Source organism: Protomyctophum bolini, assembly GCF_963924005.1.
Source record: "Protomyctophum bolini genome assembly, chromosome: 22".
NCBI classification, from domain to species: Eukaryota; Metazoa; Chordata; class Actinopteri; order Myctophiformes; family Myctophidae; genus Protomyctophum; species Protomyctophum bolini.
In genome coordinates, this window is record NC_137883.1 from 13,914,335 (window position 1) to 14,058,513 (window position 144,179).

The 144,179-nt window shown below is 42.4% G+C and overlaps 5 protein-coding genes across 13 annotated transcripts in view; 1 reads left to right on the top strand and 4 right to left on the bottom strand.

Annotated features, from left to right (window-relative positions):
• LOC308310106 (kinesin-like protein KIF2A) overlaps window positions 1–11,373 on the top strand; it is a 23,082-nt gene extending 11,709 nt beyond the window's left edge. The window contains exons 15-21 of the mRNA XM_080756210.1: window positions 1,965–2,075; window positions 2,862–2,929; window positions 3,729–3,845; window positions 4,928–5,072; window positions 6,337–6,438; window positions 6,844–6,979; window positions 8,401–11,373. Of these exons, the coding sequence (XP_080612336.1) occupies window positions 1,965–2,075; window positions 2,862–2,929; window positions 3,729–3,845; window positions 4,928–5,072; window positions 6,337–6,438; window positions 6,844–6,979; window positions 8,401–8,486 (765 nt within the window). The 3' untranslated portion in view covers window positions 8,487–11,373. The remainder of the gene's footprint in view (window positions 1–1,964; window positions 2,076–2,861; window positions 2,930–3,728; window positions 3,846–4,927; window positions 5,073–6,336; window positions 6,439–6,843; window positions 6,980–8,400) is intronic.
• A 4,757-nt stretch (window positions 11,374–16,130) lies between these two features.
• pitpnm2 (phosphatidylinositol transfer protein, membrane-associated 2) lies at window positions 16,131–76,827 on the bottom strand. The gene is made up of 29 exons (XM_080755750.1): window positions 76,810–76,827; window positions 76,610–76,649; window positions 66,944–67,056; window positions 64,586–64,832; window positions 51,422–51,636; window positions 50,653–50,774; window positions 48,150–48,386; window positions 45,809–46,153; window positions 44,648–44,743; window positions 43,493–43,597; window positions 42,658–42,722; window positions 42,136–42,226; window positions 40,982–41,135; window positions 40,537–40,726; window positions 36,873–36,992; window positions 34,070–34,305; window positions 32,214–32,392; window positions 31,520–31,690; window positions 29,340–29,489; window positions 28,695–28,871; window positions 27,753–27,980; window positions 25,384–25,532; window positions 24,946–25,062; window positions 24,273–24,389; window positions 21,920–22,068; window positions 20,752–20,901; window positions 20,309–20,492; window positions 19,817–19,945; window positions 16,131–18,928 (listed from the first exon to the last, which is right to left on the bottom strand). The coding sequence occupies exons 4-29, from the start codon at window positions 64,661–64,663 to the stop codon at window positions 18,521–18,523; spliced, it is 4,362 nt and encodes a 1,453-aa protein (XP_080611876.1). The 5' UTR covers window positions 64,664–64,832; window positions 66,944–67,056; window positions 76,610–76,649; window positions 76,810–76,827; the 3' UTR covers window positions 16,131–18,520.
• An 11,334-nt stretch (window positions 76,828–88,161) lies between these two features.
• mphosph9 (M-phase phosphoprotein 9) lies at window positions 88,162–115,439 on the bottom strand. Its single transcript, XM_080756108.1, has 28 exons — window positions 115,316–115,439; window positions 112,881–113,014; window positions 108,878–109,025; window positions 106,246–106,335; window positions 105,664–106,127; window positions 105,300–105,450; window positions 104,792–104,864; window positions 103,883–103,986; window positions 103,260–103,376; window positions 102,638–102,859; window positions 101,893–102,086; window positions 101,208–101,357; window positions 100,955–101,042; window positions 100,598–100,758; window positions 100,179–100,233; window positions 98,955–99,002; window positions 98,247–98,311; window positions 97,740–97,844; window positions 96,910–97,146; window positions 96,399–96,565; window positions 95,770–96,054; window positions 95,245–95,340; window positions 94,483–94,600; window positions 93,721–93,812; window positions 92,523–92,618; window positions 92,301–92,434; window positions 91,587–91,655; window positions 88,162–89,761 (listed from the first exon to the last, which is right to left on the bottom strand). Exons 1-28 carry the CDS (start codon window positions 115,319–115,321, stop codon window positions 89,660–89,662), a joined length of 3,771 nt encoding a protein of 1,256 aa, XP_080612234.1. The 5' UTR covers window positions 115,322–115,439; the 3' UTR covers window positions 88,162–89,659.
• Window positions 115,440–126,953: 11,514 nt separating this feature from the next.
• On the bottom strand, window positions 126,954–132,020 carry cdk2ap1 (cyclin dependent kinase 2 associated protein 1). 4 transcript variants are annotated; one of them, XM_080756178.1, is made up of 4 exons: window positions 131,793–132,020; window positions 129,582–129,682; window positions 128,063–128,189; window positions 126,954–127,704 (listed from the first exon to the last, which is right to left on the bottom strand). In XM_080756178.1, the coding sequence occupies exons 1-4, from the start codon at window positions 131,836–131,838 to the stop codon at window positions 127,637–127,639; spliced, it is 342 nt and encodes a 113-aa protein (XP_080612304.1). In that variant the 5' UTR covers window positions 131,839–132,020; the 3' UTR covers window positions 126,954–127,636. The 4 variants fall into 4 exon arrangements, with proteins under 4 accessions (XP_080612304.1, XP_080612303.1, XP_080612301.1 ...); XM_080756177.1 differs by having other exon boundaries at window positions 129,582–129,685; XM_080756175.1 differs by lacking the exon at window positions 131,793–132,020 and adding an exon at window positions 130,996–131,148 and having other exon boundaries at window positions 129,582–129,685.
• A 1,032-nt stretch (window positions 132,021–133,052) lies between these two features.
• Window positions 133,053–144,179, bottom strand: part of sbno1 (strawberry notch homolog 1) — a 26,344-nt gene continuing 15,217 nt past the window's right edge. For all 6 annotated transcript variants that reach the window (XM_080756172.1, XM_080756174.1, XM_080756169.1 and 3 more), the window contains exons 20-33: window positions 143,781–143,950; window positions 143,281–143,412; window positions 142,824–142,959; window positions 141,967–142,079; window positions 141,790–141,861; window positions 141,597–141,696; window positions 141,369–141,443; window positions 140,572–140,718; window positions 140,160–140,254; window positions 139,931–140,017; window positions 137,665–137,802; window positions 137,497–137,573; window positions 136,570–136,763; window positions 133,053–136,134 (exon numbers count right to left, since the gene is read on the bottom strand). In XM_080756172.1, coding sequence (XP_080612298.1) covers window positions 135,992–136,134; window positions 136,570–136,763; window positions 137,497–137,573; window positions 137,665–137,802; window positions 139,931–140,017; window positions 140,160–140,254; window positions 140,572–140,718; window positions 141,369–141,443; window positions 141,597–141,696; window positions 141,790–141,861; window positions 141,967–142,079; window positions 142,824–142,959; window positions 143,281–143,412; window positions 143,781–143,950 — 1,679 coding nt within the window. In that variant the 3' untranslated portion in view covers window positions 133,053–135,991. The remainder of the gene's footprint in view (window positions 136,135–136,569; window positions 136,764–137,496; window positions 137,574–137,664; window positions 137,803–139,930; window positions 140,018–140,159; window positions 140,255–140,571; window positions 140,719–141,368; window positions 141,444–141,596; window positions 141,697–141,789; window positions 141,862–141,966; window positions 142,080–142,823; window positions 142,960–143,280; window positions 143,413–143,780; window positions 143,951–144,179) is intronic.

Below are 144,179 nucleotides of genomic sequence, written 5' to 3' on the forward strand. Positions count from 1 at the left end.
TCCTCGCACACTCTGGACAAGTACTCTGGGTCTGGATATCCGTAGCGCTGTGGACCGCCGGACAGGTTGGTCTTGTGGTGAATGTCGTTCCAGATGATGGAGTTGTTGCGGCCCGTGGTGGCAGACTGTCCGACGGTGAAGACGAGGCGCCTCTCGAAGGCTTTCCTCAGCAGCTTCAGGACCTTCTCGCCCTCCTTGCTAGCCGGCAGATAGGCCGCTCGCGACGTGCTGCCGTACATTACTCCGGGGTTAGGGTGCTCGGGCCCTTGTATTCCTGCAGGGAAGTTGTAGTGAATAACTATGGTTCTGTATTTGTCAAAGCCGGCTAAACGCCCTGTGTTGCGTGTCACTGTCATGGTCCCTTCCGGCTGTGTTCCGGTGTAAATTCCATAGAAGGTCTTGCATATGGGACAAGCGGGCATGTATTTGAAACAGGTGTCGATGCACTCGGTGCAGAAAGAGTGACGGCATTCCAAAGTCTTCCTGTCCTGAACGGCGTGAAGGCATATGGCGCAGGCCTCACTGCACTGTCTATTCTCCGGTCCTGTAGCACTCTTATTCGCGGTGTTTCCCATTTCCTCTGTGTCCGTTGGGTCGGGCAGCGATGGTCCTGACAGACCTCCTGTTCGATTAGTCAGTTTCCTGCGTTTCCGATATGTGGGCGAAGAAGTTCCTTCTGAGCTGTGAATGTAGCTGCTTATACCCCTCTGAGCGGTGTGAAGGCACGTGGCGCAGTCCTCATCGCACTGTCTATTCTCCGTTCCTGTAGCGCTTTTATTCGCGGACAGACCAGACAGACCTCCTGACTGGCAAGTCAGCTTCCTGCGTTTCCGATACATGGGTGACGAAGTTGAACCTGAGCTGTGAATGTAGCTGCTTATATTCCTCTGATGGCGCTTGCTCTCGTCATCACGATGAGGTCATGATGAGTCAGTCATGCCCGAATGAATATGGGCATGACTGACCGAATGGTGAAACATCAAATACACACCTGGATGATCCCCGATGTCCTATGCCCATTAATGGGCATACCCCCTTTTGTGCCCATAATATACGGAGCTGACTGATTTGTTTGTGTCCAATGACATGAGGACACATTGAGGTTGGACAACACACTCCATATTTGGGCATAGCTGCATTGGGATCTCCTTTATGGTTATGTCTAAGTCATAGTGACGTGGTCCCATTAGACATTGATAATGATCAAATGTTTTTGAGGGGTGTCAGCCCCTTCTATGCCCAGCTTTGTGTGTCTGTGTATACCACAGACATTATTTGATTGGCTGCACACAGAATGTGATGTATGATGAGGATGTATGATGATGTATTGATAAGAGCGCCAATCACTTCACACAAGTGTGATTTTTTAAATTCCAAAATAAGACAAAGATATAAGTGATTTGTTGAGGCTTCACAGACTTTGTCTTCATTTGTTCTTAAAGTGAGTTGACAGTCCCATGGACCGGCATCGGTCCGCATACCGGTGGTTGGGAACCTCTGGTCTACAGTATAGTCATGACTAGTGGTTTACACACGGGTTTATATTCTGTATTATCTGGACACAACAAATTCTGTTCCCTTTCCAAACTCCTGTTTCCAGGCAATCAATAACTGTTATCTGTAGAAGCAGATCTGTGTGGCAGCAAAGCATCCGGGACAACGCTCCACACGTCCCAGACTCTTCTCCCTTCTGGCTCCCAAACTATAGAGTGACTATAGAGCCCCATTGCAGTTAGAACGGAAGACTCACTCCCAATCTGCGCCGTAGTCTGAAGACTCACCTCTTCAGACTCCACCTAGCACTGGCTGTAGCCTCGACGACCCCTATGCAATGGCTAAAATATGTAATTTAGATAGCATGTTATGTAGACATATGCCAGGCCATTATTGACCATTCTATAGCATTCTATGGTCTGCTAAATGCCTACATTGTAATTGTTAAGAATAGCGACTGTGTCCCGCAGGAGTGCATCCGGGCATTGGGGCGAAACAAACCCCACACTCCGTTCAGAGCCAGCAAACTGACCCAGGTGCTGAGGGATTCCTTCATTGGAGAGAACTCCAGAACATGCATGGTAATGGCACTCTTTTAACGCACTCACATTTTTACTACATCGCTAAATGTTGTTTCTCAGCGTGACTGGACGATAATCGTTATCGTTTCTCGTGATAAAAATAAACACTTACAATAATCATATCGCAGAAATGTTTATTTATCGTGAAATTGTCCTGTCATACACTAGGATGAATCGGCTTTAGTTTAGCTGCAAATTCAGTACCACTTAAACTCTCTATGCTTGATAAAACGGCCTGTGAGAAGCACATTTGCTACGCTCTTATTTCACCCTACACACATCGATTTGCAAAAAACAGCAGAACGTTCCCCCCTGCTGGGGGATTCAAGTTGTTAAACAAAAGTGACATTTACGTTTTAAATAGTTATCCAGGATCATAAGCTGTTAATTCTGGCAAAAATTATTATGCCAGAATAATCGTGACATGACACACAGCTGGTGTTGTATGACAATGGAGGAGGGGTTAGCTGAGGGCTCATGGTGCGTTCACACAGGCAGATGAAACGATGCAAAGACACGTTGTGAGTTGATTTGGAGCAGCTACATGCATCATTGCGCCTTTGCAACGTCATGTCGCTGGCTTGCTGTTATGATGGTGTATTTCGATTGAGATTTTTGACTCAAGGCTTTCAACTTTCAGCTTTTTGGAATATTATAAACCACACCTGAGGGTCTATTGGAGTAATGTTGTCAACTCCACAGACACATACAAAACAGCAAAAGTATAAAAATCACGGCACTCCATCTTTAATAGACAGAGAAGTAACTATGATATTATCCCCACAGATTGCTACTATCTCTCCTGGGATGGCGTCTTGTGAAAACACGTTAAATACACTGAGATATGCCAACAGGTACGTCATCCACGGAGCACTTGAGAATGGGCAGAAACCTGATCATTTGTCATTTACAAAAGAAAGTTAAAAAACCAAAAGATATCAGTTTCTATCCCAGCAAGCCAAATGACGTCATGATGATGTTATGATGACGTATTTTCCAGCACGTTTTCACCAGTTGAAATCCTATTCATCTGACCAGTTGTGATTTAAGTTGATCTGGCCTCGATCAGACTCTCGCTGATTCATCCAGGACATCCGTCTTAGTGGGCAGAATGTATCATTCCGGGCCAGATCCGACTGGTCTTGGTTTTTATCTTGATCTGGCCCCAATCGAGACGTCACTAATAAGTCCAGGTCCTGACCGTGCTTGCTGGGATATCGAAGCCACGTTGTAGTAATTGGGGGTTTCTACATACTTTCTCTAGCTAATCTGAACGATCTCTGAATGATCAGTCATTCATTGATTGATCGATTGAATACTTAATGAGTCAAACATATAATCAGCACGTGCTACAGTCAGACATTTAAGGCTAAAAGGATAACACAAAAAAAGTCCCGGGGACTTATTTTCTATTGTCTCCATTGTTTCCATTCAGATCTCTCTGAATGGCTCTGTTAATACGGAACCTTTGCCAACAATTATTTTGGATATATTTGACCACACATCAGTATAAAAGAAAAAATAACGTGTGCCATGATTTTGTAAATGTAAACCTAATGCATATATAATATTTGTATCTCCTTTGTGTGGACATAAATAAATGGTTAAAATGTGTGTGTGTGTGTGTGTGTGTGTGTGTGTGCGCGCGTGCAGGGTGAAGGAGTTTGGGATCAGTCCCTCGGACATTCCCTTCACGCAGAGCGGTGGAGGGGTACGCTCGGACCTCTCCCCTACCTATGAGTACGACGACTTCAGCACCTCTCCCACCAGGTCTCTCCCCCCCCCCCCCCCCCGACAACACTGTTGATTTTGACAGCAAATGTTGATGTAGTTTTAGTCACAGACAGTCTTTTGAATAAACTTTCATTTAGTTTTAATCATATTTTAGTCATCTGGAATGTGTCGGTCTAGTTTTAGTTGACCAAATATCATAAGATTTGTACAGTTGAGTTTGTCGACAAAAGAAAAAGATTGTGGGCCTTGATGGTGTCGTAACAACTGATTTTACACTGAAAATAGCCAATCTACCAGCTACGGTAAAATGACTTGTCTTTTAGTTCTACTGGATCCCTCCCTAACATTTTTGTCTAGTTTTTATTTGTTGACGAAATTGTTAATATATTTCGTTTTAGATAGCTTAGTTTTTATTTGGTTTATTTCGTTTTTGTCAGTGAAAAAAGGTAGTCATAGTTTTAGTCGATGAAACCAACACTGTTTTCCTCTACAGCAACTCTCTTTGGGTGAAAACAGCTTGGGGCAAAACCCAACGTTTCGTTTTGCCCCAATGTAATAGGAATGCTAGGGTTCGAGTGGTTGAGAGTCTGGCTTTTCTGCCTATAAATAATTAGTTATTGGAGCATGGAGCTTTTTGTTTATGCCGATGCTCATGTTCCATGGGTTACTTCTCTTGCCGTGCATATAAGCCCATCTACGGTTGCTGTGCTTTGCATGATGCTAATTGCTTAAGTTGCATGCTTTGTCAAACGACAGTGGCACCGAGCGGAAATAGCAGATCTGCTATTTTTCGCCACACTACACTGGAATGCCAAACCACATTAAACCTTGCATCCTTATTTTGGTCAAGTCATTATAGGCCAAAGTATGAAATAGGGCTTTTTATCGGTAATGACATGCCCGAACTAGGATAAAAGCACATAACTGTAGTATACCATGTTTGTAGATCGCGTTTTTTGTGTATATTGTATGTCGTGTGATAATAATCAAAATCTAAAATGTAACTAAAGTTTTTAAATAAATGTAGTGGAGTAAAAGTACAATATTTGGATCCGATATGTAGTGGAGTAGACGCACACGCTGTACTGTACTCACTTTCAGTGCTTGGCTGTTTTCAGGGTGATGGAGCATATGGGGCCTGCACTGATGGAGTCCAGCCACCAGGGGGGGCACAACCTCAGCCAGCTGGAGGTGTTGGAGGCACAGTGGGGAGTGGGGAGCTCCCCCCAGAGGGACGACCTCAAACTGCTCTGTGAACAGAATGTAAGACACGCGTGTGTACACACACACACACACACACACACACACACACACACACACACACACACACACAAATGTCTTAATAGAACAGCAGGGATACCAAATACAACCACCCCAATTGTATACTTTATATTGTATTAACTACTCTACATACAAAATGTATAGATAACACTTTAAAGCTTTCCACTCACCAAGTATTTTTTTTAACACAGAGCCCGACAGAACCGTAGGATTAAATGAATCCTCTAGCCTGCCAGAACCGTAGGCTACGTTTTCCAGGGTGGTGCTGTTGAGCTAGAAACAGAGAGAGAGTGTTACACTGTTGCCTGCTAATTACAACGTGGAGCGTGTGTGCATGTGAGAGACAGAGAGGGAGGGAGAGAGAATACCACCCCATGAAGGCTTGAATTCATGGACATTTATTCATTTTTGTTGCATTTCTAAGCCAATTATTTGATGACTGGCAGCAGACTCAAGACTCTTTGGGTCTCCTACTGGAGACATAAAACCAGTAAGACGCCTGAGGGCGAGAAGTCACTAAACCATGTGACATCTGCTGTTCTCAGCCGTTCTCTGCGTGCAACATCGCACAGCGGGGCATAAATTAGGTTTGAGGGGCTACAGCTGTGCGATCAAGCAGCCGTGGTCATAGAAAGCGCTCCCTCTGCGACTGGAGGTGGAGTTTGGGGTACAAATGCTTTGAGAATCGCTATTATTGTTTACACACAAGTTGACGCAACATAAACCAAGGTATATATTTCAAGAGTGAGAGATCACAGTAAACAAACTAAACATCCACCCTAAACCTTCTTCTTCAACACTGGGAGGAAAACAGCATCTGAAAGTTTGATGGGATGCACTGGATACACGTCAGTGCTGTGACCACTTACTGGTATACTTATGAGTGATCGGTTTCTTTTGTCTGGAAAGGCCATTTTACTAAAAGGGGCGGGATCAGCATGATCCTTTTCAATTAGGACTTTGGTGGCCATGTGTCATGAAGAGCTGATTTAGGCCAAAAAAATATTTTTCCTCAAAAATGACTTATGCCATCAGTTTAAGAAGGTGACGTTATGATTGTAACCTTGAATGTTGATTGGGTGAATATGTATGTATGTATTGTATACTATACTGCATGAACAGTATGACTGTAATGTATACTGTATGTACAGTAGCATGACATATGTAAATCGTGTAATGAAAGCAAAACTGTTTCAAATAACAGATCTACAAGCTCACAAAGTATGTCTGTTGACTGTTTCCACAGGAGGAGGAGGTTTCTCCACAGCTGTTTAGCTTCCATGAAGCGGTCTCTCAGCTGGTAGAAATGGAAGAGCAGGTTCTGGAGGACCACAGGGCTGTGTTCCAGGTACCAGGAAATACTACATACTCAAATAAAACAGTAGAAAATGCTTCTGAACAGTGAACACAGTTGAGAACTCTAGTTTTCGCCGGCTGCCGGGCGCGGCTGCACTAATAACTTTGGGGCAGGCTCGTCCAGTTTGAAATTTGAATGAACAGGTATAATTTAATTTGTCAGTGATTTCTTTGTATAATGAAGTTATTTGATATCTGCCCTGTGGAATTTGTAATCCGAAGCCTAAAAGGTAAACAGAAATACAAATTGTAACATTCTAATATTCAATGCAAAAAAAAGAAAAACACTATTAAATCGTTAATCGCAATTACTTGTGTGACAATTAATCGTCAGCTTAAATTTGTAATTGTGACAGCCCTATAAGTGAAACATGCGGTGTGTTTGTTCTTTTTCCAGGAGTCGATTCGCTGGTTGGAGGATGAGAAGGTGCTTCTGGAAATGACAGAGGAAGTGGACTACGATGTTGAGACGTACGCTACCCAGCTGGAGCAAATCCTGGACCAGAAGATAGACATCCTTACAGAGCTTAGAGGTAAGGAGATCCTGGACCAGAAGATAAGACATCCTTACAGAGCTTAGAGGTAAGGAGATCCTGGACCAGAAGATAAGACATCCTTACAGAGCTTAGAGGTAAGGAGATCCTGGACCAGAAGATAAGACATCCTTACAGAGCTTAGAGGTAAGGAGATCCTGGACCAGAAGATAAGACATCCTTACAGAGCTTAGAGGTAAGGAGATCCTGGACCAGAAGATAAGACATCCTTACGGAGATTAGAGGTAAGGAGATCCTGGACCAGAAGATAAGACATCCTTACAGAGCTTAGAGGTAAGGAGATCCTGGACCAGAAGATAAGACATCCTTACAGAGCTTAGAGGTAAGGAGATCCTTGACCAGAAGATAAGACATCCTTACAGAGCTTAGAGGTAAGGAGATCCTGGACCAGAAGATAAGACATCCTTACGGAGATTAGAGGTACCAGTGTTGATTTCGTCGACTAATACTATTGCAATACTATTGTCGACTACCTTTTTGTCACTGACGAAAACTAAGCTATGATGACTAAGACTAAGTATATTGACAATTTCGTCAACAAATAAAAAACTAGACTAAAATGTTAGGAAGGGACTATAGTGGACAAGAGATCCAGTAAAAGTAATTTTACACTTGGTTGCATGCTTAAAATCAGTCATTACGACGGCATCAAGGCTTGCCAAAATACATTTTAGTCGACTAAATCAACTGTAGATTTAGTTGACTAAAACTAGACTAACACGGAGCGCCCGCTGGCTAAGTGGTCCACGTGCATGCCACATATAGGCTTTAGCCTGACAGCGCGTCGTGTATTGTCCCGTTCATGACGACCTTTGCTGCGTGTCTCTCCCCTTCTCTCTCTCCCTCTTTCCTGTCTATCTTCACCTGATACTATCAATAAAAGCAGAAAAGCCAAAAACAAATCTTTAAAAAAAAGAAAAAACTAGACTAACACTAAAACATTCCAGGTGCATGACTAAAATGTGACTGAAACTAAATTACAACTATTCAAGAGACTGTCAAAATAATAATCAACAAAATAAATCAACACTAAGAGGTACGGAGTTTCATTCAAACAAAAACCACAACAGCTCTATTAATATTCTGTTAGTAATAATTTATTAGCAGTGGCCCAACCTCTGGAACAGTCTGCCTCTACATATTAAGTCTACTCGCTCCTTATCGGCTTTCAAATCTTCACTTAAAACTATTTTCTTCTCCCTGGCCATTTAACTGTCTGATCTGTATGCGTTTCTGTATGCTTATACTGTGTAATGCTGTCTTTTGTTTTGTTGTTATATGCTATTTCTTTTTTTCCTTTTCCTTTTCAGCTGTGTCTAGATAAAAGCATTTAGGTTACTGTGCATATGACATACATATTTCATCCTTCATTGGGTGACATTCTCTCATTTATCTTTCAGATAAAGTGAAGTCTTTCCGGTCCACGCTTCAGGAAGAGGAGCAGGCGAGCAAACAGATTAACCCTAAGAGACCTCGTGCACTTTAGAAACACACACACACACACACACACACACACACACACACACACACACACCTTGGAGATACTGTATATGTTGTATAGCATTGCACAAACAAGAGTTTCCCATACAACAATGAAACATGCAAAATATGAATCGGTGAATTCCTGCCCTGACCATGATGGGAGAACCGCTTAGGACAGGAAATGTATTCATGCCAAGGACTTGAAAGATGTCGATAATAACGACATTCCCAGAATAGAGTTGGGACACTAGGTCTGGAGGAAAAAAATACTACTAATAATAAAAAATAAATAAAAGAATAATCTTTCTGGTGGTCAACGTTGACAAAACATGGTTTAGGACTGTCTAGCGGTACCCCCATCCCGTCGTACAGGCAGCAATGCTAACTGTTCTCCATCTGGTCCATTTGTAAATTCAGGGGCCATCTCCCGTAGACTGCATTTACAAGGTTACTGTAACTGTTTGATGTATTTACTCACGCGTGGTTGACGCTCAAAGTAGTACATACTGTAGGTAAATTGTTTTTTTAAGACATTTTTATAGGGTAAATAAAATGCCTACCCTGGTCGATTTTTCCAAACCATTACCGTTCTGTGAGAGGTGCGCGCTGCTCGCGAGGAGAGTTTTACGTTTGTACCCCTTCTTGTACAGTACCATTCAACATGTGAACTACCTTTATTAAGTGACTAATCTTAAGCCTGAGGTGGAGGCGGTTGAATACTTGATATTGTATTTCTCTCTGGAACATTATATGTAGAACAGTACTAAGCATATCATTTCTATCGTCGGGCGGAACGTAACCTTATTACTGTATGTCCAAAACTGTTACTTTTCACAATTAAAATTCAAAAACGGCTAAAGTAGCAGATCCACAAGCTCGAAACGTGTCATAAACAAGCTTGTAGATCTGCTACTTTTGATGCTTTCGTGTGGCGCTGTATATGATCAAGTAGGGTGTTAATTTATGACGACGATATTATGAACTTTTCAAGAAGGTGTCGGTCGGTTTGCATGTACAAAACAACTGTGATTGTATGTATAATATCCCCCTGAGCTGGCCATCCCTGGCCCTCTCGTGTCAACTGTTAATAGAACCCCAACTCAGCATTTCACCCATTCCATGTCAGTTGTTTGACAAACGTTCGCTTTCATGATAAACTGTGTAGGGACTGTGCAGACTTTCGGAGTTCCAGTGTTGAGAAACACTGAATAAATAAGCACACTTTATCAGGGTTCGATTTGTAGAAAATAAAGAAAAAAATCATTATTTTTTAAAGACAAACAACTTTCTTTGAAACGTTTGCCTCAAATATGTGGTTAATGTGGTCAACCTATCATGCCATTTCCCAAAAGGAAATGCACAAACATTTATTTTATTCAGTCTGACTTTTATTCAGTGGATAAAACATATCCCTACCGGCCATAAAAAGTTAAAGGCCGATATCAAAAGCAGATGCATGGACTCCCCCTCCCTCCGCAGCAAATCGAACCCTGGTTCCTGCACCGAAGGTGGTTATAGAATCCTTAGTCGCAGACTAGACATACAAAGTTCATATTTTTATGCAAGCAAGCATGCAAAGCCTTAAGTCTTTGACTTTATGGAAAAGGTACACTTGCTCCTTTTCATGTTTTCTTTGTTCCCCCCAAAGAACGTTTTTGTGCCCAGCCCAAGTTATTAATCAAAAATAGTAGGTATAATTACATCCTGTCTGCCTCTATCACCTAGTCGCAGTCTTAAATCTGTTTGTTACTGTGTCGTTTACAGAAATGTTTCTCAACCTTTTCAGGCTGGGACCCCCCTAAAATAATCATGTTTGAACTGGGGACCCCCCAAAATAATCATGTTTGAACTGGGGACCCCCCAAAATAATCATGTTTGAACTGGGGACTCACCCTGACAAGCACTTGGAATTGTAGGATACATTTAGTTTGACTTGGTTCCACAGATACGTACATATTGTGAAAGCTCACAATGCCTCGCAACAGTGTTTATAGTATAGTTTGTTGATTACCTTTGATGCCGCTATTTTTTTGTATTATAAAGGGCTTCAAAGTTCTTAAATTGTCACTTTACTGTTATCTGAGGACCCCCCCCCCAAAAAAAATAAAAATAATGATATATATATATAAATCATGTGGGGACCCCCTGGGGGTCCTGAGCAACCGGTTGAGAACCACTGGTTTACAGGACCACTTATAGATAGGGCAACAGATAAGGGAACAACTTCAGATATCACTACGACATATCTAAACAATATCAGTTGCTTTTTTTACATAATTATATGGAAATGAACGACTTATGGTAAATTTTAAAGTTATGAAAAGTTGGAATTGAATAATCGTGACATTGTGAGTGGAGGAAGTTGCTAGTTGTGTACATGCTGTATTGACAGTACGTATAATATATATGTATGTATACATAGATTGTAAATGTCTAGCATTCAAAACTACCTTTTTGGGGTGCTCCGGAACTTTTTCTTTAAACTGTTAATTATTAAATTAAATGTATATTGATGATATAAGTATCATTGCATTTTGTTTAAAGGGACTTCAGGTGAGTTTACCAGGGTGGGATTTCTTCCACTCCTGACATCACAGCCTTGAGTATGGTAAATGTGGAGATTTGGGGTCCGATATTGCCATTCAAATAACATAATTCCAAAATTGAAGATATCTATTGTTCATGAGAATGCCAACATCATTTGAATTTCCGATGTCTAAAAGTATCTGTTGCTTTATCTCTGAGGGTCCTCATTTTCCCCATTCAGAATTTGCATTAAAATGGAAGCTAATAAATGACAAATGTATAGACGGGTTGAGTCGAACTGCTGCTGTTCTGTTGTTAATGTATGATATAATTTGTAATGTTGCGTTAAGATTAAAGAACTTTTATTGCACTACATGATAATAATATACCACGTGTGTCCTTTTTAGTTGTATAGTTGGGGTATTGAAGTACAGTATGCACATGGGGTTCAGCGCCTTGCTCAAAGACTCGACACTAAGCCGGAGGAGTGGGGTATCGAACCGGCAGTGATGATTGAGTGGAAGTACAGTGGTGAGCAGTTGATAATGGCAGTGACACCACTTGAGTACCTCCGTGGTACCAGGCGGGCACCACACCCCTTTTAGTGGTACCACAATTCACACTTAATTTAATTTAAAGGTGGATGTAGTGTGGCAAATGAGCCACAATGTGGCGCATGTGAGTCCATGATTTTTTACTAGATTGGTGAAGTGAAGTTTCAAAGTGATTTTTACTTTTATTTTTTATAAACATAGAAAAGGAAGCAGAATCCTTAGGATGAATTCAAAAGCAATAGTTTCTTTAAACAAAACTGTGTATCACATTTAACAGCATTAGACTAAATTAGATTTGGAAGGAGGAGGTGACAGACATATTGAGCCTACGACAGATAGTATGGCAGCCCCCTAGTACCTCCAGTGCTGTAGTATCCCTGCTGGGTGTTGCAGTACTCAGGGCCCAGAGAGAGAATCAGTAATGTTGGACGTATTATTAGTCTGCAGTGCATGCCAATGATTTGTTTTAATTTGGCACAATTAAAAGACAATACAAAAGAATCGTATATCGTATTCTAATGTATTTATTTCACAGTAAAGACAATGATAGAGCAAGCTGTATGTCGGCCAGCCTGGGAATGCTTTAGATAACCAGCCTGATAACAGGACGTGAAGCAAAGAACAAACTCATGAACAGTAAGTAGTAGGCCTACACAGTAAAAATCCTCAGAGTTCATTTAACTCTGAGAGTGTACGAATGCAACCAAACCTACACTCTCCGAGTTACAAAATGATAAAATAACACTGAGGATTTGACTGCTGTTTGATTCAAGAACACACAGTGATTCTCTAATGGCATATGATCGAACTATGGGTCAAAGATACATCTTGGCTGTCTTTACAGGCAGCAGAACCCATGTAAAGCATGACAAATAAATTGAAATCCGACCACTTACATGAATAAAAACAGAAAACGGAAACTGGAGATACGGGGAACTACTTTTAGTCAGACCCTCTATATACCGGTAAGTATCGTCTTAAACATACTGCATTATCCAAAATATATATATATCAATTATTGCCACCATATACAGTTTTACATGTTAATTTATGTTACAGGTCTATGACAATAATCGTGTTTGTAGCTACTTCTTTTATATACTCCAATAGTATGTACAGAGTATTACTATTATTAGGTATACCAAATCCTATACTGTATATACTGTAGGTGGAAATTGCCAGGCAGCCATGTGGTGAATTCGATAATTTGCTGTACATCCCTATTTTGATATTCTGCGATTGATGTAGCAAAAAAAAAAGAAAAAAACATTATACTGTACTTTATCAATATCCAATTATTTTATTATTGTGAGAACTACAAGTAATACTGGACTGGGCAGGGTAAAAGAGTATAGAAGATAAAATGGAAGCCTGTGAGTGTATAGTTTGAGTTTTAAGATTATTGACTATTGTGAAATGTAATTAGTAGCTTGGTTTTGCTGAAATGAATATCCATTTGTAACTCTAAAACGTGCAAATATAATCAAATGGACCAGTTAAAAAAGGGTCAGTTTGATTACAATATGTTCATTTCTCAGAGTATGGCATGGTGGTTACAACGGCCCACATGAACCCATACTTCGTAGACGGGAGTCCCCCAGGTGTCAATACTAGGAGGTGTCCTTTTTTCCCCCCACTAAATATATATATATATCTCTGCTGAAAATAACCAATCTACAAGGTCTTGCAGATCTGCAATTTTAGCCTAATGTTCGGGACGAGAATAGGGACGTTTGGGTTCATGCGGTTGATTTAATTGTTTTATACTTGAATGTAAATAAAGACAAGTGAAGTATAGGTCCAATCTGTGTGGATGATGACACGCAATAGCTTGTTGAAATATAGCAGCTTTTGTTTCGGTGGTGGTGGTGGTGGTGGTGGGGGGGGGGGGTCACTTCCCTGTGCACTCCATTATGACCTGCTACTGATTGAAAATGTGCCTATACGGCATTTGTCAACGGCTTTCGTAAAATACTCCCAATTTGAAAAATAGCTTTTGTCTGCGATATAAAATTCTGTCTTGTTGAATACACTTTGCAACGAAACTGCAGAATAGGTCAACAGTGGCTAGATAGAATATAAATCCATTTTAAAAGGTGACATTCTTCTAACTATATTGTAGGTAAAGTAGGGTGTCTGCGTGCGTGCATGCGTGGGTGTCTGTGTGTGTTCATACTTGGAATTCCCTGTGGCTTTTTTTATGCAGCAGAGAACACCCCTGCAGTGATGTCTTCTCATGAGGTTACGCATCGCTGTGATCGGAATGATAATATTGCACTGGTAGAATCATACAAAAAAAGAATAAAAAGATACCGTTGGTCCTAGAACATTTAAACAAAACGACTGACAGATTGACAAAATGCTACATATTTCATAATGTAATTCACCTGAAAATTCCACCTTTACCTTTTATGATTTGTATTATGCAAATAAATAACCATTTAAGTACTAGATACGCACATATAATACATATACAGTATGTACAGTGACACATCCATGGCTCATCGACAGTCCGGACTACTACAGGTCCAAACAGGCATACATTCAACTCATCGTCAGCCAGCAGTCCTAAAGCTGGCAACAGGGTTGTATCCAAAAAGCCTGATTTACTTTGTTGTACGACGGAAAACAGCAGCAAAATAGCTTTCTAGAACAGTGGTTTTCAACCGTTTTCACATCGAGGCCCATTATTTATTTGGTATTTGAGCCACCATAGATACCATGGACCACCATGTGATGACATTCAGCCTCTCAGTCCCATGTTATTGTTGGATAAGATTTTGTCCACAATTCCATGCTGTGTTGATGTGTGGTACCATAGGAGAGATAACAGGCAAACATTGATCAAAATAACAATTATTCTACATTCTCTAATTGTGTAGACTTCTTGTAAATTAAGTAATGCAGATGTTTAACAATAATTTAACTCTTGAGAGCGTCCATTGGTTTCATTTTACACTCTCAAGAGTTAAAGATCTATAAGGATCCATTTGGTTACCAACTCTCTATCAGCTGGGGACCTCCTGGAACCCCCTCAAGGACCACTGGTTGAAAACCACTGATCTAGAAGCTCACAGTGCCTCTAGATTGGCCATTTTTGCAGCATATGATACCGACTCACAACAAAGAATAAACCACGGTTTCAACTACAGTCGCTAGGTTAATGCCGGTTAATGCTGACTACAGCATAACATCTATGGTAGAGCTACGGTGATAAGTTCTTTACAGCTGTATTACTTGCAAGCATAATTTGTGGCATAGTCTAAAAGAGTCACAGCGACATGCTTCACCTATTAATGCTCTGAATTCATAAATGTCGATAATCGATATACTTTATAGAACTGACATACATTCATTGTTGATGCGGACAACGGATTAAAAATATTACAGTCATCAGATAATTAGCGGCACATAAAATAAAATAAAAGATCTATCCATTTGTTTCGGAAAATCATGCTCTCGATACAAATGGCCATGGCTTCTCCCAAGACTAGCCTACTATAAGGAAAGATTGGATATGACTGAATAAACACTGGCTCCTCAACCCAAAGCTGTCCACGTTTGTTTTGTTTTGGCACGTTTACTTTAGACGCCACGTAGTCCTGACAACTTGTACAGAAAGAAGTGTGTGTACGTACCAGCACTTATGCCCTGAAATAAATAAAAAAGGATAGACGCATGCACTAAAAACTTCACATAACATCTAGAAACATGAGATGGTACAGTAACTATTATTTCCGACCGTAAAACTAGTGCAAAACAACAATGAGCCTACAGGGTTGAATAAATACAAGTATTTTGAGAATGATTTCAGCTTTCGTGTGTGGGTTTGCAGATAGAATGTTAATTACACACAGGAGCACAAAACCTATAGGCACTCTCTCTCTCCTACTGTACAATGTATCTGCTCATAGCTCATAAAAACATGGCCATAAAATAGCAGTAGGTAGGTATAATACATTGTGAAGTACAAGCAGCAGCTGTAGCCTAGTAAAACCACCGATAAGCCTGATTCATACTTTGTCGTACGACAAGTTTATAAATTACGCAATAGGTCACTAAATGAACAATGGTGCTCATTAGTGAAGTATAGAAATCTGAGGTGTAGGTTACTGTTACATATCTCATCTCCCTTTCGACACACCCATAAAACGTACAACAAAATGCGAGCAGACACGTTGGCTCATGTCAGATTCCACTTAGTGAAGAAGAGAAAAGGAGCTACAGTTTTTCTCCTTGCCGGCCTTTGACGCAAATAGAACAACAAGGGGGGATTTCTTTCCCGGCAATATTCACGGAAATACTTCGTCCCAGCTTGGTCGGCTCATTTTTCATGGTTTGGAAAACTTCCCACAAAAAGTAGGTCCCACACAGGCCTCGTGTGGCCTTGCCCAATTCATACGACAATCGGTTTTGTTATTATTATTATTTTTAAGTATTAAAGGCTCACACATACTTTTCAGGTGATAATCTACTCACCGTGGTGGTTGGGAAAACTACAAATGATGTCATGCCGCGGTGGTAAGCGACTCACCCCAACACATCTCTGTATTTACGAACCACCGGAAAGGTGAGTAGCTGCTTAATAGTGCTTTATATCGCCTAAAACTGGAATATGGGTGGGCCTTAAGTTGAGCTTTACTGGGTGCTATGCAATGTGAACGTACAGTAAGAACAAAAATGAATAACTTAAAAAAAGCTAAAAGAAAATAGCAAGGGTGCACGTCACGATGAAATGTCTTAGCAGCAACGTTTTGTGGAAAGCAGAGAACTCCAGGTGGCTCAGAGGTACTGCAAGCAGATGACCAGAATAAAGGGATTGTTGCTGTGGACTGTACAGAATTAAAAATGTCACTGTGTCACCGCATGCCCTCCTATCTGCCTTCATTTATGTCTGTGTGGATTACTGTAAATCTGTCATTGGATATTAATTAAGGCCTTGAGTGGCCCATAATGACCACGCTTAAATAAATTATAGTCCAGTGTCTTGTAAAGGGTGGAGCCGCAGCAAGGATTGCAACTTCATTTTGGACGCAAACATTCTTAAAATAGAACACTAGTAATATGTTCCTGTGAAAGAGAGACGATGCCAGGGGTAAAACAGCCCGTCACAGCAGAACTCACAACTTATTTTCGTGTCCCGTTCTCCTTGACTTTTTGGGACATATTTCATATGTCTCTCTTGTGAAAAGTGAGATGTTTTCTGCTACTTATTGCCAGGCAGTTGGATCACTTGGATGGTCACATTTTCACGCATACATAACTCGACTGAAATAGTCAGAGAAATAAGAGTCGAAAATGACTGTCCTGACATTCATGTTAACGATCGTGTCCTGAGCTTGTGCGTGTGTCCGTCAGTTTGTCCCGTAAAACGTGTTTCTGGAGGAGGGGTATCGATCTGTGACAGGAGATTTGATTAAGGCTTACAACATTTCATATATATCGTCGTCTTCGTCGTCGTGTTTTGGCCAGTGATGTACTGTACTGTGTGTTTTTCTAATAAAGGTTTAATTACTACGTGTCGTGGTTCGTGCTACAGAAGAATTGTCCATCATTCAAAAGGATCTTGGTCACAATCAAACGTGTCCTTCTGGCTATATTCCAAAAGCTGTCATGCTTCTTCTGCATCTACAGTATATTCTTCTCTCATAGCCAGACGACCAGAGACCTCCACCAACGGATATGTGCGGAGAGACACCTGAATAGGCTCTATGCACACAGAATAACTCTTCCTGCTTCCAAGCCCCTTCAGGTGTTACCAATGATACCAATTACAGTAAGGCTCTGTTCCATTCAGTGTGCAGTGGTTCTCAAATGTTTTATTTTAAAGGACCCCTATAACTTTGAGTGTACAAATGGCACCAAATGGACCCGTAAAGGTCCCATAAGCAACCCGTAAGGGTTGTACACTCAGAGTTACACGCCCGTACGAGAACAATTTGGAACCCATGGCCAGTCAACCCACTCAAGGACACTTTGAGACCCATTGGTGTAGCAGAGTGTGACCAGAATGGAACAGAGAGTCTTCATTAGTACCATCGGTAACACCTGTAAAGGAAGTAGGGAAGGGGCCCGGAAGAAGGAAGAGTTATTCTGTGTACATAGAGCCAATTCAATGTAGTGGATAGAACAGTGGGGGGAAAAGTCTGCTAACAAACCTAAAGGCTCATTGCTTTAAAAACAAATATCACAGTCCCAATGGTAAGGAAGACGCCCTAAACTTTGCATTGGTTCAACACTGTAGTTAATTTTTTTCTTTCCATTAATGAATAGTTTCCACCCAGTTCTATCCACTGCATTGAGTTAAGCTGTCCCCAGAAGTCTCCCCATTGTCTGTCTACGGGAGCCATTCATGTATCCATTTTTTCTTTTACTATTTTTCCTTTCTTAAACCATCCCATTTCCTCCGCCTCTCTTCAAGTAGTAATCCAGAGATCATTGTAGTCTAATTTCTGGCTATAGGTACCACCAGGGCTTTTCACATGGAAAGCGGCACTGCACCACCCGCCTTCTCACTTGTATCCGTGAGGATTCCACTGTTCTCCACATTTCACCTCTCGACAAGGTGAAGAGTTATCCTGGAAACCAGACAAATCTGCCACAGGGAAAAAGGCCCTGGCCAAATTGGGTCTGGCAATCCTCAGTTTGAATTACATTTTGCTTACTCCAGAGTTGTGGGTGACCAATCAGAGCCCACCAGTCAAAGTGAGCCTTTTTTGCTGTGACATTGTACTGTTTGTAACCGCCCCTTGGAAAAAAATCTCCCACACCGAAGTTCCAGACTAATATCTACGCAGAGATATTATGTCCATGCCAGGCTGGAGACGAGCACGACCCCCCCGCCCCTCCCCACACACACACACCACCACCAGAACACTCAAACTTAATTTTAAATTAATTACTCGACGCGCCAGTCTTCGATGTGAAAAGCCCGTTAAGTCTACAGTATATGTACGTTTTATTTGGGACTGAGTAACCCTCCGCTGCCCTCCTTTTGGCTCCCACTGCGGCCCCAGCAACCCGTCGCTATGCTCATGCTCCTCTGGGTGGCGGTGGCCGCGATCCCTCGCTCCCGCTCGATGTCGCACTGGCTCAGCGTGCGCTCTGTCCGTCCTCCTCCGGGTTGGCAGGAGGGAGAGCCGGCGGGCGTGGTGGCGGCCCCGCCCGTCGTCACCCCTCCTCCACCGGGCTGAGAGGAAATGGTGCGAAAGACGTGGTTGCGCTTGCGGAGGTAGTCTCCCCCGGCGGCGCCCAGGCCGAAGCTGCCCTTGCGGAGGATCATGCGGGCGCCGCTGGACTTGGCGGGCCGGGACCTCTGGCACAGCTCCAGTTGGGACAGGTGGTTGGCGTAGCCGTCGGGGATGAACTGATTGGGACCAAAGATGGAATCAATTGATGGATCAGTGGTGGAAAAAGTGCTCGCATGTGTCGTGATGCGACGCATTGTGAGCTTGTAGATCGGCTATTTTCAAATGGCCAAAATGTATAATGGGCTGTAGTGGTTGGGCTGCACTTGATTGATTGAAGCAAAGCCACTAAAAGCCATTTAAAGGTGCTGGACGGTTGGGGTCATTGGCACAAGGCAGGGCTGCACTGGCCATAGGACATACCGGGCATATTCCAGGTGGGCCACGACCGTAGGGGGCTGCCATGATAAAAAATAAAAAAAAGGGCGTACAAGGGCTGCTGCAACCAGAGGGGATTGTGTGAGGTGCAGTTTAAACGGTCATGTGTTTGCATTATGTTACAATAAATACACAAAAAATACACTATTCATTTCAGGAAAGCATTAGCTGGAACAATCTAATGGATCTCAGACAAACAAACTAAACAGGCTTTTTTTTTTAATGGAATCCTCTTCACAGCACAAAGCATTCTTCCTGCTGCGGATTCATTTTTGGTGTTTCTGTCTTAGCTTTTAATTTTCCACATACTGAATTTATTTTTCCACATACTGAATATATTCTTTCTTTATTTTGTTTGATTTTAATATTTCGCAACTAGATAAAATTATGCGAGCTAGCTGGCAACTTATTTTTATTGGCTGGTGGATGCCGTAAAATTGGTTCCATTGAAAGTTTATGGCATACAGTATAAAATATTTTTCAAATGTGTATGTTAGTTTACATTACAGATTTATATTTTATTCATAACCAAATAAGCGTTATCAGACAAAAAGTACCTGTAGAACCACAAATTACCACAAGGTGTAGTAGTGGTACCTCATTTGAGGACCACTGCACTAATAGCATACCTGGCACTGATGCAGCATCTTTTTGGTGGCTCTTCCAACGATGTAGATGTGTGATGCTGGCAGGCCAATAGACGTGTACACAGAGATGTCCTTGGTGGAGCCATATGCAGCAAATATCTTCATATGGGCCTAAAGCAAAACAAAACACATTTGGTTATATAAATCATATATTTCTCTGAATATCACATAACCAGAGTTAGTGTCGAAGTGTCCTTGAGCAAGAAGACTCTGAACCCCCGATTTATCCCGATGTGCAAGTTGGTGCCTTGCATGGTTTCCTCCGACATTGGTGTATGAATGTGTGATGTAATGCACAATCTATGTAAATAGATTACAGCACCTTGGATAAAGGTGCTGTATAAATGCACCATTTACCATTTCTATTTTGTATTATGAAAGTGTGAGAGAACTACAGATTGAGAGGTTCAGGTCTTAATGGGTTTAAAATGTGTGTTTTTTTGTTTTGGAAATGTCAGTGTCTTCCATACATACCTCACAGATGAGGGACTTGAGGAAGGACGCCTTGTGTCTGAGGGGATCGTGGACCAAACGGTCACAGAAAGACACAATCCCGTGTGGAAAGTTGTGCTGAGACAGCCATGCCACCACACGCTGCTTCTGCATGTCCGGTCGACCCGTCACGTACACTATAAGATAACCCAGGTCCTGCCAGTGTCTGCCAGAGAAGAAAAATAATCAGTTATTTTGACAGCAACTTTTGATTTAGCATATAATTTGGAGTGTTGCAGGCTTTCTGCTTTTGCAGTTTCTCTTTCTCTCAGAAACCAATGTAATGCAAATATACAATTAGCATCTCACAAGAAGCAAATTAGCCGTATCTGACATTCACCCCCCATGTGTGTAGATTTATCTAGCAAAGCAACTTCCTAACCCACAGTAGAGCAGTAGAGGGTATAAAAGGATATATGTGTTACCGGACAACATCTACAGCTCCTGCTCGGACCTTGGGGTCACTGCCCATAATGGACACGCTGGCAGCAAAGGACCCGTCGATACTGAAGACCACAAACTCCGTTCCCCGTGGCAACACAGTCAGATAGCTGTCACCAAACGTATGGTCACCCCTGTGACAGGAAAGAGAAGTGTAACTTTGTGGAAAACACCGATATAATGTACAGTATTTGATGTAAAATATTGTAAAAAGTACATTATGAATAAAGAGAGGTCTTCCTTTGATTGGAAAAATATAAAAGTGCTGCTTTATATACAGTAACAGTATAGTGCAGTGGCCTACTCTCATCATTTGTGGGCATTGTATGTACTTAAAAAGGGGAAATTAGCTTTCTTCACAAAAGGTGTCTACTTTCACCTATCAATTTGATCCAATTTGTTTCCCTTGGGAAACTTTGTGACCGTTGCTGAAAGTTGGGGTACCATTAACAACCTATATAAGGGAATTTTTCAAAATTTCATTATGCTTTTAAGTAGGATGTGGTGTGTCAAACTAGAGGTTTTTCGTGATTCTGAATCCATTGCAAGCATTCGTTTTGCATGAAAAACACTAAATTCGGCAATAGCCCAAATGTGCTGTCACATTTGTGACGACGGTTATGGTCGTTTTTTGCCGAAAAGGAGTGTTTTTCATGCAAAACTATTAAACTAATTATTGCAATATATAGGTCGTTAATGGTACCCCACCTTTCAGCAGCTGTCACAAAGTTTCTCAAGGGAAACAAATTGGAACAAATTGATAGAGTGATAGTAGACACCTTTTATGAAATTTGTGAAGAAAGCGGTAAGAAAGTGATAAGAAAGTGTTAAGCATTTTCTTTGGAGATTTGCCACACATTTAGCTAATTTTCCCTTATTAACTGTATACTATCGTCGCTGACAGGTGAAAAACTTGTATGTCCAAAACGGTTCCTGTTTTATACTATTTAAAAAATATACAAGTCTTTTCAGTTTTCTGTTAATGTGGGGAAAGCTTTTGCTGAAAACAGCAGATCGACAAGCTTACAAGTTACAACATGTAACACGTAAGCTTGCCGATCTGCTATTTTCCAGCGAAGGTTTTTCCGCACAATACGGATGAATGGGTTAATAGGCATTTGTCATTATGAAAAACTGCAACGAAGCCTATACCTGACCACCATTTTCACGGGATACACGCCGACACCCAGTTTCTTGTTCCCAGGGATGATGTAGGAGACTCGTCCACTGCTGTTGGTGAGCTCCGTGTCAAAGTACACCCACTCTCCAGATGGTGGCTGAGTCATGATGTGGATGTCAATCTGGCACACAAAGGGCATAATCAATTAACCAGTCAGTTGATTAGTCTCCCTTTTTTAATGCTTTTTTATGGCGGCCATATAGTAGCTGAATGGGTAGAAGGGAGGCCATCTGGGAAACAGAATGTCCCCATTAGGCTACAAGTCCCAGCCCCAGCCATGTGTCCAAGTGTCCCTGAGCAATAGGCCAGTCAATCTCATCGTGACCCAAAATAAATTGCAATAGTAATCATTCAAGGTATTTTATGATCCTTAGGGTCATCCAAATAACATATTACAAATTGTGAATTAAATACTTGGATCATGGTCAATTCAGGGGTTGAAAGTTGGGTACCATTAACAACCTATATAAGGCAAAAATGTCAAAATGTAATTATTCTTTAAGTAGCATGTGATGTGTCAAACTATGATTCTGTTCTGAACCCATTCCAAGCATTATTTTATCTTTCGGCTAAATTCGGCCGTAGCCACTTGCCCAAAAATGTGCCCAAATGTGATGACCTGATTTGTCACAAATGTATTTCATTCACAATTTTTAATGTCATTTGGATGATGCTAAGGATCATAATAAACTTTGAACGATTACTATTGCAATTTCCTTTGTCAAACCTTAGATTGAATGGCCTCCTAGACACTTAACCCCAAACTGCTCCTCCCCGATGCTCACCATAACCATCTATTCTAGGCGGCCATCAGCAGGGTGTAGCTGAATATGGGATATGTGATATTCATTTTAGGCAGCTAAAATGGATATCAACTAGGCATGTAACGATACACTCAACTCACGATACGATATGTATCACGATATGAGGTTCATGATACGATTTTTCATTTTAAACACAAATTTATTTTCCAGACAAATGACAATTTTTCTTTTATGATTCATCTTCCCCCCCAAGCTTTTTTCACAATTTTTATTTAACTATATTGCAAAAGTAGCATTACTTTTCATGTAAAATTACTTAATTTCTGTGCAACAACTGTAAACATCCTTTCTTGTTTAGAACCTAGCTCGAGTTAACATTTCTTTGATGGTATCTTAGGATGTATACCTATTTGACAGTGCAGAAACACAATTGCCTTCCTTCCTGTATTAATGAGCATCATCATTTCATATCACACAGACCATAATTAATCATCATTAATAATTAATCATGAATGTAAAACGTTATAAACGTTGCCGTTTCAAATGTTTTCCAAATGGGAGAGTTACGTGTTTGTCTGTGTGACACTGCTGTGCTGCGCCTGTCAGTGGCTCGTCACATGCAAGTTAATTTTGAGCAGAGCACTGTGGCTCTGAGTTTGAGAATAGACCCCATCGTCCAAGGGTGTGTGTGTGGTGGGGGGTGGTATCTTAGCAACACTGAATGATCTGCCCCATTGGTCGTGTGCTCGTATCATGAGCCAATGGCTGCAGCTCTGAGCTTCCCAGACCGAGGTTCACAATTCACATGCCGTAAAGTGAACTGACATCCACAGTTCTGCTACCATATTAGCAGCGGTGAGCGCTCGAGCCTCTCGTGAAGAAAGCAGGACAGAGTTGTCAAATAAATCCCGCCATCATTCATACTGTATTTATTCTCCGACCCGACATTAAAATACGGAACAACGTGCGTCCCGTATCAGTTCATTACGGGGCTCGTGACAGGCTGCAGACACTTGTTGGGACTACTAGCCGATAGCACCGCTGCTCCTTTACAAAATAAAGTTAATTTTTTATTATTGGGATTTGATCATTGATGCAAATTCTAAACATATGGATGCAGCTGCATAAGTTGTGTTGCTTAAAGGAATGCATAGTTGCGTTCTCCTCAACTGCTGAGCAGCAACAACAATAATATAAAAATAATTTAAAAAAAAAAGTAAAAAAGTCGTTCGACACGTCGATTTTCAGCCTCGATTCGTCGATTGGCCAAATATGAGTCGTTTGGCATCCCTAATATATATGTATTTATTTATTAAATCGATAAATATCGTCAGGATTCACAACGTTAATCGTAAGGATTAATATCGAAATATATCGATATACGATATATCATATCGTTACATGCCTAATATCAAATATCTAAATACTGAATCGAGCAACTTAAAAACTGTTCACATAAGCCTGAGTAGATGATAAAATGACCAAAAGTTTTTTTGAAAGTGAAATATCCCTTTAACCTATGTCTTACAGTACACTGTATCATTGTCAAATGTGTCATTACCTTCTCCCCGGTCAGGGTGACCATGTCCAGCGGTCCGTACATGAAGCGTCCCGTCACCATTTGAACCCCGTCCTCCGTGAAGACGGCGTCATTCACTCTGTGGTTCGCCGTCACATTCTGATACGCACAAGCATGGAAAGCACCCGTGTGAAGTGTGAAGCTCTTGTCATCATACAATACATCATACATCATCATATTCCGGCCAATCTCAATTTGCATCTTCATTTTTCTGCCCTCACTTTTTATCCTCAATGTACTTTGGGCAGCCAATCAAATCATCGCTTCCAAAAACAAATTCAGATGTTATTTATAGAGCCATCCAACAGTGAAAGTTATTATCTGTAAATATTAAACAAATGAAAAGCAAATACAAAAATGAAAAAGAAAATTCGTAAGAAGATTATTGGGAGTGAGAGATCACACAATTGGAATGATCAATGTTTTTGTTAATGTTTAACCTATAGATATATCATTGGCATTTTAATAGTATAATTTAGATTTAGACTGACGACTATCAGTTGTTTGATGTTTTATGTGGACCCCAGGAAGACTAGCGACAGCAGCAGTGGAAGCTAATGGCATTCCGAATAAAGGAAAGAATCAGTGTCTGTCCATATTCAATTCAGATGATTACTCCAATCTACCGGAAATATCTTTATTCATCAGGCCTCACCCTAATCTTGACGTGCGTCCTCTTGCGGATCCATTTCTCGCGGGGCTTGGATGGAGTGAACTCCGAAACCTCTCTGCCGTCCAGCTCCAGAATGCTGGAGCTCTCATGTCTCATCACCTTTAAATAAATACCATTTTGGACCTTTAAACTTAACAAAAAAAATATCATCAATATCATTCAGTCATGGGTGGGTGGGGTTGGAATGTTAAGTTGAAAGAGAAGCTGAAAAACAGCCAAAAGACACGTACATCCAAACCCAATACTGTAGGTTGGGTGCTGGACAAAATAAAACAGTAATAAAGATGGGAATAAAAAGTCCAACCACCAATTGCTGCTGCCAAATGTTACTAGTGGTAACGTTTCGAGCTGACCGGGCTCTTCGTTGGGTCTGACTTTTTATTCTATTCCGGGGTTGGAATATCCCCCGGCGGCGCTCACCTGTCTGAGTATCAAGGAGACGACGTCGGTGGACTCCCAGTAGGAGGCGTGGAAGAGGTGTGGCAGAGCCACGGTGGGGAAGGCTGTGAGGGCGTCGGGGCAGTACAGGGCGAAGTCCATCCTCTTACTGCCCCACCAACACGACGCTACTGCAACACAGAGCGGAGCGGGGGGGTAGGTGTGTTAGTGGCCGGTCCATCTAGCACAGGTAAGGGGTTCTCAACGTTTTTGGCCGGGGACCCCGAGGAATGCGTTGGCAATGTCTCGGGACGCCCGACCCGCCCCCTCCCGACTCCCAATATAAATTGACTGCTATACAATAACCTTAATAATAGAGACAATACGCCATAAATAAATACTGAAACCAGATATAATCATTAGGGAAGGTGTATGCATGTACTATGTGTACTATACGTAAACTCTTCATTTCCATTTTCCATTCAGTTGCAAAAAAATAAAAAAAATAAAAAAAAATATATTTTTTAAAATAATTTGGGGACCCCCCAAAATAATTTGGCAACCCCCCCGAGGGGTCGCGTCCCATGGGTTGAGAACCCTTGATCTAGCAGATCCTACATTTGATTTATATAGGTTTCATTTGTCCAGACGTTTTCAGATGGAGGTGGTCATCTTGTGACGAGTACACAGGAAAATCCTCAACATTACTTATGCAGTCATAAGTTATACATCTCTGCTGTCTGGAAGAAACCACCTAACTCCATTTTTCAGGAAATGAAAACATCCAGCTCAAGTGGAGTTCAGAGGTTTTTGGCGAATCGCTTTTTAATACATTACATTGGTTTAATATTTGGTTTCTTCCGAACAGCAATGTAATACGTTATTTGTAATATCATTTTTTTGTTGTGTCTGTCGTGTTCCACATACGCTGTGAATTATACTTTTTATACATTGGCTGCAATGACCATGTACTCACGTAGCTACTAGAGGTGGTGCCAAAAATACTTTAACTCTGTGTGTACAAATGTAATGGACTTATGTTTACATTTGTACACTTTGAGTTACAAAATGGGTATAATTTACATTCAGGATTTGACTGTGTACTGTAGCTCAGGATTGAGAAAGGCTGAAAATGAACACAGTTTCAGAGGTTTCTCCACTACAAATGTTACAATGTGTTTTATAATGCAATGGTTCCCAAACTTTTCAAGTGCAGCTCCAAAAGATAAATTAAACGTTTGCCCGGGACCCAAACTAGTGAAAATAGCAAGTAAAAAAAATAGAAAAGGGATATTTTCTCAAGTCGTGACCCATAAAAATGGGTCCCGACCCACTGTTTGGGAAACAGTGTGTCTAATGTATTTAAAGCAGCACTAGGAAAACTATTCATTCTGATAGAGACAATGAAGGTCGTATTAGCGTACACACTGGGAAACACAAACATACAGTATAAGAACTTTGTTCAAGTTGAAGTGTGGACTACTGAGGCAGAGTAGAGGCCAGACAAAGGGATGTTGTTGATAGTAACGTGGCTGTGTGTCGACTCGAGTCAGTACTCATCACAGACAGAAGGAAACTAGAAAGGCACACGCAGAGTGAGGCGCTTATCTCCGCCAGGCTGGGTGGAACTCCATAGTTGGGTGAGACTTGACTGGGCCTCTAACCTGATCCCATAGCCTAGAAAGAAGGCTATAGATTCACAAGCACTCACACACGCATGCATGCGTGCCAGTGTTGATTTTGACAGCACATTTATATGTCTTTTTAGTCATAGTCTTTTGAATAACATTTCATATTTTAGTCATCTGAAATGTTTTACTTTTAGACTAGTTTTTGTTGACTAAATATCATTTACACTTGGTTGAAAATAGACGATCTACAAGCTCACAGCGTGTCGCAGCGCGTTGTAAGCTTGTAGATCGGTATTTTCAGATCTCTACATACGAGCGCAAGCAAACATAAGGACTTGTCTTAGTTCTACTGGATCTCTCCTCCTCTCCACTTGTCCCTTCCTAAAGTTCCTAACTATTTTGTCTAGTTTTTATTTGTGATGAAAATGTCAGTACATTTAGTCATCGTGTTAGTCATCATCATAGCTTAGTGTTTATTTAGTTTTTATTTAGTTTTCTTCAGTGAAAAAATGTAGCCGACGGACAATTTTCGTCAAAATCAACACTGATGCGCACACGTTGAAGTATTTGAAAAATATCCAGGGATTGTGTTCCTTGACCTTCCATGCCCAATAAATTTGCCGCCGATGTAGACAGGCATACAGAGAGACAGAGTGGAAAACATAATCTCCCCCTATCTTTCGGCCTGGCGGAGATAACAGGAAGGTAAGGAAAGTGGTTTCTACAGTAGCGTCTTTCCTTTACTGTGCATCCTCTCTGCTGCTACCGGGTCCAGGGTACCTTGCTCTATGCACTGCAGCGCCCCTGGTGGTGGCGAAGGGCGAGAGGCGTTGGTGTCAGTGATGATGACAGAGGAGATATCTGCGTGGTCAATGGCCACCACACCGTTCGGCCTCGGGACCACAGCACCTCTCTTAAGCGACCGAGGGGACGGGCTCCCGAGGCCCAGTTTATTGTAGTTTATTGCCAGCTGAGACAACAGGCCGACCCCTTTAGACGATGTGTTACCTTCACGCGTGAGTGCGTGGAGAAATGAAAATATTAACAGTTAGGAACACCAAATATCAATAAATAGCGTGAACAGTTACTGAAAGTATTCTTCGTTTCATAAAAAGCCTGATTTGTACTTATCCAATCAGGAGAGAGAATCCATTCATCAGCTTCAATTATATAGTGTACCAGTTCAAATGATTATACATTTTTGCCAGGGGCTTGAAAAGCGTCTGGACTCTCTAATGACCGTAGTGGACACTTGTTCATGAGTGGCTGTTTCTAGGCTGCCTCTAAGCCAATGGGAGATTTACCCATAAAACCCATAATCTGAACGTCATAAAAATCCATACTCTGAACGCCACACGTGAAGCCGTATTGGCTGCTGTTGTGCAAGAGGTTTGTATGATAACGCAACTGCAGGAGGAACGGACGCGAGTAGATGTAGCTGCACCTGGCAGTTATGACGGACTTATTCTTGTTTAGGTTTCATCACTTCGTGTTTATCCTGATGTTTATCCTGTATTCTGAGCTCTCTCTCTCTCTCTCTCTCTCTGACTGGATACAATTTGTGACCCGACATAAAAAAATATTTTATGCTTACTAAAGCGCCCGGAGAGACAGTTGAATTGCTGAACAAACACTATAAGACAATGATTGAAATATCACTTACAACACGTGAACACGATAATATGAACAACGCCTCGCATAACGAGTAAAAGAGCCACTTACTGTTGGTGATGCTGGAGCCAGTGTACGTGTAGGAGTCGGCCATGCCCGACACCTGGCTGGCGATGCTGGCCTCGCTGGCCCTGCGGAGGCCCCTGAGGAGAGGAGGGGCCCCTGGCAGTGGGGACGACGGGGAGTGGCCCTCCACGAACACACCGCAGTGGGAGTGAAGCACGTCCGCTGTGGAGGTACAGGAGAATCAACAACATGCATGCAGGGGACAGGGTGGCCCACGTTACTGTCAAGATGTCACATGATCAGTGGTGAGGTACTCAAGTTCTTTACTTAAGTGACAGTATCAATTTTGCAATATAGAAAGTATTGGTATCAGAATGTACATAAACTACCAAAAGTAAAAGGTACACATTATGCAGAATGTCCCATTTCAAGTTTTCAAATGCATACAATCTTTTGAAAATCGCAGATCTACAAGCTCACAATTCCTTGCATTTTTTTGGGGCAAAATCTCATCAAATGGTGTTCCGTCCGTGGCCCAAATGCCGAATAAATAATAGACCTTGATATGAAAAGGGTTGAAAACCAGTGTTTTAAATGAACACTAAGACAGACTGACAGACAGACTGACTGACTGACACACACACACATGGGAAGCAGACATACGTAAGCAAACAGGTGCAGGGTACACACTTTCGGCGGGGGGCTGCAACGCCTGCCAGTTGAGAACGGGGACGGGGATGGAAGTCTCACTGACACCGCCCTCCTGGCAGCGGTGGGGTGGGGCGGGGGCTACACCACCCCCACTGTCCAACAGGTAGGGGTTACTCTGCATGGTCTCCACTACGGGAGGGTGGGAGGGACGGACGGACAGACACAGACAGACAGACAGACACAAGTAGGTGTGCAACAGTTAATCGAATGAATCAATGTCATTGATCATTAAAAAAAACAAAAAACAGATCTTGATGTACAAGTACACCCCCTGCACATGATGTACACGTACACCCCATGGACAAGACGCTAGTATGCAGGGAGGCATCGGGTCTTTGGTATGACTCGACGATGATTCTGCCCGCAAGGTTAATATCACTATACTATATATTATTGATTTCAGGTGTCACAATTCCAGAGGTTTCTGCAAGTGTGGAAATATAGTGGCCCTCTAGAGTGAGTGTGGAAATAATAGTGGCCCTCTGGAGTGAGTGTGGAAATAATAGTGGCCCTCTGGAGTGAGTGTGGAAATAATATTGGCCCTCTGGCGAGAGTGTGGAAATAATATTGGCCCTCTGGCGAGAGTGTGGAAATAATATTGGCCCTCTGGCGAGAGTGTGGAAATAATAGTGGCCCTCTGGCGAGAGTGTGGAAATAATAGTGGCCCTCTGGAGTGAGTGTGGAAATAATATTGGCCCTCTGGCGAGAGTGTGGAAATAATATTGGCCCTCTGGCGAGAGTGTGGAAATAATATTGGCCCTCTGGAGTGAGTGTGGAAATAATAGTGGCCCTCTGGAGTGAGTGTGGAAATAATAGTGGCCCTCTGGAGTGAGTGTGGAAATAATAGTGGCCCTCTGGCGAGAGTGTGGAAATAATAGTGGCCCTCTGGCGAGAGTGTGGAAATATAGTGGCCCTTTCCATCATCACACCTGCTCTAACCACAAGGCCCTTGAGCTGGTCCCAAGTTCAAGGGGGTCTCCAAGACACTGGCAGACTGAATACCACTGTTCCAGAGCCAGCCCCTGAACTTCAGAAGTTGAACCATAAAGGCCACTCATAGAGGAACTTTTTATGAACTAACAAAGAAGAATTGCCTCTGCTCATGAAAGGCTAAATATGTAGTTTTGCTGTCCTTTCTCGTTGCCGTAATACCATGATCTGCACGACTGTACGACATTGATCAGATACAACTTTGCCTTTTTTAATATAAATCTTTGAGGAATGTGCTGAATGAATGGGCTGAGAGCAGAGGTGTACTGCAGTCAGCGCACATGACAGGTGGACGGCTGCTTGCTTCACTAGCGTATGTATTGATACAATCAGAGACGTGCGTGCACACGCACGCACGCACACACACACACACACACACACACACACACACACACACACACACACACACACACACACACACACACAGACAGACAGACAGTCACACACACAGTCACACACACAGTCACACACACACACGGTGCGTCAGTCAATTTAATGTCCCACCTGGGTCCAGCATGAGAGACCGCATCTCTATCAACTACAATACAAGCCCCCAGGGAGGCTCTCCAACGTTGAAGTGTTCTGCCCTACTGGTCAAAGCTAGGACTGCAGGCGGACCCGAGGATTTATGATGAGGAAAGCCTGTGCAGCTGGGTTTTAACATTGAGCGCTCGTTTGCACTTCTGCATTTGACCACCAAAATTTGTTGGGGAAAGGAAAATTATGACTGCCGCATTTAATCACCAAGTGAGTGAGGACACTGGGTTCTGATCAGCCTGGGCCATAAAACACTGAGACTGAACCTCAGCTCAGTAAACCTCTTTTCCTCTGCTTGGGATGCTGTCAGGAGGTAAGCTAAAACTTTGGATTATTGTCAAAAGTTTGATTATTGCTGGTGATAGCGGGGTGGGAGGCAATACGTACCTAGCCTCAGAGACCACAGGCGTTTTGTTTCAAAGGAGAAAAAAACGCCTGGTCGAGAGATGCATGAGAACTGGCATACGAGCGGGAGTATTGTATTTTCGCTAAAAATTACGAGTGCAGAGGGGCGTCACTCCAAATGTGGTGCCATCAGTGTTCTCCGCTGTGTGTAGTCGGGAGCAGAGGGGGATGGGGGGTGGGGAGGCGAACACATAGGTTGGTGAACCAAAAGAGAAGCTAGTACGTACCTAGCAGAGCAGAGTTCCCGTCGCCCAGGGGGAAGCGCTGGTAGCGGGGCACACTGAAGGGAGGCAGCACGTGGAACCTTTTCTCCAGCAGGGGCTCCAGGCGAGAGGCCGAGGGGTCGGCCGGGTGGAACAGGTTGTACACCTGCTGACATGCTGGTCGCAGGGCAGGCACTGAGGGGAGACATTACAACAACACACACTTTTAGACCTAGATTTAGATTTTACAAACTGTCATCTAAATCATGACAGTTTTCTGTCATGATTGGTCCTATTTCATATCAAGGACCCCCAGAAATTATACTGTTTGGCCACCGACCCCCATCTCAAAATATCCAGTATCTACTTTTATACAATTACTAAAATCATGTTGATAAAATAAAAATTAAAATATGTAATGTATATTTATGCACTAACTTTGATCATGTGAAGAAATGTTTTTAGAGCCACCCCACAACACCAGATGGAGCTGATGTCTCTTTTGTCCACACAAATAATAATTTCCTGTTATCTCACTTATACTTGAGATTGAGAAAGACCGACATGGGTCGTCCTGCATGCTGTGTCCGTGGATAAAAGTTACCTGGAGCATTACTAAGTGACTTGCGAGTAGCGAGCCCTTTGTTTTAGTTTACCCTGTGCATATAGCGTACCCCATACTATAGTGAGCCAGAAAGCCCTTCTCCTCTTCACTCACCATCCAGAGACGGCACCACGGTCTTCCTCAGCGCCAGCACCAGGCCCAGAGGAGAGCCGAACAGGAAGAAGTGGCACACCTCAAAGTCCAGTCTCCCCAGAGAACCAGCCGCCTCCAGCATGGTGCTGTTACTGGAGCGCCTGGAGGCCTGGTCCGTGTGCAGCACGCTGGAATGGAGGCTGCAGGGGGGGGGGGATGGGGGAACACAAAGCACGTTACTGTGTGAGTGTGTGTATGTCGTGCGTGTGCGTGCGTGCGCGAGACCATTTTGGAAGTGGCATGTGCATTTAACCACAGTCTGGAAGAGGCATTCCTTACCAAGGTGCTTAAGTTCGTCTTAAGGATGCCATTATACAGCTCGGCTACAAATAAACTACTACTTATTATATTGGGGGCCAAAATAAAGTAGTGAAAATATCAGATCTACAAGCTCACAACCAGCCAATAGCATTATTTTCCGGTTGCTTTCCAGTAACGGAAAATTCCAAGATGGTGGATTTGAATTGGCTGAAATAGTGGCGTCGAAACGGGTTTGCTGCAGATCTGATATTTTCACTACTTTTGAATGTATAAAATTGTGGTTATAACAACATCACGACCCTCCTGTTGTCGACAAGAGGCCGTCCAATCTGAGGAACCAGCTGGCGGGAGCTGACCTCCCATCACTGACCCAGACACAGTTCCTCACAGCAATTTACAGACGTGCTACGGTTAGGTCAGGGCACACAATGTAATGTCACACACAAAGCCAGTGCTTTCAATCACCTGCCACTGTACCAACAGGGAACCCTTTCCATATCAAGACAGTCACAATACGCAACACCAATAACGTGATCTACGGCATATACAGTTTAATTTCAAAACGTACTTAGTCAACAAGGACTTTGATCAATGCATGTCAAATGCATTGATTCACAGTTAACAGTCTTTGTATTGAGTTTGTGCTTGAAATGTACAGTAATTCTGCAAACTGTTAATACATATTTCAATCAATCAATCTGCCTATAATGCACCTGAACAGGTCCATGTTTAGACTAAACTGTGGGTTCAGGGTCATCTTGTTTGTTGTTGAACTGGCCTCGCCTGCATTTCTTTGTCCTTTTGAGGTTGTATTGTCTTGTGTGCATCTAAAAACAGAGCCAGTGTGGGAGGGACCACCTAAGTCACTATGAAAACATCATCATTCTCCATGGATGAATTTCCTGTGGGAATGTAAACCGTGCTGCTTCTGCAGGTCAGGTCGCTCCACTGGTAGGTTCACACACTCCCGTGCGCAATTTGGCACCAGCTGAGCTGGCTTGGAGGATGTCATATACCGGTACTTTAATTTCTTTTCATTCTTATATTTACTGTATAGCTCGTTTCTTTGATCGTTTTCAGTATCATGTTTAGTGCTTCTTCAGCAGAGTTCAGATTCTCTTTATATTAATTTCAGTCTTTTTTGGCCTGAACAATAGAGGCAAAATCGGTTACAGACCATTATTGGTTTGGCTTGTCATTCAGAACTTCAGTTTCTTACACCCGGGGCAACAACGCAGTGTCATTTTCATTGATAGCTTCCAACCAACGCAGTTGTCATTTTCATGCCCATATCCCACATTTTAGAATTATCAATTGTGCGTGGGCATTTTAGTCTACTCATTCAGTGCCACATGACGCCTTTGGACGCCTATCCCGTGACGCCCTCGTTGCTCGTACAGATCTACAAGCTCATAGCGCGCCACCCGGTGGCTTGTGCGTAGGTCTGCTATTTCTTTATTTTTTATTTCGAGGTCAAACGTAAATGGGTCAAACGTGTAATCGTGATAGCCCTGTGTGTGCGAAATGTGTGTGTGCGTGCGTGCCATCAGACGGACCTTGACAGGAAGGCCTGGTGCTGTTTGATGGTGTCCAGCTCGTAGGTGGAGGAGTCACTGCGCTTCCGCGGAAGCTGCTTCCTGGCGTCGTCGGCACCACAGCCGCCGCCGCTGCCCAGCGGGATGTCGATGTTGGAGCGGCTCAGGTGGCGGCTGCCCTCCAGCGAGGGGGAGGAGGGGGAGGAGCCCGACGACACGCTGTTTATAACGATGCCCGGGGAGAGCAGCTCCGCCTCCTGCATGGAGAGAGAGGCGCGAGGAAAGGAGAGAGAGATTTAATCGATTGTTTTTAATATAATAAAAAATATATTTTAATATAAAAACACTGCTCCTTGATTATTTGATTCATCGAAAAAAGTAATCAATATAAAAATCACCAAATAGTTGCATCCCGAGATTCAAGGTTCAAGGTTTTTATTGTTACATATTGTACACAAGGGTACAATTATTTGGTTTTGGTTCCTAGCAAAAACAACAATAGAGGCTATGCGCATGACATCATTATATCTGGAAGTTATATGCGGGAACACCTACTGAGTGGCAAAAAACTACTTTCTGAATGAGAACCTGAATATATCCTTCTAATCATGGTTTGATGAGAAGTTTAAGCGTAGGGATGCCTGTGTCTTTGCAGAAGTAAACCAGGCAATGGAGGGACTCCATTCAGCAAAGAAGTATTGATGGTATAAGTGGTTAAATGTCTGAAAGATACACATTACCATGAATCCAACATAGACTGATGACAGTGCTGCCAAACAAGTCTATGGATGTATCTATAGCAAAAAATATATACCGGTAGTATTATAGTATAATATGTAGTGGAAGGTCTTTCGCTGAGAGAGAGAGAGAGAGAGAGAGAGAGAGAGAGAGAGAGAGAGAGAGAGAGAGAGAGAGAGATACACCTTTAAGATGAAAGGATCAAGCTGTCACTCCTCCTGGCAAGTCTGCTTATAAGGAACTTAAAATTCAAGTAGTCTAGTCATAGAAATACACTTCAAAACACTGCTCACCACCACCAGCTACAAGGCACTCCACAATCTGGCACTCCAAAATCACAAATTGCACAGGGAAATAGTTGATCTACTTGTACATCTGCTATTTCTGCTATTTTTGAAAAATGATTGAAAATATATGGATATTTGTCAATTGACGAATGCAAAAATAATTGTGATTATCTCAAATAATTGCAATTAGACGATTATGTAATAATTGTGACAGGCCTACTGATAACGCCAACCTCCCTAGTTGTCCCCCAAGGACCAAACACCAAACCTGGGGCGACCAGGCTTTTGATCTGTTGCTGTCCCCTCCCTGTGGAATGCAAATATTAAAGATGCTACCCGCCCTCCCATCTTTCAAAACCGCTCTCAAAAACCACTTCAATATTGTGTCGGACCAAACATATGCAACCCTCAAAGTCACTCTTTTAGTGAGCACAATCTATCTGCTATTTTTGAATAGCCAAAGTAGAAAATAATTATTTTTAGCTCAAATCTAAAATGACACTGCTTTCTGGTTAAAGTAACAACACAAAGGACACACCACACCACAGAGGGTCGAAAGGGACGATTGGCACCACTGACATTCATTCACAGATTGTCACAACAATGCAGACGGAACAGTTCCTGCCTAGCAGGCACAACAAGCAGCAAGTTCTTTTCCACGGTATTAAGTGAAGAGCTGATGTGTGTTCTACAACAACAATGCTGTGTTAATGGGGTGATAACACAGAACTCTATGCTAGAGCCTATAATACCTGCCATGACTTGTCCCTTTTGTCCTGTATCAAATAGGAACACAAAGAACGTCGCATTTGGAACACAGAGGCTACAAAACAACAACTTCTCAGCCCCAGAACAAGACATTCATCTTGTTTTTATAGCGAATACTGTATGAAAGAAACAGGGTAGAATGTGCTGTTGATTCTCCAATATAATGGAAAATCAACTGACCAAAAATAGCATCTCTTCGACTTCGCTGTACAACGAAACAGCTCTCAAAATCACTCTTTTAGCACATAAACGAACACAAACAAAGCTGATTATTAAGGTAGCCTCGGACATACTGTACCCACAGACTGGTTGTTCGAGGGTTTCAACAACTTGGGATCGGATGCCCAAAAAGTATTGTGCCGTTTCTGCTATGATTGGCAGCCGTCAAATATGGTGGCGGCGCTGTTTCTCATACCCATAGTGTATACAGTAGCCTACTGAGTGACATGCTTATTGTATCATGAAGACATTATGCCATGAGTTTTGTGAATGTAACCTTAACTGTACCTTTAATATTTGTGTCATTGTATGCTGTCCATGTGGACATGAAATAATCGTTACAATGTAAGGGTGCATGCGTGCATTAGGGCTGTCACGATTACAAATTTGAAGTTGACAAATAATTGCGATTAAGGATTTAATTGTGTTTTTGGCATTGAACATCATATGAATACTTTTTTTCCCCCAGATTGCCTTTAAGACCTCATAATCAACTAGATTTCACGTAAATTGCACGCTGTGTTCATGATTTGAGGCATTTTGTTCCAAAAATGTGTTTTGCAAAACTGTAAAACTGCACTGGGCAAAAGTTAAATATACAAAGAAATTACTGACATATTTTATTTATACAAAAGAAGCTTACAACGCGTCAGCTTAAATGTATTTCTAGCTTTTTAAAATGTCAACGATTATGACAGTTATGCAAAAATAATTGCGATTATCTCAAATAATTGCGATTAGACGATTATGTAATAATTGTGACAGACAGCCCTAGCGTGCGTGTGTGCGTAGGTGCCATTGTGAGTTTCTACCTGCACACTGATGGTACTTCCCCTCCGGCTGCTGTTCTGGCTCTCTGACACGGTCACAGAGCTGCTGCACAGAGCATCGAAGGCCAGGATGCCCCCGACACAGTCCCCAATAACACACACCTGCAGCAGACAAGGAAAGACCAGTGTTATCGAAGGCCAGGATATACAGTATATACTGTATCTGCACATCAGTGGTCTGTGATGTCGTCATGGTCAGCCCTCTCTCTCAACCTTTTGGAACAATCCTTTGACTTTCTTCAGCTTACCCTGATTCCAGCTGGCGAAACATAAACAGAGGGAGAGAAAAAAATCCCCTCTCCCCTTCCATGAAGTGCAAAAGTCTTATTACTTGCGCAAGCAGAGCGCACAAGTAATAGTTTTCATCCAGTGCTTCGATGCGTATGTCACCGTTTGATGTGTATGCGCCGTGCCAGTGTATGACATAATGACTACTTGTGCTTGATATGGCAGTGGTGTCAGATTATATACATGTATACATAGGGGCATTACCTTTAATCCTCCCGAACACTAAAACATATCGTCATTACGTCACCATCGAAAACCATTACACCCTGGCATTGGGTCCTTTAATCCACATCTTTATTACGTCATCATTGAGAGCTAGTTATACCCTGACGTCATATGCTGCTACGATACATACGCATCAAACGGGGCATACGCAAAGTAACCACAGTACAGTATACCGCTAATCAACTTACAAATTACATACATATACATAGAGGCATTTCCTTTAATCCACCTGACACTGATCGACATATACGTCACCATCGAAAGCCGTCACTCATCCGTATTAATTACAACATTACGTACAGTAATTGATTGTTGTTAATTACGTAACGAAAGAATGAATTTGAAATGCTTAAATAGAATTACCTTCATGTTCTTCAACAGATCTCAAAATAGTGTCAGACAGGTAAATACTTTTCAAGTAAGTCAGAGATGTATTCTAGAACACAGCGCGCTCTGCTTGCGCACTAGTAGGCTACTTGTGTGCAACAAGCAAGTAGGCACTCGACAGAGTGCAGTTCTAGTTTATAATATAATACACGTGGGTTTTTAGAGCTCCAATAACACACACCTGCAGCAGAGGGGGACAATTGACCGTCTATTGACAATATCCAATATCCAAGTACGTCATACTTGGGCAGTGAAAACCCCATGTGGTGTAAAGTGACCACTACTCTCAAGTACAGCACTTAAATGCCATTTTTAGGGGCACTAGCCCCTCCTATGCCAAGCTTTCCAGGTTTGTGCAAACACAAACATTGAAGATAAAAGTAAAGACAGAAAAGTCAGGACGCAAATTGTGATTGGCCAGAATGAGATTATACATGATGATGTATGATGATAAGAGCGACCCTCACTTCACACAGGTGTGTTTTTTTAGGGTACGTAAAAGTGAGGGGCACTGTTATCATCTTACAACATAATGTTTGTTTAAGCTAATGTTTGTTCTAGTCCTCAAAAACAAACACACAGGCTGGTGCAAGCTAATGTATTGGTTCTCAAAGTGGGGTCCGGGGACCCCCAATTTCCATGGGAAGTCCCCGGGAAATGTATTAACATAGCATGACAATCATTTTTGTCACATTAATCTATACAGTAGTATTATGTTGACTATTCAAAAATAGCAGATATACAAGTTCACAATGCGTCACAAAAAATAAAATGAAAAACTCTTGAAAGTGTTTGTAAAATCATTACAGAAATCTTCTCTTCCGGAGGACCCTGGCATGGTGGGCTGTCCGCGGCCAAAATATCTATCAATTTGGGGGTCCTTGGAATGAAAACGTTTGAAAACCACTACTGCGTTAATGGGCCTTATTCCACGCCGAGCGCGGACGCAGCACCGCAGGGCTCTATGCCATTATGTCCAATGGGTTGCTGCACAGCACCAAAAGGATGGATTTTGTTGCTCTGTCGAGCAAAGTGGCACAGGCACCACAGAGAGCGCTCAGCGTGAGTTGTGGTCAGGGGTCATCAATGTGTCCATACACATACACAGACAAATGTGTCCGTGGCAAGACTTGGCCGTACCTTGCCCGTGGCAAATTTGTATTTGTTTCGTTTTTTTGAAGGTTTGTGTGAACACAAACATTGACCGATCACCCCATAGCGATGATTTCATTGGCTGAGCACGGAATGGGATTTATGATGATGTATGTTGATAAGAGCGCCCCTCACTTCACATCTTATTTTGATCATAGAGAACCAGTTACTGAATGTCACGTCATGTACAGTATGACACCGAAGTATGGCCCATTGGGGGCCCAATCTTGCCCACGTGTCTTGTCTTACCCCTTTATCCCTAAACTTAGTAGCCATAGTAGTTACTATTTTGAAAAACATTTAGAAACTGTTCAACTAGCCAATCTACATCATCACGTTGTGAGCTTGTAGATCGGCTATTTGAAATATTTAAAAAAAAAAAAATTTAAATAGTAAAAAATAAAGGGGGAAAGGAGTTTAGGGATAAGGTGTAAGGCGGCGCGCAAGAATATGGCCTTAGGAGTCCAGTCCACTAGGATACTTTATTTTCAAGGAACCCCATAACTTATGGACCCGTAATGGGTCCATTTGGTTCCATTTGTACGCCACAAGCCAACATGGCGATGACCCCTGCCCTGGTTGTGGTCAGCCTTCGACATTGCTGAACTTTGATCATTGCACTCTATAACGAATAATAAACGCACGGCCAATAGATAAACATTGAATCCAGCCAGCCAGGCACGGAATGGGATGGAGCACCACTGGCCGGGCGGGGTGGCCATTTCATTATACTGCACCCAGTGCTTTTAATGCAGTACATTCATGGGGGAACGGTAATGGAAATAAGTCATCTCTGTCGGGTGTAAACGGTTCGTTTTCACTAGGATTCAAATTCAACAATAGCAAAAGGGAGCAGATATACAAGCTCAAAACGACCGTGTAGATCTGCTACTTATGATTTACGATGAGATTATATACGGTATGTGAATATTATAACATGAAATTAATGAACATATAAGTGAAATAAAATGTGTGTTCCAAAGCTTAATAATATAATTTCCCTGTCTTACACTCTTAGTTGCTGGGGGCTGATTTGGGAAATGGGAATCATGACATTTGCCATGTTATTTCTCCTATATCAGTATGCACTGATTGTGTTCACAATCAGGTCATTCATCACAACACCTGTGATAAAATAAATGCTTTTCTATGTAAAGACAAGTTTGATTGACTATGTCACAATGCCAAAATTGTGTGCAGCAATTGGCTGTAATAATTAAAAAAATCTGTCGGGGGAGAAGCAAACCACGAGTCCACGACTACTTAGAAGACCATTTGTAGGATTTGTAGTTCATTGCGCCTCTAGTGGCTCCAATGAAGATCCTATAATAATAATAATAATAATAAAAATGTTTGGATATACTCTTGGATCAACACACGCACATTGGCAAGAAACGACATTTAACTCGTTTCATTTTCTACATCAAAATGACAAACGTTTTGGCTAACCAGACACTGAGGAAGGCTGGATAGCCGAAACGTTTGTCATTTTGATGTAGGAAATAAAAAGAGTTAAAACACACACTTGCCACTGTATGTGACTTAATTTCCTTCCCCTCCACCACTGGGAAAGCCCTCCAAATTCCACACTGACCTGACCGGAGAACGAAGACCCCTCCCTGGACTTGGTGAAGTCGGCGTACACCTGATTGGCTCGCTGGATGACGGTGGCCACGGCGTCCTGGTACTGCGGCGCCGAGGTGGCCAATAGGGGCAGGGCGGCCAGGGGGATGTGGTCCTGGCTGTTGGACAGGCAGCCCTCGTCGTAGCTGTACGGACTCAGGCTGCAACGGGACGAACGGACGGACACCGGACAGTATTAAAAAAATATTGGGTATGAGAGGTTAAATCTCATCAAAAGGTGGTCCGTGGTTCAAATGCCGAATAAATAATGGACCTTAACAAAACCACTGCTGTAGTATGATCAGGTAGGCCGTTAGTTCACGAAAAACACAAAAAGTTAAAATATGGAGATAAGAGGTTTCTTGCCCGACAACAGCAACGGCGATAACGGCGATAACTGGAGAGTGTTTGCTCACTTGGACACCAGTGAAAATGCGTCGGCGCACACAGCGGGGCAGGGAACCAGACGGATAGCGATGCGACCCAACGCCGTGGGATAGTGGAGTCTCATCACCGTCTCGAACGCCCCACTGAGCGTGTTCACGTCGCCCTGCTTGCTGGTCTGTTCGCCTGCAACAGAACACAAAGCACAGTCGTGGGGATTCTACTTAAGTAAAAAGTATCAATACTGCAATGTAGAAATAAATAGTAAAATCCAGATGCACTGCAGAGAGGATTCAAACACCATGTTCACCATGACGTCTCCGTCATGGTGGAGGAGCTTTAGCCCCCTGCACCACCCAAAGCCCCCCCAACCATGGTGGGCAAGGAGCTTTAACCCCCTGCACCACCCAAAGCCCCCCCAACCATGGTGGGCAAGGAGCTTTAGCCCCCTGCACCACCCAAAGCCCCCCCAACCATGGTGGGCAAGGAGCTTTAGCCCCCTGCACCACCCAAAGCCCCCCCAACCATGGTGGGCAAGGAGCTTTAGCCCCCTGCACCACCCAAAGCCCCCCCAACCATGGTGGGCAAGGAGCTTTAACCCCCTGCACCACCCAAAGCCCCCCCAACCATGGTGGGCAAGGAGCTTTAGCCCCCTGCACCACCCAAAGCCCCCCCAACCATGGTGGGCAAGGAGCTTTAACCCCCTGCACCACCCAAAGCCCCCCCAACCATGGTGGGCAAGGAGCTTTACCCCCCTGCACCACCCAAAGCCCCCCAACGCATCTGTGTCACTTTAGCGTTTAACCACATTGACCATTATTTTACTGTAGCTGTTGAAAAATCGTGAAAATGTGTGCAAATATTTGAATATAGATATTTTTAAAGCGAACATTTGTAACACAAATCTTTGCTTCTGGAGGAGCCCCTGGAACAAAATTTGAGATGGGTGGTCGGCGACAAAATATATATATAATTGTGGGGGCACACTTTTTCCTTGACATGAAAACGTTTGAGAACAGCCTCACGTCATAATGGGTTAAACAGTGGTTCCTGCACAACGATCTTGTCTTAAATCTGTGTGTACACTTAACATAAAAGGTGTGTTTGCAGAAGAAGATTTTAATTGTAATTGTATGCATAATTTGAATTATGCACAAAATAAACAGTGATTTCTGTGGATGTGTACCAGAGCCTGTGTCCAGAATGTTGCCTCCATGAAGCACCAGAATGAGAACATGAATCTTAGAGGACTGAGGACACTGCTGGGACGAACCATCCTGCAGGTGAGAAGGGGGGGGGGGGGGGGGCAGAAAACAGGGAGGAAGTAGACAAGAGGGAGGGAAGGAAGGAAGGAAGGGGAGGAGACAGGAGAGTGCAGCGTGAATGTCTAGTGAGGGTGAGCGACGGAACAGTCAGACAGGGCAGACAAAAACCCAGCGTACCACAAACTGACAGTGACGGACGGGGGTGTGATCAGATTAGCTTTTGAGTGTGTGTGTGTGTGTGTGTGTGTGTGTGGGGGGGAGGACACACACACACACACACACACACACTCCCCTGTGTCATCCTGTGTCCATAGATTTTAGTTGACGAAATAAACACTGGTCCCAGCTCAGCTAAATGAAATTAGGTCCTTATTGATACAGGCAATGATAGATATCAGTTTGACATACTGTAGGCATGAGTAATAGTAGTAAGGAAATCCTACCTCAATGTGGGTGTCCTGACTACCTGTGCCTGTGTATTCCTCACCAGACTCTTGATACAGGGATTCTGTGGATACATTTATACACAAAAGAGAGAGCATTTAGACAGACGATGACATTATGTTCATACTGTATACAATCAGCAGTGGTTTTCAACCCCGTTCATATCAATTATATATTCGGTGCATGAGCCACGGACCACCATTTGATGAGATTTAGCCTCTCAGACACAAAATCTTTGTTGTTGTCAGATTTTGTCTACAATTCCATGCTGTATTGATGTGGTGCCATAGGAGAGAGAACAGGAAAATGCTGATCAAAATATCAATTATTCTACATTCTCAAATTGTGTAGACTTCTTAAGTAATGCAGATGTTTAACGATAATTTAACTCTTGAGAGCGTAAAATGGAACCAAATGGACCCGTAATAGTCAGGGGATATTAATACAATCTGGGAATAAATTTCTTACCAAGAATTGTCTTCACCAATGTGCTTGCAAAGGTGTCTACTAACATATCCCACATTGGTTTCTATTCCAGCCACCCTAGAGGATTTTTGACAGCTGCTGAAATTTGGGGTAGGCTACCAATAAGAAGCAATGTATGTAAGGCAAAATGTTCTAAATTTCATTATGCTTTAATGGTACCACATCAATACAGCATGGCATTGTGGTCAAAATCTTATCCAGCAATAATAAAATATTCAATATACTGTATGTTTTGAGTCTGAGAGGCAAAATCTCATCAATGGTCCATGGATCAAATACCAAAATAAGGAATGGACCTGGATGTGAAAAAGATCATTGATCTACAGTGTATACTGTATAACAACCTACCGTTTGCTTCATCTACTTCGATTGTCTCTATTTTGTCAATCAGATCGTTGGAATTCCATTTAGTGATCTCCTTGGGAAATATCTCCTCGTTATCAGAGAAGTCTTCTGCAGGATGAAAAAGGAAAGGAATCAAAGGCATGTCAAGTTTGACACACACACACACACACACACACACACACACACACACACACACACACACACACACACACACACACACACACACACACACACACACACACACACGCTTGATGTACAAGTACACCCCTGGACATGACGCTAGTATGTCACTTGGGACAAGCAGGGAGGCACTGGGTCCCATTTTTAGAGTCTTTGGTATGACCCGGCCAGGGATTGAACCCCGACCTCCCAGTCTCAGGGCGGACACTCCAACCACAAGGCCACTGAGCTGGTATTACTGTATATATATTATATTGTACAGAAACCTCTTTAAAAAGGGATATTTCACTTTCGAACTATGTTTGGGCTATTTTAATCTGGCTTTAGTAAAAAACCCAGATAGTTCTTAAGTTGCTCGATTCAGTATTTAGATATTTGATATTCATTTGATCAGATTTATAAGAAATGGGGCAGGCAGCTAAAATAAACTGAAAAACTGTCTGGGGTGTTCACAAAAGAGTAGATGTAGATGTAGTTCTTCTTAAGTGAAATATCCCTATAACTGCAGTGTCATGCAATGACAAGAACACTAAAATAAGACTACTGTACAGTTTGGACATTGACACAATTTAACATTAATACTACTAAGCAGCTTTCCAATTAAATAGTGCAAGTTCACTTTAATCTAATGAGAAGTAATTTGCAATTGTGTCTTAAAAGAATTGGGCTTTGGCTGTACATTGAACAAAGGGAGTTAAGTGTTTTGTGACCAATGACTGGGCCAAGCATTAGAGCAAACAATTATCATTTTAAAAAGCTTACTTTGCACACATTTTACAATAATATTGTAAAATGTATATATGTATATATTATATACAAAACAGAAACGGTCTTTGAGTGTACCAGTGTTCATTTTGACAGCAAACTCTGATTTCGTCCTAGTCATATGAATAACACACTTAGTCGATTAAATATCAAAATCTTTAAAAAAAACAACGTATTTTAGTCTTAGTCACCAAATTCAACACTGGAGCGTACCGTGCGCATCAAAGAACTCGTCATCGGTGCTTTCATCGGAGTCCCGAGCAATGCTCTGCATTCTCCACTCTGAAATGCTCTGGTGGGATGGGCTGCCTGTAGACATAGGGAATACATACTGGATTAAACTTCACAACATACAACAGACATTACATGGGTGCTTTAACCTAAGAGAGTGAATTATCTTCCATAATGCCGCTGCCGGCTCCAAAAGTTACTTTTCAGGAAACAAAGAACTGTGTGTTCCACAGGATTTAATATAGTTATTAATTAGTCACGAGCTCTGGTTTATACTTTTTCGTTGGTTCAATATTAATATTTATAAAACCCACTCACAGACTCACAGAAAATCTTTCAAACAAAGAAAAAATACATAATGCTACAAGCCTTTGCACGGACTGTATGACAAAGTAGGATATACAAGGTTTCTGCACCAGACATGTTAAGTTTAGTCATTTTATTTACATAACGTCTGTCAGGTGAAACCAATTCAAATTAGATTAAATTCAAATTCAAAATCAGCACAAGTAGCAGATCTACAAGCTCAAAATGCACCGCGTCGTCTGGCGCTGCAGTGTGATCAAGTAGGTCATTCATTTATACGATTTAAAAGTACGAATTTGGAGATGAGGTTCATGACAGCAACGATAAGGTACAGTAAGAAGTAGAGATGCATAATATGATCGGTAGCGTATCGAAATCAGCCATAAAAATGAATGTATTGTATGCTGTATTGTTATCGAATCGGTCTCAAAATAATCCAGATTATTTTCACAGATATTGATGGCGCAATAATAATGTGACCATCAATGGCTTTGTCTGCCTGTCTCTAAGGCAACACGCACAGTATCGACGTGCACCAACAGGACGCGGCGCTCTGCCGCCACATTTGTTTTTCACCGCACGGCAACGACTGTACGACAGCACGGCCGGTGTGGGATAGGTCCATTGAGAATAATGGTGGCGGCTGTTTTGATGCGCGAGCCTGTGTGTGTTGCCTTCTGTCTCTTTCAGAGTGTCAGCTGTTAGTGGGGAGAAATCAGCAATGAGTTAAATATAAATATAATAATGATAATGTAATATATCGGAATCGGTATCGGCCGATATGACCCTGCAACAACGGGGTCACAGAACGGGTAGTTTAAGTAACGTGACCAACACCTCTTTTAGAAGAGCGGTTGGAAGATCTAGAAGAGATGGACCACTGCTTGGTGAGCTCCCCACGCGCCTCGTCCCCCAGCGCGGCGTTGGTCTCGGGGATGACCCCCAGGCCCCCCTCGGGCCCCTGGTCCCCCCCGTGGTGCTCCTGGCCAGCGGAGCAGGAGGAGGACCCCCCGTTGGTCTCTGCTCCCTCCTCCTCGGCCAGGCTGTACTGGGCCATCTTCCTGGCCAGGGCCAGCTGGGTCTCCAGCTCCAGCAGGCGGATGTCGTCGATGGTCAGGCCGTACCACTCGTCCTGCCAGCACCAGGCCTGCCGATGGGCCCGCACCATCACCTTGCGTAAGCCTGGAGGGAGTAGAATACAGGAGGTCATCAATGTGTCCCTACGTGGACAAACGTGTCTGTGGCAAATTCTCTTTTACACACCAGTATAATGTTCTAGACCCTGATTTACTATCAGAATAAGATAAAACAGCGCACATCCTCCGATCTTGGTGCTGAGCCAAACTGTTAAACTAAAAGATATCATGAACAAAAGCAAGGGCTCGCAACTCACTTTGTAATGCTCCAGGTAAATGTATTCACAATCACAGCAGGCAGGACATACAATGTTACTGATTTACTATGACACATGGCATATTAGGAGTCCAACGAGTACTAGTGGATCTCAAATGTCATTCAGTGCCATCTACAGTATGTTTCTAGTAATATTATTGTCCACTCATTTTGTATGTCAAAAATAAAAAAATGATTTAGGACAAAAATGTCAACCACAAGCCAGCGTGGCGATGACCCCTGGATAGAAAACATCCGGCAAACGTTTTCATTCAATGGACTGACCCCTGTTACACACCTGCATTTAAGATCCAAGGCCGATTCTACAAATGCCTTCTAAATCAGTGGTTCTCGAATATTTGTGTTCCTCCGCATCATCAGCGCCCATACCCTAGGTGGGGTTGGCGAAAGGGCCTTCCTCTGTGCATGTTCGCATGTTCTCCCCGTGTCCCCTAGGGTAGGTCGGGGAAGCCCACTGCCAGGTGATAAGAAGCGGCCTGCTCACTCCTCATGCATTGAAGGAAGCATGAGCTCAGTCTGGGGCTGTCCCAGAGGGAGGAGAGCGCCCAGGATTACAGCTTTAGGCAATTGGCACCGGGTGAAAAATGGGTTACAAAAACCATGGGGATAAAGAATAAAATGACATGCCTAAAATGGAGATGACACAGGGTTAAAGTAGTTAATAATCGGGAGCTTCTGTAGGTCTATTGCACTAGAGAGTGCAATAGACGGTCTGAGAGCACTGACCATATATAAACAGCACCCCAGATTACTGTGATTAACCTGCCAGCCTGCTGAACACAGGCAGCAAATTATCCTGTCTGCTGCTTTGTTATCTCAGAGAGACAGTGTTCCTATCTTCTTTTTTCTCTGGTCCTAGACGCTTTCCAAATTGCACTTCTCTCTTGCATGTAATTGCTTAACCTCGTCCGTTATTATATTGTGCACGCTCTTTTCGGTCTCATTTTCCTCCCTGTACTTTCCCCTGTCGGCTTTTATTACTGGAAACAAAAATGGGAAAGAGCAATCGATCGAAAGATATACAGTGATTCTGGTCAGAAGAGTCAAAACTACAATCAGTAGAAATGTCCTAATCTGCCAGAGAAAGATAACGGAAACTGATTCAAACCTGAATGGATCTCCTGAATAAAACCCCCCCTTGGCCCATTGGAAATAATATTGGGCTCATCAGCTTAAGGCAGTACTGCTTGTTAACCAGTTCCTAGCCGACAAACAGGGTCAAAATGTCTCAATGTCTGCAATGGAAGAGTAGGGGAACCACCTGCACATGTAATAGTTAGTTATGTACTGTACATGCATATGTTAACCATTTTCTTACCTTAATCTGATATATCTGATAACGAGTGGTACAGCGAAAAATGGCATAGCAACAGCCAGAGTGCACCGCAGCTCCGACCGTGCACAGTGGGTCATACGCTAAATCGCTTACTTTGATCTCTCTACACATCCGTCTTTCATAATGACCAAATACACTGTACAGTGTTCTGTTCCAAATGGGCTTCTGTACACCCAAACCACACCAGTTTGCAACTCCTTGCACTAGTCGCAACTCCTTGCGACAAAACAAACCACACCAATGCAACTCCTTGCAAACCGGGATGATGGTTGCAAGAAGTTACAAGGAAGTTACAAGTAGTTGCATGTTGCAAGGAGTTGTGTTCATTGGTGCGGTTTGCGCTTCCGAACTATCAATCTGGAGCTCCTTGCCGACATGAAAACCTCAGAGAAGCGCCCATACAGTAGTATGTCTTGCAACAGTACCTACCCACATCGTGAATGAAGCGTTCGATCTTTGACTGCATCCCCCAGTATCTGAACTCCACCTTGCAGAGCTTGTAGGCACACATGACGGGGGTCTGCCCGCGGGGGTCCCGGTTGATCTCCTCTATCCAGTCGTCGCTCAACGGGCCTCGCTTGGTCTTCACCGACTGGTAGAGCTTGGGGTCTTCTTCCACCAGGTACTCGTGTGGAGGGATGTAGTCTCTCACTATGTCTATGGGGTCTGTAATGGAACGCATTAATGACAGTGTTGGATACAGTCTCTCATGTCTATGTCGGGGTCTGTACGTCGGAAGTTCCGGAACGAATAATGATAATGACAATGAAGTGAACGTGTTTCTATAGCATTTTTATAACAAAGTTACCTTACAGAACATGTTAAGTGCCTTATAGAGCACATTAAAAACATCAAACAAGCAAGCAATAAAAACAACCCATTATTAAGAAAAAGGCAAATATTCCAAAGATCCTGCAGGGAGAGCGGTCCAAAGCCCAGCTGGTCACCCGGATAGGACTACGGCAGCGGTTCCCAAACATTTTGGGCCGTGCACCCCCTCCCCGATACCTCCCGACCAAGCTGACACACCCCCCTAGACTGAAAGTTAAATATATGAACATATATATCCACATATATGCAGCATACTGTATATGTTCATATACCGGTATTTAAAATAATCACAGAGGGGCGCTCTTATCATCATACGTCATCATACATCATCTCATTCTGGCCAATCACAATTTGCGTCCTCTCTTTTGTCCTCAATGTTTGTGTTTACACACTTTTGTCTTCAATGTTTGTTTTTATACACTTTTGTCTTCAATGTTTGCGTTTTCACAGACCCTTTCACAGACCCTCAAAGCTGGACATAGGAGGGGCTAGCGCACCATAGCACCACCATTAGCCTTTTCATGTCACGCACCAGAGGGTGGTTTTTGAGGGAATGTTTTTTTTTCCCTTTTCTTCAAAGATCTTTCACCAACAATGAGTCCCCCCAAAATAAGGATGCCAGGTTTCATAAATATGGTTAAGGAGAGAGGGCAGCAGAACCATTCTACACAATATCCACATTAATGTATGCAAATCATATGAGTGAAGAGTATCAGCAATGCAGCCATAGCACACTGTAAACCTGCTGTGCAGGTGCAGTCATGTATATTGTATGCCACAGTGGAAAATAACTAATTGCATAATGTTCCATATATTTACTTCTACTTCACTACATCTCAGAGGCAAATATTGTACTTTTACTCCACTACAATAATTTGAAAACTTTAGTTACTAACTTATTAGTTCCTTTGTATATTTTGATTATTATTACAAAACATACATTAACAACTTCAGCCCTATATACTGTACATTTCGGCCATTTGAAAATAGCCGATCTACAAGCTTGTAGATCTGCTATTTTCGAAAGATTTTTAGACATTTTGAACATTGTGAAATGAGACATTCTGCATAATGAGTACTTTCTACTTTTGGTATTTTAAGTTTGATTAATTGATTGATTGATTGATTGATTGACTGACTGATTGATTTTGTAGAATGGGTACAGTTACTCATTTTGAATAGCGGAATTCTACATTGCAGTATTGATACTTTTACTTAAGGAAACAAATTGAGTACTTTTCCCCACCACTGCACACTGAGGACATAATGTCCTCTCAGGGATAGTAACACCAAACAATGTGACTTAAAGGGAACTTTTCCCGGTCACGTTGAGAAAAATGCTCACGACTAATAAAGCTTTTTACAGAGCCACGGTTCCGATCAGTGGTGGACAGTATGCAACTAAGCTAGGTAGATTTACTTAAGTACTGTATTTAAGTCAATCTTTGGAGCATTGTGTTTTTCTTTTTGCAAGCTGGTGACTTTCACTACGATGCATGTCAAACTTAAACGACTGGTTCGCCCAAATAATTACTTATTTTCTATCATTTACACACCCCACGAAGCCTTGGATTCATGGACATTAGTTCGTTTTTGTCACACACTTTGTAGACCACCGGTTACAATTAAGAAAACAGGTGTGGGTGAGGGTTAAGATGAGGCATGCATTTAGGGGGTTGATTTTAGGGTTAGGGGGTTAGGGTTTTTAATGTCAAATTCCTTTTGACGTCTCCATGTACGTGGATGGCAATACTAAATAAGTGTGTGTGTGTGTGTGTGTGTGTGTGTGTGTGTGTGTGTGTGTGTGTGTTATGTAATCACACCAAGGACTCTTCCCCCCTGCAGGGAATGTCTGTGTTCGCCTCATCTGCAACCCACATCATGCTGTGGCATCGCACGCACACACACATGCATGTACGTAGACATGCATGCATGCACACATAGAACAACAACATAATGCATAATGTCTTTTTTGTGTGCATGTGCGTGTGTGCGTGCATGTGTGTGCATGCGTGCGCATGTGCGTGAGTGTGTTTGTACGTGTGTCTGTGAGCGTGTGTGCGTTCGTGTGTGTGCGCGCATGTGCGTTTGTGACACTAACCTATTGTCCGTTGTCTCTTCTCTGCAGAAGACAGATTGAAGACGTCCACTTGACCCCCCGTATCTGGTTTATAATACGTCTCTATGTCTATGGAGAACTTCTCTACAAAGGGACACGTGTACCTGAGAGAGAGGGACAGACAGAGAGCTCGTTAGGCCATTAACATTTTTCCATTTTTCATTAGCTAAAGTGTAAAATAATGGTTAAAGTGGTTAAAAGCTAAGGTGACACAGATACGTTCCAGGTCTTAATGCGTTTAGGGACCTTTTTTATTTTAGGCTGAATCCACAAATGCCTTCTAAATCTAGAAAAGTTAGTTGACGAACATATATTTTGTCATAATTTTAGACCAGTGGTTCTCAACCAGTGGTCCGGGGACCACCAGTGGTCCTTGAGGGGGTTCCAGGTGGTCCCTAGCTAAATTATGGAGAGTTTCTTGGTGCTTACAGGGCCATTTGGTTTCATTTTACGCTCTCAAGAGTTAAATTACTGTTAAGCATTACTTAATTTACAAGAAGTCTACACATAATTAGAGAATGTAAAATAATTGTTATTTAGATTTTGCCTGTTACTGTATCTCTCCCATAGTGCCCACATCAATACAGCGTGGAATTGTGGACAAAATATTATCCAACAATAACAACATTATTTAGTCGAATGGTGGTCCGTCCGTGGCTCAAATACCGGAAAAGAATAATGGGCCTTGTATGAAAAAGGTTGAAAACCAACCAACCGATTTAGTATTGACGAAATCAACGGCCGCTCTCACCGGGTGCGGGTGTAGGGGTAGGCGTTCCAGGACTCCTCCTCCACACGCAGGGCGGCCTGGGGCAGGATGGCACAGAACCAGGAGGGGATGTGCTTGCCGATGTGGTACACCTTGTGGGTGTACTGGCCCGAGCCGCCGGGCCCGTCCTCGTACGGCTTGTTCTCCAGGATCTCCACGCCGCTGCCCTCGCCGCAGCTCTCCTCTCTGCTCTTCTTCTGCAGGGGTTAAATGAATAACAACGGTCGGTCAGTGGTGGAAAAAAGACTGAAGCGCTCAAATGTTTTGCTTAAAGTATCAATACTGCAATATAGAACTGCTCCGTTACAAGTACAAATCCGGAATTCAACATTTACTTGAGTAAAAGTAAAAAAGTATTGGTATCGAAATGTATACTTAACCCATTTTGGGCGGAACCCCTTTTGGCTATTGAAAAATAGCAGTTCTACAAGCTCATAGCGCGCCACCGAGTGGCGCGCTACGAGCTTGTAGGTCTGCCAGGTCTGCGAGCTTGTAGGTCTGCCAAGGGTATCGCCCCACGCTACAAAAACAACGCAATCACAGAAAACCTCAAGCATTGGCTGAACTGGGCAGAACGGGATCGACTCCAGTTAGAGCCACAGCTTTGTTGAAACTATAACCTACTGTAGCCTACCACAACGTCGATTAACATCATCTGAATGACAGATGCTATATGTATAAGAGTATATAATGCTAAAATTGACGTGAGATAAAAGCATTTATACATAGTATTTCAATCCACTATACTTTTCAATGATGCGAGTTGCCTAGCCTACTCTATCTCAGTCTTCACTAGAACTATAGGTCGGAATGAGAGAGTGCTATGGGGTACACATACAATAAATAGGCTTTTTTTTATCATCCTGAAATCATGAAAGTTGTGGCCAATACATTTTCTTATTCAAATACATTCTCATTGAATCGTTTTTTAATGTGATATCATGTTTATTTGTTGTTGTATATTGTTTTCCATACCTATGTTTGATTACTTTGTCTACTTACTATTTCTATATTATCTTTGGTGAGAACCACATTATAAGCCCTTCATGGGTTTCTTTTCTCACCTGCACATATTTCTCTTTTATTGATGTTACCTTTTTTGTACTGTTTTTTTATTGTGCGAATAAAACTAAGCTAAACTAAATGGCAATTTATCATCGACTATAACGTTAGCTCAAACTCCTACATTTTGTGAGAACTTTTAGATGCATGGGCTATCACATACAGTATAAGGCCTTTATTATATAGCCTATGATATCGATGGGGAATCTCTCTCTCTCTCTCTCTCCCTCTCGTTGTAGGGGAGACGTCATGACTGACAACAGCAATTGAAAGTAGAGTTCCCAAGGATTATGGCGAATTTTGAATTTTAAAAATCGAAAGAAATGAACGAGATATGCCTTAGCCAGTGGTCTTGACTAACAAAATGTATTTTTCTAGCTGTGAGGCGACGCGACGGGCACACCTACGTAGATTTTCATTCGTTTTTCAGATCATTGTCATTGCAGTGCAAACCATTAAATAATAGCCTGTTGTCTTCCCACTAAATGAACCAGGGCGGGTGGGTGGGCAGATGGCTTAGCCCCACAGAGCCAGTCTAAGCCCAGGCTGTCTGAGGAGGAGAGCAGCCTGCTGCTGCTCCTTACACTAAGCCAAGGATTACAACTCAGTTTATGAACACGACGGTCTCTACGGTATTTACTTGAAACGTAGCAATCAACTGTAGGACAAGGACATGACCATTGCAGGCTCACAGGTGCCAATGTCTGAAGCCTGATTAATACTTTGTTGTATGAGCGACATTATCCCCGACCAAAAACAGCAGAGCCAAAGCTCACGCACACACATTTAGTATTCAAATTAAAAGGTATAGGGAAGTGATATATTTTGGTTAAAACTAAACATTTTTGTTTGTGCAGTAGTCGAAAAAACAAACTATCGCACACCTACAGATTAGGGGTATGAACAGGTTCTTAGGCCAGTACATATAAATAATAGTGTAGTAGTGCTCAGGACGTCTGTGGACGACCTTTTTTTTTTTTTTTTTAAGAAATGTCAAAAAGTGGGTCTAAAATGTGTTAACAGTCATGTGGAATGGCCAAGGGTATAAGGACTTCTCCTACTCAAGATGCTCTCTATGCTCAACACTTTGGGGAGGAGGTACTGTAGCAGGACCGCAGGAAGAACTGCTAATGAAGGCTGGAGGAGGCAAATTGCTTGAAAATGAGACCGTAATCTAGCACACAATGTAATTTAGGAGAGGAGCTAAGGGGCTTAAATCATCTCCCCTCATCTCTGCATGCCTTCTCGGATCCACAGAGCTGGGTTGCTGCAGAATTAGATTGGCAATAAATCACCTCCAATTCAATGTACTGCACCATACACCTCTACGATGACTACACCACTTTTCGACCAATGTTCATATAATTGGTCCTCACCAATGTACATGATAAAATAGTACATGTTTTTTCCTAAATACTTGAGACCACAATCTCACACCCACAGTATTCGCACACCTCAATGTAACCATCAAAAACATAACCTTCAACTGATTCTGGTCTGCTTTCAACTCCTGTCAGGAAACGACAATACAACATACTGTAGTAAAATTTGTTAGTGTTCATTTCAACTGTCAAGTGTGTAGAAATGTAACCAAATGGACCCTTTCACAGGCCCATATAGGTAAAATCAGTATAACTAGCCGCTGTTGATGTCTTATAAGCGGCGTGCGCCCACCCACACACCCACCCACACACCATGAAAGCACTTCATGCTACTCATTTTCAACCCTGTCTTCATATAATTGGTCCTCACTAATGCTCATAAGATGATAGCATGTCCGTCTAGTGGCTACTCACTCAGTGTGTCTCAGAGGAGGGCTGTGGGCAGTTCACTGCCTACCAGTGACATCCAGAGGGAGGCGGGATCAATGTTTATGGACATCACCTAAAAGCTGAGTTTGAAAATGGGTGAAGTGCTCCTTTAACTTCAGGTCTGGCCATAGTATTGAAGGAGAATGCCCTGTTACACTGTAAGAATCCAGAATGTTAATGACTCAACCCATATACTGTAGGCCCAAACCCCAAAAGCACTGTGGAGTGGTCTTGGATATCTGATACATGAGCTGACTCTGCGAAGACATGCATGCTTATACTCCAGCGGTCTGCCTAACCTACTCCCTTTATTTTCACTACCGCAGAAAGAAGACAAGAGTGTAATGGATAGCGGACAAGGAATGATGCATAGTAGCTGACACACACACACACACACACACACACACACACACACACACACACACACACACACACACACACACACACACACACACACACACACACACACACACACACACACACACACACACACACACACACACACACACACACACACACACACACACACACACACACACACACACACACACACACACACACACACACACACACACACACACACACACACACACACACACACACACACACACACACACACACACACACACACACACACACACACTTTAGTTTTTATGGTGATTTTCATTTCCCCCCCCCCCCCCCCAATATTTTATTTAAAAAAACAAACAAAAAAAAGTAATTAAAAAAAGCACTACGATCTGGAAAAGTCATGAAAATGTGTGCAATTCTTTGAATATAATATATTCTTTCACAGTGAAAGTTTTTAACTCACACTTTGCTTCTGGGGCGGGGGCAAGAACATATATTCAGATGGGGGTCGACGGCCAATTTCACATCATCTTTGGGGTCCTTGACATGAAATAGTTTGAGAACTACCGATATAGAAACGTAGGATTTTCAGAAAACTGTCAGGAATTGGAAGGCCATTTTTTGAATATTGTCTCAGGTCTAAATGGGTTAAGCTTATCTCGTCTACTGTTGTTCCTCATGCTGTCAGTGTCACTTGCGGTACACGTTTGTTTGTTTGTTCCCACCACCACCCCAGTACCGCCAGTGGGCTCTGCTTTCCCTGAGGGTTCTGTGTAGTTCTGTAGAACAACAATCTCCCTGCTCTTAAAGCGTCGTCTTCTAAGATGTGCTGAGCGGGGAGAAATATAATAGCAGAGCCTGAGCGCCAAGATCAAATATCACATTCACAATAATGATGTTGACATTTAAAAAATGTCTTGCAGTCTATTTGTGGCTTGTCTGACGGGAATGAGAGAAAGAACACAGGCACGATGAAACATACACAAGTTAAGGATGAGAGAGATATACTGTAAATGGTCCAAGTACAACTAGAGGGTATCACCGTACACGTTGGGACAACATTGGGCCTTTGACTTTGCTGAGGGTCTCATTTCTGCCAGGCCAAACTGAACCCTGAATAATTAATGACTCGGCAAGGTGACCACGTAGAGCCGCAGGTCACACCGTGCTGTGTAGTTCGCTACCTTCCATCCTCAGGTCTATACTGTCCTGTTGTAGCAAAACACCAGCTGGCAGCACAGCGCAGCACAGCGCAGCACAGGACAGGACAGCACCTTAAGGGGTGCGTGAAGCCCAACACACACCGGGTGCGCAGCGACGCGGCACAGGCGTTGCCGCAAGGCAACGCCTGGAAAATAGAACAGCGGTCTATCGGAGCGTCAGGCGAGGCGTCAGCGCGCGTCGGACGCCGCCAGTGTGGGATAGGTTCAGTGAAAATAACGAAGGCGGTGTGTGATGGGCTTCAGTTAAACTAATAGGTTTAATCGATTACAAAAAATATATATTTTAATTCAATGTCTTTATTGGTTAGTCAGAAACCATATTTTATACTTTTCATGTGCTTTTTTCGTAAATCAATGCCCTACATTTCGTCGTGCTACAGTGTGACACGAAAGTAGGAAAAATAGCCAAGTTGTAGATCGGCTATTTTGGCCATTTTCAATTCTGAAAAGTAACAGTTTTGGATATTATGAGGTTTCCATCAGACAATAAAAGAGTTTTCCTTTTTTTATGTACAGTAGTGAAAATAGCTGATCTACAACCCCAAAATGTATCGCATTGTGATGTGATGTGGGATTGCAGATCAGCTATTTTTGCTCTTTGTTGTACTCAAATGGTTTAGGCCTATTGACTGCGGAAGAAAAAACAAACCATATACCACAGCCATTGCTCTTCCTTGACATTAATAGTCCTGGCAAATCTTTGATGTGTGCTTCAAATCATTGTGCTGTCGGGAAATTAATCCTCTCCCACACAACCGTAAGCCAGATTATACAACGGGTGGTTCCGGCCAAGCATTCTGATGAGATGTAATATAGGCTCTCCAGCCGTGCTCAAAACACGACGAAGGACACCTAGCCTAGCCTTCAAATTGAATAATATATCACTATAAAATATTAGTCTGCCGTTGATTAGAAATAGAGCCAACTGGTCACCCTTGATATGACTAATAGCATTGTCCATCAGTTGTGCTGCTGAATTGGTGACGTGGCTCCAAGGCTACCAGTTTAGAGATGCATGTGAAGTTCCATTCACTAGTTTGGGACGTCTAATCTCTCTTTTGGGTCTCGACCTCAAAAGTTTGGGCACCACGATCACTGGTCTATATGAACACAATAGGTGACTGGGCAGCAGGGAGAGTTGGGCGGAGAGAGAAGAGGGACGTACAATTCCATGTGCTTTTACGTTTGCCATCATTATTGACGGAATGGTTTTTAGATCGCATCGAGCATTATCATTCGGATTTAAGTTTTTGTAGGTGTTTACATGACAACGTGTAATAGGATTGAACTTCTATTCGGAATGAAAAGGGGATTTAACTGCTCATGTAAACATAGCCATTGAGAGCTTCTCTTAAATAAACCCCACAAGTATGAAAAAAAACAAAAAAAACATGCTATATATTGCCATGGCCAAGGCCATATCTGTTTTTCATTGTGCATTTCTTTGGTCAAAGTTGATCCCATGCCAAAGCGGCAGCACTCGCCCAGAAGTCTGCCGTCATCCAAGCGGATGCATGTACATGTACACGCCGATCTGCCCCAGCAGCACGACTTCCACGCTCACACGGAGAAGACTGCCGACAAGCGGCGCCGCCATCTGACCAGGGAACGCCAGCGGCGCCCCCGCCAGAGTCTCACGGCGCCTCCTGAACAGAGAGCAGCATCGGCGCCACCACCTCATGGAGGAGGACGCCGTCAAATCAAGAAAAATGGATTCTAAAAAAATCATCATACATATCATTTTTGGCGGAGGTTGGATGTTTTGAGCACCACTGATAAAGCAACATTCAATATTTTCAGAAAACCGTTTAGAAGACAATTTTTTAAATCGGGGCCTGACTGACTATATGCCGATTTAACCCTTCATGCAGCTGACGTCTGACCATTACAACCGTACAGTGTTATGAATCTCTGAGCCAGACTTTCTTCTGCGACATCTCTGCATGACATCTTTTGGTCCGGCGATGATAACTATTTCAACTTGTTTTGAGGTGGAATTGACGTGTCGAAAACACATTGTGAGTTTGTAGATTTGCTATTTTTGAACAAATTTTAAAGTGAATTTTAAATCTGGCAGTGAGTGTTATGAAAATGTAATCAATGAGAAGTATTAACTCATTCCCTGCTAAGGATGACTTTTGTTTCAGCAAGGCATGCTGTTTCCAAACGGCTCTAACTCTAGAACCCCCGTGAACACAGCACACATATATCCATGTCGGCGATTGACCGGGGGAGTAATGAATGAAAAGAGCCTGGTAAGGGGAGAACGGGGGGCAAAATATTCTTGGTAGTGAGCTTGTGACAATAAATAACTAGCCACGGGTGAGTCTTAACTGGCCACATATGTGTCTTAACCGGCCACAACATATATAATGACTATATAGTGTGCAAATACATATAAACAACAAAACTGGTAATAGAATATTGTTGTGACAAATAGAAATACAGCAGCATAACTCCTCTTTTATATATGTCTGTCCGTGTGTCTCTCTGTCCGTGTGTGTGTGTGTGTGTGTGTGTCTATCTATGATATACTGTACAGTACATAATAATACTATATTGCTATGCTACAGGTGATGTCACTGGTTGCGATGGCAACAGTCTACTGAGATGCATAGAGGTGTGTGTGCGCGCATGCGTGCGGTCATTTCCAGTTTAATTTGTTCATCATGTATCCTATGTGAGCTCTCTCTACTTATTTTAAAAACATTTATTTAACAAGTAAAAAACACATTGAGACTCAAGTCTCTTTTACAAGTGTGAATTGGCCAAGAGAAGAGGCAAAAAAAGAATGCAACACAGCTCTGCCAGTATCAATAAATACAAAACAATAACAGGGACAGACATACTGTATAACAAACAAACACATTATCCACAACCTAAGAAGCTCAGGAAAAACAGTAAAGTCTAAAAACGTGAACAATAAAGGCTAATATATATTATTTCCAGGGCCATCTCCATTCACTTCATGGGGCCAGTGGCGGCTCTTCTAAATAGACTTATATTGGCGAAGAGCATAGTAAAGTGTGACCTAGACTGGAAGTTGGTAGAATGCACTGGACTCAGGCAACAGCCCAGCTTTAATTTAGATCGTTTTTTAGAAATAGTACAAGATAAAGATTAGAGACTTTAGTTGTTACTGCATAATACTTTAAAACATTGCACACATGCCTAAAATTGCTGATATTTGCGCTGCCCGCTGTATAACTGGAAGGCAGCATAGGCTATACAATGATGCAATCGCAACTGTCAGCACTAGTGCTAGATTATTTAAATTTGATTATTTTCTATCCGTTACCCGACAATTAAAACCCATTTTTAATGCTTGCGCAAATTGGTTACATTGTATTAGGGCTACTGCCTAGTGCCTACCGTCATTGCGCCGCATTATCACGGCCCGGTTAAAAACGCGAATGATACACACCATGAACTGACCAGACAATATCCCCATTACAGCTCTCTTTATTAACTAATATAATTTGCCACAATCGCCAGCCTATACACGAAGGACTGGACAGAAAGAGAGTGCAGAGAGTACAGACAATATGCCATACTATTACTAGGCTGTTGCTCTGCGCTCTGATGCCCTCTCCACGCCGTGCGCCGTGGCGCATGAACAACAACAACAACAACTTCACGTGGACCCACGACAACCCACATATGAATTAGAAAGTTTATAAGAAATGGCACGGCGGCCATCCGATGCCCTCTCCACGCCGTGCACCATGGCGCATGAACAACAACCACTCCACGTGGACCCACGTATGAATTAGATAGTTTATAAGAAATGGCACGGCGGCCATACTTGCAGGGAGTGACAGTAACAGAATGAGAATCCTGTAGGCTGTGTAACCTGTTCATTTTGGGGGGCATCATCAACACCAGCCTGTTGATGATGAATGATACTATGAAACTTAACAATTCATTAACTAGTACTCACCTAATGACGCCGCCACGGAGGATATACCATGTTTAACGTAATTCCAAAGTGTTTAGCCTACATTGTTTAAGTCATAGACGCATTTTTATGAACTTTGGCTAAAAGCATGTTGTTGTTATTATTCCACTACCACCCGGCACTTCTAGTCGAGTAGACTGTCATGGCAGCTGGCTACAACCGAAACAACTTCCTCTTCCTCTTCAAAATAAAACCTACTTATAACAATACTTTTATTTCTTAAGTGAACTATAGGATGTAGTAGACGCAGGATAGTGGGCTTGGAAGGATAAATAAATCACACAGAAGGCAGGAGAAATAAACTCCGCAGACAGTCGGGGCTTTATTATTTTTAAATCTTGCCAACAAAATGGGGAGGCCCCTGGAGGCTCGAGGCCCGTTTCAATTGAAACGATTGAAACATATAGAAGACCGCCAATGAGGCTATTGACAACCCCCTGGTGTCAATCAGATAGGCAATAATACAGCAAGCGTGAGGTGACAATGGGTAGGCAGGAAGTAAGAGCCAAGGTATCATCAAGGGTCTCGCTTATCCGCCGCCTCGCTGGCACAACTTGGGGAGCCTCCGCCATGACACTACGGATCTCCACACAAGCCCTGGTGTTCTCTGCTGCACAGTACTGTGCTTCAGTCTGGAGTAGAAGCCCACACGTGAGGAAGGTTGACCCGGTCATCAATAATGCCCTTCGGATTTTAACTGGCTGCCTGAAGCCGACCCCTGAGTCCTACCTGCCAGTCCTAGCAGGAATTGCCCCCGCCGGCTTTCGACGAGAGGCCGCAACCCTCGCACTTGCAAGGAAAGCCCAAGAAAACGACTGGTATATCCTGCACGAAACAACAACCAAGGCAGCGCCCCCATACAGACTTAAGTCCCATCACCCCTATAACAGGAGAGCACAAGATATGCTCGGTTCCATCCCTGAGGACCTGTCTACAAGGGCATGGCTGGCAACCACCTGGAAGCGGGAATGGGAGTCGGCTGAGCCCACAAGCCTGCACCACTACATCCAAGACCCGGGAGACGGAGTCGAAGGAGAACACCTACCACGCCGGCACTGGACCCTGCTAAACCGCCTCCGTACCGGGGTCGGACGCTTCAAATCGTCCATGAAGGAGTGGGGCCTGGCAGCGCAGCATGCGAGTGTGGCGAGCCTGAGCAGACTGCCGACCACATAATTACCACCTGTCCTCTGTACAGACCTCCTTCAGAGGCTGGCCTCTTCCAAGTGGGACCAGAGAAAATGGCGTGGCTTTCTGACACTGAGCTGGACATATGACGACGATACACGAAAGAAGGGTAGGCATAGGCAAAAATATATATATTATATAATAATCCCAAGTATAGCCAATCACATTCTGAGCTGGGTGCAAAGCATGACGTTCAGGATGATGACGATTGGCTACTTTGGATGTCTGTAAACATCCGCCTGTCAATCTCTTTGTACCAACACAAACGGACACTGTTTTTGAAGACGGAAATGGACTAGTATCAAACCATGGAAACATTTTATGTAAATGGTTTTAGAAACATGACGAGGCGCTTAGCGCTCGGCTGAACAGCTCCTTCAACCTCACTAGCCATGATGCTCAAAATTAACCGTTGGAAATCGCAGCAAAAATTTGTCGAAAGCCAAATCATTCGCAGTGTTGAGGAAAATGGATTTTATACCATTCTTGTGGATGAAGCACGTTTCTATAAACAGGAGCAAATGACAGTGTGCGTGAGTTACGCAGAGGGGCTGCCCAGGAATAAAAGAGCGACTTCTCGGATTTGTTCTGAAGTGCAAGATGCAAATTAAATGTATAGTCATGTTAAACACATTCATGGAGGATGTACAGTTTACCATTGTCGCACAGTGTTATGACGGGGCAGCTGTAATGTCTGTTAATGGTGTTCAGAAAAAACTGCAAGGATCACCCATCTGCTATCTCACTGTTTCCCAAACAATGGGTCGGGACCAATTTGTGGGTCGCAGACACATTTTTATGGGTCCTACATTTTGGTTGAATTATTATTTAAAAACATAACCCAAACATTTTTCATGAATTTCATGAAGAAATCAAAGAAAACATTCCATAAATTAGAAAGAAGTACCTGTAGTGAATATAGCCGATCCACAAGCTCACAACGTGGCGCGAAGCGAGCTTGTAGATCTGCTATTTTTGGCTTAGTTTGGGTACTGGAAGACAGACAAAATTCACTTTTGGGTTAAGGGCTAATAAGTTTGGGAATCAGTGACCACTGTGCTATCTACATGCATTGCATGGCCCACACATTAAACCTGGTTTTGGTGGATGCCTGTGAAGTCAATTGCACAGCAACGGGATTTTTGAGAGTCTGTAAACCTTCTTTACACAACCAGGCACACACCACGCGTACCACAGACGTACAGAAATCTTCTTTACACAACCAGGCACACACCACGCGTACCACAGACGTACAGCACTGAGCCACACGAGATGGGCTGAAGATTTTGATGAAACGATGATGAGAACCTTTGAAAACATGAGGACCAACAGTAAAAGAAAAAAGCGATGACATCTGGAGCGAAATAAAAATAATTCTGCCAGTCAGTTGGCGTTTCTATGGAGACCGAGAGCGAGGACCCAGACGAGTAGGATCAGAGGAGACCTGCCCTGTTGAACAGCCAGCTGCTCGTTACCGTATGGTCGTCACGAGCACCCTTGGCCAGAGAGTGGAAAGCACCTCAGCAACTACCCAAACCATGAAAGGAAAATGGGACAGTCAGCTATTCTATCCTGTTTTGGACACACTTCTGGGCGAGTGTCGAGACAGATTCCCCACCCAGTCATTGGCCATGTCTAAAAGTGTCAATGCTGTGTTCAAATGTGATTACAAACTGCAAACTGACTCAACATCAACCCTAAACTCGCACTGACTGAAATGACAATGGTGTCGACACAGATCCACTGAAGAATGGAACTTGTGTCTGGACATTATCCAAATTACGGAAAACTTTTTTGTTTGGCAGAAGAGATCATTGATGCCTATGATGCCAAGACGAAATGTTGCATATTGCTGCATTAAGGTAAGACAATGGTTAATGATTCATTTGAACACTTAATTTGCACTAAATATTAAATGAGTGGGGCCCCTAGTGGGTGTGTGTAATGTATAAATTCAGAACCATGGACAGCACTGTTTGCAGTGTGCATGTGTGTGTGTGTGTGTGGCTTTAAGCAACTAGTCGACTATTCAACTAGTAAAAATCACTAAAATTGAAAGCCCTAGTGTGTGTGTGTGTGCGTGCGTGCGAGTGTGCGTCTGTGTGAGAGAGAACAAATGAAACCCAACACACCCAGAAGACATATGGTAGCAGCAGGTGTTGACCTCTTGACCCTGTCCTGTCCTACCATGACCACTTGAACCCCCAGTGTTAGGTCGTTGACCGGGGTTCCCCTGGGCTCTATAATAGGCCCCTGTCTTTTTTCAGGCTCTTCACTAAATCTTTTCGCTGTCATAAAAAACATCAATCAATCAGTCAATCAATTAGTTCTTTTCACAGAACTATTAGAAATCAATACATCAAGTCACAGTACCAGATCTCAGGATAAGGTTATGCTGATGGTGCCTATAGCAGTGTTTCCTGCAGGAAAAAGCTTTGGCATGGTGCTGGGCGTGGGGGAGCTTATGGCGCGCGGCCTTGGGCCGCGCGTCGAAAATTTTGATTAATTAATTAATAGGATTAATAAATTAAGATTAATTCGTATTATTGCTCTTGTATTGCGATTGGAGACACTGGGGGGACACTGGGGGACACTGGGCAGGCACTGGGGAGGCACTGGGAAGGCACGGGGAGACACTGGTCAGGCACTGGGAGACACTGGGGAGGCACTGGGGAGGCACTCAGGGGCACACTGGGGAGACACTGAGGAGACACTGGGGAGGCACTGAGGGGACACTGGGGAGGCACTGGGGGGACACTGGGGAGGCACTGGGGAGGCACTGGGAGGCACTGAGGGGACACTGGGGAGGCACTGGACATTTCATATCACACACACCATGATTCACTAGCCCCCTTTTTTTTTTTTGTTATATGATAGCTTGGCATGGCGCAAATAATTCCAGGCATGGCGCAGCGCCATGCCAAGAACATTGTGCAGGAAACCCTGTATAGCTATAGTAGCCAGGGGCGGCAGTGGCTCAGGGGTAGAGTGGCCGGCAGAGCCTTGCATGGTTTCCTCTGCCATCGGTGTGTGAATGTGTGTGTGAATGTAATGCACAATCTGTGTAAAGCGCTTTGAATAGAATATCTATATAACTGCACCATTTACCGTTTAATAAGCTGGGAGATACAGCCTTTGGGTGTGTATGCTCCAACATATTTGTATGGAACAAATATCAAGAAAAGTTGAAGCTAGATTATTTTGCAATTTAAAAAAAAAGCTGTTTAGCTGACCTTATATTGGAAGAAGGCCTATGCACCTGCTTAATTTTTGGTTTCAATGTTTTTTGAAACTTTTTTCTACAGGTGCCTTGAAGCGCCAGCCTGTCAACAATCACCCGGAGCAGTAGTCGCAATGTAGTGGCGGCCTTTTCATGATTGGCTTGCCAGCCTGTCAGTCAAGGTGGCTGTGCCTTTGTATTGAGCCGCTGAACCAAAAACAGTCCTTTTCATGTTTAGCTGGCCTCTAAGTCATGTACACATGGTGCCATTGAAAAATGGATTTCCCTGAAATAAAGGTTTCAATCAATCAATCAATGAATCAATCAACTTACTTGGATCATGTAGAGCTGAGCAATCCGATACTCGTCCACACTCATCGGCATGGGGATGTGGTACTCCTTGATTAACATGGTTGTGCTTGATGGGGTAGGTTGTGTGTGTGTGTGTGTGTGTGTGTGTGTGTGTGTGTGTGTGTGTGTGTGTGTGTGTGTGTGTGGTTACAGTGCGGGCACTCTTGCTCGTGGAGGTGCACTACCCAAGCACCATGTGCAAACAGCCTGACGTCATTGTCACTCGGGCCTGTCAAGAGGAGTAAAGAAGAAATAAATGATAATATGAATTCAGGTTACGTAAAAATGGAAAATCTATACAAATACAATATAAACAGTACACTGCCATACTCTGTTTCCACTGGAAAGTCCCCACACCACACTGGCTACTTGTGCCGTTGTTTCTATAATTAAAGGACCAGGGCAAAGCATCTTGGATAAAGGCGCTATATAAATGCACCATTTACCATTTACCAGACTAACAAGATCCTGACTAAGACTTGAGTGATCGACACACATACAGTAGGTCTGTCACAAGAAATATTACATAATCGCCTAATCGCAATTATTTGAGATAATCACAATTATTTGACTGTATGGTCGTCACAAGCATCCTTGGCCAGAGAGAGCACCAAGTTTCAACGTCATAATCGTTGAAAGCATTGTCATACATTTCCAAACATAAAAATAAATAATACAAAAAGCTTGTAGGTCGAATTTCGTATATATATATTTTTAAATTATGTCATTCATTTGATTTATTTGTACAGTATATTTGTCAAATCTGCCCTGTGGACTTTTTGTTTACGAATCCTGAAAGCCAGAGATAAATTATATTGTATTCATAATCTGTTCCAATGTTCAATGCCAAGAACACGATGAAATTGTGCGACGATTAATCGTCAAGCTAAATGTCACGATGGTGAAGCCAGGAGACTGCCTTGCTTGGATATATTTTCCTCGTTCGTCTGCAGTCTATACCTCCCGGGAAACCTAGCAGTGTCTTCTTTTTGTTTATGTTTCTCTGCCACTCCTGACTTCCTCATGCAATACCTCATCTCTCTCGCACTGTTGATTTTGACAGCACGTTTTTATGTAGTAGTCTTTTGAATACAATTTCATTAAGTTTTAGTCATATTTTAATAATCTGAAATGTTTTACTGTTGGTAGTTGTACTAGTCAACTAAATGTCATAAGATTTAAGTTGACTGTTTGAATGCATTCTGGCAGGTAATTCTCCAATCTGTTAATAAATTCTTCAATCAATCAAGCCTTGATGGTGTCGTAATTTTTTGTGCAGATACAGGCTTTGAGAAAAGAATATTCAAAGAGCCTATCAATGATCTGCAGCTACTCGGTGAAGGCATGAACCCTACTAGATGAAATACATCCAACAACGGCAGGGGGAAGGCTAAATGCCAGATTTTACACTTGGTTGCATTTTGCAAATTTCACAACAAGTCGCAGCACGTGGTTCTGCTATTTTCAGAGTGCAACACCCGAGCGCAACAAAATGACTTGTCTTTTAGTTCTACTGAATCTCTTCTCCATTAGTCCCACCCTAACATTTTAGTCTACTTTTTATTTGTTGACGAAATTGTCAGTATATTTAGTCTTAGTTTTAGTCATCTAAGGTTTGTTTTTATTTTGTTTTCATCAGCAAAAAAAGGACAGAACATTTCTCCTTGGCCTTCTGACCTTCTCCATACAGCACTTCTCCATCTGTGCTATCGGGCGAGCAAGTGCATCTGTTCTTACTGCTCTTATTTGCTGCCGTTTGCTAAATGTCACCTCTGCTCTTAGCCTAGCCTCTACTACTCTCATTCTGTAACGTCATGCTGTGGCTCATCATCAGCTTTATACTGTACCTCTGGAAGTACTACAGCAGCAGAGCAGGGTTTCTCAAGGTGGGTGCCATGGCACCCTAGGGTGCCATGACGCAATGTAATTCAAGGGTGCCGTGGATGAAACAATTTATAGGGGTGACCCGAGCCAAAAATGTTAGTGGTTTCCTTGTCTCTACAGCTCTTTAGCAAACAGAAAATACATTTTCAGGTCAGGATAGCAATTTCATCCATTCAGGAGAGAGAACTCACACAAGATAAAAGGACAAACAAGTGAAATTGGAAGTGACGAAAGAAACAAATGAACACACAACTAGAACCGGAACACAAGCTGATAAACGGTCTCTGTGGTGTTCTCTCTCCTAGGTTGGATGGAAAGAGCAATAACATTAAGCTTTAACTTTTAAACAATTTGTCTTCAAACCTGAAAAACAATATCAGAGCACCTAAACAAACACCAACTAGTCCACTGTTTTGTCTGCCAACATTCTTCTTAATTTACATAGCATTTACTTACTAGTAAGCTACTTCTCATGTGTGTCCTGGTGCGTCGCGGCTCAACATCCCTGCTCCAGATCTTTTACAAGGTAATCCAGTGACCCAGTGACTTTCCCATAATGCTCAGCCAACCTAAATCCCAACAGAGAGACAGAGAGACAGAGAGAGAATCAGAGAGAGAGAGAGAGAGAGAGAGAGAGAGAGAAAGAGAGAGAGAGAGAGAGACACACAGAGAATCAGAGAGAGACAGTCCTTTGTCTATATAGCCGTGCGATAAGCAGGTCCCTTCATTTGGTCGTGTGCAGGAACTATGCAGAGTGTGCCGGGCGGTCAGAAAGTAACAGAGGCTGTTCCTGAGAGACTTGTACACGGTGTGTGCACGGTGTGTGTGCACGGTGTGTGTGCACTGATCCACGGCCACGCCTCTGCCAGCACGTGCACCTCTAGAGACCTACGATCAGTGGTGTAATGTCACCAATACATTTACTCAAGTACTGTGCTATTCTTTACTTTACTGGAGTACGTCCAATTTGCAGTACTTTTACTTGTACTCCACTATACCTCTCAGAGACATATATTGTACTTTTACAATTATTTGATCCTTTATTACTATTTAGTTAAGATTTTGTTTTAGGTTATTACAAAACATAATTGTCATTTCAGTTCCTATTTAAACTATACATAAAAAAGAGAGCACGTTAAAAGTCTAATTTTCTAGTTTGTTGTCCAGGCGGGTTCAGTTAAAAAACTACAGCAGGGAAAAAACATGCCTGCCAGGCTGCATCAGTACACCGAAATGTCAGCAACGCAGCTGCAGCTACTGTAATACAATTCATAATGGGTGTGTTAGATTTTAGGTGCATTTCACAACACTGTCAACTACCGTCTACGCTTGGTACAGTCACACTCAATCTAGCACAACCTGCCAGACACACTGTGGTGTTTAACATGGAAACACTGGAAAACAAACTACTGAATCAGCCTATAGTTTCATGCCTCTTGAACTACCTATTTGTCAAAGATGTTTGATCTGCAACAGCCTGTTGATCTGCAATCAGGCTGCTCCTCAAAAATGAGGAGCAGCCGATAGACGAGTTGAGGAGTCAGTCACATGACCTCACTGGTTTAATCTTGGTTGGATTAGCCAGATAGTATATACTGTATAGGCTATATCCCTTGGGAATACTGTCATCTAAGTAAAGGGTTTAAGCGGCACCATGCTGCTAGCTAAGCTTACAAATAAAACCACGTGTCTCTTCTTTATCAACAACATATTCCGTCTGTTCTGTGCTTTAATCTAAGATCTGACAACCTACATTGCATAAGCACGCTATATTATGACCACTTGACATGCCGTAAACCATAAACCCATAAACAAAAGCCTGATAAAGTAAATACATACAGAAATAAAAAGCCCTATTAAGCCAAAACACAGTCAGACAGTATGGATCCATGCATGGACATTCAGGACAGCCATGCATTTCTCTTTCATCAGCTCTCAACAAGCTGCGGTGAATCAGCACATCAAAGGCATTGCTGTGCCTGTGTGTGCGTGTGTGCATGCGCCACAACTCGGACCAGCGATATTGCATGACTTAACAGTTTATCATCCACCTTCAGGGCCATGCTAATTGAACCTGTCTGTCTGTCTGTCTGTCTGTCTGTCTGTCTCACAGGTAATCAATCAAGAGAGGACAAGAAAACAAACATCGTAATTAAAATTGTACCAGAGTGAGTCAAATTGTACACAAGTATAAATGTGTATATACATGTACATATGTATAAATGTGTATATATAAATGTACATTCCTAAATGTACATATGTATAAATGTGAGCACTATGTACACTGCACATAATATTATGCACAATATATGATACTATGTACACGTTATTCACTGTGTGTGTGTGTGTGTGTGTGTGTGTGTGTGTGTGTGTGTGTGCGTGTGTGTGTGTGTGTGTGTGTGTGTATTGCATTTCCAGTTTTCCACTGTACATATTGTGTTGCATACCCAGCAGCAGCACACACAGGTTATGGTTCAGTCACCACTAATGAGCAGAACACTACTAGCCCCAGTACTTCACTGGGTCTGCAAGTTTTCCTGTCGAGGACCCCCAAAATAATTTGTGCCAGGGACCTGCCCAGAAGAGAAGATATGCGTGAACAAATAAAAGATTATTCTTAAATCTTCCAAACATGTTAGCTTTTTTTTTTTTTAAGTACAGCATCTATTGAATGTGAAGTGGGAGGTGACAAACTTACGTATAGAGGCTATGCGCGTGACATAATTGTACCCGGAAGTTATGTTGCATTCACACGGGCAGATTAAACAATGCAGTCTACCATTCATTGTCTATAGAGCGCCGCAGGCCCGCCCCCTTTCAGAAAAGCGAGTGGCCCAGGAAATGAAACCCCAATGCATTCTTCCATCGGCACTTCTAATATAATTTATTTAAAGACGGTTACGCCGCGGATTATTATTATTACAACACACAGTATGGTAGCCCCCTAGTATCTATTGAGCATACAACACACAGTATGGCAGCCCCCTAGTATCTATTGAGCCTACAACACACAGTATGGCAGCCCCCTAGTATCTATTGAGCCAACAACACACAGTATGGCAGCCCCCTAGTATCTATTGAGCCTACAACACACAGTATGGCAGCCCCCTAGTATCTATTGAGCCTACAACACACAGTATGGTAGCCCCCTAGTATCTATTGAGCCTACAACACACAGTATGGCAGCCCCCTAGTATCTATTGAGCCTACAACACACAGTACGACAGCCCCCTAGTATCTATTGAGCATACAACACACAGTACGGCAGCCCCCTAGTATCTATTGAGCATACAACACACAGTATGGTAGCCCCCTAGTATCTATTGAGCATACAACACACAGTACGGCAGCCCCCTAGTATCTATTGAGCATACAACACACAGTATGGCAGCCCCCTAGTATCTATTGAGCCTACAACACACAGTACGGCAGCCCCCTAGTATCTATTGAGCCTACAACACACAATATGGTAGCCCCCTAGTATCCAGGTGTAGATCCTGTGATCCTCTGTGGCCAGATGTAAGTTCCTGAGGACTAGTAGGACTATAGTAAATAATAAAGAAATCACTAACATTTTGTAAAAAAAAAAAAAACAAGATCCTTGGCAGGCCTCCAGACATTTCTTTTCTTACCATGGCAGGTTATAACACTGATCACAGTACTACAATATTCTTCAGATCTTAAGCATACTGGTACTGCATGATGAATGCAGTCTACCACACACCAGAGCAACACACACGTTCATAATGCCAACAGGCAAAGTACTACAATATGTTGTACATCCAAGTACTATGATATACACTCTCATCATATACTGTGCCTCCTCATACAGTACAAATATAGGCTGTTGATCGGACGTTGTACTTTATTCTGTACATTTATTCAGTCCAGAGAAAACAGGAGGTATGGTCTATGCTGCTCTCACATGTATATCTATATGATAGGATATTACATATAAAACTAAAACTGTATATTCTCAAGAGTTAATGGAGGACGAACGAACGGACGGCGACGAATCGTGCCGCACATGACAACCGGCCAACCACCATTAACCCATGAAGAACCACATGACAACCGGCCAACCACCATTAACCCATGAAGAACCACATGACAACCGGCCAACCACCATTAACCCATGAAGAACCACATGACAACCGGCCAACCACCATTAACCCATGAAGAACCACATGACAACCGGCCAACCACCATTAACCCATGAAGAACCACATGACAACCGGCCAACCACCATTAACCCATGAAGAACCACATGACAACCGGCCAACCACCATTAACCCATGAAGAACCACATGACAACCGGCCAACCACCATTAACCCATGAAGAACCACATGACAACCGGCCAACCACCATTAACCCATGAAGAACCACATGACAACCGGCCAACCACCATTAACCCATGAAGAACCACATGACAACCGGCCAACCACCATTAACCCATGAAGAACCACATGACAACCGGCCAACCACCATTAACCCATGAAGAACCACATGACAACCGGCCAACCACCATTAACCCATGAAGAACCACATGACAACCGGCCAACCACCATTAACCCATGAAGAACCACATGACAACCGGCCAAACCCACCACCATTAACCCATGAAGAACTGAGGCCCATTGATTCTAAGGGCTGTATTTTGCGTGTCTTAAGTACCAGGTCTTATTACCTAACTTGAGTAAACTAAAGACCTGGAGGCGTGATCAATGCCATTTGGCTATTCTGAGTGGCCAAAGAGCATTGATCACGCCTCCAGGTCTTTAGTTTACTCAAGTTAGGTAATAAGACCTCGTACTTAAGACATGCAAAATACAGCCCTAAAAATGTGTCTTCTAAATCCGAAACAGTTTTCTGAAGAAATGTATGATGCAAGATCTGACCCCCAAAATCTGACACACACACACACACACACACACACACACACACACACACACACACACACACACACACACACACACACACACACACACACACACACACACACACACACACACACACACACACACACACACACACACACACACACACACACACACACACACACACACACACACACACACACACACACACACACACACACACACACACACACACACACACACACACACACCTGGTTGAAATATGGTCATTGTGACGCTCTATATTAACTGCTTATGCTGGGGAGTCGGGACTCCATGGTATTTTGTTCCAGAGCAAAGTTTTGAGTTAAAAATGTTTGCTTAAATATATATATATATAGTCAACAATTTGCACACATTTTCATGTTTTATTTTAAAGAAATAGCTATGAGCTTGCTATTTTGGAAAAGCCAAAATGTAAAAATTCTGTTAAAGTGGCTAACATCTAAAGTGACACGTGTGATTTCCCGGTGTTAGTTCAAAACATGTTGCACACCACGGTTGGCTCGCTCCATCAGACAGACAGCAAACGGAGAGTCCCCCACCCAATCCTTGTGGGATTGGTGCGTGCCGCAAACATCATTAGTGGTGAACTTATCGATTACAGCATCGCAAGCGCCCCAAAAGCATTTGTCGTGACAAATACCAAATAATTATGTTCAGTATTTGCCTGCACACCACAAAGCAGTAAAAGCAAGCAGCACATTGCGTCCTGTATGTGTATGTAATCCCACCCACCCCACCTCTATACTGTGTAACAGAGTCTACTCTGTATATATCCTCGAAAGCGCAATAATTATGGTTGCTTCTTTCTCAAACACATCTCTCCTCCATTTACGGTTTTAAGCCGCTCTGAGTGCAAGTCAAACACCTTACTGTAACAGCCAGGCATCCTTTCCTCCATGTCGCTCCCATCATCTCATCCACCTGTATTTTTAGCCACTTAAAAACCCTGTACACTTTTGTTGTATAACAGCAAAATAGCATAGAATTGTTTCAGTTTTTATAGATTGTCAGTTTTCACAGGAACATTTGCATCGTTTTGGTTTTCTGCTGGATGTTTGTCCATATGTTTGCCTGTTATGTCATGCTCAGAACAGGGATGCCGCTATAGGGTTCATGTGGTTAAACCGGCGCAGACACGGGCGAGAAGAGAGCGAGAGGCACACATGCTGCAGCACTGTACATTCCCATGCTAAAGACAGCATTAACAAACGTAACAAAAGGCAAGAATTATTTACCTTAACAGTAGGAAATAACACCTAAACCCAGCTAGACCAAGCTGTTCCGCCGAGTTTGAGGCTGCCATTCATTCCGCATCTTGATCGGAAGTACAAAAACGACGTGTAGCAGTTTGGGGCGTTCTATTAGTAGTAGCCACGTTGCTACTGCCCAGGGTGCTCTCTCTGCTGTGAAAGCTGCCGTCTGTCAGAGGCTGTCTGCAGATCTCACTCAAACAACCAACCGGTCAGGGATGAAAAACGCAGATGTTTTAAATCCCCACCAGAGGAGCAGGTATCAGGTCTCTCCCTCTCTCTCTTCCCCTCTGCCTCATCCACCCACCGCTCAGTTTTGCTCCCTTCTCTCTCTCTCTCTCTCCTCTCCCCGTCACTGCCCTCCTCAGGACCGGGTAAGCTCTAGTTACCATGGAGACGCATGAGGCTGCCGCCCGATTGGTGGCTTTTGTTGTGATGCAGGAAGTCCGACGGGCACGGCCTACTCGTTAATAAATGCAACTACACTCCGTAATGATTCCATCTCCGTCTCCTCGCTCAAACCCTGCTCTGTACATGCCGATTCCCCCCCCCCCCCCCATCCATTTAATTCCTTTTCTCCACCAAGGCCATATAGTGACCGAGAATGGTTACAAGATTTAAGATTATTTTATATATATATATATATATATATATATATATATATATATATGCCATGAGTGCATATATGAGTGCCTAGGGTAGGAAAACAATAAAACCAATTAAAAAAACATGTATATTTAAAAATCAATATAAAAGCAAATCAAGTGTATTAGAAATGTGTATATGACCAACAGACACAGACACACTATTAATCTCACTATACATAAACAGACCAGGTCCACCAGCGTCTCTAGATAATATCAAGCATCATTCAATGAGCTTGATCAGAAGATTGGTCATCGGTCGATACGATCCGATAACGTCACTACTTAAAGCTAATTTAAAAGTCCATAGACTTGACTGTCACATGGTGTTACAAGGTGGGGCCTGATTTTTTTTAACATTTTTTGGGGGGGGGGGGGGGCATGAATAGGACAAACATTAAAAGTCCATAGAGTTTGCTGCGACATGACTGAAAGCCAGACGTTGGAACCCTAACATTTTAAACATACGGGATTACTGCATGTTTTTGGTGACATGCAGTAATCCTGGTCTCTATACTGCCTCCCCCTGGCCAGCTAGGGCACCTGATGGGAGGGAAAAGGAACTGGTTGGATAACGTGTTCCTTCCACGCAAGTGAAAAGAAGTGGCAGAATCTCTCTCTCTCTCTCTCTCAGGCAACAGTGCAACACTATCTCTCTCTCTGTTTCTAGCACAACAGCGCCACTTTTGCCCCTACTGGTCTGGTACTCTAAACATTGTGACATAGTCACATAGGTTAAGACATAGGGACATTGCTGTTCCTTGGAGTGGTTGCACCACTCAATAAAAATGTAAATTATACAGAATATAAAACGGTAGATGGTGCATTTATATAGCACTTTTATCCAAAGCAAAGAATGAGCATTACATTCACCCATCCACACGCCGTTGGTGGAGGAAACCATCCAAGGCACCAACCTGTACATCATCAGGAGCAATTAGGGGTTCAGCGTCTTGCTCAAGGACACTTTCACACTAACTCTGGGGGAGCTCGGGTTCGAACTGGGATCGAACTAAAAACGTTGATGCTCCCATCCGGATAAAAGGTAGACGCCCTTTCCGGCTCTGGAGCGTATGTGCTCAAGGGAGGGCAAAATGTTCCCGAGATTCCTTGCGAAGTATAGCACGGAAGCATGAGTGTCCGTCACAGAGCGCATGTTCAGGTCTGATGCAGTAAATCCCGGAAAAGCGATTTGATTGGCCAGTAATCACTTGAGTGGCAGCGTGATGTAACGTGCCTTCCACACTTACTTCCTCCCCCCGTGAGAATTGTTCCACCCTCCCGTCAACACACATGGCTCCACCGAACTGCAGCGGCCATCTATTTTTTTTTTTATATCTATGGTTCTACCAGCCTCTACCCCTGAGCCACTGCCGCCCCCAAACGGTAGTGCAAAATCAATTAAAAATATTATTGCACATTAAATCTCATCGTGTGATAAATGACATGGTCTGGGAATGGCATAGACTGGCATAATCGCAGCATTTTAGGCAGCTTTTCCGATACACTGCTATATCGGTATGGAACAACTCTATTCAAAACAACCAAATAGAACTCAGGCTTATGTCGTGTCCGTCTGCATGGTGTCTGTGAGTCTTTGCTCACCTGCACTATCCACACAATTTGAATGAACCATCTGTGTCGTGCCGCCGCGAGGCCCTTCGCTCTTTGACTATCAAATCAGTGAATAAGCAATGTGCTTGTGCTCTTGATGAACAACACAAATGTGCTTTACAAATAGACCTATTTTTGGATTCCACTGTAGAGGTACAGTACACTACACACACACGGCATCTGTGAATGAGTGTGTACGTGCGTGCATGCGTGCGTGCAGGATGCACACTGTAAGGGCGCCATATAAATGCACCATTTACCCTCTTGGCCTAGTACAGATACATCTGGGGAAATTAAATTCAATATATTGGCGAGAACAGCAGCAAGAACCTTCGCTAAACAAGCCTATGGCTGCTACTTTGACAGACAGACAGACAGACAGCGACAGATGTAAAAGTTACACATACATGAAGATGGTAGCAAGGTAAGCCCAGTTATGACATCTGTATTCATTTAAATATGCAGTATGTAATCCTAGACGAATAATCTGAAAATCTTCAGTATAGCCCCCCCCCCACCCCACCCCCCCCTCTCTGCAGAGACAGACACACATGCTCGCAATGAAATGGCTTGTTGATAGGTACTCCACCCACCCACACACACGCACGTCGGTACACCTCCCCTATCGGATGATCAGCAGAAGCCAGCTAACAGAATCAGCCTGCGTTCCGTCTATTACATTACGCTAAACACCTCCGCTCCACTGTGGGCCTCGTGCATATGAATGTCACTCCCTGGCTGCTGTATTGTATGAATGATCCCTGCTCCTGTACTGTACTATGAATGATGCTGCATCTTATCGGTCTTCCACACCAGACCCATTTCCACACACCGGTTAGGGTTGGGAATGGATCCTTCAGTAACTATTCCGGTTCCTTATAACAATTCGCTCTTAACGGTCCGATTCCTTAGCGGTTCCCTTATTTAACGATTCCTATGGGGGTTCCAAATGGACCTTTACTGGCCTGTAACTCTGTGAATGGACAAATTCACCCAAATGGAATCAAAGGGGTCCTTTAGGGTCCATCTATGTACAAATGTGTCTGTGTAAAAAAATATATATATATATGTTTTTTACATAACATTATAATGTTCTTATTTTTTTTAATCATAAGACCCAATTACTGAATGTCAGTCTCCAGGTTTTCTTCAGAATATGTATGACATTGATTCAGTACGACACAGTGGCACATTGGAAGGCCACCAGGACACTGGTTCTCTTACGTTTTTTATTTTCATAACTCTCCATGTGTGCACTCAGAGTTACAGACCTGTAAAGGTCATTTAAGGCTATAGCTCTTTACAGTATGTTTCTGTTAAATATATTATTGTCCCATTTGTCCGCTCATTTGTACGTCTGTGGCAAAAATATAATTTTGACAAAAATGTCCACCATCAGCCAGCATGGAGATGATCCCTGTATTAGACTGCTAGTACAGTGGAAAGTGGTGGTCACGCTTAATAATTGAATTGATAAAAAATATTGACTTCAATGTTGTTATCAAATATAATCATTGTTGAGTTATGAGTGCATTACTTACAATTATTCATAGTCCAGAACAATTTTACGATGACAAATAAGTAATCATTGTATAATTATAACACAAGGTAAACATAAATAATATTTAGATCAAGTATCCTTGAATTAATGTCAGATTTGGTAACACTGTACTGAAGTGTTTGCCACTTACCCCAGAGTGCATCTTCAGAGCCACAATTATTTTCTTCTTCCTGCAAATGAGAAATATATGATTAGCATTATAAAACAACACTCTGTTATGAAACCGCTTTGAAATGATGGACCAACTTCCTTCCTATATAAATACATAAAACAGCCTACAGTATTAGTAGTAGTCACGACATGAGCAAATAGAATGGAACAGAACATTACATTCTTTTTACAGCCCCTCCAAAGCCAAGGAACAACTTCAACTTGCAAAACGGCTTTTATAGTTCTCTTGGGGAGGATGCAAGACGTGGAGGGGGAGAGAAAGACAGAAAGGAAGTGGTTAACAGACGCATGCCGTGATGTCACAATAACAAAAGAAAGAAGTGAGGGATGATTGGGGGCGCGCACCAAGGGGCCAGTGAGGCGCTCCAACGTTGAAGCCGTGCAGCTGGGCTTTAACATTGAGTGCTCGGTTGCACTTCCGCATTTGCCAACCAAATTTGTTTGGATAATGCGGAAGTAGACGGTCCTTCCGGTTGCTTCAAAACGCCACTGAGAAACTTCCACTGACATGAATAGACACACACACACACACACACACACACACACACACACACACACACACACACACACACTGATGATGAGCAAAGACAGTCTATTTTTAGATGTGGCATGTGTGTGTGTGTGTGTGTGTGTGTGTGTGTGTGTGTGTGTTGTGCGGGGGGCTGGCATTTGGGCTGGAGAGGGATATTATTTGTGACATGTCTCCTTGGTCCTGTTAACTGACGCCAATAAACAACCTCCTAAGAGAGGCGGGGGATCTCAGCGATTCATCAAACACTGTCCGTTCATCGGTTCATGCTTTGTAGCAGTTACGTCACAGTCACACACAAACAAACATATTAGTATGAGTCTTCACTCCACTGTTTATTTTTACAAATATGTACAAATGTAACCAAATGGACTCGTAAGGGTTGATTTGGTTACATTTGTACATTGTGGGTCGATTTGGTTCAAGTGGTACACTCTCAGAGTTACACAAAACCATAAATAATAATAATGGATTAAGACATTATTTTTACTGGAGCAACAGTAACATTTATATGTTTTATCCTGACATGACTTGCTTCATTTCAAGTTTTTAGTTGTAAGCAACGAAGTGATTAGCTTTCCTTTTACCGCTTTATGTTTTATGTATACTCTACTGTGATGAAAGATGAAAGGAATCACTCAGGTTTCTAGGCCCAAATCCAAGGCATAAATGTGACTTTTGGTGCTACAGGGCTTGATGAGATCATCATACTTTAATGTTTATGTTGCTGTGTTGGCTTAAGCAGAGATGGCTCTCTTCCCTTTTGGTTATGTAAATACATAAATGCACTGTACATGCAAACAAAAGCAAATGTTTGTTGGAAATGGCTCTAAAATCTCTCCAAAACACTAATGTGTAACAAACACGGCTTCTAAGTAGATAGTACAGGGAGTACAAGAATGATGAACCCATCAAACAATCTTTTATTTAATCGCTTAAATATTTTTTTTTATCAATTACAAACCCCACAAAGCCTTGGAATTCACATACTTTGTTTTGTTGCATTCCTGAGCCAATAATTATGACTGGTGGAGTCCGCTGCTCCTTCGCCTGGAAAGGAGCCAGCTTAGGTGGTTCGGGCATCTGGTTAGGATGCCTCTCGGGCGCCTCCCTAGGGAGGTCCTCGAGGCACGTCCCACTGGGAGGAGACCCCGGGGCAGACCAAGGCGCAGTTGGAGGAAACACATCGACTCACTGGCCTTGGAACGTCTCGGGATCGCCCAGGAGGAAGTCACTAATGTTGCTCTGGAGAGCTCCTACTAGACATTAGCATCTTACCGCCGGCCATCACATTATTGGGTCAGGAATGTGACAAAAACAAAAGAAAAACATTGCCATGAATTCAAGGTTTCATGGGGTGTGCAATTGATAGAAAATGAGTGAGGTGAACTACTCCTTTAAGCATTATTTTATGAAGAAGTTTCAAAACTAATGAAAATAGCCAATCTGCAAGCTTGTAAATCAGCTATTTATGCTATTTTTGAAATGCACGCGGACTGTATAATGACATGCCCAAAATACTGTAGGCATGACACTTTGAAAGTCAACTGTAGTGTTGGCTTTCTATGAAATCAATTGTATTCTATCCTTCACTTCATAATTATTACAATAATATTTCTACAAGGTTTGTCTGTGAATGCAATGACAGTCTAGGATAGATAAGGGAGCACTTGTTTAATGTATGTAGAGTATGTGTTACTTACTGTCAAATGTTTTGTATTGTAATGTTTTATCTGTTAAATGTGATAGGACCTCAATGAGTCCCTGGAAATCCTGAAAATGCTGTAGCCATGTGGTTTCTAATGCTTTTCAAATAAATCAAATAAGAAATGCAGGTGCGGGTGCCATTTCAAATGGAACATATCCGTTTTCCATCTTGGCTTCTATTAAGGGACCAGCATTTTTGTCTATCAATCATTCTCCTAGTTTTAATCCACTTTCAAACTGGTCACATAGACCGGCATACATACAGTTACATGTGCAATAACAAAAGAGGCTGTGAGAGCAAGAATGATGAGCGTTATCATTTGAGAAAGAGACAATAGACCACACTACCACCGCTAAGGTTGGCAATGGTGTTAATCAAAACAAAAGAGACGGAGCTCCACTAACCATCCAATACCATTACTGTCTGGCCTGCTTCCAGGCCTCTGAAGCTGGTGGGTAATGTACAGTTGGCCCTAGCCTAGCATAGCATGACACACGGTAATACTAATATATAGTTGGTCCTAACCTAGCATAGCATGAAGCTGGGTAATATGGGTGCATGCGTTTGGTCCGACATACAGTACTTACAGTCCGACAGGCATTAGTCCCGACACCCTACAGCTACCACAAACCCTAACCTCACAGGGAAGTCATGGAGTTCTAACCAACAACGCATGCTGGGAGCCACGGGTGAGTCTTAACCAGCCACGCATGCGTCAGACCGTTGCATGTTGGACTGGATATACAGTTGGCCCTAGCCTAGCAGAAGCTGGGTAAAGGCCTATTCATTGATAATATACATTTGGCCCTAGCCTAGCAGAAGCTGGGTAAAGGCCTATTCATTAGTCATTTGTCACCACTTTCAACCTGGCCTTCCTTGTTTTGTGCATGTCATTATACTGTAGATTGTAGAATAATAAACAAGTAATAATTAGACCCATTTCATCCCACGTACGTGGGAAATTCTGCGTTAGGGGTTAAGTGTCTTGCTCAGGGACACCTCGACACATTGCCAGGGCCAGGAATTGAACCTGGGACCTTCTGCTTCCAAAGGCGAGCACTCTATCCATTCAACATCAAAGATTTGTAAAAATGTCATGTCATCTCAGAGAGAGGCAAGACACACACTGTGTATTCTTAATATATTCTTGCGTGTACATGTGCACGCGTGTGTGTGTGTATGTGTGAATGTTTGATGAGGAAGTGATGCCTCACTGCCAACGAACAAAGCCCTGGGATTGTTAATTATTGTGAGTGCTCAAACTAAGCGGCACAAACACGGTCGTCCACCGTGGCGGCTTTACATTCTTACAGCAATTACCTAACCTCATTGTCCCATGGGAATATCACTCTGTTAATTGGTGCTGGGAAAATGGATGCACGTTCACACCTTTGGCATCAGCTATTCCGGGGCCAACGTTCAGCAAATGTAGCAGATTTCTGTGGTGAATATATTTTATATAATGCAGTGCAAACGGGTTGTACTAGACCGCCCTTGGGAATACGGTTAACTAAGTAGGCCTATGGGGTTTAAGTGGTTAAAGAATTATTCTTCTATCAACTGTTTAAATGTTTTCTCCCCTTACTTCCTTCACAGCAGTAATGAAAATGCAAATATTAAAAGTGCAGTTTTGTTTCCTACAGTGAATGAAAGAGAAGGAAGAGAAAATGAAGCTTTGTTTATACTTTGTTGTACAACGGTGCATATAACAGTCATTAAGAATGAATGAAAGGCCTCGGTTGATTTGCAGAGCAGCAGTGAAGTGGTAAGATTCATTCATTCATTCATTCATTCATTCATGCCTGACATGACACACACACGTGTCACCAGTCACCAATTAGAGTCGACTCGACCATTTGTATTTCTGGCCATTACTGTAGATAGGCTATTTTCGGCACAGCATATAAATCAGGCTGTCTTTGGCCACGAGCGGAGCAGTGGGGCTGGAATCCCTCTGTTTACCCTGCTAAAAATAGATTCCACGCATCGCTATGACGTGGCATCACCATCAGAGCCCACCGCAACCACCCATATTCTACACACACACACACACACACACACACACACACACACACACACACACACACACACACACACACACACACACACACACACACACACACACACACACACACACACACACACACACACACACACACACACACACACACACACACACACACACACACACACACACACACACACACACACACACACACACACACACACGATCGAGTCACGCCGTTATTGGTATGCAGCGGTTGGTCTCTCTCCCCCCACGCCATTGTTGCCGTTGCAGATTGTGTGAAAGAAATAAGCAGCCAGGTCTATTTAAAACAAGCACAAAAGAAGCGACTGGGCTATGCGAGTTGTGATGCGACACGTTGTGAGCTTGTGGATCAAGAAAATATCTTGGAAGAATGTGACAATTTCTTTATATTTTTGAAACATTTTAACAGCACAAATCTGGTATAGGGGGGGGGGGTCACTGGCACCAAATAGTTTAGATGTAGAGGGTGTAGGGTCCTTGGACAAATACATTATTCTGGGGGTCCTTGACATGGAAATGTGTGAGAGAATCACTGGTTTAAATGACATTAGGAAATAAGCCCAAATAAGCAAACAAGCCCAAAAATACAAAACACAACTACCAATATACTTAAGCAACTTTACAGAAAAAGAAGCCCAAGGTTGCTTGTAATAAGCAGATATGGCAACCCCCCGTTTGGATGGAGAGAATGAAGGGAGGGTGAGTAGTGGAAGGAAAGAGGAGAGAAGACGGCGGGTGGGAAGCCCAGTGAAGAAGAGAGATGTGAGGAAATATGAGACACAGCGTGACTGAAGGGTAGAGAGAGAGAAGGATGGAGGGTTTGTTCTAATGGGGGGTATGGGGTGTATCACAATACACGATATTTTTCATGCTTTTTTATGGTTCTTTTTCAAGTTACTTAACATACAACCACCTACAAGGTAACAAAAAAAGGAGTAACAGACCATTTAGACATATTCATTTGGGCTAACGAAACCGTCGTTCTACATTAGTATAAATTAAGGTATAGAATCGAAGAAAATAAATAGAAATATCTCTGAAAAGGCATATCGTGGAGAGATTGTATCGTCTCGACGATAATGGCCACGATTTCATGGCCAGTGTGGATATGATTCATTTTTTTATCCAGGCTATTGGTCAGACTGAATTAAAAACTATTTTTTTCTTTCTGGGAATCTAAAACGATACATTTGATATTCTAACAATTAAATAAAGAATTTGCCCTATTCGTCGTACGACAAAGTGTAGTTTTTTTATTTTATTTTTAATCAAACCCTGGATGGATGGATGGAAAATGGTGCATTTATATAGGTCCTTTATATCCCACAAAGTGCTTTACATAGATTGTGCAGGCTGTGCATTACATTCACCCATTCACACAAACATTCACACACTGATGGCAGAGGAAACCATGCAAAGCACCAACCTGCTCATCGGGAGCAATTAGGGGTTGAGCGTCTTGCTCAAGGGCACTTCGACACTAACTCTGGGGGAGCCCGGGATCGAACTGGAAACCGTCCAGTTGCCAAGCGGATGCTCTACATCCTAATGGATGGATGGAAAAGACAGGGGGAGGGGTAAGGAGAGCATATGGTTGGAAACGAGCTTGCGGGACAGAGAGAACGGGTGAAGGAAGGGGAGGGCGATCAATACAGTGACTCATTCTTTCTGCACAGGCTGCTTCCTAACAGCATTCATTAAAAGCAAACCTAATCATTTTGTCTCTGATAATCTGATCGCCGGGGCTTCCATCTTCATTCAGTTCCATGTGATACACATGACAATCAAACAGACTCGCCCCAAAAGAAGACTGATACGGGGTCCATTTCCTACACAGTGGTCCAGATCAGGGCTAGCCTGTCACCATTACACATTTAAGTTGACGATTAATACTAATAATTGCGATTAAGGATTCAATTGTGTATTTGGCATTAAACATTGGAAGATATGAAGAAAAAAAAGTAAGCTTCATGCATTGTAAGCTTGTAGATCAGCTATATAACATTTTCAACATGGAAACAATGACAAAATAATTGCGATTATCTCAGATAAGCCCTGGTAGTTCCCGGACACGTTGAGAAACAATGGCTTACATTCTTAGCGAAACAAAACAATATATAACACTTTAATATCCATCATTTCCCTCTATCTATGCCACCAATTATCAGCCACTATAGTACCGGTAGTGTATGTTTACCTGCAGAAACATACTGCCCTCTGGCTGTTCAGTATTGGTGATTTCACTGTGTGTTAACACAGTTTGGTAGACCTAAAAACATCACTGTCTAACCAAACAAATAGGGCCCGACCGATATGGATTTGTGTGACCAATACCGATTTTATAGAGGGGACAATCACAGATAACAGATAAGTGATTTTTTTGGGATGAAATTAAAACAGGCCTTTTTCTGTGTGGATTGTGCAAAGAATTTAACCGATTATGATTATGTAAAGGTACAGTAGCACCAATGACTTTATTCAAGACACAGAGAGAGGGCAGTGTGTTTACTGTTTCTGCAGGTTAACACGACCACGCTACGACGACTGCCGGTATAGAGCAGTGGTTTTCAACAAGTGGTCCAGGGACCACCAGTGGTCCTGAGGTTCCAGGTGGTACAAATGGTGGTCTGTGGTTCAAATGCCAAATTAATGGGCCTTGGTGTGAAAAAGGTTGAAAACCACTGGTATATAGAGGGAAGTGATGGGCTAACAGTAACAATGTATGCAGAGCGCAGATTGGTTCACAGCTTCATTCCTAAAATGTATTGTTTTATGACCCACATAATGTGAAATTCATATTTTGAGTGTTCTGAAATGAACTGGGCACACAGGACAACAATCTTAGATGCCTTTTGTCCTTTTGACAGAAACAATAATGGCAATGGCAATCAATTCATCAATTTAGCATTTGAGATTGTTTGAAACCAATTAAAGGCTGTAGTGTAGGCCTATGTATAGGAGCAATTACTGTATATCTGCAGGCTACGTTCTCTCTCATGATAACAGTCAGAAATGTGATTAGCCTACATCTCTTCCGTTTCTGTGTAGCTGTATTGCAGCTAAAGAATAGCAACACCTCTCATTCAAAAAAAGTTGGGTTATGTCATGTGTGAGGACAAAATTAAATCCCAATAGCCCCTGTGTACATTTCATCAATGTCTCATTCTTTGGTTTATAGGTTAATATTTATTATTATGCGGCAGCGACACAATCCATCCACCACTCACTCACCTGCGAAAATGCATCACACGACGTGACTGCAATCTTGTATTCAATTTTAGGGTGGGTTTCCACCGGAATGCATTATATGCATCCAATTGTTCAGGATGTGATTTCACAACCACCTTATGCAGCTATAGGGTTCACATTATAAAAAGAGTAAAATCGATGCATGTATATTGAACGGGTGTCCTGCTAGTGGTGCGTGCGTAGGCTAGTATAGGCTACCACATACCGCTTCTTGTATCATCAATCATCAAAAAATACTGCTGTTCAGTGCAGTGTAGTTATTGTTTTCTATTGGTTCCCTACGTCACGTAGCTTTTTAACTTAACGACGAAAATAGACGAGCAACAAACAAGCTCACTACCGGTTTTACACTGCCGTCTACCAACCAGTGCAGAACACAGGGCATAGTGGACGTCGATCAAGGGGAACAGCGCTCCCCAATGGAGTACATTTGCACTGCGAACTACAACATGTTGGCAGAGTTGCATTTTTTTATTCCAGAGATAATGAGATTTCTTGTTTTTCATCATAAACAAACAAAAAACACAGAACAATAACATGCACACAGATTGCCCATATATAGTATGATATTAAAACTAAAACTGGAAATAGCAATAATTCTAGTTATCTTAGTTAGAACGGTGATCAAATCGTGTGTGATGTCCAGAAATGCACCCGTTACCGGCATGGTGCAATCATGCAACCTTTTCTTAATTAGTATAATTAGCATGTACTGAGCTAGCTGTACTGTACAAAACCATTAACACACACACATGCACACCCACATTCACGGGGAAATATTACAGCTTTACCACGCTGCTGCTTCATTTGGAGTTTGGACTTGTGTCATTCCTCCTTGTTGCATACTTGCATGCCTCAGTAATATTAAACTTCTGAATTGTACGGTAGTCATTATGGCTTCTCAAAAGAACAGTGGCTACTGGCTATCAGTACTCACCCTGCCATATGGTTGTTCGCAGCCTGTTTGATAATCATTTGGGAGTACTCGGGACCAACTTCTCCCCTGACGCCACTACTGCGCACCTGCGCGCATACACATCATCATGGAATCCTCCTGATAACTGCACTAATAGTCTGTGCGTCCTCCCCTTGTCCACTACGTGGCGCTGTTTCCATGGTTATCGATTTTCAGGTTGAGATTGTTTTTTAATCCAAATCCAAATCTACAAAGTAACTACATTTTCAAATAAATGTAGTGGAGTAAAAGTACAATGTTTGGATCCGAGATGAGTAGAAGTAGTAGTATTGGAATTTGGAAATACTCAAGTAAAGTACAAATACTGTTACAATTGACTTAGTTACTTGCCAGTGCCCTCAAAATAGGGACACCAGGATTTATGTTTTAAAGGACACAATGAATGTGTTTATTACATTTCTATATATTTTTTTCTTTTTACTTCTATATATTTTTTTTGTTAAACAATGTATAAAGCCTGTACATAGTTTGTATTTTCTTCTAGAGAAAACAATGTGGAGAACACTCAAGGTTAATTATATCACGAAATGTATACTTTGTCTTTAGAAAGGTCTTTCCATCCGTTGGCATTTGGTGATGTTTTGAGTGATTTGTCTTATTACTTTTGTATGTATACGTGACAATGTGACAGATTTTATCTGATACTGCTACTTCCCTATAAGCGAACCAGACTCTGATTGACAGATAGTCACCGGGATGGAACACTATAGAAAGTGTTTTTTTATTATTGTCCCATGAAGTTCCATGAAGTCAAAATAATGTCTACACTTTTCAGCGATAACAATGTGTTATGTTATAACTTATATCTGATGTACACCAGTGACAAACTATAATTACTCTATTTAACAGCTTGAGAACGAGCACAAGAACCCAGAGATGGTCCAAGCAGTGGAAGGATTTGAGACTTGAGAGCTACTTTAAAAATGACCAGCTCAACAAGATCTACCCACTGAATACCATTGCTGAAAAGTCTAAACACAGTATATCATGGAATAGGTAGTGTTTTTTGTATTTAATTTGTAATGCTACTGACGTTTGTGCACAGCAACACTCTTGAAACTATAAGATTGCATTGTGGGTTTGAGCTGAAAGGCCCTTTTTTATGTCATATCAAGTAATTTTAATTCAAGTGGCAGATGCAAAAAAATATATATATATATATATTTTATATATTTAAATTAAATAGTCTTTAGGGGCATGTCATGCGATCTACCTGCACAGCCTTTGTGATCTACTGGTAGATCGTGATCTACCTTTTGGGCACCCCTGGATTAGACAGTAATAGCCAGGCCGTGGATGATGACTATTCCACCAGCATCAAGCAACGACATACCGATGTTCTACCGATTTACACCAGACTGTACCCTGTACCCAATGACTGCTGCTGAAACTGCGAAGGGGAAAGAAGCAACCTGCACTCTAACGAACATAGCACCACAATTAGCAACAGCTAATTAATAAGACTGGAGCTAAAAGGCTGAGCACCATATTTTTACAAACAAGCAGGAAGGAATAAAACAATGCCGTGAAATGACGGCGTACTTGGTGACTGGGGTAGTGCAAGGGGAGAGCTGGTTGGAGGCTGGGAAATGAGTCAATGTGCCCAGATATTGCTGGTCTGCTTTCTGCTGCAAAACAGTATATTTTTAAAGCCTTTCATAGAAATAATGAGAAGAATAACAAAGTGGTTGAGATGAGCCAGAGTGAGCTGGGAATGGGAAACAACTCCAAGTCAATGATCCCAAATGTTTCTGGTCTGCTTTCTGCTGCAAAATATATAAATAATACAAATTTTATATATATATCATGGAAAGAATGAGGCTGCTTTCGAAGTGGTTGATCTGAGTGTGGCTGATCTGGAGCACTGGCTTTCCAAAGTGTACCAGAGTGCAATTGTAGCACAGTGTTTGGATGGACTATAAGGCGCAGTGGGGAGCAGAGCCAAGCAGGGCCAGTCGTTAATCTCAGGAGGACCATAATTTAGTTTGTTACAGCTGTGTTGCTTATACTCGACCATCTCAAATCAGCTGTAGTTGTTGTTTAAGGACACAATTAATTTGTAATTACACATTTTTTGTTAAACTTGTGTTTAAATTTAAAGCCTGTACATAGTTTGTATTTTCTTATACAGAAAATAGTGTAGAGAACACTCAAGGTTCATTATATAACGAAATGTGTACTTTGTTTTTAAAAAGGTCTTTCCATTTGTTGGCAAAAGTTTGGTGATATTTTGAGCACAATGGTACTTTACTTACTGTAGGTAAAACATTTGAGTACTTTTTTCCACTACTGTTGACCACAAAGAGGCCTGAGGGGAGAATTCAGAACCATGGACAGCGTACATCCCTATGGTTGGCTCAACTTGGCTGTGTTGAAACTTCAGCACCAGAGACAGCGCACAGCCCCCAGATTATTGAAACCTAATGCGCCACGTCTCTGCGTACGTGTGTGCATGCGTACGTGTGATTACGGTTGTAATGCACGTAACTCGAGTACCGTCTGACCCACCGACTTCACATTCGACACACGCGTTCCACACCCTCACAGGGAGTGCAGTGCCAGGTATCGAGTCGGTCGGACCCACGGTTCTCCAGAACCACCACAAAAGGCTCTGGTCAGGCCTGCCAGTATGCCTAATGAGGCCAACTCCTTTCACCTGTGCAATTTCCAGCCTCTGCCTCAGCCAATTGAGGCTCAACCAATCAGGCTCTGCCAGTGGGCCGAATTGATTGCCAAGTACACTTTTCACAGTCAGTTTGAAGTCTTCACACACAGATCTCTATGTGGGACACCAGCTGACAGTTAAAACAGGTGCTATGACAACGTATATCATTAGGTTCCCAAGTTGCATCGTTCCCAAGTAGGCCAGTGGCCGACTGCGACGGGCACGTACAGGTCTAGTTATCAAAAATGGTGCAAACCCTTGTGTTGAGCAAGACACAACGCCAGCTACAAGTAGTCAGTAGTTTTTCCACAAAGAAACAGACCAATGCTTGCACTTGCAGTTATCTAAAGGCTTGGTTTATTGGTTCAGAACAATATTATCATTCCAGTGAAAGTCACATCAAGTAAGTAATAGCAAAGTGCCTGGAAAAGTGCATGGCCAAATTAAACGGTGCAAAAAACGCCATGCGTGTCTATAAGCATTATCAGAAGTTATGCTGTTTGTGTCTATTGAAAACGTGTGCTGGTTTAGATTTTACAAATGGTTCTGATAGAAATCAAGAGGGTTCAGAACTTTTGCAAATTCTCTTTGATTTGGAATATAGAGCTAAGCCATGGAATGTAAAGTTGATGAAAAAACAAAAAACATAAAAAAGGCAATTTAATTCAAGTAGGTTCTCTTCAAGTCATGTCATTTGGACAAAACGGTAAAAATTGAGATTTATACCAATGAAAATATTTTAAAATGCACAACAAAGTAACAAACTTAAGTATAAAAACATTAAATAAAAACAATGTCAATGACAATGTTTACTCAAAACGGAAATGGCAGTTTTATTTTTCAGGTGGATCGGATGTCTGCTAGATAGTTATTTATCATTCATGTTTAAACTGAAACATTATAACACTACATTGTCAACCTGAAAATGGCCAATAAAACATTTAATATTAAATAGTGATTACAAAAGTAAACGACTGTACAAATCTGTGTATTACTAAAATATACTCCAAAGATTGTGATATCTTTCCAACATATAAAAAATATCCCCGAGTAATAATAAGTAATATGTATCAAAAGATACCATGGACTTTTTTTTTTACAATCTATAATACAGAGGACTGAAAAACAATCTGTGCTGCATATAAAACTATTGCTTAATTTATACTTAGTTGCATGCCAATGATGCAAGACGGAAATAGCAGATCTACAAGCTCACAACATGTCGCATTGTGACGTGTTGTGAGCTTGTAGAGTGACGCATGATCAACACACAACACCTGCGCACAACTAAGCAAAAATCATCCACACCAAGCATCATAACTATAACCATATCTTTTAAAACACTGGTTCCCAAAAAAATACATTCCCCCAAAAAGCTAAAATTTTCATTCATTAATACAGAAGTAAATGATTTTTCATAAATTAGAAAAGTTAGTTTAAGAAGATAGCCGATCTACAAGCTCATAAACGCGCTGCGAAGTGGCACGTTGTGAGCTTGTAGATCTTCTATTTTCAGTAGTTTCGGTCACGGGCTAAAAAGTTTGGGAACCACTGGTTTAAAACATTATTCTAACTCAAGTGGATGGCAGATAATAAATTAGAGCCCGTTTCTGCCTGAGGGCAGTGGGGAAAACATTGGGTTTCTGCTCTATACGTAAACTAAAGTGTCTTGAGACAACTTGTTATTTGGCACAATAATACTTTTTAATTTAATTAGTGGCAGTGGATGCTCACTCAACGATCATTATAGTTAAGAGTCATCGTGCTCGGTGGGGATGGCCAAAACGCAGTACGTAGAACATAACGTAGAAAAGACAGACAGACAGACAGAGCTATACGTTGGCGGAGGAGCGCAGAACGTGGAATCTCTTCAGAGTCATGCGGATGGAACCCAGCTCACGGTTTACTCTCTCCAGACGATTCTCTAAGGCCACCTGTGGAAGCATTGTCCGTTTAAGATGGAACAATTAAGCCACCTAGCTTTATTTTAGGAAAGGCTAAGGCAAAGGCTAAATTTATGTAATTTAGATAGCATATTATGTAGACATAGCACTCTATATGCGCTACTGTATGCCAAATTGAAGTGGACTCGGCCCCAGACTAAAAAACGTCTGGGTTTCCGAGACTACTGCAAATGCAATCTGGGAACTCATCTGCAAAAAAGAAGGAAAAATGTTTCCTATTCATTTGCCTCTGGAGGCATCGCCCAATTTCCTGTGAGAGCGGATGTCGGCAGTACACACTCCTTCAGCCCTCCTCTACCAGTGGTGCAGAATAGAACAAAGAGATAGCTAGTAGAATACTCCCCACTTCCTTTTTTCTAATCCCACTATTTTGCATTTTTTCACACAGTGTCAATTATCTAATGTAATCCTGGGCGCTATACTTCCTCTGCCAACCTGGGGAGAGCAACAGACTGACATGTTTCCTTCAATGCATGAGGAGTCCAAGCCTCTTCTTTTCACCTGACAGGGGGGGGGTTCCCCAGTTGGACGTATCATGTGGAAGGAACGTTTTATTCCAACCAATTCCTTTCCCCTCCATCAGGCCAGGGGGAGGCAGTTTAGAGACCAGGATTACTGCATGTTTTCTGTGAGGGTACCTACCGTAGGGGACATGGGGAGAACATGCCAACCCCACTTAGGGCACTGATGACACGGACAGAACACGCCTCCAGCATTTACCGCGCCCCCAGCGGGAATCGAACCCAACTTTTCTAGCTGTGAGGTGACAGCGCTACCAGCTGTGCCACTTTTGGTGTGGTTTTTGTCACATTATATGTATATATAGTATATATGCACATCACATAGGTGAAATTCTTCCTCTGCATTTTACCCAACCTATAACTAGGAGCAGTGATTTCATTTACCCATCCTATAACAACTAGGAGTAGTAAGCAGTCATTCTACGGCACTCTGGGAACAATTATGAGTTAAGAATCTTGCTCAGGAACACACATCGTACCTGGGACAACCAGGTGCCTCCTGCTCCCCAGGTGGGCTCACTAACCACTCAACTATGGTCGCCCCTTGTGTTAAATTCATAAACTACACAGTGAAATCTATGGTGTTAAAATGATACTTTGAGTTATAGTTAGGATGCGTGTGTGTGTGTGTGTGTGTGTGTGTGTGTGTGTGTGTGTGTGTGTGTGTGTGTGTGTGTGTGTGCGTGCGTGTGTGCGTGTTCTTTTGGGCACATTGCGGAGGCACAGCGGTGACAGGAGCGCAAAAATGAATTATCTGACGAATATGTGTTTAATTTTGAAGTAGGCTATTTAAACGAGATGAAGAAAGTCCCCACTCGGATCCCCACACAGTGACAGCGCTCCATACACAAACAGACAATATTCTGTACACTGCAGTGTTTTTAATGTTTCCTTAAGCAATTGATTAATGTGCTCGTCTGACCATATTTGCACTGCTTAAAATATGCCCTCTGTCTCCAACTGTGTTTACTCCTCATGCTCACATTTAATTTCCTTTATTTGATGCAGACTGCATTCACACCTGCAGTCAATCAAAGTCAGGTGCGCTTGGAAGCGAAGCGAAACCCCTGTTTTCTTTGGCGAACTAGAATGCGATTGTGTTTGATCCGCATCAGAAAGGCGACCTTAGTCATCATAGGTTAGTTTTTATTTGGTTTTTCTCAGTGAAAAAAGTTTTAGTCAACGAAGTCAACACTACCCATTATAACGACAACTCTGAAGTCTGAATCTGTCTTGAGACGATTGCAAATGTGAGCATTCCCCTGAGCTCTTACCTCATCTAAGCGGGTCTGTAAACTCACTCTGCTTCCAGCCCCTGGGATCCGGCTCAGAGCTGCTTCAATCTGTTCAGCACACACAGGACAGATAATGTCGTTGCTGTCGGGCACAAACATCAACTTGACGTAACATCTTTTCGAAATTGAATGCTCCCGACCCACCATTTCCCAAATGGTGGGTCGGGACCTATTTGTGGGTCACAGACCAATTTGTATGGGTCACGACTCGAGTATGTTTAGATGTTTTTAGTCGACGAAAACAACACTGGTATGGAATTCTTTATTTGTACACTCTCAGTGTTAATGGGGGTCTTTGGCCTAATAAAATTAAATATCCAAAAATTGGACGGCAGTAATAACTCTTAAGGCTCATACATACTCCAGTTTTAGGTGATTAGGTTATCACCTAAAACTGGAGATAATGAGTCGAGGCCATCATACTAGCGGTGATGTCCTTAAGCATAAACCCCACCTCCCTCTGGTTCAGATACTAAACCCCACCTGTGCATGCAAAACCAAGGGGACCGCCCACCCAACTTCTAGACCAATCAGTGAACGAGGTGATAGCCCAGAGTGGAAGCGCTTGTCGGACAGTAAAAACAAAGAGATGTGCCAGGGTCCGCGGTGATGGCTGATAGTTTTCTAACCTTTAGAAAACTATACCGCGGTGATAAGCTATCACCTCAAACAGGAGCATGAATAGGCCTTTACCTGCAGCTTCTCCTGTGTGAGCTCATCCAGCAGCCTCTCAGCATCAGCCAGCGAGTGGAGTCTGGCCGGGAGGAGCAACTCCTCACATGAGTCCAGCAGCTCCCGTCCACTGCCCAGCACCACCCCCTGGTGGGCTGACACCACAATGACACGTAGGGCCGTTTAAAAAAAAAAAAAAACAGTGTCAGTCATAATAGATTGTGAAAGGCCTACGGTGCCTACCTGCCCCCTGCTCAACCCAGCCCAGCTGGGAGTTGGTGTCAGTGGGGTTGACACTGCCAGAGAAGTCAGCTGATGAACTGCACGACTGAAGCAAGTCTGCATGGGGAGGAAAGGCCACAATCTTACATTCATGCTATATATAATATATTCCTGTTGATTGTGTGTGTGTGTGTGTGTGTGTGTGTGTGTGTGTGTGTGTGGCACTCAGAGTGTACAAATGGAACCAAATGGACCATAACAGGTCCATTTGGTTCCATATGTACTCTCTCAGAGTTAAGTTGACATTGATTTTACGATATAAAAATTATAATAAATCGACGTCCCAGATATAAATGGCATTAACTGGGGGTCAGTAGCCTATGCATGTCAAACTGGACATCCTTCAAATTAAAATGATGAGAATCACTGCTAGAGCACTGCCATATCTTTTCAAATGGGGTCTTGCCCTGAAAATGAATTAATTTCAAGAGTGAAAGATCTATAAGGGTCCATTTGGTTACCAACTCTCCATCATTTAGCTGGGGGCCACCTCAAGGACCACTGGTGGTCCCCGGACTACTGGTTGAGAACCACAGTTCTACATCTATTCTAAGCTTAATACATTTATTAATTTTTCTTTTTTAAATTGCACGCATGGACTCGGCCCCCAGCCGAGCTGGTACCCTAGTTAAAATACGGTATGTCCCTTGAGGAAAATGAATTGGGGAACCCTGACATACAGTGTATAAATTAAAACTGTAATAATATAGAGGCTGTATGCGCATGCGGGAACTGAGTGGCAAAAGTGGCCTTGACAGCCCTGAGCCCATACATCCAAAAAGGAAAGTCCTATCTGATTGTATTAAACGACGTTAAACTCACTTTGTCACTTGATTTGCCACTCACTTTATGCATGCACATACCCTCTATACTTTGTGGCATTCAGCACGTTTCAAGCCAAGCAGCTGGCCTGTGATTCCACAGGGCTAAAAAAAGCACACGGCAGATACTCAAGAGACTGAGCAAGAGTTCTCACCACAGCGATAAATAACAGTCCAATCGGCATAAAAATGAAAACGTGCATTTGAAGTAATTCCGCCTAGGTTTAAAGTAAAGAAACGTGGAAACCCACTCCAGCAGACTGCCTCAACGACCGCAACGTTTCGGCCATCCAGCCTTATTCTTTGACTGAGAAAGGGAATGAACTACAGTACATTACCTTCATCTTTTCTTGATGCTGTAAAGTGGAGTCTCTTCCTGGGGCTGGCACTGTGGAATGAATGACGTCTCTGATCTAGTGGCACATCTAACCTGCAGAAAGAGATATGACATGATATCGTTGCTGTAGGGCTGAAACCTATCATCTCCATATTGGAACTTTTTAGCGACCGTACTGACGACCTTAGTGGACACTTTTTGAGTGGTGCAACCACTCCATTAAGTAGCCATGTGTGTCTGTCCCTGGCTGGCTAGCCTGGGGTGCTTTCTATGGCATAGGCAGCTCCCGGCAGGATCCGCCAGGAGAATCTAGACGCAGCTGCGTGACATAAGACTAATTAATTAGAGCGACAGAGAGAGAGAGGAGTGTGTGTGTGTGTGTGTGTGTGTGTGTGTGTGTGTGTACGTCAATTTAACAATGGTGCAGATGATCAGGAATCAGCAGAGAGTGACCGACGTTTGCAGTACTGTATGCAGAATTGAAGTGGACTTTTTTTCTCCCTGGAAATAAAAACGTCTGGGTTTCCGAGGCTACTGGCTGGCTGTTTCTGTCCCTGGCTGGGTTTGTCCGAGCACGAAAATTGCGTTTGGTTGGTTTTCACAACCAAGTGTCATTGTTGCACAGCCTAACACACACATGATGATTTCGGGTGTGACGTGGTCTCAGGTTTGGGTCTCTGGTGAGGAGACAGGCAGCAGAGTTTGCGAATACCGGTACTGTAGTTTGTAGTGTCCAATGTTAGCAACACTATGAGAGGCTCACCTTTTCTGCAGGTGTTGCTGTCTTGGCAGCTGTCCAAGTGCAGTGGAGTAGTTCTCCGTGGGACAACGTTTGGGACTGGATCTTGCAGACAGAGGCATAAGTAGAGTTTCTCTCTTGGCTGCCAAACAGAAACCAAAGGAAAAATGACATTAAAAAACAAGTAGCTTATTTTTATCATTCTAAAGCCTAGTTCAGACCTAAGGTTTGCGACGAGCCGAGGTGAAACCACTGCAACGTTCTAGAACGGTTTCATCGCGTTGAACTACGCATAATAAAACGTTAGAAATCAAGATGAAATACCATTGTGCCCAATACCTGTGCTACTGTATCATCGTATTAGAATCACAGCCAGGTAGGGGTAACTGAACAAATCCATTTAGTGTAATTGACCATTTGAGATTCCGCCGGTCGTTAAATTAATGGGAATGTATTAGGAATGTGACAAAAACAAAAGGGAGAAAATCACTCCGTTAAGTGGTTAAGACTAATCAATATAGGTGATTATAAAGATGTAATTTGTTTCACATCAGATTCATTGATATAACAAAAACAAATCACACCCATGTGAAGTGAGGGGCGCTCTTATCATCTTATCATCTCATCTGGACAGTCACAATTTGCGTCCTCACTTTTCTATAGTGGATATTTTTGTCTCCATGTCTTCATATATGGAGACGGACATATATGGAGTGTGTCACGAGGCGTGATGTCACGCCTGAACTTCTGAACAGAGAGTGAGAGAGATGCGGGGGGGTTACATACTCGGAGTAGCTGGAGGCAGGCTGTGATGATGCGGGGGTAAAGACGACGATCTGTGGCCTTCTGGAGACAGGCTCCGCTGGGGTCTCAGGAGCGCTGCTGAAGAAACGTTATAATAGTTAACGAAAACTAACGAACTAAACAAACTAAAATTGAAAAAAAAAATAACAATAATCTGTTAACTGAACTAAATGACTATAGTTACTGGTACGATAAAAAGAAGAAAAAGAACTACAGGTACACACAATAATATTGTGTGTTTACAAAACGAACTGAAATTATAGAAAATAAAATAGTTTTTCTCGTCACCAAAGTGAATATATATATCTTTTTATCTTTTGTTGAGTTTTTATTACACAATAGGCCTACTTACTTTACTTTACTAAACTAAAACGAACACTAAAAACTGTGTCTAAAAAATGTAATAGGGAAAAAACAAGCAAACCCGCTGTAAAACACAAATTAAAACTAACTGAATTAGAAGAAGAAGAAAAAAGTAAAAACAAACTACAACTAAACTATTATAACCTTGCGCTGAAGCCCTCTCTGGAGAGAGGCTCCTCTGGGGTTTCAGGGGTGCCGCTGAAGCCCTCTCCGGAGAGAGGATCCTCTGGGGTCTCAGGGGCGTCGCTGAAGCCCTCTCTGGTCCATCGTGACGACACCTGACCGCTCTGGTCGCTCCTTGCTCGGGTCCAGCGCTTCCTCTAACGAGCTCGTCCACGTAGGCGTCCGCTCCCACTGCCGCCTGCTCCTGGATGGGCTCCTTGTGCTTGCGTTCCACAAGGCCCACCGTGGTCCTCTGGCTGCCCCCCCCTGCGGAGAGAAGACCCACACAGATTGTAGACGAGGTCTTATAAACCTGAGGCCGATTCTACAAAATGTCTTCTGAAAAACGTATTGTTACTATGTCAGCAGTGAACGTAAACGCAGCAATTCCACATGAGGGTTTAGGCTGGACTTGTACTTAGCGAATCAAGAATAGCCAATCTAATAAGCTGCCCAACGTGAGCCTGAGGTCTTTATTAGTTTTTTTTGTTTTGTCCGTGTGAGACGCTGCACGTAACAAAGTATATCAAGTCCTTTAGTTGATGAGATCATAATGGATAAGTGGTGTTTGGATCCCAGCCCATTAATGGGGGTAGAGGAAGTGCTCTTACAGGGGGCTCGGCTCTGCGTGGACCTGGTCTCCTCCAGCTCTATCAGAGCCCTCAGCATGGGGGTCTGGTTGCTGGATCTGTCTCTCTTTCCGGCCTCTCTGAGCCCGCAACCACCACCACCGTGTTCCTGAGGATGACTCTGCAGTTTGTCTGGTGGCGATGAACACCTGCAGAATGGCAGGTTGGTGGATTAATCATTGTGTCCGGACAGTGTTCAGTGGATCGAGCTTGCAGATCTAAACTTGCAGTAACTAAGTACATTACAGTACACTTTTTTAATACTTTATACGTCTGCTCCACTACATCTCACAGCTTCTTTTTTTTACCCCGCTACAGTTATTTGAACACTTTAGTTCAATGCTCTTCAGTTTAATTTAAATGCTCACACCTAAAAGAAAAAGCTCTAGATCTAAAAGATCTACAAGCTCACAATAATATCTCAATTGTACACATTGTGAGCTTGTAGATCGGCTAGTTTCCAACACTGTCTGAAACGTTACTGAAACATTACCTCCTATTGCTGCCACCCCCCGATGAGTCCACCAAGCCTCCTGAGCCAGCTGATTGGTCACATTGCAGATATGGTGACCTCCTGTAGCCGTTCGATTGGTTAGTCTGAGCGAACGGCGACCTCCTGCCACTCTCTGATTGGTCGGTTAGTCGACGAGGAGACCTCAGACCGCCGGCGGGGTCTGCCTCCGTCTGGTGTTTGCTTGGGGACTGTAGCAAGTCAGGGTGGTGGAAAAGACTGGCGACAAGTTAAAAATACTTTATTGTCCAATACGCAACATTGCTAATTACAAAATAATAATGATGTACACCTACAGCAAAATATACTTTTTTATAATGACAAAGTAGTGTCACCCAATAGCACAGTAGCTACGACGAGACTGGATCGTATTATATACTGCATCATATTATAATTAATTCCCATGAATTTAAACTGCTTGAATACATTTTTGACTGTAAATGTTTGTATGGTCAAGTTGTAATGTGCAATTTGTTAACACACTATGTAAAATGTATTATTCTAGTATGTTCTACATACTAACCAGGTGAAGAAATCACAGATTGAGGACTTTATATGAAATATCCAACACCGAAGTTGCTTCTGAACATACAGTAATTGCTAGTTTGGCCACTTAAAATGCTCTAATCTTAATATAATATCTGAAAATACAAGCTCTCAATGCGTTGAAAGCTTGTAGGTCGGCTATTTTCACTGTGAAACATGCTTTCATAGAACGACAGAAGATATGCTGGCTTCTATGGAATCCAAATGACTGAGAACTTTAATCCATACAGGAGGTGAATATACATTTTGACATCCTTGATGCTTACCCGGCCCCAGAGGGCTTTGTGCTGTTATGAGGGGCGTGGTGGCGTGATCTGGCCTGGTTCTCATGCTCCAGCTGTTTGATCTGAGACTCCAGCTTGGAGATCACCCTGAGAATACAACAGAACCGCCAGATTAACACTCATCACGTTTCATTATCACCCCGAGAACAGAACAACCAGATTAACACTAAGAACAGAACAACCAGATTAACACTCATCACGTTTCATTAGGGGCTGCAGGCTTCACCTCGAGAGCATCAGTGCACCCCGTTACTTTTGCAAATCGACTCACTTTTTATTTTATTCAAACTTTCCGTTCCGTTTTGGCAACTTATACAAACACTATTAACACATATTTTTTACAACTGTTTATTTTTTTGTATTTTCATTCTTTCAGCCGTTTAGAAAAAAGCTTTGAACTTAAAACTAAGCAGAATCTAAAAATAAATAAAAAGCATAAATCAAGATACACATATATATTATATATATTATATAACATTTTTGACTCACCTTTTCAATTCCGATATCTGGTCAATGGCCCGGTGATGCTTGTCCTCTGCCGATACTAGGCTGTTCTGTTGGGTACAGGTGCAGTGAACAACATAAAGAGTGAACATCCACATAATGTGTGCCTTTTACAACAGGATTATGTTTGAATTACGGTAGTTCATTTCTGACCTTTGTATGAAATACAATTACTCCATCAATATTAACAACAATAATAATTGCGACCGCAAGTCGCATTTACTATGAAAACATACATTTCCCATCAGTTAGTTAGTTTGTCACCCCCAGGCATGAGCCTATATGGTCAGCGTCTCTACATCTGACCTCAAACCCTTATGTCAGAACAGGTCAGCTCCATATGGAGATCTAAGGGTGGCAGAGGGGGCAGTATCTTGAGTGTACAGGGTTTGATGAGAGCCCAGGTAGGGTCGGGCCTTAATTTTCGGGCCTGTTGAGAACTCTAGTTTTCGCCGGCTGCCGGGCGCGGCTGCACTAATAACTTTGGAGCAGGCCAGTCTAGAGTTTAAAACGGACAGGTATCAGTCAAAAGGGAGACATCGAAGGAAGGATGAATGGGGAAGGATCAACATAAGGAATGTCCATATATGACCATGCCTGGGGGGACTAACAAACTAACTAACTGACTGACGGGAAATGTACGTTTTCATAGTAAATGCGACCTGTGCTCGCAATAAATTATTGAATAGTTACCTTAACCCCCCCATGGACTTTCTTCAGAGAGTCATACTCCCCCAGCAGCTGAGAAAAGCAGATATTTTATTCAAACTTAGTTTTAAGTTCTGAGTTATAATGGCCTATAAGAAAGAGATATAGGCTTAAATAGTCCCAACTGCACTTTTTCCACTTCCATCGTTTGGGAATGTCCAAATGTTTCCACATTTTGGATTATGATAAACTTTCATTACTTTTATGAGTTAACATTACACCGTCTCCATCTTTATTTATTTTAAATGATGTGTCCCAGCTACAACAAAACGGTACTCGCATGCGCGTCGTCTTTGCCGATTTAACAGCGTCTAAGAAGATGGTTGCTACGTGCTACGTGGTGGAAACCTCCTCATACTTGAACATTTGCCAATGGGCTCTAACCTTTTAAGATATAGTTTACCTAGAAATGTCAACGGCGAGATAGCTCACTAGTTTTGCATGGGGTCATCATCCCTATGTTCCCCAGGTTCTATGTTCTACAGGTTCTATGTTCCCCACTTACCTTAGGGTTTAAGTTTCTGGTTTAAGGACTTCAGTGTTTTGTACTATACAATTGTATGTATAAGTACAGAACAAAGAATGTTTGTTTTTGCCATCTTTGTTGAAGAGTCTGAGCAATTATGTTTTAGTTTAGTTTATGCCAGTGTTAATTTTTAGTTGGCTAAGGGCCGATTCATACTCCTATTTTACCGCTGTAGTGCCGAAATTATTTCGGCTCGTCCGAAATTTTTAGTAGCACCAAAGAGCCGAATTTAGGACGGTACCCACCCCCCGAACCTCAAATGACATCAAATTGTAGGCTCTACAGAGCCGAACCGACTTTTTTCGCCTCTAAAATAGAGTATGAATCCTACCTCCTAAGACTTGATAGTTTAAGTAGCCTAGGCAGGCCTAAAGTTCAATGGATTGTTCAAAGACTGAGCTTAAATCAGAATTTGCTACTAAAAGTAACACACTTAAGACTAAGTTGCTAAAATAATTTTAGTCTTACTAGAATTACTAGGTTAGGGTTAGGTTTATTCTAAGTTGGGAACAAAGAACCTTTTTTGCATGGTGGGGAACATAGAACCTGACATAGGTACGCTCCCTTTTGCACCAGTCTTGCTCAAATTTAGAAATGAGATCTCATTGTGTCTGAATCTAGATTGTGATCTTTTTTTCGATTAATTGTGCAGCACTATTAGGAGACCAGCAAAGCAGACTCACATCCTGCAGCATCTTGTACTCCCGCTCCCTCCTGACCTCCTTGTCCCGGGCTTCCCTGCAGGAAGGGATGGACCACATGAAAACCACATGTTACGGTTATTGTGGCAATTTTTTGTAATAATTACAATTATTATCAAAATGTAACTTTTATTTAGCATTTGAACACCCAGCATCCCTATTCAGGGGAGGGGGGGGACGTTAGCCAAAGATAGGCTATTTGTGGTGAATCGATTTTTGTAGAGTGAAATAAGAGCATACCATATACTTTACAGAGAATTTGCAGCTCAACAAAAGCCCATTCATCCTAGTCAATGACGGAGGACAATTTCACGATACATTAAAATCTCTGCGATATGATTACTACGAGTGTTTTTTTTGTATCAGGATAAGCGTGACAACGATCGTCGTCCCATCCCTACCGGCAGGCGGCCTGCGCCGCCTCCTCCAGCTGGCGGACGCGGCTCTCCAGGCGGGCGGCCGAGGCCTCCCTCTCTGCGCCGGACCGCTTGCTTTCCTCCAGGCGCTGCTGCAGGGATTTAACCGTGGCCACCGCCACGGCGTAGCGCTCCGGCCATTCCACCTGGCAAGGAGGAGACGTCACGTAAACCACTCTCATTGACTGAAAAATAGTGGATATCTAAAGTGATATTCTGTCCAAAACAGAACTCATTCTGATCATTATCTACATAACAAAGAGATTAGAATGCCACAGGCCTTGTACAATGTACATCCCAAATAAAATAGTAAAATTGTCCAAGGATCTAGAACATTGTTACCAGTTTCTTTTCCAGTGTGAAATTCTTGCCCTCTAGTTCCTGGATATGACTGGCAGCTTCAGCCAGAGCTCGCTCTAAATGCTCACACCTAGAAGGAGAAAAATAATTGACACTTCACCATACCAAAATAGCTGATCTACAAGCTCACAACGTATCTCAATGTGATACGTTGTGAGCTTGTAGATCAGCAATATTTTTTTAGCCACCATCACACAACGTCTTTATAGCCAGGAATTCATGCCCAAACAGACACCTTTCTCGGAGGGCCTGGTTGCTCTTCTCCAGGTCTTGGGGCAGGTCTCTGAGGTTGAGCTTTTCTCGGAGGGTTTGGATCTCAGACTCATAATAAGCCCTCAGATCATCCACGTGTCTGTAGTGCTTCTCTCTAAGGTTCTGCCTCAGCCTACGAGGAGAGAGAGAGAGAGAGACAGAGAGAGAAAGAGGGGGGGTGGATGGATGGATAAGAAAATGACTTTTGCAGGAATAGACAGTGGTGGAAAAAGTACTCACTGTCACTTATTTTACTTAAGTGAAAGTATCCATACTGCAATGTAGATATCTCTGCTGTCTGGAAGAAACCACCTAACTCCAAAATGTTCCCTTTTCAGGAAATTAAGAAAACCTTATATTTTGAAAACAAAGCAATACTGCCACATCAAAGTTGGTGTTGTGACTTATATATTGTCAATTACTTGCATAAGAGTGTTGAGGTGGTGGAGTTAGTTGCTTTAGCAGACAGTTTGAGGGTCCAATGGAGTTAAGAGGTTTAGTCCAAAGCGGTTTTTTTACTACTTTCCATTGGTTCAATATCTTGGAAACGACACACAGACGTAAAGGGTGATCATAATGTTCAATAGCACTGATTTGCAGAATGACCCGTTTCAAAAGTTCTCAAATGGCATAAGGTGGTTATAAGAGGCTTGCTACATTACACTCACAGAGAAAGGGCAACAGGATCTCCCGATAGCGAAGACCTCTCCATGTGCTGACTGGGGCCAGAGATGGACTTCAGCTTCAGCGTGCTGGTGAGACTGCCCTCCTCCTCGCTGACCCTGGCCGTAAAGGAACAGGGGGTCTGGTCCTTGTCCCGGGAAGCGGACTGCTGCGACGGGTGTGACCAAGGGCTCTGCACCTTGGTAGCGGACAAGGTTAATACAGTTAACTAAAACTAAATAAAAAAACTAAATTGCATTTTTTTTAAAACACACATTTTCGTTAAATGAACTAAATAAAAACTACAATCAAAAACGATAACTAGCTGGAACTGTATTGTGTGTTTACAAGGGTACAGGCTTTACTTCCGACACTATTATTGGTCCGACAGTCATTAGACCGACAACCTACCTCAAACCCTAACCTAACCATAACCGCAAGCACGGTTCGAGCGCTAGTCCGACCACTGTTCCCGCATGTCGGTGTTGTCGGACTAATGCTCCGGAATTACCATCGGATCAATAACTGAATACATTTCCAAATGCTATCGTTTGTTACGTTTTTATTACACAACACTTACCTATTCAATCCTGCACCTGACAAATAACCCAAAGTATAAAAAAAACTAAAACTAAATAGCATTTCCAAAAACAAAAACTAATAATAACTAACTGAATTAGAAGAAAATAAAACATTCAAAAAGAACTAACACTAATCAAAAAAATGGAAAATCCAAAGCTATTTTAAAACCTTGGTAGGGGAGAAGCTGGACATGTTGGAGGAGCAGTCTGTGTCTCCGGGGTTGTTGGCGCTGTCGGGGCTGACAGGGGTCCCGGGGGTCCCGTGCTTCGGGTAGAGGTGATGAGCCGCCTGCGCGGGGAAGGAGGGGCTGCTGACGTTGGAGGGAGACGTGACGCCGGAGGTTCGCTCTGACTGGCGCATGTGAACGGCAGGGTCCAGAGTTAATGCCTGCTGCAATGCAAACAAAAAGAACATGTGCAAGTTATGAGAGCTATGCTGCCTATAAAGAGTCCATTCACTGTACGTGTGTGTATAATGAGAACGATATATCGCTTTGGCTGATATATCAGACATTATTTTACTTTTTGAATGACGTCAGGCAATTATGCCGCTGATGTGTCCCGATTTTTAACCACTTTCAACCTGTTTTGGGCAAAATGTTTTCAAAAATGTCATAAAGTTAATGCTTATTTTGAGTTTGATTGGCTATTTTGGAAAGGATTTCAGTAAGTGGTTAAATAAAATAGAATATATATATTTTTTTCCTTTCTCATGTCTTTCTTTTTTTTTTAACAAAATATCAGTGAAAACATTGGTAATCTGTGGTTTAGTACTCTCTGGCGTGCATTACCTGCGGTGACAAAGGACTGGATGTGCCGGAGCCGTCCCAGTCAGTGTGCTTAGGCTCTGGTTTCTGCTTGTTCTCGTAGATCTGTCTCAGAGACAGCCGAGGCTCTTGAGGTGGAGTCTGTAGGAGATATGACACCAGCGTTTAAGGCTTTGGAAATGACACGTCCATCTATTTCACTCGACGGTTTGGCAGGCAAGTAGCAATCAATTGTTGTTCCTTTTCTGTTGTGGCTTGTTTGATGCAATTAACCGATTCCATGCCACCATTGACACCGGTGCTGTGCCAACAGAATGGCCGAAAAAGGCCACGAAGAAGACCACGTGGGCCGGCTCCGTAAACCGGGAGGAGTAATCGGCCATTTTTGAGCCACCGCGATCACCTTCTCTAGCGTCAGAAGCACAGTAATATGCTAACCGGGACATTGCGATAATTTTTTATTGGGCTCCTAACATCGTCCCTCACCTCATGTCATCGAAATCCAAGAAGTGTTTTCTTTCTCGTAATTGAGGTGATATCACAGTTAACGAGTTAAGACATCCAGTATATGGCATAATCAAAATACACAGTTCTCTCAGAGAACACATGAATAATACTAGTAGTAGTTTTCCATTATTTACACCTACCAGACTCATGGACACCTCCTGCAAAAGGAGGTACGCGCCGCTGTCAAAGCTATCCGGAAGGGGACGATAGATCTCATTCTCATTCAGACGCCAATACGTCAGGCCTGGGAACAAATGAAACACATAGCATCATTTAGCCTAAATTATGTCATGGAACTGCCTAAACAAGTTTCCTAAGATATGTAGAATGTTTTACCAAAAAGGGCCCTATCTTGTGCGATTCAAAATATATTAAAAAAAAAGCCTAATAAGGCATGAGAGTCTTATTAGGCATTTCTTTATATTTTGTAAAAAAAAAATTAAACTACAAAAATGTATTGACCCAAATGACGTCACAGGTAACCTGATAAAGTTTATACGGAATAAATAAAGTCTGGCAATTACTATAGTCTCGTTGCCCACTGGCAACCACACTAGTGAAATAATCGATCTACTGTACATCTACTTCATGTGCTTCAGTCAAATATTTCCAGACCGCTGAACAAATCTGGCCTCTATGGAATGGTGGCAAAAGGAAGCCATTGCTTAACCAGTTTCAACCTGGCATGTCGATTTGGCAAAAATCTCGGATGAGTTTAATCACAAATCATTATGAACTAGATGTTTTCTGAAAGTTTGTTCTGATTCTGAATGTTTATATTCTGTAGGTATTGGGATATTCATTTTGAGAGGAGAAAGAAAAAAAAAGTTTTACAATCTGTAGTTCATCGTACGACTCGGTCGCACTGTGAAAGTAGCTGATCTAAAAGCTCACAACGCACCACGATGCGAAGCGTTGTGAAAATTAATTGCAAGACTTGTGTGCGATAGCACCCTCTTCTGGTCATTAATGGTTAATGTTAACAGGCATGTTCCCTATAAAACAACATTAATATCAGTCCAGTCTTTTCTCTGTCAGTGTGTCATTACCTGACACCTCAGACAGCAGGCTGTCACTCCTCCTCAGGGGAAACACGTTAGAAGAAAGCCCAGTCAGTTGATGCTGCAAGCCAAGACATGACTGGTTGAGACTTCACAAAAATAACCTATCCATTCAACAAGAGTTACTCAATACAGGGGGGTGCTGCAAAAAATAGTTAAATGTCTCAAAATGCACATTAACATGAATCCAACATATTAATAGAAAAGATACTGTTTAAAGGACCACTTCACCAGTTTTCAACTTATCTTCATATAATTGGTCCTCACTAATGTTCATGATAAAATACCACAAATTTTTCTCATAAGAGGGCTGTGGGCAGTTGGTTTTAAAGCAAGATTTATTTTTTATTTTTTATTATTTCAGATGACTAAAATGACATGGAAAAACTACATGAAATTGTATTCAAAAGACTATGACTAAAACTAAACTAACTAATGTGCTGTCAAAATCAACACACGAGTGCAGCCAGTTAGTTGCTATTGAGTTGCAGTGTACCTGGTCCAGTGCGACTGTGGGTCTGTGTGGTTCCCTTGGGCTCAGGGGCTCCTGGTAGTAGTCACACACCTGGGGGGACGTCTGCCCTGCCCTGCCCTTCTTCAGCCTCAGCTTCTGCCTCTGGGCCCAGGAGGTCAAAGGCTGGTTGGCACTGCCAGGCAGGAACAGAATAGAAAAGACAATACATGATTTAACCAATTAAAAGTGATATTTGTGTGTAAAAGCGAATAGATTTTGGTAAAGAATCTAAATCTCTATATTCTGATATTTATCATTGCAGTAGTGTTCAGTAACAGGGGTTTCTCCCAGCTCTTTAGCAAACGCATTTTAATTTGGGTTGAAAGTGGCTAAACTAAAGACCTACCTAGAGTCTCTCTGCTGGCTGGACAACGGGCACGATTCTCCAGTTCCTGGAGTTGACTCGTTAGAAAAGCTCTGCTGGGGTATCGTCCCAGTGACCTCTGGGAGCTCATCCTGGAGGCCGCAGGTCCACTCGGGGTGCTTCCCCTTCCTGGGACTGGCCTCGTGCACGTCCTTGGGAGACAGCGTCTGGCCCAGGCCCGACTCCCACACAGACAGGGTCCCATAGCCGCTGCTCCTGACCGTGGCCAAACGCTCCTCGGTGCCGGGAACAGAGTTTGAGGTCTCCGACGCTCTATCGGGCAGAGGAGGCGAGGGGGAGGTCAAAGGGTAGCGGGCAGGGACACCGGTCAAGTCCTCGGGGGGAGAATGGTCACTGGGGATGACGGTGGCATTGACAGGGGTCGGCTGGCCACTGCCCTGGCGATTCTGGAGTTGAACCAAGGCTTTAATTTCGTCTTGAATCAGCTGTAAAACAAGCATTCCATGTTGCTGTTGGTTTGTTTAATACACATGAATATTGTCTACTAAGTAATTACCAACAACATGGCATTACTAAGATTAAGCTGTTAGCAAGCAGACTGACCTGAATTTGACACTGGTATTGTTCTTGCTGAGCAAGGATTTGCTCTTGGTATTGCTTCTCGACCAGCTGAAAGAGATGCAACCATCGGCCCTGTTCGAGGAAAAATACCAGGTTTCGGTCGACATTGTCAATTATGCATCTGGCAGTGCACTGGTAAGTGTACAATACATGATGTTGTGACAGAGAGAAATCTGACATACAAAAAGACAATGATCAGGGCAGCGAAGCAGGTAGGTGAAAACGTGACACAGGGCAGCATGGTGAGTGCAAAGATGCGTTAGGCGGGAGATGACATTTATAGATGGCACCGTGAAAGCCTGTGGATGTAGCTCATACATCATGCACATCATTATGCAAATCCTGGTCGGTCCATGTGCAGATGACCATGCCAGACCTTAAATCTCCTTTGGGCGTATCTTATTTACTGTATACTTCCTGTGCGCTATGGTAAATTGCATTTATAGCACTTAACCAAAGCACTTTACATAGATTACATTGCATTCACCCATTCACACACAAATTCACACATCGATGGTGGAGGAAACCTTGCAAGGCACCAACCTGCACATCGGGAGCAATTAGGGGGTTCAGAGTCTTGCTCAAGGACACTTCGACACTAACTCAAGGGGAGCCCGGGATAGAACATCTGGCTGCTCTACCGGCCACTCTACCCCTGAGCCACTGCCGCCCCATTACTACCCATTTACTCCTTTCTTGTTATTGTTTTATTACTTTGGCAGTTCACCCTGCCACTGTATTTAAAGGACAACTTTGTTTTATTTTTCAACCTAGGTTCATGTTTTAGGTTGTTATTAGAGAAATTAAGAGTTATTATTATTATTAATTTTGTTTTCATTTCTGGTGATTTTTCTATATTTTTCCTGTTTTGCTATTTTTCAACCGGTGCCTTATGGGAAACACTACTCACGCTGAGTCAAAGTGTGACAATATTACTCTTGAAGCTTATATGCGTCACTCTACTCCCACCGGTATCTGCCCTGTATGTCGTACTGGGGTGCTGCCATGCAACTGAATGACCCTTCTGGGATCAATGAAGGTCTATCTATAATATATCGTTGCTGTCGGGCAGAAACATCTTATCTCCATATTTTACGGGGTTTTTTTTTTTTTTTTTATGAATGCCCTACTGGCCTACTTGATCATACTACAGTGTCACACAAAGGTATCAAATGTAGCAGAAATACAAGCTTGAAAAGCGGCGTGAAGCGATGCATTTTGAGCTTGTCGATCTGCTACTATTGCCATTTCTGAATTCGAATCCTGAAAAGTTTCCACCCGACAGACGATCTCCATATGCCTTACCAAAATACCGGCTGACAAGACGACTCCAATTCTCTAGAAGCATGACAACGATCCAAACATACCGCCGAAATGACACAAGCGTTTCTATGGAAGAAGAAACATGAAAACTATGACCTGGTCAAGTGTACGTGGCCTGCGCTGAATCCAATGGAACATCTGTGGCGTGTCCGCCACCGTCATGTGACCACAATAATAGTGAATATCCACACAAGCATTTTGCCAACTGAGAATGATCCTACTCAAGTGGAGATCTGTCGCTATTTAAATGTAGAGCAGGGGGCATCTATGACAAAAATCAAGGGCACTATGGATGATGGCACAGGGATGAAGGTAGATGCATGGCCAGTGTGTTTTGGTGTGGTGTTCTCCTTTAAGAGGTTCTCCGATCAGTCACCCATCGGTGATCATGCAATTTTCACTCCAAATGACTAGATTGGTGATCGGTGATTGATTTTACACCATTTAAGTGGTATAAAGGTCAATCAGATATATAGTATCATGTCGTTTTGCATCTTTGTGACAGGCCTAAACATTGTCCCCTTCCTCATCACACACACAGGAACAGTTTTGACGTGGGTTTTGACATTTGAAATATTCCAATTTTCCCCTTGCGCACAAGATCGGTATCAAAACAATCGGTGATCGGTTCCAAAAAACCTGATCGGAGCACCTCTACTGGGTTTACACCAGACTATACTATATATAAACCATTTTACACTCCATCATTTCCACAGTTGGAGAGCTGTAATATCTTGGTGTACAACTGTACATGTGCAACTTTAATCACATTAACCATGGTGCTATTTTGGACATTATTGGCAAAACTTTTTAAGATTCTTTGAAAATAGCAGATATACAAGCTCACAACACTCACCAGTACTGTATCTTATGACCAAGGCTTAAGTGTTCACAAGGTACTGTAAGTAAGACTTTTGACTGGAATGTGTTTACATCAATGTTAAATCAAGTGATATCAACCACATTGCAACCACGTAGCACTGTATATCAGTGTTCCAAAAATACTGTCTCCTGAACATTAAACCATCAGCTTAAAGTGTAGTACTGTGTGTTAACAATGTACAAACAAATTTACAATGATTGTGCTTTCAGCTGTGATCCACATGACAAACAAAACGTGATAGCAGAGAGAGAGAGAGGGAGAGAGATGAGGCATGCAAATGCAATTACATGAGATCAATGCCTACGGAAATCAAATCCATCAAAAGGCCTGACTGAACATGCTCTTATAATCTCACAAGAACAGTGCGACATATTATTGAGCCATCTCTATAATAAAAAAGCTTCTCACCTCACAGTCCTTCCAGATCTCGGGGTCCGTCTCCCCACTACTCTGGATCTCCTGCACCAGCACCCTCAGGGTCTCCAAAGGACTGGGATTGATGAACGGAAGGTTTTTCCCCTGTTCAAATGCCTCGTCGGTGCTTAGACAGAGGCTCCTAACAAAGACAGCCATAAACTGTATTTTAGTGTGGTTATGTACACTATCACATGGTTTAAACCATTCAGACCTGAAAGCATTAATTTTAGATCTTAGCTACTGTGTGTAGTGTGTATATACATTTTCTGAAAACGGATAGGATTTAGAAGGCCTTTCATTTTCGCTGTCGGGCAGAAACCTCTTATCTTCATTTTCTTTTCTATTTTTTTGTACAGGAGACTTACAGGAAATGGGGAGAGAGAGATGGGGAGTGACACACAGCAAAGGTCGTCGGGATCGAGAATCGAACCAGCAACACGCTGTCAGGCTGCATTAGCAGCCTATGTGCCCTGAATATGAATCCTGATAAGTAACAGTTTTGGAGTTTCTACCCGACGGAGACGATTTCTAAGAATCGGCCTCAGGTCGTTCTAAGTCATTCTTCAGTCATATGACCAAACCTCAAAAAATAACGCAGATGTACAAGATTCCGTGTTAGAAACAATAACCAGAAGCATAATACAATGGGATATTATTCATTAGAGAAAAACATGGAGAGACAGTGTAGTTAAGACGTAACCAAAGACGACCGATTGTGATGTAATGTTATGATTTATGCTCACATCTGATATATGATATATGATTTATTGTCAGTTCACACTGAAATTTGTCTTGCGACCCAGCAGCCAAGTATGCAGAACACATATACACACATTTGACATAACACAAAGAACAAGACAATTTACATACATAAAGACATGAAGACAAGAGCAATGTCCACCGCCTAGATTACCCCGTGGCTACTACAACTCCTGATTAAGCCTCAAAGTCGACAAAGGACCTCTTTACTCTGAACTTATTGTATGCTGGTACACTATATCTCCTTCCTGAAGGTAGCAAGTAGCAACCTATATTCTCCATACAACACATGCTTCATTGCTTAGTATTAGAGGTGATATTCCTTGCTAACCTTAGGATGCTGTTATCATACGTGGATGTGAACTGAAGTGGTTGTCCAACAATCTTTGAACAAATGTTCAGTTGTTTTAGGGCTGCAGACAAACATCCATACCAGTAGGTACTACAGTACTGATGAACACTCATAATAACAGAAGTGAAGAACAAAAGAAGATTCCGTTTACTAGCACCGAAGGATCTTAGACAGCGAAGGAAGTAGATTCTTTGCTTTGTTTTCTGACACACTGAATCAATCTGATCTTTCCATGACAACAGATGGTCCAATTACTACTCCTAGGTATTTGTACGAACATACCTGGTTGATCGGTTCACCATGAATAGTAATGGGGGATCTGTGTATCTCTGGTGGTGTACCAAAAACAATCTCTTCAATCTCAATCTCCAGGTTTGTATGTACTTGAATTGAAAAGGAAATCACAGACAGAGGGCTAGCATATCCATGATGAATGCATTCATTCTCCAGTGGTTGGTATTAACAAACTGCGGGAGAATGAGTATAGTGTGCAAAAGCCCACAGGGCTGTCATCAGTGGGGAAGGAATAGGTTTGTCTCTGTTGTTGACAAGATGGGCAAGAAGGTTGCAATGTTCAGCTCAAATGTTCTGTCTGCAGTCTGGAGTCTGCACACATGCCTCTGATTAAACCCATTAAAACCAGAAAAGCATCTGTGTCATTTTAGATTTTAGCCACCAGCCTCATAACGTGTTACTTTGTGCCACACTATGAGCTTGTAGATCAGATCTGCATATTTTTTTTTATCTTTAAAGAGAAAACTTTTAGGTCAAATCTTTTCATCTGGGAGTCCCCGGAAAACAAAATATTGTGAGATTAATTGATTCCCCCAGGTCCATTTTGGAACATGTTTTTGATTTTCTGAAAGATTTATTTTTAAAGAAATAGCGCAGATAAACTTTCTACAAGCTCACAACACATTGTGATTCGGCACGCTGTGAGCTTGTAGACTGGCTATTTGCGCTAAGAATCATACATACTGTACGTGTATGTATGATGTACTGTATGTCAAATTAAGTACTTTGGAACCAAATGACATGCCTTCATTACCCAGTTACAGAGCCATTGGCCCATTTCATTTTGGACTGAAGACATCCAACTCTGGCACATTTTAAGGCTTGTTCCACGCTCTAGACTAGAGTCTAGAGTACTGCAGTTGGCATTGAACACAATGTTCCAGCCGGCAAGGAATGTTTTTGTTTTTTTATGCTATATTTCAGATAGGTCTGTGTGCAGAGCAGGGTTTCTCAAAGTAGGCGTCAGTGGGGCCTTAGAATACTTTGATAATATTTGGAATTTATCAATGCCACTTGCACTTTGCTTGGTGCGTTGTTTTTCTGTATACAATACACCAATCTCGTCACCAAATATAGCAGATCTACAAGCTCACATGTTACATACAAGTTTGTTGCTGTCAGGCAGAAACCTCTTATCTACATTTTTTAACTTTCGTAAATTAACGCCCTACAATACATGATCAGCTTCACACAAAACTAAAGCACCAAAAGTAGCAGATCTACAAGCTCGAAACACATTTCGACTTTCGAGCTTGTAGATCTGCTACTTTTGCCGTATTTGAATTTTAATCCTGGTAAATAACAGTAACAAGGGGGGTGGGGTGGGGGTTCCAGGGGGTCCCCAGCCAAAGTAGTTGAGATAGCATCACAATCATTTTGACTTCCAAGCTCACAGCGTGTCACTTCGTGCCGCATTGCAAGTTTGCACATCTGCTATTTTGGAAATTATTCTAAATAATTTAGAATAGGTTTTTTATATATATAAATCTTCTCGTCTGGGCGCAAAACATTTTCAAAATGAGATGTAGGTCCACGCGGCCAAATAAATGATCCTTGTCATTAAAAGGTTTGAGAAGCACTGGGTTATAAACTGACATGCCCCCCCCTCGGCATCTGCCACTTGAATTAAGGTGACTTGATTGATTTGATGTCAACATCAAGAAGGGCCTGTCAGCTCACTTCACGGTTTCTACAGTAGGCAATTCCATGATGTGAGACTTTGGTCCTCATTCACAAAGGAGAAATACGCCGCAGTGTAACTGATGCGTAAACAGATGCGTAATGATATCGTATTAATCCGTCCTCTCAACCTACGTTGAGAGGACGTGTTATTCAGGAAACCTGGTGTACCGGTAATCACTTAATTTGTGCGGATCGCTGAGTGTATCCTTTCCGCATTTTTCCCCAAGCGATTCGGCTGGTGTCGCCTGGTTAGATGGAACATCCACTGCAGTGATTGATTCCCTGCCCTGCACTGTTGGATTTGGAAAGCAAATATATGGACATGCATGGACACAGGACATATTTTCTTAATTTTTTTTCTTGTGGGATTAATTCGTTTTTGGACTAAAGGCTATATTTCATCCGATCCAACTTGTTTCCTCAGAGTTGGCTATTCTGTGTGGCGTCCGCATGTGATCAATATACATATTATAAATGAATGGAGGCAGATATAGGTGCTTGCAGCAAAGGCATTTAGGCCTGGCTACGTGAAACTTTAATTGGCTGAGTCTCTGTCAACATATGCTGATCAACGAGTTACAGTGTTAATACTAATCATCAGCCTTTCTTGTCTGTCTGTCTGTCATGTTTGTGAACAAGCGCGGGTGGAGGTGAGCTGGCTTAAATTCCTTAAAACTATGATATGACTGGCCGACTTTCAAACACGCTGATGCCATTCATTCAGTATAGGCTAATGTGGTCTTCTGTTTTTTATATAGGGCTAATTAGCCCTAGTGACATGTCTGTGGCTGTCCGGGCTCACCGTGCCGTTATATTAATTTTCCAATGTGAATTTCACCCAGATTGGACTCGGTTCAAAAGTGGTTCTCAAGTCAAAGAAGGGTGGACACCCCTGCTGTATGGTACCTGATCTTGTTGCATGCTGGCGTGATGTCCAGCGCGTCTACGGGTGTCAGTGAGGTCGGGATGTGTCCGTCCTCTGGCCCAGCGAGCCCAGAGGCCGATGTCCCCTCCGAGGACACCAGAGAGGTCTCGCTCTCCTTCAGGCATGCAAACAGGCCCAAGGTGAAAAAGGTGACAGTGTGCGGGGCCAACGCTGTGCCACGGGCAAAACCGCGGCGCAAATCTTTTAAGCGTTTATCGGTACTAAACCCACTTTGGGGGGGGGGGGGGGTGTCATGGGGGACAGTATATACTACACTGTACTAGCCCTCCTCCCGGCCTGTGTGTCTGTGTGTTAGGCTGTGCAACAGTGACACTTGGTGGTGAACAAATGCTATAACGCTATGTTTCGTGCTCGGACACAGCCAGGGACCCAGGGACACAGCCAGGGACAGACCCAGTGACACAGGGGCAGCCAGGGACAGACCCAGTGACACAGGGACAGCCAGGGACAGACCCAGTGACACAGGGACACAGCCAGGGACACATCCAGGGACAGACCCAGTGACACAGGGACAGCCAGGGACAGACCCAGTGACACAGGGACAGCCAGGGACAGACCCAGTGACACAGCCAGGGACACATCCAGGGACAGACCCAGTGACACAGGGACAGCCAGGGACAGACCCAGTGACACAGGGACAGCCAGGGACAGACCCAGTGACACAGGGACACAGCCAGGGACACAGCCAGGGACAGCCAGGGACAGACCCAGTGACACAGGGACACAGCCAGGGACAGACCCAGTGACACAGGGACAGCCAGGGACAGACCCAGTGACACAGGGACACAGCCAGGGACACAGCCAGGGACAGCCAGGGACAGACCCAGTGACACAGGGACACAGCCAGGGACAGACCCAGTGACACAGGGACAGCGAGGGACAGACCCAGTGACACAGGGACAGCCAGGGACAGACCCAGTGACACAGGGACACAGCCAGGGACACAGCCAGGGACAGACCCAGTGACACAGGGACACAGCCAGGGACACAGCCAGACCCAGTGACACAGGGACAGCCAGGGACAGACCTAGTGACACAGGGACAGCCAGGGACAGACCTAGTGACACAGGGACAGCCAGGGACAGACCCAATGACACAGTGACACAGCCAGGGACAGACCCAGTGACACAGGCACACAGCCAGGAACAGACCCAGTGACACAGGGACACAGGGACACCGCCAGGGACACAGGGACCCAGCCAGGGACAGACACAGGGACACATACTGTAGCTGTCTATAGTGTGGTTGAGTGGCTGCACCACTCAAAAATGACAGATGATTATTTACTAAATCAGTACAAATCTAGTCAGTATTGAGCAAGATGTTAACATTCATGTCCTGATAGTCATAGAACAATTAATTTACTCCAACAGGAGCACTAGCCCCTCGAGGAGCACTAGCCCCTCCTATATTCAGTAGATTTGTGTCCTAAATGCCATTGACAATGAATGAATTGTCATATATCGGCTATTTTTGTCCTACACAATCCTACACATTCATTGTCACAAAAATGACAATGAATGGATGATGTATGATGATAAGGGTCACTTCACACAGGTGTGATTTAAAGAAAGAAACTGGTCCAGCACTCACACTCCCATCTCAAAATCCCTTACAGTTACACTCTTCACATCATGTAAAATAGAAAATTATATTCACTGGCAAAATAATGAATTATAATACAAATAAAATGTTTTGGGATGGTTTAGTCAACAGGGTCAGTTTACTTCATTATTTTAGCCTTAATAGTCAATTTAAGACATGTAGAGTAACATCCTCTCCTTATTCAACAGTTGAGCTGCATGTTTTCGTTTTTAATATATCCATTTAGTATAAGCCCTGGCACGCACGCACGCACGCACACACACACACACACACACACACACACACACACACACGCGCGCGCGCGTGCTTTATTTATTTACTCATACGCATGCATGCACACACACGAGCACACAGACAGACACACACACACACACACACAGCGAGAGAAACTGACGCCGGCGCGTCCACACCACAGACAGTATAACGCAAAGTGCTAACGTTGCTAATGCTAACTGTAGCAGCTAAACTAATGGATCGACTGGCGAGTCACAGACAGTGTGTCAAAATTCATGCCGAGTCCACACAAACAGGTTTTTTTTCCGCGGAGCGACCAGCGGCTGCGCACATCATGCCGCCCAGATGCAAGCAGAAATATCGCTCAGAATCATTAGTGACTCACGAGAGTAGTCTGTCAGATAATTCTCCGGGCAGCGAGCTCGGGCTTCACAGACCCCCTCACCCCCCCCAAACATTTTTTTAACGGATTTGCATGAATCACACAGGTCCTATATTTGGGATAAAAACGGCGATTTTCGCCGAAAAGCTACACTTTTGCATGTCTGCTCCTTACCCCCATCTCCGTTAGGACCGACGTGGCAGTGGCTCAAGGCCCCCACCGAGCTGGACACATCCTCAGAGATACTGTCATCTGTGGACATGCTTAAGGGCCCATGGAGAGAAGATCACTCTGACACCTGTAGTACAAACATACAAAAATAAAATCACACTTGTGTGAAGTGATGGGCACCCAGATTCTTGGGATGATGTTCTCATATCCATGAAAAATGAAAAACATTTATTACAAGATGAATTTATATCATAGAGATTGTCATTTACTGCCCTAGAAGAACAAACATTAAAGTCCATAAACTTGGCTGTCACGAATTACATCATAATTTACCCTAAACAAACATTAACCCATAGACTTGGTTGGTGACATCTTTCCTAGAAAATATTCTTACACAACCTGTGCCAGAAAGATTTATTTCCTATCTGTATGAATGTTTTGATGTAAACCACTCCACTGATCATATTCGAAGGCAGTGGCAGATTGACTTGGAATGTCAGATAGAAGACAATACTTGGACAACAATTATACAATTATACTATTTTGAGTTGCAATAATGATAGAGAAAGACAATTAAAAATGTTACACAGACTACATTATACACCTCTACTGAGAAGCAAGCTTGGTCTCAGCTCTCCTAACTGTAATAAATGTGACACAGAAGTTGGTACAAAGATACAGGTGTTTTGGAATGAGGTGAAGAATGAGCTGGACACCTTGCTTGGATATAATTTGAACTTGTCACCTCTCCAGTGTGTACTAGCAGCTACGGTATCCAGTGCAAGGACCAGACACAACGCCAAATTGGTTGGAATACTCTTATACATAGCGAGAAAGACTATACTCAAGCTTTGGATTCATAGAGACGTTCCTACACTGGATGATTGGTACAAGGAGGTAATGACTGTGGTTCCTCTGGAGAAACTCCTCCGTGATAACATGGAAGGGTTCACGAAGGTATGGGAACCAGTCATAGATACAGTGGACCCTTCTAGACTGCGCTTCAATGTACCTTATTGAACGGTAGTGAATAACAAAGACTCTGGTGACCTGTAATGTACAATCATGTCAAGACTGTGCTGTACTCGTTTTGTTTTTTTTGTATTTTGTTTTTTGTCTGCATTGTAATGTCCGTATTGTGGTTGTTTTCCTATGTTGTGTTTAAAAAAGAAAAATGTGTGGTTCTATATACATTGAATGGCGATTGTTCAGCTGTGAAATTTCAGAGCCTCAATAAAAATACATAAAAAATTAAAAATAAAAGACTTGGTTGGTGACGGGGGATTAATAACAAGGCTCTAAACAAACATTAAAAGTCCACATACTTGGCTGGCCTATGACGTAATTTCTGAAAGCCATGCATTGGAGGGGATAGCGGCCCTCAAAAAGGAAGGAAAACTTTAATCTGGGAACACAGATTGAAGATCCCTCTGGGGGCTATAGTGTCAAGTGTCCTACCTACATGACAGATAATTCACTATTATGTAATGAGTCATCAGCTATGACATTACTGAATGAAGACAACTAGGGCTGTCACGATTACACATTTAAGTTGACGATTAATTGTCACAAATAATTGCGATTAACGATTTCATTGTGTTTTTGGCATTGGAAATTGGAACTTTATTAATTAAAAAATACATTTCTGTTTGCCTTTGGCTTTTAGGCTTCTTGATAAAAAAGTACACAGGGCAGATATGACAAATAACTGAAATATACCAAGAAATTACTGATCTATAAACTTACAACGCATCACAAAGTAACGAGTTGTAAGCAATGTAGATCTGCTATTTCTTCTTTTTTAGGTATGAACAACTTTCAACATGGAAACCGTAACGATTATGACGATTATGACAAAATAATTGCGATTATCTCAAATAATTGCAATCAGACGATTGTTTAATAATTGTGACACCCCTAAAGACAACATAATGTCAATGTCTGTTAAGCTTCCCATGATCCCATTACTGGAATTAGTCTAGATTTTTTTATAATGGGATGAATCCAGAGTTGCAATACCCTCCATTGACTCCCCACTCATCTTTTTTGGTTTGCGATCTGCTTGTCTTAAACGACGTTAAACTCACCAACATTGCAGCTGTAGTACAAGCTTGAATTATCCTTTTTCAATCTGCCGAGCTTGTTTTTCATAAAAATCCACCGTAGAGATGTTATGAGCTACTTTCTGTCAAGACCTCCTCTGCAAGTGATTATTTTTCTAAGTGCTGGAGTTTGGAAGCACTCGTTTTTATTAACGGGTCGCGCTGCTGCCTCCTGCATTATGTGCAAATTCGAAACAGGTGGAACGCAGAAGGTTCAGTGACTTTCAAATTCAACCTTAAGAGATGTCTTAAAGCAAACCAAACTTGTAAATTATTATAATAATTGTTCTGTGTCCTGTCCTGTACCATGTTCACTTACGTCTTGTATTGATAGGTATATGTTTTGTATTGGTAGTTATATCACCACTTTTAACAGCCTGTTCTCAGGGACTACTGATGGAAATGTGCTTTAGGCTAACTCTGTCTCATTTACATGGATGTGAAAACCGACATGTTGATTAACGTGCACGGTTCTGTTCCTGGTAAGTAAATAAATAAATAATGCTTGTAAACTTCCTGACCTAACATCTAGTCTAGCACTGAATAATCCTCAATGAGGCAATTATGGATGGTTGATACTAGTTACTATACTAGTACTAACTACTTAGTAGTTACCAGGAGGTGGTTGCACCACCTCGCACTAAGTTCAAACGTAGCCTAGTAATTGCGTAAATGGCCTTTACGTCAAGACTTATGCATTACTAAAATGTAAGCTGTTGCACCACACAAATTAGTTATAACGTATCTCTAAGTAACAACTAAATATTTACGCAAGCCATGTGGCAGCACTAAGTCCCTAGGAGCAGTCTACTAACTTGTTATCATCATGGCTGACCGGGTTGATTTCATTGACGCATTAATTCAACTAGAATTTCGCCCCCCTTCGGGGGGCTCAATCCTAGTGTCGTTGCAGCGCAATATGGGAAGAAGGAAATTGCGGGAATTGACAGACTCCACTTCATGTTTCAGCTGTGGTTTTAAACTCAGTAGTGTGCCCTGCACACAGCGCACACTCGCAATTGCAGCTGGAGGGCGACGCGACACACACACACACACACACACACACACACACACACACACACACACACACACACAGAGCGATGTGTGGATAAATCACTGAGATTTGGGAAATGTGTTCAGAAGTACAACGATTAAGCACGCACAGGCAAATGTCAGAAGCATGTGTTTCGGTTTCCAAACAGGAAGTTGTAAATGTGCTTATTAGACGGAGGCAGCGTGATGCTGGCATCTATTGTGATGCCAGCATCACCACATTTCACATAGAAATATAAGCACCCATTTACTCGCTTAGCGGAGACTGTGGGGTGGTAGAGGACATCTCCCCGGACGCGTGGGTATGTCCAGATAGTTGCCTCGCGGAGGCCTCTTTGTCCAGTGTCCATTCTGGGTCTGGAAACGGCACTTTTTTGAGTGTTGACCCCAATAGAAGGTCTGCTGCTCTGAATTTTACACCTCTCCCGCTTAGCGGAGACTGTGGGGTGGTAGAGGACATCTCCCCGGACGCGTGGGTATGTCCAGATAGTTGCCTCGCGGAGCCGTCTTTTGTCCAGTGTCCAGTCTGGGTCCGGAAACGGTAATTTATTTTGCATTGACCCCAGTAGAAGCTCTGCTGCTCTGAATTTTACACCTCTCTCGCTTAGCGGAGACTGTGGGGTGGTAGAGGACATCTCCCCGGACGCGTGGGTATGTCCAGATAGTTGCCTCGCGGAGGCCTCTTTGTCCAGTGTCCATTCTGGGTCTGGAAACGGCACTTTTTTGAGTGTTGACCCCAATAGAAGGTCTGCTGCTCTGAATTTTACACCTCTCCCGCTTAGCGGAGACTGTGGGGTGGTAGAGGACATCTCCCCGGACGCGTGGGTATGTCCAGATAGTTGCCTCGCGGAGGCCTCTTTGTCCAGTGTCCATTCTGGGTCCGGAAACGGTACATTTTTTTGCATTGACCCCAGTAGAAGCTCTGCTGCTGTGAATTTTACACCTCTCCCGCTTAGCGGAGACTGTGGGGTGGTAGAGGACATCTTCCCAAACGCGTGGGTATGTCCAGATAGTTGCCTGGCGGAGCCGTCTTTTGTCCAGTGTCCACTTTATAAAGTCCATGCACTCCAGTGAATAGCATTTATCCATTTAGATAACTTTTTTATGTTATTTAATTACTTATTTTTACACAGAAACATAATGTGTGTCTTTACAATAACTGTAATGTAATAATAATACTAATAATGTAATGTAAAAATTATTTAATAAACGAATTAAATAATCTTATTTTATTCTGAAAGCAACCGGATGTCTTAAATCTGCTAGCTGTCAGACCGGAAGTTCTAAATTTGCTCATAAGACGGAGCCTTAGACGGAGCCAACTCGCAGGCAGTGCGAGAGGCTGGTTACAGGATTCTATAGGTCAGCCGTTTTGGTGTGACACACACGGCTTCCACATTTAGCTTCATACTGGGTGAAAGTGTCCTTCCAAAAATTATTATTTCGCTCGAAATTCTTATTCACAATGACATCGAGTTGAGGTGTTTGTGTTTTAGGGTAATTGTTGCATAAGCGCTATTTCGCACTATTTCTCCCTCCCCTCCCCTGTGTCTGAAGCAGCTAGCATGGAAGCTATATGGATTATGGAAGCTTTCCCTCCGATTGCACACAACCATGCCGTTATCCACGCGTCCATCCGATTGCTTTTAATGTAAATGTCCCATCCACTGAGCAATAGCGATATAAGCGCCTTATTCATTCATTCGATTCATTTGGGTGTGGGGCTGTGCAGTGCTGTGGGCAGCCTTTCTGACGGAGGCTCGGAGCTGCTGCTGCTGACGCTGTTCGAGTCGCATGGAGCAGTATAGAGTAGGCGTGGCGCAGCATTAGAAGGGCGCAGCAAATGCACGACATTGAGGGGTAGAAACCATCCCGGTCGCGTGGTTCATCTAACGCGTGTGTCACTGTGAAGGACTGGCCCCAATAAGTGAACGTAGTTGGCGTAGTAGACGCCAACATGACGATTCTGACGTAGGCTGGTGATGTTGAGCAACAATGGCGTGGTTGACAAAAGTAATATTTATTCAGTAATTAAGACATTTCTTTCAATGAAATGTAGCCTATATGTATTCTGGGAGTGTGCCGAATTTATTTTGCATATAGAGATGTGTGGTGAAAGTGTGGTTGGGTCGGAGAAAGCTGTTGGATAAACGGCCATGTGCTTATGTACCCCTGTCTATTAGGGTAGCAGGATTATTATGATTATTATTATTAGTATTGTTATTGTGATTATTACATGGATTATTGTTGTGATGTGAGCTTGTGGCTGACTCACTATCTAGAAAATAAAAACATGGCACTTCATTTAAAATAGGTTACAGACCCCTGTTATATGCGCTTGTTTTGGGAATATTTTTAAAGACCTATTTACTTGTTTCTATGAGACATGGCAACGCCAACAGCGCAGCGAAAGGCATCCACGTCTTTCTCTTGTGAAATGCTGAGATTAGAAACGACCATAATTATTTCATTTCTCAACCTTAAAAAAAAAATAAAGACATCTCCATAATCCTTGGGAAGTGTGTGTAGCAAAAGTAGTCGGCATTGTCATGGTTGAAAGTATTCATGCAACACTGACGCTGTAAGCTGTGTGATGCTAACGCGCTAACACCGTTAGCATGGTCTGTGTTGGTCAAAGGAAAAAGGATAGATATGAAACTACTGGCCAAAGTGTCATACAAAACACAACACCTAAAATCGGAATGTGATGGTGACCTATTGAGCACAAACAGACAATCATGATTTGCTTGCTGGACCTATAATTAATTTATGTGCATTACATTTCCACCTCGCACATATAAATCAAAAGCAAGATGGATGCTAACGCGCTAACACCGTTAGCATGTTCTGTGTTGGTCGGAAAAAGGATAGATATGAAACTACTGGCCCAAATAAATGTCATAGAAAACACAACACCTAAAATCGGAATGTGATGGTGACCTATTGAGCACAAACAGACAATCATGATTTGCTTGCTGGACCTATAATTAATTTATGTGCATTACATTTCAACCTCGCACATATAAATCAAGCCACAGTGCAGTCAGAGAGTAGTTCACAGGTCACACACAGGAGCAGTGAAAGGGGGAGGGGACTTGGGATGGCAGTGTAGAGTAGGCACGACATTGAGGGGTAGAAACCATCCCGGTCGCGTGGTTCATCTAACGCGTGTGTCACTGTGAAGGACTGGCCCCATTAAGTGAACGTAGTTGGCGTAGTAGACGCCAACATGACGATTCTGACGTAGGCTGTTGAGGTTGAGCAAGAATAGCGTGTTTCAGAAAAGTAATATTTAAACAGTAAAGAAGACATTTTTGGCGAATGCAATGTAGTCTATGTCTTTTGTGGGAGTGTGCAGGTTTTATTTTGCATAGAGAGATGTGTGGTGGAAGTGTGGCTTGGTCGGAGATAGAGCACGAATGAACGGCCAGGTGCTCATGTACCCCTGTCTATTAGGGTAGCAGGATATAACGAAAGACCCCGTCCTCGCCAACGCGTTTTGCGAGACCGACTACACCCGCTTGATATTTATGATGATGTCGACATATTTGCCAGATTCCGTTTTAAAAGAGACGGCATTATGAAAATAACAGACGTGTTGGCTGAAGACATACAGCACAATAGCGACTTGAACGGTGCGCTTCCCCCGAGTCTCCAAGTATGCGTCGCCCTGCGTTACTTTGCAACGGGGTCTATGCAAAACGTGGTTGGCGACACAATACAAATACACAAGTCTACAGTATGCAGGGCCGTGCGCAGGGTTGCGCTCGCCCTGTGCACGCGCATGAATGACTTTGTATACATGCCAGAAGAAAGCAAAAGCTAAATTACATCAGACAAAAGTTCCATGCTGTGTCAGGCTTCCCAGACGTGATTGGCTGTATAGATGGGACAGCAGACGAAACGGCGAGTTTTTTTTTTTTTTTTTTGACAAGATAACGTTTACTTCCTAGTGTAGAAACCGCTCGTTTTCATTGGATCCGGGAGCTATGACATCATTTTATGAGACTATACATTATTTTAGGAACAGTCTAGGCACTACTAGTTACGTTATGCCTTAACCAGTCGTGGTGCAACTCAATTTAGTAAGCCACTAGTTACAAACTACCTAGTAGTTACTAAGGCTCTAGTAAGGACTTTACTCCACAATTTAAGACAGAATTTACGTTCTGGTGGTGCAACCACCTCCAGAGCCATAGAGTATAGACGAGCATGTACTCGGCAAGCCCATAGACTCTAATGCATTCTGTAAACTCAAGGTGTCCCTATTCGCCAACAAAGTATATGTAGCCTTACTCTATGGCTCTGGTAGTTCCTAACTAACCGAGATGCATCAGTTAACACTAATCAATAACATTCACTAGCTAACAACACTAACCAAGATGCAGCATTGAGTAATTATAGTTAACACTAACCAACGAGATGCAGCACTAGTTAGTAACATGCAGTAGTTATTAACTTACTAGTTAACACTAACCAAGATGCAGCACTAGTTAGTAGTTAACACACTAACTAAGCAACAAGATGCAGCACTAGTTATACATAACAGTTTTAGTGTTACTGGCTGGTGCTGCATATTGGTTAGTGTTATAGTAGTACAGTATAATCTCTAGGGAAGGCAGGTACCAACCCAACTGCTCTCTCTGCAGTCCTGTCTACATTGATGAGGAGGGTGCGTGTTGCTCACACACACACACATCACACACACACACACACACACACACACACACACACACACGGCTCAGTGGCTGCCTGGCACACATCATCTATTCTAGATTGTAGTATTTAAACAAGTAAAACAGAGACATACCAACACAAGCCATAAGTATAAACAAGATAAGGTTTTACTAAAAGATAACATATTATGTGTCTTCACGCCAGCGATGATCCGCACAGCCCGTCCCAACTGGGATGCACAGCCCCGGACGTTATTACAACAAGCTGTTATTTAATGACAGAAAAGCACTGGTATTATATAGCTACCATACACAACTCATACACAATTCATATCTATAAGTTAGCTCAGTTAGCTCATCATGAAGCTAGCCCAGCAGTAGCGCGAGCTGTGCATGCAGTGACATTGATAAGAAGAAGATAATTAATTCCACACGTAATGACGTGCTTCGTCGGGAACGCAGCTGCATTCGTGCTCGTGGTGAAGTGTGTGGGTGTGTTGTTGCGTATTATTTACCTGCTAATATCGTCCATGTTTTCCTTGTGTTTTATGGTGTGTGTGATGTAGTTTAATATAGTTGGCTAGCTTTGGGGTTGCTGCTTGGCTCTCTGCACTGCAGCGACGGTTGTTGTTGCCAGATAAGCAACCAGGTCTGTGGAAAAACAAGCCAAAAAGAAGGGACTGGTCCGGGGACCACCACCAGTGGTCCTTGAGGGTGTTCAATGAAGCTAGCTAAATTATGGAGAGTTGGTAACAAAATGGACCCTTGCTTAAAGATCTTTAACTCTTAAGAGTTAAATCTCAAATGAAATCAAATGGACCCATAAGTTACACTCTCAAGCGTTACATTATTATTGTTAAACATCTGCATACGTAATTTACGAGAGGTCTACAATTAGAGACCTGTTGTTATTTTGATCATCGTTGGCCTGTTATCTCTCCCATTGGCACCACACATCAACAACACAGCATGGAATTGTGGACAAAATCTTATCCAACAAATTCAATTCAACAAAATATTCTAAATTTGGTTCTGAGAGGCTATATAATATAAATCTCATCAAATGGTGGTCCGTTGCTCACTGCCAAATCAATAATGGACCTTGATATGAATAGGGGCATGGCATTCCAGGCCATGGGGTACCACTATAGTATCTCCACTCCAAAATGTCAAATCCTCTCTAAAGTCTAGGTAGGGTACGTCCAGCCTGATTTGTCTGATTTGTATCAAATCAGGCTGAAACCCAGGATACGGTATACTACTAGTGGCGAAAAATAAAACTTCTGGGAACTCAGATTAACGGTAGGCCACTATACCAATATTTTTGCAATTTCACAGAAAACAACGTCGCTTATAATAAGCGGACTCGGCAACCCTGCCGTCCGTCCCCTGCTGCAACGTTCCACAGCTCAGCGCTGATTGGTCGCAAATAGTGAGTTGTACCCTCCATCCGTACGACGGTGTCGCCCCCCACCCCAAAAAAGATCAGATCTACAAGCTACTAGCTTGCATCTGCCTATGTCTATGGTATCTGCTCCATCGCTTGTAGATCTGGTGCTGCACAGCTCACGCCGATTGGTAGACTTTTTTTTATTTTCAAAATATTTTCATACATTTGAAAACATGAAATGGGGCATTCTTTATAATTAGTTACTTTTGGTACTTTAAGGACATGTTGATGCCAATACTTTTGTACTTTTACTCAACAAATAACTTGCAACAAACACAGTATTTATATACTTTTTACTTAAGTTTTGTTTTAATGAAAATGTTACACAGTATTGATTTAAGTAAAATGATGAGTAGGCCTACTTTTTCACCACTGGACATGCCTGTTAGGCATACAGAGCACATGATTTTATAATACAATTACTCTCTTCTTGCCCTTGGACTCCAGCAACAGTCTTTGTTGTTTGTATGTATGTTTGTATGTTTATTAATTATTGTTCAATACTAAATGATACCTTCTTAAAAAAATATCTGAAAGTTTCATCATTTTTGAATGATACTGTGACTTAAACGGGCCATGACAGCGGGGCAGTGGTGGCCGAAAGGTTTGCGGAGCAGTCTTGATACCGGAAGGTCGCCAGTTTGAATCCCCGGACCGGCACGTTAAAATTACCACCGCTGAAGTGCCCTTGAGCAAGGCATTGAACCCCTACCATGAAATGTTCTATGAGCAGGGTGTGGCTGTAAACAAGCATCTCGAGCTTAGTCCACTTCCCTGGGTAAACAAAGAACTTTGCTTTGCTTTGACAAGCATCCAGTAACAGTTAACATGTTAAATCATCATACTCATCGATGAACACTTTTACTGTAAGTAAAATACATCCATTAAACCAGTGAGCTTTGGCGTTCCACAAGGAAGCATACTAGGGACTTTACTGTTCCTATGTAAACCACATGACATCAGCTTGTGACTGCAATTTGTTGCTGTTCGCAGATGACTCAGCACTTCTGGTCTCAGACAGGAACAAACTGCAGGTTGAAAAGGCCCTTAGCTCTGAACTCGGTAGAATCTGCACCTGGCTCGCTGATAACAAACTATCTTACACCTGGGCCATCTCTCTTTGGAGATGGCTTCTTGGTTAAAGTGGGTGACAAAAATGAAATTACCTACAGGTTCCATCCTGGAGGCAAATCTTTCCGATAATAAAATGGCCACCAACGTAATCAAAAACGTCAACAAAAGAACAAGATTCCTATACAGGATCTCCTCACTGGTCAACAAAAACACCTTGAAGACCCTAACAGGAGCCCTCCTCCTTCTAAACTGCTCTCAAAGAGCATGTACGGACTGCTGCAATTCGAAACTGGCCCCTACAAATACCTCAAAGGTACTAATTAAGTACATTACTTAAGTAAATGTATTTAGTTACTTTCCACCACTCCATCAGTTATGGTCTTCATTATCATTCACAACAGCATGAAGTACCAGTATGTGTATGACCCGTGGTGGCAGCTCTCTTGAAGGTTGCAATAGCATCATATCAGCTGCAGGTGCAGAACAGGTAGTGGACTTTCAAAATAAGAATCACACAGGTCAAATCTTTGAAATAATAGTAAAAATCTACAAAGTAACTAGTAACTAAAGTTTTCAAATTATTATTACTACTATACTATTTTAGTTGTACATTTGCCTCGGATGTGTAGTGGAGTGCAAGTAAACTGAAAATACCTCAAAATTGTACTTAAGTGCAGTAAAACTTCTGAGAATATACCGTTTCCATTATAGGACAGATTGAAAATAACTATAAAAGTTTATGATGAAATTTGAAACTATTACAATCCAATTCAAGTGAGATGTGTTTAGTTATAGTATATTTAGTTGTATTATGATTAAAACATTGAGAGCTTCTGCTCTGTTCTGTGTTGTTGGAAAGCCTTATCCAGTCTAAAGCCCACCATACACAGCGACTTGTCTGTCTGTGTCTCTTTTGGGGGGCTAGGTACCCCAGAATTAAACCAAAATATCCCTAATTGTTGAAAGTTTGTCTAGCCCAGGAGCCCCTACTACTGTAAATCCAGCCCTGGCTGTGATGCATTGAAAGTGTGCAGTTTTGCTATTTTTGGCAAAGATATTTAGTGTAGTGTATTTGTATTACAATGAAAAAGAACACACTAAGTACAGTGCTGTTTTACAGAGTCATATATTATCGAAGTATTCTGAGGCACCCCTGGGCTTGGGTCACGGACTCACGGCAGCTACTTTGAGAAACCCTGGATTAAACAACCACTTGAATGAGTTTTACGTGTGTACACAAACTGGACAATGAACAGTGCAGTTCACATGAATTACACAATGACAACTAAACTGAAAATACAATTTATTACACTGAGTAATAAATACATACAAAGATGCAAGTAACAGCATTTTCCTTTTTTGTTACCAAAAAAACAACCTCAACATGAACGAACCAATCAGTTTGGCACATTTCTGTCCTTTTGCTCATGCTTGATTTGTACTCCGTCGCACGACGGTTGGTGCACACGCAGAAACTACTGTACGACGCATTACGAATCAAGCTCTACTCACCCGTGTAAGGGTCTGAAAAACAGACCGAATTTATCAAAAAGTCTAGTCTCCTCTCCTAGTCTAGCGCTGTACAGGCCATGCAGTGTCAACAATTTACCCAGTAGGCTATCATGAGCCCATTAGCATGCATAAATCACTGTTTTAAATATAAAGTCAAAACTATGACCTCAAAATGGGGCAAAAATAAAAAAAATACATTGTTTCCCATCATTTGTATTCCAATAATCTAGACATTAATGCACCCCCCCACACACCCCAAAAAAGAGGGAAAAAATACATTATAAGGAAAAACTCACAAGTCATGTCACCATTATGATATTTTCAAAAAAGAAAAAGAAAAAAAATCCATTCCTTGTTCCTCTTCTCAAAGGAAATACCATGCAAGAGTTTTATTTATTTTTCTTCAACATGAGACACACATCTTGTTCTTCTTGCGGAGAAGACAGTGTCGTCTTAGCTAGGACCTCGCATTCCGCTCAGTCTCAGCCAAGCACTCGCGCACCAAACCCCTAGCATGGATTATACCTGTAGAAAAAGAGTTAAAATAATAGATAAGTTGTTACTCATTCAAATCTGAACCCGTTGGGTGTATGGAAGTTATGTTACTTAAGGGTGAGTGGGGTCCTCCATGATGCGGAGCACTGCAGCCCACATCATAATAATCACCCGTGGGTGCGGGCCGCATTCACTCAAGGGACTATACTTGAATGAAATTTCTAAATATAAATAAAATACCAAGCTGTAGATTCTGAACAAAAGGGGGAAATAAAAACTAAACAAACATATATCGGTATCAGCTAAATTGTTATTTTAACCATCGGTATCGGCCAAGTATTTCCATACATTACATACATACATATTAGTTTGGTGTACACGACAGTACCTCGCTTCAGTCTCTCCATTGCACTCTTGCTCCCAGCGTATGTTGGCCTGATTTCCTTCCCCAGCTCCTCGATGATGGCCAGCAGCTCTGCATATTTGCTCTGAGGCACTTGGGTCCCAGTAGAGCCCTGGAACGAAGCGATAAAAACACTTTAGGCCTGTCACAATTATTACATAATCGCCTAAATCTCAATTATTTGAGATAATTGCATTATTTTTGCATAATCGTCATTATCGTCATAAGCATTATCATGTTGAAAACTGTACATATATATTTTTTAAATAGTCTAAATAGCAGATATACAAGTTCAAACTTGTAGATCTGCTATTTCCACTATTTTTTATAAAGTTTAAAGTTATTCAATTATAAATAATTGCCCTATCTTCCCTGTGCGCCTTTTGTTCATGAAGCCTAAAAGCCAAACAGCAATGTCATTTGTATTCATAATGTTCCATAATGTTCAACAACAGAAACACAATTCAATTGTACATTCTTTGTGATTGTTACTGTATCTTTTGTTGTTTTTATTGTTACTGTGAAGCACTTTGTAAAATTGTTTTTGAAAAGGTGCTATAAATAAAGTTATTATTAATATTAATTGTCAATTTAAATTATTTGAGTGACAAGATTCGTCAAGTAAAATGTCATAATCGTGACAGCCCTAATAACACTAATTATTTAACATATCATACAGTCTATAAAAATGGCCTGTGCCAAAAAACGTCTGTGGGAGACGCAGCTGTGGGAGTATACAGCAGCTGCATGTCTCTCAGTGCAGTGACAGTCTGTGATCATTTGCCATAATCATATTAAAAAATGTATCATTTTTTAATATGATTATGGCAAATTTGTCAGCTAGGTCAGGAGGTAACAGGGGGTGCACGGCCAATAAAGTTTGGGGACCGCTGGTGTAGACTAAATCAATTACAGGAGTTAAAATTGTATACTGCCTGCAAGCATACAGACACCAGCCTTTTCATGTTGGTGAGGTTGAGAACTACACATTGTAATGTTGATTTCACAATAGCTACTTGCTTGCTTATAAAAATGGTAGAATTAAATTGGGTTATTTCTAGAAATGTGTATGGGAAATGCCAATTAGACATTACACATCGAAAGGTCCTCAGTCAAATCCTCAGTGTTTAATCCTAATTTTTTGCTATCCAAGTGTACAAATATAATACATTTTTATGGGTTCATTTGTTATAATTGTTAAAGTAAAAAAATCCTGCTGTAACCAGTGGTTCCCAAACTTTTCAGGTTGAGACACAAAACAGACGTTTGTGAAACTAGTGAAAATAGGAGATCTATAAGTGCAGCTTCGCGAGTTTATAGATTTCATGTAATTTCTTAGATTTATTTGTTAGTTTGTTTTGTATACAATTATTTAAAATTGTATTATTTAAAAATATATATTGTTTTAATGTAGGAAAAGAAAATAGTCGTGACCCATAAGAATTGGTCCGTGACCCACAAATGTGTTTGAAACACTGGTATAGCCCATGATGAAATTGAATACCTGTGAGAATCCTAAAGAGGGTGATCCGTAGTCATTCAGGAGGGGTCTGTAGGACTGTAATGTGGCTAAGTTGGGTGTTGAGGGAGACTGGATGTTTCCAACTGCTAAAAGAAAAATATATAGTTTTCAGTACAAGATGAAAAGGGCAGAGAAACAAAGCAGATGCAATGCAAACCGTGGCCCCTTCAGTTTGGTCTTCTACCCCTCAAGAATGATACGCCCTGGGCCTTTTTGCCCCAGCTGATTCCATTATTTTCTACTCTGCCTCTTTCCTGTTGAGGTTTTTAGACACCAGTGTATTTTGTTGAGATTCTGAATTCTTGAGTCGACTTCAAGTGAGACAACTGACTCCAGATGCTCAGTCCAGGGTAGGCTGAGCATCTAACTTTTGAATTGGGAGCAAAAACTGAGCATCTATAACAGTAGTTCTCAAACTTTTTCATGCAAGGAGGCCCAAATTGATGTTTTTGACACAGCACAAAGTTAGCTTGTACATCTACTATTTTTCAATAGCCAATAACGTATACATGGATAAGCGAAGAGAATTGGTTAAAATGATTGTGATGCTGTATTATAACTGCGGACCCCCTGGCCTGGAACGTCCCCAAGGACCCCTGGCGGCCAAATATGAGTTATTTGTCTTAAAATCATGGTCTTTGTTGTATTTGATGGTCTTCCTGACCTGGCCTGTTCTCAATTAACAGGCCAGGGAGTTTCTGGCAGTTGGATGATCCCGTGGGCTAAATAATGACTAGAAGAATACAGTACATAATATGGAACCAAACTATTCCATTCCACTCCCAGTTAGTTCAGTTTTAGACCCCGGCGAGAAAAAAAACTATTAAAAAAAACCGAGGGTGAACTGGGGGAAAAGGTTGAGAGAAAGAAATAATCACTGGCTTTTTCCCCCCACTTGCAGTACGCGTCGTCTAACGCGAGGTGTCCTCGAAGAGTCGTGAAAAAAAGAAGGGAAAAAAAGACATTCACAGGCAGACAATCAGCAGCAGCGGCTCTGCGCGGCGAGGGAGTATCATGGAGGAAACGGAACAGGGCTGATTCAAGAAGCCAAAGTGATACATTTTTTGTCACAATGTAGCGGCGCCCCCCCGGCTTTATCCTGGACACGGGTCGGTCGACGGTAGAACCCGACGCGGGGGAATCCGTATTTTAATCTCCACAGAACCGCCAACCGTTGATGTCAGCGCTGCCGTGCGCTGGATGCATGGGACTCTTTACATTAGTAATAATGGCGGATATGAATTAGCCTAGCTTCCCAGGATCTGACCCTATATATATAACTGGACAAAAAAAACTACACGCCACGGTCTTTCTCCAGGTATTCGCCGAGACCCCGAATTAAAACACTCGATCTAGCGGCTGGATGCGCTCGTTTTCGCCGCTGTTTTTCTCTTACCCGGGTTGCCAGAAGTTCCCGGGATGGGCTGGTGGACGTTGGGTTTGTAGGACATTCCCAGAGACATTGTAAATTAAAGAAATAAAAATGACCCGAAATTCAGTGAAGCGTCTGTCTCTCACTTTTTGTTTACAACGGCGGCGCCGGCAAATATGGCCGTCACTTTATATTGACACCCACTATGCTTTAAACACTGCAACTACACATCATTATTACACATCGTCTGGATGGTGGGGATTTTTACACAATGCAATCCCACCACCACCACCACAATCCAAACACGTGTTCGCTTGTTTTAACACACACAAAAAGAACATATAGGCTATATTTTTCTCAAGTGTATTTTGCTCCTTTGGCATTTTATATAGAAGATCCACTGGGAAAAACAATAGATGATCAACTTTGATCTATACTCTTCTAGAGTACAAACACTACTAATTCTATATCGACGATGGGCATCACTTTATTCCTTAACTTTTCAAACGTAACATTTCACGAAACACATAAAAAGTAAACTTTAGGCTCGTGCTATGTGGGTAAAAGAGTACTTTGTGACGGGTTTTTTAAGTTATATGTTTTACACCCACGACTTGAAGGAATATTTAGGTAACAGCGCCTTCTTTTTTTTGTCTATGAAGTTTATTTATTATTATTTCATTTTTTGCTTTAACCGTCCACGGGGAGGGGGGGGGGGGCGATTACGCTGAAAATAGCCGATCTAGCGACACCGCCGTACGACGAATAATAAACCAAGCAGAAGAAGATTATTCTTCTGAGCACAAAGACTTGATAGATACCTGGCTTTGTCTGGGGGGATGCGTCCGTCGCGTCCCGTGTCGACATGACGACTATGTACCGCTCGAGTTTTAGCGTTAAAAGTTCAATTAAAAGATCAAAGATTCTCTCTTAATTTTGAGTCACGTGTCGAGGCAAGCGGATCCGAGCCGGTTTTGACTCCCATACATCCAGTATGAGTTGTGATGATCTGGCCTCCGAGTCCTCACTCAGTGGCCTGGGGTTCATACTTCATAACCTAACCCGTTCTTGACCATTGGTGGACACACAGACACACAGTGATCAGGACCTATGGTCCAATCATGTCTCGCAGCGTCACGATCCGTTGGCTCAGTGTGTGGGGCCTGGGGGTCGCTTGCATGAGGGGACCCCGGCACCACCACCATCAATCAGACAGTCGTCACAAAAATGTATGCTCCTGCTACTACTATAGGCCTAACCTATCCCTTCCCTGGCCTTGTTTGATGAGAGAAATTGAGATACTGCAGTTTTCTTCAAAAAGTTTAAACTATTATATGCTTGTTATGGTAGCATCCTTCATGGGAGACCCTAGCTATGGGACAGTTTACTTTAGCATATTTTCAGGTCAGTGTGAAACAGGCAGAAGAAAATGTATTATGCTAAAAGCTACTGCAACAGGCCTTGCATGAATCTGAGTCAAATAGGCTAGTATATCATAGTGACATATGGTCTGTTGGGCTATTTCTCCTTCTCTGACCTCTCTCTCTCTCTTACACACAGCCTATGTGTAAAAGGTTAGATATAAGCAACCATATAATTTCTTCCCCAGTATACACAATTAATTTGTCAATTTGCAAGTGTGGTAGAAACCCATGCTACGCCTAACAATATTAACATGCAATAGCAACTAATTCCAGTCAATAGAAGAGGAAGTGGGCTATTTAACTCGTAGCATTACAAGTTCAGATTTATTACCAGAAAGTAAAAGCATGTTTAAAATATCCATAATTTAATGCAGAATATTGTGGCTACTTGTGTAGCCATAATATTGTGTATATACATGTGCAAGCTTCTGTTCTGTTTTAAATAGGGATACAAAGAGGGCCCATCAAGTTGAGGAATAGAAATGAAGTAGACATTGTCAATGATTGAGGAAAGTCATACTGATGTTGGTCTTCTATCAACTTTTACATCTAGTTTCACCCATGTTTAAGCTTTGTAAATGATGGGATCCATTGCTGTACCATTCTATTCGCACCATGATGTAGTGCTGTATTAAAGCAAACACAGTAATCATATGATACAAGTATATCAAGCTTTATTGATCATTGCACGCATTCAAATCGTGTAATGCAGATTTATTTTTGTACAACTCAGTAGTGCAACTCGTGCAATGGTAAAAGTTGTTCAAGTGTTTTAACTTCTAATCAAAACTGCCCGTTGTGTACATTGTGTACAGCACTCAAAGCTTTTTAGAAAGTCAGCAGCCCATGTACATAACATGTCACTTGTCAAAACAAAGACGTCAGACACTGGCAAATGTATATGGTGGACATTCCAGTTGAAAAGATTTGTTTAATGTGATAGTGCAGCGATGCAGTGGTGACCCTGCAGCACTGCCCATGAACCTCCTGTACATAGAAAACGTAATACAAGTAGAACAAAACAAACATTAGGGGAGGGTCATCACATGTATACATTATGCCAGAGCTATTCTTAGGTAAGCACGGGTGTCGCACACCTTAACATAGCTGATCTACAATCTCAGTGCGTTGTGAGCTTCTAGATCAGCGATTTTCAGCTTGTATTGCTTGCAGCTTGAGCTGCCATTTTGGGTGTGCGCCACCCACGTCCAACCAAGTATAAATCAGACTCATTACGATTCAATAAAATGCAAATGGTAGAATGTTCCAGAAATATTTGCCACTCAACTCTTAATGTTCAACTCTAGCAGTACTGCATTTCTGAATTAAAATTACTTTAGAGTGTACAAAATTCTCATAATTTGGTGACACACAAAGACAAGTCCCTGCAGCCCATTCATATTCCATCTTAATGGATGAGAAGGGAAGAGGATATGCACACCTCAAAGAAAAGAGCAAAGTCTTGAATACACAGATTCGATGTGTCGGGGCATATTTCTACAATACTCCCATTCCATTTAGGCAGCTCGCAGACGTCGCCAGATGTTGGCCCGTCCTTTGCAGTGCAGCTCTACAATCCAGTAGAAAAACAAGGAGGCAAGATCATTCAACACTTTGGTGAACTAAAGCTATCCAGTCTGATTATAGTCATCTTGTGTGGCTCAACAAAGCAGTTTTATAGAGAGCTGATAACATTAACGGAGGATGCAAGATGTAAACTTAACTGGACAAAATAAAAACACAGGTGATGTGTTCGTCAGAACAGAAGTGGAAAGAACTGTTATGGTCATACGAGACTTTTTTGTAATGCCTCTTGCTTTTTGTTTCTTAATTTTCCAAGAGTGTTAACCCCTGAGCACTGTCCTGTTATCACAAACAAGAACAAAGAAAAATAGAAAATATATTTCAATCTTCAGAAGAGAAGACTTTGAGATCACTAAAGAAATCTCAGGGCAGTGCTTCAGATTGGTCTTGCTCTGTCAACACCAAAAATATCAATCTTGGTCCAAGCATGTCACGGTCTCGTCTTGATCTCTGGCAAGGGTCTCATTTCTTGACACACGTATTGTCAGGTTTCCTCTTTATTCTCATAATACTTCTGTCAGTGACTGGAGTGGGTGAAGGTTTTCCTCTGTAGGAGTATGCATTATAGCTTAAAGGTTGGCAATGTTCTGTGGCACTAACCAGGCTGTCAAGGACTGTTCGTCTAGACCACACTAAATGTGACAAAGTCCAACTCAAAATATGTACAACATACATACATACCAGTTCTGAACTGGGTCAAGATCAAGTGGAAACAAACCAAGACCAGTCCAAGATGAAGCATTACTGAGCCCAATGATGCGTAGTCATTTCTTATGACGACTGTAAATATGAATTACACAGCATTATACAACCAACTCCTTGATCACCACTTGAACAAATCGAGCTAGGGGTTTAAAGAATATGCCCAAACCAGTGACATGGAAAGAATGAGAAGGAATTAGTTGAGTGCAAAAGTCTGTGCTTTCATAATAAACTTTTAAATATCATTTCTGGTTGTGACAGGTTACAGGACATGGAAAAACTCAAAAGTTGCATTGCCCATTTTGGGAAGTACCACATTTGGTCAATGTGAACCTGTCTCAGGTTCACATTGACCAAATGTGGTTCTGTGGATGTTGTGGTCTTTCTCCGTTTTAACCATAGACGGAATACACACAGATGCCGCATTGGCCACGAGATTGTACATCAATGTGGGCAACATATTAGCAGGGCAACTTGCCCGAGTTACCATGTACAAAATGTATTTTGGTATGAAAACCGACAGCTTTCATTAAATCAACCAGATGGGAATTCAGCCAGTTGCAATTAATTTAATTGTGGAGAGACCACATGCTTACATGCATAAATATTGGCACGGCTTGCCCCTGCCAATACAGAAGCTGTGTTGCCGCATAGCTCCTGTGAACAGCAGCGGCGAATGCGGTATCCACATCATGTACTATGGTTTCAACTACCTTTGGTCTTGACACAGTTAGAACGGGTTGCGACTCTGAGATTCATCAGACACAGACAGGGTTATTACACACCACTTAGAGAAACAGTGGTTAAGAGGGAAAACCTCGACCAATACACCATCTTCTTGGATACCGTGTGTTCCCACAGCCCTTGCACACTGCCACCTCGACAAACAAAATCGACCAAATTGTCTTTTTTCATCTTTTATCAAATCTTTCACTCTGAATATCAGAGGAGAAACAAACTTAAACGATCAAAATTCAAGGTGAAAACTGTCTCTGGGGATAAAACTTTCCTGTACTTGCCAGCCACTGCTTTTACATTTATGAATGCCACAGCTTAGCATGGCCCCTTCTGACCATTAAAGAAGAGAGGAGAAAAAAAAGTTGGGGTGGAGGGCAGAATAAAGCTAGTTACACTTTGTTGCGAGCAGGTGTCGTACACCAAAAATAGCAGATCTACAAGCGCACAATATGTTGAGAGCTTGAAGAGCCGCGCAACAAGGGGTAGTAGGGACATGAGCTTAAAATGCACAAAATGGGAGACTTGCAGTTCCTTCAGGGTAGGACGTGAACCTGGGGTGAATGAGTGGTATGCTATGTATCGTGCACGTGACTGAGACTTTGGGGGTGAAGTTGCTGCCATTTCTGTTGCTCCTGTACTGCAAGCTGCTGGCACTGGTCTGATGTTGACAGGATGTTGCTCAACGGCGACACACAGTTTGCTGGAATGATCAAGCCTGTTAAAGTAAAGTAAAAAGAATAAGCAATTACTGACATGATTTTCCTGTCATTGGATATGATGCATTGAAATTAGGGCTGGGCAAATATCAATGTTGTAATCATATTGTCGCAGTACGATATGTGGTACAGTACTTTTGAACTGTGAAAATAGCCAATCTACAAGCTCACAATGAGTTTGTAAATTAGATATTTCCACTTTATATTTCTTTATGTAAATAAAATAAGGCTTAAGACCAGTAAAAGACAACACTTATGCCTCATCACAATATATCCAAAATACCAAACATTGTTGAGGAAAACATTTTTAAACTTAATACTATACGTTCAAATCTGTCTATAGTCTTATACCATGACATTGAGGAACCAGCACAGCTAAAGAATGTAATTTATTTATTATTTAAATATTTCAAAATGTCTGGCCTTTAACTTACCAACTATCCTCTGTCCGTCTTCTGATCGAAGGCGAACAATCTGCATCTTCACATTGGTTCCGCTGACCGACGCGAGCACGCCCTCTACTTTGGTCCACACGCTGAGCACTGAGCCACACAGGACGAAGTACGTCCGACACCGAAGACCAATGTCGCAGTGTAGACCCATCGACGCCTTCTTACAGTGTCCTCGCCTGGGGGGGGGGGGGGGGGGGGGAGGGGGCACAGGAATGCTTCATTTTATCCCTGTTGTATGTTAACCACACAGATACATAGTACAAGCACAGACATTTATGTTAAGTGACTGACATAAGGGGCCATGACACTTTCCTGCCATGCATTTCTACGGTAAAAGGGTTAGAGGAGCACCCTTGTTGACGAAAGGTTGCCGGTTCGATTCTCCGGACGGGCAGGAAAAATCTGGGTCAGGAAGTGATTGGTCATCACTCACCCAGCACCGCTGAAGTGCCCTTGAGCAAGGCACTGAACCCCCAACTGCTCCAGTGGAGCTGCTTAGTGGCCAACAGTACTGTACTGGTCAGCTCCCAGGTTTTAATGTGCGTGTCTGTCTGTCTGTGTGTTTCTTTGTGCAGGGCGTTGCTGAAAATGAGCACTTGCGATCAGCTACTACCCTTGGTAACTAAAGGGGGGAAAAATGAAATCCAAAGCATTCCACTGCTGGACTAAATGGATTTGTCAACAAAAATGTTAATGGTATTTTTTTTAATCCTTACCACAACTAGCTTCAGCTAGGCAATGTGTGTGTGCGATTAATGCAGGTGACTGTGTTCGAACAAAGCAATTGTTGATACAACTTCATAGGTTCAAAAGTTGCTGGCATCACTAAAGGCTTTCGTGGGAGCACTCCAACCATGATGTCCAAAGTGCTTTTCTGCTCATAAAATAAAGACTTCTGTGAGTACATACCAATATGCATGAGAGCAGATCGTTGCAGAGGACTTGTACTGGTCCATCCAGTGTTGCTTTGCATCATCTGACAAGACCTAAGAAAGGATCAAAGTTTAAATAATCACCTCATATAAAAAGTTTAACCCAGCACACATTTATGATGTCAACACTTGACATTTGTATTACCTTTTTACACTTCTTCTTGATGTCTGCGTATGCCTCCAGTTTGAGTTGTTTGCCCGTGTTGGGCCGATGCACCAGGAACAACCTCTTCTTGGTGTTCACCTCCTTCACCAGTATGGCTGTCTTCTTGTTGTTCCTCACCTAAAAACACACGTTTGATTTGGTGTAACGTTTACATTCCTGCTAAAGTTAAAGACCTTTGAGACGTGCAAGAGACTGTTGTACATTTACATTCAGTGATATGTATGTCTATCTGCACTGTGTTGCTCCTGTGGTCCATAACATAACGTCACACTGATGACAGTGTTATCTGGTCAATATTTCAGTCTTAAGGGGAATCCGACTCATTTTCAATTACATTTATATACACCACACCTTATTAAATACTCTTTATCTTGCCCAATAGGCTGCGTCATTCACGGAAATGGTGAATCTCACTTCCAGCTGAAACCATGCGACTTTTTCAGCCAATTGATTTCCATTATCCATGACTTGTGAAATGTGATATACAACCATATAGGCCATTATAAACAACCATATAGGCCATTATAAACAACATGACTTGAAGTTCAAGTCCTGCTGCTTCAGCTGGAAGTGAGATTCCCCATTCTGATGAATGAGGCAGACTAGAGGGCGGGCCTAAGAGTACACCTTCCGTATGTCACTGATCACATGATCCCAACAATCCATTATCCAGTTCAAGGCAACATAGACAGAAGAGTGTGTCTTTTTCTTATATCCACACAACTCTAAGGTATATAGAGAGAAACAGACATAGTTGTATGTTGAAAATGAGTGGTATTCCCCTTTAATCATAGCTACATGCCAACAACGCATTAGCAGCCCAATGTAGCCAAATGAAAAATGTGAATCTGAGCTAAAGTTCTTTAGAATCTTTTATCATTTTGATATTGACTGTAGCCGAGCACCAACAGCCAAGGAGGCAGCCAGAGGAAGCAAACCTGCTCTTCATTTATGAGGGGAGACTTGTTGCATTTCCCAGAAATTGACACGGTCATCCCACTCCCATATGAATAGTGTCAATGTAGAGGCAGAACCTCATTTTTAGTGTTGATTCCTTCTCCAACCTACACTTTTTCATTCTCTGACTCAGTTGTGTTGTCTTCAACTAAAATTATTGTATAATATATTACTTTATAGCCCACTATAAAATATATAACCAAAGCGACAGCAACAGCAATGTGCATTTCCCCCCACACACACAAACCACCCATATTCCACAATACAGTCCACTTCCCCGCCCCCATTTACCACTGGTACTACTGCCAAATGATCTGTACCAATTGTTTTTGAATGGTTCTTCCATGACAAACCAATTATTCTTACATAATGATTGTATTTGACAAAATTGCTAGATCCTAATTCCAAATACATCAAGTCATGGTACCAGATCTCAAGGTAAGTATATGCTGAAGGTGTCTGAAACCAATACTAAGCTGGGAGATACTGCCTTCAGGGTGTATGCGCTCCATGTATATGGAATGAATGTCAAGAAAAGTTTAAGTTATGTCCTTGTTTATTTTGCTATTTTTAGCCGACCTTGTATTGGAACTCGGAAGGCCTTGGTATGCACCTGCTAAGTGTAATATATGGTTGTTTTTTGTGTTTTGTATCTTTGTAAAATCATTGTTATAAATGTTCCTTCTTGTACACAGGGCACCATTGAAAAAGAGATCTTGGTCTCAATGGATTCCCCTGAAATAAAGGTTTCAATCAATGGAAGCTTTTAGTATGCAAAACAGACCACACCTGAAACATACTGCCCAGTGCTTTGCATTTTAATGGCTTATCCAATAACCATGATGAACCCATACAAGGTTTACGCAAAAGACTGACCCCACCTGAAAACACTCTAGACCTGGAGAAAACATCACAAATAAAAACCAAATAAAAAATCCTATATGAAATCAACCGTTAGTAAGTGCTCTTGGGAAGTGGAACCAGCCTCCTGCTTATGTAGCTTGAGGCGAGGCTTGATGTACAAGTGCTTCCCTCAGCCATGATATACTGTACAAGCACACCCCCCTGGACATGACGTTAGTACCCGTATGCCACAGGGACTTGCCCCATATCAAAATGTTGATACTAGGTTCCTATCAGGGAGGCACCGGGTCCAATGTTTGTAGTCTTTGACTTGACCCCACCGAGGAATTGATCCATGGGCAATCATCATGGACACTCCAACCCAATGCCAGTGAGCTGGTTAACAAATGAACTGTACATGTACACGAAAGAACAGTGAGTGTACCTGTATATAAAATCCATCATCTGATCCACTCTGTTCTGCCCAGGCATGGGTGGCTTCTTCCCACGACATTCCCCTTTCCACACTTACCTGATAAAACAGTTAAGGGTATTAAAAATCAACGCAGAGATTGTTTCAAAGCATTCAATTCATTGCAGATATTTTCTCCTAAGCAAAAAACGAATAAAAGGGCAACATTCTGCAGATTTCAGACGTATATGAAATGACATACAGTGTAGAGCTCAACGTGTCCTGCTGTGGTATAGCCTGGTGTTAGGAATCTTTTGCAATCCACCTTTTGTACCTTCTCATCACCCGATCCCAGATCTAGTACAAGACAAGGAAGTTGTCCATCCATGTCAATATAAGCAAACATTTAATTGTGAAAATGTCACCTACAAGCTCACATCACCACCATTACAGATTAAAAAATTAATGGATGGTTTAATTAAGTTAACTATTAGTCTTGCATACGCATACACACACACACACACACACACACACACACACACACACACACACACACACATATATATAGAGAGTGGCAACTCAGTAGGCGGTCCTGCATAACTTCAGGGTATGATAATGTCACACGCATACCCTCCCGTTGCAACAGTTTTGAATTAACAATCAACTGATCTCACCTAGAATGCCCATGTCATATCTGCCGTTCCTCTTGGCCTCCTGAATAACGGCTGCCAGCGTGTCAGAGAAGTACTGGAACAAGGAATTCTGTTGCTGGACCTCCATGCCCAGGATACGGTTCAGGAACTTCCCGATGTTGTTGTAGTCTGGAAGAGCAAGAATGCACACAAACTCATTCAAAGCAATGTTCTCACATTGTTTCCCCCCCCCCACCCTCCCAGGGGGTTGAGCATAACCACTCAACCCTAGCGTCTAGGGAAAGGAAGTATAGCATCATAAAGTATTGATAGGGTTGAAGTGGCCATTTTGTGGCCCCTACGATAAGTACGATCAATAATAAAGCCAGCTCTCTCATGGCTCCACATGCTTCCATCAAAGAAATTACACCCGTGTGAACTGAGTGGTGCACCCCCCCCCCCCCCTCTCTCTCTCTCCCTCATTAGCAGGCAACATTGCAGCACTATCACTCCCTGTTTCTGCCGCCCCCTACTGGTACCCTATAGTCATATACTGGTGCTCATGACCACATGGGTACATACCCTAGTACCACATGGGTACATAGGATGTACACGGACATTGCTGGTTGTAGGAGTCAGGTTGCACCACTCAAAAACTGGTCAAATTAAAATCACTTTATATACACACACACACGCACACAACAGGAATTAACTGGTCATTACTTTATACAAATGCAGAGAGCACAAGTTTTCTGTTCAATCAATGCTCATCATTTTAGGCCTTGTGACAATCAAATTATTGCACAATGTAACTTTCATTTGTAAAGAAAGTTTATTACCTTTGTCCACAGACAGGACTCCTGATTTATCCTCCACATTTATGAGACCCACTCCAATTAATCCAATTTGGATTTCTATAAACAAAACAAAAAAGACAAAATCTTATGAGTTGAACATCATAAACCATCCATCTAGTAGTCACAAAACAATAATTTTACCAATATCTTTGTAGTGCATCTAACACTGTAAGCAACATGTTATATGTCTGAAAATATTGAGACAAATACCTTTGAAAAAATCCCCTTCAAATTCTGATGGTGGAGGCACTAACGGAGTATCAAGTTTTACGATGGACTTCATGACAATTTCCAGCGCATTTCTGCCATACTGTGGTAAGAGATGGTCAGTCACCACACAATCAAAACATTATTCATCTCAAGGTGAAAATGAACAGAGACATTTATGCTTCAAATTGCGTACTTTGTTATCGAAATTGAATCTGCTGAGGTCTCTCGTTTCTGTAGCTCTTCTGTCGCCATGGGTAAGAGCACCCTGTTACAAAGGGCAAAATACTATCAATAATTTGCATTTAGTTCAAATACAAAGCTTCAGACATTCTTTTTCGTCCCAATATATTATAGATATCCAATATATTACCAGGCTTTCTAGTCGTTTTGCAACAATGGATGCAAATCTCTGCTCTCCTGCCAGCTCTGATATGAGGAAGATGTATTCAGGAGCAGTGACCTGGTTTGACCTGTGTGTCCTCCCTGAGAGAACAGAAACAACATCATGTTAGACAGGCCAACATACATACTGGGACCATTAGCAAGGAATATCACCTCTAATACTAAGCATGTGTTGTATGGAGAATATAGGTTGCTACCCTCAGGAAGGAGATATGGTGTACCAGCATACAATAAGGTCAGACTAAAGAGGTCCTTTGTCTACCAGTCGACCTTGAGGCTTAATCAGTAGATGTAGTAGCCACAGGATAATCTAAGCAGTGGATATTGCTCATGTCTTTATGTATGTAAATTGTCTTGTTCTTTGTGTTTGTATATGTGTTTCTGCATACTTGGCTGCTGTGTCGCAAGACAAATTTCAGTGTGAACTGACAATAAAGTACTATATCATATGTATCATATCATTAGGACTGCAACATTCATTGAACTAATCAATTAAATTGAATACAAAAACAGATAATTTAGTTAATATTAATTAATAGATAAATAATAGATCCCTATTTTGGCATGTCATATGCAAACAATTTAAAAGATTAGTGAAAATAGCAGATCTTCAAGCTCAGATATATTCAAAATCTTTACGGTATATAAAAAAGGGCTCGTCATTAATCGATTACTTGAAATAAAAAAATATATACACATTTTTAAACCCGCTGCTCGAATATTTGATTAATTGAACAACTAGTAAACACTCGATTGTTGCAGCCCTAGCCTAGAAAGACCACACAATTTGCTATAGTCGAGTGGTTAGAGAAAAGGTCTACTGACCAAACTGTTGAATGGCTCTGTCTGCACTCCAAGGAAGTTCCAGAGTCATGTGGACTCTCCGCCGCTGGTTCTTGACTCTGCGGTCAGCCTGCAAGGATATACCCGAGCTGGCCGCCTCCGAGATGATTGCTATGTTCTGGGTGAAAGAAAGAAAGACATTTGTTCCTCCTCAAAACATTGCCACTACAATTTATCATTTATCATTCTTCTTCAGTCAGTGAGTCACCAAATGACTCAACCACTTCACCCTGGTGTCCCCATTTTGGACAGCGTCATTATAGGCAAAAATTAACAAATTCCAAATTAAAAACAAAAAGCAACTGTACAAGCTCAAGACACGCATGACAAAGCGTTGAGCTTGTAAATTGGCTATATTCACTATTCATCACACAACGAACTACATACAAGTGGTTCATGTCTTCGTTTTACCCTTTCTACTCCTATATTAAATATTAACCTTCTCTCCGTCCATGAATCGTTGCTTCTCTGTCAGATTGAGGATTTCCACAGGCACATCCAGCTCAGAGCGCGACTCGTAGGAGATGCTTCCATCGTCGTTGCTGACCACGCGGCCCTTACGACCAGTCATCTGAAACACAGAGCAAATGACCACTTAGCAACATTGAGTCTCTGTAGTGGCCAAATCCTCGTTGCAGTTGGGCAGAAACATTTGTTTAAAATATTAAAATAAATAACCTGTGTTCCAATGGATACACAATTTAGTTACAAGCTCTTGCCAATACTTTATTGGTTATATTTGATAAAATCCCACAGACAGAATTGTTTCTCAATAGCATATCTATAGCTTGTAGATATGCTATAAGTCAAGGCGTTATATTGTGACACGTTGAGAGCTTGTAAATCGACAACACTATGAAGAAGTAGGCCATTCACTTGCCCGACAGCAAGGAAATATGAAGATTGGCCACAGAGTGGTGACCAGATATTAGTACTTACCTCTGCCACATTTTCTGGTCCTCCCAGTTCATCGATGAGCTCGTCCAGAGTGTTGGGAGGCAAATCCTGGGCTAGCTTCTCAAGCCTTTCTAGGAGATCTTTCTTCATTAGCTGGGCGTCCTCCACGGCATCCTGGCTCGTCAGGCAAGAGTCCTGACTCTCTGCTTTTACTAATCGACAAACAAAAAAGAAAAATTGGTCACATTTGTAAATAACACGCTCTGTGTCAGAGCACACCCCGGGTGCTCCATTTCTCTGGTCATTTGGAAAGCACTGCCCTCTGGAAGCATTCAGACTGCACGGCACGCGGAACGCTTCGATTGAAAATCTGGGTTATATGAGTAACTGATCACTTGTGACAACAGTGACAGAGGAAGTCATTGCAAAATGCATTGGGGC

What these genes read in the sequence shown, in the direction of transcription:
- pitpnm2 (XM_080755750.1), bottom strand. Translation starts at nt 64,663, where the DNA reads ATGTTAATCAAGGAGTACCACATCCCCATGCCGATGAGTGTGGACGAG. An exon ending in CAACCGCTCTTCTAAAAGAG is followed by an intron (nt 44,744 to 45,808) that starts GTGTTGGTCACG and finishes CTATGTCTACAG; the next exon opens with GCAGCCCATCCCACCAGAGC. An exon ending in TCTCCTTGATACTCAGACAG is followed by an intron (nt 25,063 to 25,383) that starts GTGAGCGCCGCC and finishes ATTTATTTAAAG; the next exon opens with GTGATGAGACATGAGAGCTC.
- mphosph9 (XM_080756108.1), bottom strand. An exon ending in CACGCAGAGCCGAGCCCCCT is followed by an intron (nt 96,055 to 96,398) that starts GTAAGAGCACTT and finishes TTCTCTCCGCAG; the next exon opens with GGGGGGGCAGCCAGAGGACC. An exon ending in AGCATCAAGAAAAGATGAAG is followed by an intron (nt 92,619 to 93,720) that starts GTAATGTACTGT and finishes CTCCCCATGCAG; the next exon opens with ACTTGCTTCAGTCGTGCAGT.
- cdk2ap1 (XM_080756175.1), bottom strand. Translation starts at nt 131,062, where the DNA reads ATGTCTCTGGGAATGTCCTACAAACCCAACGTCCACCAGCCCATCCCG. An exon ending in GGGAACTTCTGGCAACCCGG is followed by an intron (nt 129,686 to 130,995) that starts GTAAGAGAAAAA and finishes TTTTTCTTTTAG; the next exon opens with CAGTTGGAAACATCCAGTCT. An exon ending in AATGGAGAGACTGAAGCGAG is followed by an intron (nt 127,705 to 128,062) that starts GTACTGTCGTGT and finishes CTTTTTCTACAG; the next exon opens with GTATAATCCATGCTAGGGGT.